The 123,712-nt window shown below is 41.5% G+C and overlaps 4 protein-coding genes across 12 annotated transcripts; 3 read left to right on the forward strand and 1 right to left on the reverse strand.

Annotated features, from left to right (window-relative positions):
- Window positions 1–17,304: 17,304 nt before the first annotated feature.
- Window positions 17,305–21,843, forward strand: b9d1 (B9 protein domain 1). The gene is made up of 7 exons (XM_039824325.1): window positions 17,305–17,502; window positions 17,694–17,762; window positions 18,192–18,303; window positions 19,171–19,267; window positions 19,513–19,575; window positions 20,303–20,370; window positions 21,311–21,843. Exons 1-7 carry the CDS (start codon window positions 17,440–17,442, stop codon window positions 21,469–21,471), a joined length of 633 nt encoding a protein of 210 aa, XP_039680259.1. The 5' UTR covers window positions 17,305–17,439; the 3' UTR covers window positions 21,472–21,843.
- A 1-nt stretch (window position 21,844) lies between these two features.
- On the reverse strand, window positions 21,845–52,782 carry epn2 (epsin 2). 5 transcript variants are annotated; one of them, XM_039824319.1, is made up of 10 exons: window positions 52,558–52,782; window positions 39,558–40,372; window positions 37,606–37,760; window positions 31,962–32,074; window positions 31,638–31,742; window positions 31,008–31,134; window positions 28,772–28,924; window positions 28,077–28,169; window positions 26,485–26,718; window positions 21,845–25,575 (listed from the first exon to the last, which is right to left on the reverse strand). In XM_039824319.1, exons 2-10 carry the CDS (start codon window positions 39,986–39,988, stop codon window positions 25,232–25,234), a joined length of 1,755 nt encoding a protein of 584 aa, XP_039680253.1. In that variant the 5' UTR covers window positions 39,989–40,372; window positions 52,558–52,782; the 3' UTR covers window positions 21,845–25,231. The 5 variants fall into 5 exon arrangements, with proteins under 5 accessions (XP_039680253.1, XP_039680256.1, XP_039680255.1 ...); XM_039824322.1 differs by having other exon boundaries at window positions 28,140–28,169; window positions 52,558–52,781; XM_039824321.1 differs by lacking the exon at window positions 52,558–52,782 and adding an exon at window positions 49,934–50,019.
- An 11,317-nt stretch (window positions 52,783–64,099) lies between these two features.
- Window positions 64,100–101,004, forward strand: grapa (GRB2 related adaptor protein a). Its single transcript, XM_039825370.1, has 5 exons — window positions 64,100–64,498; window positions 69,718–69,815; window positions 70,964–71,083; window positions 85,160–85,328; window positions 99,621–101,004. Exons 1-5 carry the CDS (start codon window positions 64,421–64,423, stop codon window positions 99,804–99,806), a joined length of 651 nt encoding a protein of 216 aa, XP_039681304.1. The 5' UTR covers window positions 64,100–64,420; the 3' UTR covers window positions 99,807–101,004.
- A 4,377-nt stretch (window positions 101,005–105,381) lies between these two features.
- On the forward strand, window positions 105,382–121,401 carry LOC120574880 (flocculation protein FLO11-like). 5 transcript variants are annotated; one of them, XM_039825373.1, is made up of 6 exons: window positions 105,382–106,206; window positions 107,647–107,814; window positions 113,198–113,322; window positions 113,750–117,098; window positions 117,241–117,273; window positions 119,004–119,116. In XM_039825373.1, exons 1-5 carry the CDS (start codon window positions 105,754–105,756, stop codon window positions 117,268–117,270), a joined length of 4,125 nt encoding a protein of 1,374 aa, XP_039681307.1. In that variant the 5' UTR covers window positions 105,382–105,753; the 3' UTR covers window positions 117,271–117,273; window positions 119,004–119,116. The 5 variants fall into 5 exon arrangements, with proteins under 5 accessions (XP_039681307.1, XP_039681308.1, XP_039681306.1 ...); XM_039825374.1 differs by having other exon boundaries at window positions 118,987–119,072; XM_039825372.1 differs by lacking the exon at window positions 117,241–117,273 and having other exon boundaries at window positions 118,987–119,267.
- Window positions 121,402–123,712: the final 2,311 nt, after the last annotated feature.

The following is a 123,712-nucleotide window of genomic DNA, read 5'->3' on the forward strand; positions in this document are numbered from 1 at the left end:
ACATTGACGTATTGTCACCTTATACAGTTGATATGGCAAACATGTTTCCAATTAGTTGCCTATTTGTGGATCTAAAGCCAAAACGATTAGCTGAAAGACGCCAAAGTGCTCCGTAGGACTGAGGGGAAGTGTTTTCCTTGTATTCTTATGTCTTCTTTTATCATATTCCAATTTATTGTAAAGCACTTTGTGATTTTTATCTGTGAAAAGTGCTATATAAATAAACTTGACTTACTTACTTATTAGAGCAGCTGAAGAATGACAGGACAGGAGACAGAGAGATGTGCAGCCCAGGCCGCTGCCAAGGACATGCACTACCGGGTGAGCTAAAGATTGTCCCAGGTCTGAAATTATTATAAGAATTACAGAAAATGTATTAAACCTGTAATGACAGCTTTTTTGGGGCCCCTTGGTGGCAAAAAAATCAAGCTGTAAACACAAGACTATTATCTCTAGTTTGATGTATGGCGAACTTGTAAGCAAGCTGTATTCCCCCCTTCTTTTAGCTGCGTTTTGCTCTCTTCCAACTCCTGAGGGAAATACCTGGCTCTTTAGATGCGTAATTCTCCTTTATGTTTATCAGCTATTTGCTTACTTTGACTGTCCGCTGTTTGTTGCTGGGCAGGTAGGACACAGTTGGTTTTTAGAGCTTTTCCGCTGAAAAGAGCTGCCTGATGCAGCTGTAAACGGCTTTAATGAGAGCAGTGAAAATGGACCAAAACAGTAAAATTGTGGGCCGGAAAACCAAAACAAGCGAGATGCGATAAGGCTCTGTAAAATTGAAGTCAGGTTATAATTCTCTGTGGGTTCATCACTTCGAGTGACCACTTTCACAAACAAGTAGTTGTATGATTCATGGTTAATATTACAAATATTGATTTCAGCCACTTTAATAACACGTGAAAATTCACTCAAGTCACTCAAATAAAAATAAACATCTGCTGCTCTGGTTGTTTCCCTTAATTTCATATCAGCATTAATTGAACATGTTAATAAGCACTTTGGAGAGAGTACGTTATTATGTCAGTATGTTTCCCATGGTGGGAAAGGCTGGATATCATAAACATAACCAAACATAATCACGATGACCAAACGTAACACACAATCTTGCGTACAGCAGGCAACGTGTTGATGTTGCAATATGTTGAATCATTAAAACAACAACATTTTAATACAGAGGTTATGAAGTGCCTTTTATCTAGAGTGGCTGCCTTTATGCAGAGAGCAGTGTGGCTGACAGCACTTCACCAATCCTGCTTTGTTTTGCCTTCCTCTGGCAGGATTTAACTTTTTATTAATGTTTGGATTACTGGGTCATAACAAGCTCTCTGCTGGCTGCACAGTGAGATACCACATTACGATTGTGTTTATCCAAATCCAATCTTCTCATATTGTCGAATGCATAAAACTGCACATATGCACGCACACGCACACACACACACACGCCTAATGTGGAGCTATAGTTGTGTGGGTTTGCTGTTCTGAATTGTGTCCATGATTATATTCCATGTCATGATTACTGTTCAATATGGAGATGACGCCTGGAGGCTGCATGTGTTATACACATCCATACATCAGAGGGGCATCTTATCCGGTGACAGCGCAAACATCAGGAGGCTATTACAGCACTCAATTGAATGATAAAGCTCAGTTTTGCAGCATCTGTTAGTACTGTGAATTATCTAGTGTACTACTTTAGCTGCAGGGGTAAATGAAGAAGTTATGCATATTTTTCTATCTAGGCCAGAGGAAAGGTGGGGAGGGAGCGGGGGGGGGGGGGTAATGTGATTGTCAAGACTTGCAGAATTCCCACTTTGCTGTGCAAGCAGAGACTGTGTGTATGTAGGAGAGAGAAGGGGGTTATGAGAGGATGAAGGAAGAGATAGCAAGAAAGAAAGATGAAAAAACTACTGTACAAGAGCAGGGCAGAGTCAAAACATCAATATTTAGACCGTCAGTGATACTGCAGAGCTGAGAGGAGGACTTCTTCCTCTCTCTTCCTCTTTCATGTGTTCAGCTCTGTGTAATCCATAGATGGCACACACTAACACACACAGACAGACACAAACACACACACACAGACATGCATGCGCAGTATCGTTTAGGCTTGGCGGCGCACTCAGTTGTGAGTGTGTGACAGCCTTAAGAATGTTTTCAGGTTACACTGTAGTTCAAACGCTCGCACGGAAGAAGAGAAGAGAAGAAGAAAAAGAAGAGGGGAGTGGAGTAAGTCTGTTGCTATGCAACCAGACTGTGCTGTTGGAGAGCATAACCATCCACTCTGCAATGAGTTAATGCATACCCGTGCACGCACGTGCATGCACCCACGCACATGCAGAAAGACAGACACAAACACTCCCATGAATTCCCACCGAGTGTTCAGACACATACAAATTTTTGATGAGTGTGTGCTCACGTCATGTCCGAATTTCTTTCTCCAATTCATACGCATATTCCTGCGTTCAATGACTGGTTCAATGGATTGGTTATCAGAGATCGGGTCCATTCTGAAAGCACACTGAATAATGCTCCTTTCATTGGCGTGATATCATTTCCCTCCTGGGATAATGGTGTAGATAAATGACATAAAGCATATTGTAAATTCAGCAAGAGCTGTGGCCCACCAGGACCAATCATAACAATGCATGAATACCGCCTATTATTCATTTCTATACCAACTCCATGTCCCATGGTGCTATCTTCCAGGCATTGCAATACCTTGCATTAGCATGTTTCAAAGAGTCTCATTGTCAGTGGGGCGATCTGAACACCCCTTATATATCAGCTCATAAATCCACACTAGCCCCCTGTGTGCTGTACACCCATGTATAGCTAACCCACTACCATTGCTACTAGCCACTGTGTCAACCTGTTTAACCAGCAGAGTGAAAAAGTTAAACCACTGGAGGTCAGCAAAGACAAGATTTTCAGGGGTTGTGCTGAGCATCACCAGTGGTGGAAGAAGTATTCAGATGCTTCATTAAAGTACTAAAACCATACTGTAAAAATACTCCGTTACAAGTTTAAGTCCTGCATTGAAAATGTTACTTAAAGTTTTAGTGTGTAACTTTTTTTTTATATTAATGAACGTCCGTTACATTCAAGCCGTTGCCAAATGAGTTGCTACAAAGCTATTTAAGACTCTCAGCTCCACACAACTCTCTCTGTATTTCTCAGTATGGCTATGTTCAGAAGATTGTGTTGTCCGGTGACTTTACCAGAAACTCGAGTGAAGATAATGACCTCTACTGAAGAGTCCATCGTGTTTTTTTAATCCTCCGTGTCCTCCTTGGCTACTAGCAACTGCATTGAGGAGGGGTGGGGGGGCGATCACGGAAGGCTTGCATCATGTGGACACGCCAACAGTGTTGTTGTCATTACTTAGAATTCCTCATGGGGGCGACAGAAACTACGCACTATAGCTTTAAGTAAAAGCATGTAAGTATCGTGCGAAAAATGTACTTAAAGTATTAAAAGTACCCAATGCAGAAAAAGTTTTCTAAAAGTTTTTAGAAACTGGAAATCAAAATAGTTCTGTGTTTAATGGGCCAATTAATTAGCCGATTTTATATTGTTGGGTAGTTTCATTTATAATTTTATAAACTACATGTGTTTTGTGTGCACAAATCTTAATTTGTAAAGTAACTAAAGCTGTCAGATGAATGTAGTGGAATAAAAAGTACAATATTTCTCTCTGAGATGTAGTGGAGTAGAAAGTGGCATGGGAAAAAAAAGAATCAAGTAAAGTACAAGTACCTCACATTTGTACTTAAGTACAGTACTTGAGTAAATGTACTTAGTTACATTCCACCACTAAGCATCATGATACAGCGATGACACCATGGCAACATCCATAACTTGTGCAATGTGTGGGCATTACATGTCTTTTCAATAATACTGTAACACCACTTCTACCAAGGTAATCTATAACTACTAGGTGTGTGCAAAAAAATCGATTTGTATTCAAGTCAAGCTCTACCGATTCAAAAAAAAAGACAGATAGACAGATAGATAGATAGATACTTTACTGATCCCCAAGGGGAAATTCAAGGTCCGAGTAGCTTATAGACAACACACACAACATACATATACATCATAACAGGATGTTAAAATAAAAAACAAATCCACTTGGATATAGAGATAGATAGATAGATAGATAGATAGATAGATAGATAGATAGATAGATAGATAGATAGATAGATATATATACACACACACACACACACATAACTAAATTTACATACTGTGAATTGTTTTTTTAACCGAGAATCGTTTTTGAATCGAATCGTGACATTTTCTGAATCGTGCAGCCCTAATAACTACATCAATTCTTACAAGGACGGATACTGACAAACTCACAACATGCACATTACCAACCAGAAACTGTATCAGTTCAATAACAACACCTGTAACTAAGAGCAAACATTGTTTTTATGAAAACTTTCTTAAAAAAAAAAAAAAAAAAAAATCTACTATATGAATAGCAAGACATCTAAAGCGGTATTATTGGTCTGGCGGGTGATGCAAGTCCTTCAAAAGGTTATATCATCATATTCAAAAGACGGACTAAAGTCAATAGTTGGCTTCCAATATCAGCATTGACATTTTAACCACTTAACATTTTCCATTTCCAGTGAAAATAAAAAAGTCTTACTCACTGCAGAGGATGATAAAACTTACTCTGTAGGAAGTATAATTGAATGACTAAGGCACAAGGCATTAGGGCCAACCATAAAAGGAAGAAATTAGCTATCACAACACCACATCAAATTGCACATTAATCCTAATAGTTTGTTTATTCCCATAACTCTTATTTGATTATTTGTGCTGCTTGGAATGAGTCACATGGCGAGACTGTGACATCTGAAGGCCTAGGGTTCACAGCACTGTACTAAACAACGTTATGGACAAAGAGACATGCAGGAAATTATCTTTTGAAAAGCCCTGTCTGAAATCTATGCCCTCGCAAATGCTCAAAGTGTGTCGAGGGGGTATTTGTAGACAATGACGGGACAGTAGATAAGTGAGGCATCATTTCCATTCAATCTCTTTGGTAATTTGCTGAGCAGCACTGGCTGATGCCAGCTATACTGTATGTGCGGCGTTATTTTCCTGGCAGAACGGCTTCACAAGCACTTGATCTTGCTTCCTGCATCTGGTGATTATGATCAGCCGTGATTTGCTGCTGCCTTCGTTACCATGCTCCTCTATTCATTATACGTCATATTCCCCAGTCCATCTCTTCCCTCCAGTCCTTGGCCTCTACTTCCAACCTTCTCCCCTTACCCACCACCCATCTTAGCCCCCCCCTCCACTATTGATCTTCAAAGAAGCAGGCACAAGTCTAAAGCAGCTCTGCAGCTTTTGAAATATAGATTGTATTGCCTGTGGAACTCTGCCTCCTGCAGTTACAATTTTGACCTGATGATGCAGCTCAATTATTGTTTGGGATCACCAAATACAGTAGGATGTAGGGTCTAGGAACCATCCATGTCTGTACAAAATTCGGTAACACTTGAAGGTATCTACGTAAAAGTGACATGACACTGTCATGACACAGTCATGACACATGAATCCTAACCCTAACCCTAACTCTAACCCTAACCATAACTTGTCATGACAAAAACCAAATGACACTTAATAAAAGAAGCGTTATAACTTGTTTATAATGTTTACGACACGTTCATGACAGTGTCACGTCATTCTTATGTAGATGCCTTCAAGTAAAGTGTAACCCAAAATTCCATGGCAGTACATCCAATATAGTGGACAGATGGACATCCCTATCCCTGTTGTGACTAGAAACATTTTCAGCGTAGTACCGATTTACAACTCATCCTTTCTTACCTTTTATTGTCCTCTGCTAATAAGCCAAAGTCAATATGTCTGGACTTGTCAACAAAGAAAAACCCAAAATTGACCTTTTTACTAATTAGTGGAGGATTTGTATCCCTGCATGAGGAGTAAACAAGAATAAATCAGCAAACGGAGCAAGATGGATGAAATGTCACAGAGGAAGGCTCTTATTTCCTTCAGATTAGCCAAACGTGATTTGGAATAGATTTTTTTTAATCACAGAGGGGGAACAAAAACAGAAAATTGTTTGCAGCAGAAATGCTTTTTCAAATCCAAGTTTTTTGTTTTTTTGAAGGAGGGGAGTATAGTCGTATTCTCCACCAACAATATTGTCACTGTTGGTCTGGAACATCCACATCCACACATAAATCTTCAGTGCTCCAGCACTCGGTAATTCTTCTCTCTTCTTCACTACTATACTTTTTTCTCTTTCTACATCTGTATGTTTGTCGCTGCCTCCCTCCTCTTCCTTGTCCTGATACTTTACAATCCATTTGACCCCTGAGTTACGGTAAAAATGAGCCAAGTCACAAACACATCTCGAGTCACTTCTCAGTCTATTGGTTTATAATGGAACAGATTGTCTGACCACTGAGATGCCTTTTCGGAAAATGGGCCTGTATTGTAACTGTGCTGTATTGGAAACAACTCCCCTGGGAGGGCTCTCCGTCGCTCTCTGTCTAGTTTTTTTTCAGCCACTCGCCATTTCCCTCCAGTCTTTCTCCTTCACTCTCTCATTCGAGCTCTTTCCTTCATTTCCCATCGTCCCTTCTTTCATTATTGATTAGTTCAACAACCTCTCAGATCCCAGATAGTTGCCCTGCCCAAGCTGAGGGTGGGTGTAGGTGCATCCCAAGTGGGACTTCGGGACCCACTTTGCTACGCTGACATCAGCAGACGGGTGTGTTCATAACTACGGTGACCCTGTTGTCTGGGCGACCGCCATTACGTTGTCACGGAAGCACTCAGGCTAATGGAGGAGCCATATAAGTGATGATGCGCTGTCCCTCCACCATCTTTCTCTCTCTTCTATTCCCCTCACACATATAGATATGCATACATTACTAATGGGCTTCCATAATAAATGGTTTCTTCATTCCTCAGACGCCGGCCATAAATCGATGACAATTTCACCTGACCTCCTTTATTTTACTCGCTCGCCTGGCACACACTCAGACACAAGCGGGCACAGACACAGCAGCTCTGTTTACCTGAGTCATTTCATCTATTGAATAAAGTTTTATTCAGGCCAGTTATTAGCTGTAAGCAAGAAGATGCAGACATCTGCCGTTTTAAAAGATGATGATCTGTGCCCCTCACACACAGACACACACACACAGTACACAGAGCAGATGGGAAATCATTATCAGTCGTATCATGATTTTCTCTCCGTCAGGGAAATGCTACTAGGGAGGCATGCTATAAATCTGACAGTAAAGAGCTGTGTTTGTTTATTTAGGGTTAGTGTGTGTGTGTGTGTGTGTGTGTGTGTGTGTGTGTGTGTGTGTGTGTGTGTGTATGTGTGTATGTGTGTATGTGTGTGTGTGTGTGTGTGTGTGTGTGTGTGTGTGTGTGTGTGTGTGTGTGTGTGTGTGTGTGTGTGTGTTCACATATTTGTGCCTGTGTTTAAGTCTGTCTGGCTGTGGTATGTAGCAACTGAGTATGTGTTTTTACCCATCCATCCATCCATCCATCCATCCATCCATCCATCCATCCATCCCTCCCTCCCTCCCTCTCTCTCTCCTTCCCTCCCTCCCTCCCTCCCTCCCACTGGTAACCCTAAACAGCAGTCTACAAAAATAAGAATACACAGCACATGGTTGAATTAAAATTAAAATAAGCCATCAAAAAGCTTCCAAAAGGATTGCATAAATATCAAAAATATGTGATACAACTGACCAGTACCCTGGGATAAGGATAAGGTGTACTCATTTGCTTAATACTGTGCTGTGACCCTGCACAGAACAGACGGGTTATAGATTGGATGACAGCTACACAACTGATCAGATTTCAGCAAAAAATAATAACTCACAGCACCCGTTGTCAAACAGTTGGTTTCCACAAGATACTAATGTGAGATCCTGTTTATACTGTATAATATAGAGGATGGATGCTATTGGATGGCGACTGTTAAATAGAATAGCACTAAATCCATTAAACAACCTTTAACGAGGATCTTATCTTTGTCTCGCGAGTTGTCCATGTTTGTTTGGTTTTCAGGCCCTTCTGTATCAAAAGCCAAGACTTTTGGCATAAACCAACAGCAGAAACTTACATCAAATGAAGTGTTTGTCAGAACATCAAACAGCATCTGAAAGGTAGGGGTGGATCCATACATTTTTTTTACTTTCGGGAACAGATCTGACAACCATGCCCACTTGCATGCAGAAATTGGCAAGGTGTGCGGAGATGAGAAAGTATGCAGCATTGAACTTCTCTTTCAAGCACTACGAGCACTTTTTCGTCACGTGACAAGTGCAAAAAGGGATTTCGCCCCCCCCTTATTTTGACAAGTACAAGCTGCTCGAAAGTGTGCGCCATTATCCTCATTGAAAAGATGATCTCAATTTGCCCCTCTCTGTGATGGCTGGCTTTTTACCTGCTTTCAGTTTGCCCACTTACACTTTGTACAAACTACTTAGTTTTAAGCACACATCTGCCTTAAGAATCAGGTCTTCAATTTAGAGTCGAGCAATTTGCTGTTGCCCTTGGCTCATTAAAAGTCTCCTAAATTATCGAACGAGCATTTCTCCAGAAAAAGCCAACTGAACTTTTGTATTTGACTGCTACTTCAACTGATGAGTGTTTGAATGTTTTGTAAGCCACTCTCTCTCTACAACTACTCCCCCAGGGAGGTTACTGTAAATAAGGATGAGCCCTAAACAGCTTGCCTGGTTAAATAAAGGTTAAAAATCCTACACGGGCTTCCGAGTCCCAGAGCAGTGGGGAGGTACCGGGGAATGGAGAAATTACACAACAAAAGCCCTCTAGGCTCCATCATTTCCCATTAAGTTCCAATGATGTTTAGATCAGGTGACTGGGGAAGCACCTGAAGTCTTTTGAAACCACTTGTAGTAGTTTCGCAGAGTATTCTAGGCAATTATTGTTTTTTTTAATATAGGACTGTCATGAGGTAATCTGTGTTTACACTGTATGGTGCAGCTGGTACAGCAAAATGTTCTGTTACTGTATTAGAACTATCCTGAGCAATCATTTAGCCCCTTGACGCCTGCATGTATTCACAATTATATTAAAAAAATAATTATGTGTGTTTCTGGCTCCAAGCTGATGCTAAATAAAGTTGAGATTGTTAATTTGTCTATGGCATATAGAATAGATATAAATTTAGGTATGATGCAAATTAGCAACAACAGGCATTTATGGTAAAATTCTTTACAAAATGGTAAAATTAATAAAACATATTTTCCCATCTCAGATATGTAGATTTTATTCATGTCACAAAGTTGTTAGAACTTCTAAACTTGAATTGACAAATAAATGAATCTTGACAACAGCAAGAAAGAAAACACTCTCCTACTCCCTAACATTGACAGTAGTTTTTTTAGGGTTAGGGTTAGGGTTAATTTCGCTTCCGTGATCCGGATGTAGTTCCCACTCCAACCGGTCCTATGAGAAACCAGTGCGTGCAAAAGGTTCCTAGGTATGGAATGTAAAGAAACCGGCATTGGGGGAATACACACGCTATCTCGCCTGCAGTCGGAATGGAAGGGGTCTGATGCAAATTAGCAACGGTCGGCATTAAGGGGTTAATCTATTGACTTCCCCAAAGATGGCACCTAACCAACTCAGATCATGTCTTATAGCTGAGACACACGGCTAAAGGCATTCTTTGGCTTCCTCCATCTGTCCAGATCTATGAAAAAAGGTGTACACTCACCACTCAGGCCATTCATCCAACCATCAATTTTCCACACCTGCTTGTGCCCAGAGGGGGGCTGGGAGGCCAGACACAGGGAAACACTGTTTCATTTTCTAATTGCTAAGGATTGCAGCTTGGTTATCCTTGAACTGGGTTTTATGTTAGTATGCACTGGGCTTAAAGGTCCAAGCTGTGGGAATTTCTCTCATCTAGCGTTGAGATCATATATCGCAATCAACTCTCTCGCACCACGCAGTTCAAAGTACGTATTCCAGCTACGGTAGCCTTCACGCTTCAAAAAGCCGGTCTCTTGCTCTTTTCAATATCCTTTTTTCTTTTTCTGGACGAAGAAGAAGAAGACTCCTGTTCCTGAAATTTGGATTTTGAATACGTGTGGTCCTCCATGTTTCCTTCTTCAAAGTTGCCGGGGACAGGAAGCGACGATACCCATTAGCAGCATTAGCAGCACCTGTGAGTTTATCATGTGACAGCGAAAAACGCGAAAGGCGGAGCAGTATGTCTTGTACGTCCCTTACCGGCTAACGTATTTCAAGATGGCGCATGAATATGGAGCGTCTACCAAAGTTCATGCAAACACAAATGTAAAAATTTCAAGCCAAAAGGAATACTTGGAATTGATGGTGGTGGTAAATATTCATGAAAAAGGACAAGTTTGTGAACGGGCAACACCGATTTTGAGAATGAACAACTAAACACGTTACACCATACCTGCCAACATTTGGTTTTCAGAATCCGGGAGATTTGTGCGGGGGCGTGGCGGCGTGACCGGGTTTTAATGTGCCGGGTGATGTCATTTTTCCCGCCGTGCGCTACATTAAAATCAATGCGACACACCTTACAAAAAGCGTGGAGGTTGTCGATATGACTAGGTAAGATGCATGTAAACTGTTGCGCCCAACACTGTTGAAATTTACAGCTATTTTTCGATTTCTTTGCGGGAACACCGCCTTCACCTGCCATTTTTATCGGCTCGCTTTCATGTCTGAACTTTTCGCGAAGATTGCGCAGAGATCAACTGCAGCTCTCTCTGGTAGCTTTTTTTCTTTTCCCAACCAGAGCAAACAGCGGTGGTGACTTATTATTCCACCACTGGGGAGCTCCAGACTCCCTCCAGTGATGAATATCTAAATAACCTCCCCTCTGAGTTCTTCAAATCCATCTGTCCTTTTTCTATTCCCCCTCATCTGTTGCTTGATCCCCCCCCCCCAATGCTCTCTCTGTCTCCCACTCAGTGATGGACAGTAAAGGTTACAGAGGTGTGTGGTAGCCTGCGGACAGAACAGACTCGCAGGGAAAGGAAGATGAGGTTGATGCTGCCAGGAAATGTAGGTGCATCTCTAACCAGCCATGCACTCACTGAGCCCTTAATAGCTGATGTTAATGTCAACTAAATGCATATTGAGCTTTTGTGGAAAAGCAGAGTACCATTGTGGTTTAAAAACCCATCTGCGATTCAGCTTTTTAGTAGCTTTAAAATAAATAAATGTATAGCACTAATATGCAGTTATCTGTTAATAGAAATTCCATCAATTAAACTCAATCTCCAGTCTTGAGTCACAAGTTGCTAATCGGACCCGGCGCATTGGAAGAGGAAGCCTCGGCCCGGATATCCACTGGCTACACCAGAACCTCTGAAATATTGACTGTTGCCCCCAGAGGCTAAATCATCAGCACACCGACAGCCGATGGGTTTCGAGATTGATATAAAGATAGTTCTACTGGTAGTGAGAACTACCCTTGGGAGCCCAGAGGACTGAAGCAGAAAGACATTTGGGGTGATGCAGAGATGGGGGACAGCGTGGAGGGGGGGGGGAGGAGAAGAGCAGTTTAAAAATATGATGTGGAGATGGTGCTTCTCCCAGAGGGACAGAAAGACTCAAACTGGGCCAAAGACCACACACACACACACACACACACACACACACACACACACACACACACACACACACACACACACACACACACACACACACACACACACACACACACACACACACACACTAGAATACAGCCACACTAGAAAGCAGTCAAGGTTAGGCAGACAAGAAGACGACTAGGACAAGAAACTTCTGCAGACAGTTTAGCCAGAAACAGAGGGAGGGAGACAGAGAGGCTCGACTGAGGAGGAGACAGCTCATTAAACTGACTGTGAAGGGCTGCACCCGAAAGTTTTTTTTTTTTATGAGACAGGCTGAATGTATCAACTGTTGCAGGTGTCATTACACAGTTGTCCTCGTAAAGCCACGGAGAACGGCTGGTGTGGAATTAATGGACAGCTTAAATACTGGACGAGTGCAACACAATCTGCCTTGGAAGGGAGGAGGTCACTTTAGCTATGGAGGAAGTTGAGTTTAAGGACTCTGTAACGCCGGCAAGTTGATATCAGTAGTTACGAAACGCTCAGGAAGTATTTCTGCTAATCCTTATGGTACCCGTCTCCACTGTGGCGTTTTTTGACGACAGGGATTGCCCCACTTCCCAGCATTGGACGCTTGGTGGGCTTGCCACTACTAGCAGTTATCAATTTCTCTTCAATGACCACAGACAAGCGAAGAAAACAGGCTACACAGACTGATCTCATTAAGTGCCGTATGTATGACACGCCAATTCGTATGCCATTTTTGGCGTGTTATCAAGACGCATACTCGCTTTTTAGCGTGTTTATCAACGCCGTTTGCCCTCCATTGACTTACATTACCTTGCAATTGCGTGTGAAGTTACGCCATAGCGAGTAGTATGAAAGCGCGAAAATCTGCGTAGGGAGGTTGGTCGGGATGGTGGATGGGTCAAACACAGGACTTTCACCCAGGAGACCGGGGATCGTGTCCCGCGTGTCACGTTTCCTAAACTCAACCGTCGCTTTTTTTACCGTTTTACCGTCTTCTTTTACTAAACCCGACCGGTTATTCTTTCCCTAAACTCAACCCGCCCGCTGATTACGGCGCTCAAAATGCGTGTAAAACACACCACTTGGCTTTAGAAAAGTGGCGTGTATGTTTACGTCCGCTGTATACAGCGTAGACATACACGCGGATAGCTCAAAATGCGTACAGATATATAACGCGCCACTTGGCTTAAGAAAGTGGGCATGTATGTTTACGCTGTGTCATGATGTCATGTTGGGATACACCTTACTACAACCGCGATCGATGCACCTTTTTTTCTGATTGATTGATTTATTAGACAGTAACAGAAATAAATGCATAAAACAATGCCAACACAGTGACATTGTACATTTATCAGAACTGTCGAGGATAACACAAGAAAGTTACAAACTTATTTCCATTGTGGTCCTCGTTGTAGTCTGACAAAGATGTCCAGGCAAGCTACAGATGACTAAAAGGTACCTTATGTACACTCAACCACATCCAAATACAAAATAAATACAAATATATACACTGTAATAATAAATATTCTTTTAAGACTACATAAAAGATTGAATCTAATTAGCATTTAACAACCATTCACCACATGCTCGATTAAAACAACAATCTGACTGGCTTAACTTAATCCCAACTGGGAGTTTGTTCCATTCCATTGCCGCCATGTACAAAAAAGTATTTTGCCCAGAACAGGTCTTAAATCTACACGGAACTATGTCTGTGGCACTACCTCTCGTTGAGTAGCTATGAGAATTTGACCTGATTGGATGAACGCTTCACGTGGGACTGTCTGCTCCTGAATTTTAAAACCAACATGGAGGCTCGTTTGGAAACTTTCTCTTACTTTACGAAAATAATTCACCGAAATGTAAGTTGTTGAAAGAGTCTACGCCCCTGATTTGCACAAAGTCGCCTAGACCTCAACTATATGCAAATGAAGAGCGGGCAACTTGACGTCCTACTTCTCTAAAGTCGCTGCACCATCGCACGGCTTCTCACATAGACAATGAATGGGAAGCGTGGAAATGACGCTAGGCAGTGGACACGTTACAACCCATATCTGTCTCCTCTTCCTTTCTTTCCCTCATTTCTTCTAGGTCCTAGTAAATAGATTGCAAGCAAGCAATCATCCATTTTGTTATTTACACCTTTTTCCTACTGTGACGTGTCAGATTGTCTCAACAACCCCGAAAGATGCAACAAAGCTAATAGGAGAGTGAGGAAGATGTCAAGTCAAGCGCAGTGTGTACATGCCTTCACAGTCCTGAGAGGATGTTGTCAATTCCTTTTCTGTCATTTCACTAAAAAAAATTGTTCATGAAATACACTTTCCGGACTTCATCTAGGCCTATTCCTCTTACACTTCTTCTGTGTCCTTTATGTCATTTTTGTATTGGTCAGATCACTTCCTCAGCTTCTTTGTCAGAAATTTAAGTGTGGGGGCTTCTGTTTAGGAGCAAAATCTGTAAACCAGTGGTGTCCTGGACCATTAGTCACACACAGTTTGAGACATTAACCTCCATCAGCATCGCTCACTTCTGTAAGCCTATACTGTGTGTGTGTGTGTGTGTGTGTGTGTGTGTGTGTGTGTGTGTGTGTGTGTAGCCACTTGAAAATGAGATAAACTGGCTCACTGAATTATGCTTGTCATACATAATATTTTATGACAGGTTGTTAGTGAGCAAAGACTCCCTGTATGGTGAGTGTATGTGTGTTTAAGCTAAAATAGAAAGGCGGTCTTTCTCAGTAAACCTCTCTAATTCGAGTCCTCTATTTTCCACCCCTGTTCTGAATGAATCACACTCACCCAGTAGATACCTGTGAAGGGCACTTTCTCCCCAGGACGCTGCAGCCTCCAGGCGTGAGACTATTCTCTGTGACAATAAAACAAATCTCCATAAGGAAATAAGAAACATGTAGTGTCTCTTTCAATCACGATAGGGACCTGTGAAGGGCACTAGGTGGCCAATGAAGTATGTGTTCTCATGCTCAGTGATTGCCAAAACCGTCCCGTCAAGTGTTCTCGCCTCCAGGTAAATGTTAGATAAAAGAAAAAAAAACATCTAAGGTGTACCGTGAAATGGGATGAAGTCTGATCTGTGGGCTTATTGGAAACACACAAGTTGTGTAAAACACTCCAGCTTTCATCATTTGTATGAGTTTTCAGGGAAAAAAAAATCCAAAGAAAATTAGATCCCATGTGGTCAGATGACTGCTTTGGACTGGCTACTCTACAGCAACTTTAAATGGGCCGTGAGGCTGTCTGACGCCAAATCAGGCATTTGGCAGGCAGAAGGAGGACTAGAGAGAGATGGTAGGGTGTGGAGGGTGAGAAGGGGAAAGAGGGACAGGAAGGAAGTAGGAGGAGGAGACAAGACCCGGGTGAATGAGAAGAATGAAGAGGAAAAACAAGGGAGGAATGTGACATGTTAAATTGAGAAGAGAAAACAGGCAGGACATTGAGGAGAAAGAGGCGGGAGATGCTGGCAAGGGGGAGAAAAAGGGGGATGATTGAAGATGAAATCAGGACAGAGGGATTGTAGGAGGTGGAGAAACAAAAATACCCAATTGGCAGGTGGAGAGGGAGGAGGGCCAGTGAAGTGGTGCTCGGATGAAGAAAAGGAGGGATATGGAGTAGAGCTGGCCAATATATCGATATTATAGCGATATCGTGATATGAGACTAGATAGCGTCTTAGATTTTGGATATCGTGATATGACATAAGTGTTGTCTTTTCCTGGTTTTAAAGGCTGCATTACAGTAAAGTGATTTCATTTTCTGAACTTACCAGACTGTTGTAACTGTTCTATTATTTGCCTTTACCCACTTAATCATTATATCCACATTTCTGATGATTAGTTATCGAAAATCTCATTGTGTAAATATTTTGTGAAAGCACCAACAGTCAACACTACAATATCGTTGCGGTATCAATATCGAGGTATTTGATCAAAAATATTGTGATATTTGATTTTCTCCATATCGCCCAGCCCTACTAGGGAGATGTTGGGAAGGACATGAAAAGTTATGGCGTGGTAGTGGGGGGCTAAGGGGCAGGAGGAAAATATGCAGGAAGAAAAAAAAGAGGGATTGGAGGAAGAGGGGAGACAGAGAGGGAGGGAGCGGGGAGACTAAAGAGAGTCAAAAAGGGGGTCGATAGGAGGAGGGAGTAAAAAAATCAGTGAGAGGAGAAGTGTGTCATATAGTGTAATCATATAGGTGAACTTATTACAGAATATTTACTTGAATGTCTCTGAGACTTTAGGAATGGCTGATGTCTTTCTGCTGACAGTGTAATGGTGGCCTGTTTACTAATGATAAGTTATTGTGTCGGGAGAGACAGGTATAAAAAAAAAAAAAGCTTCAAGGACACCAAATGAACAGCGCAGGAAAAAGATGGAGAATGGATAGGGAGCTGCTGTTTGGACAGTAATAAAAGGTCAGAGACTCAAGGGATCCACTGCTGTCTGACAGCAGGACACACAGCAACCTATCAGACAGAGATGAGGGTAGCAGGCAGATAGAGAGACAGACAGAGGGGGAAATTATTGGTGTGTGTGTGTGTGTGTGTGTGTGTGTGTGTGTGTGTGTGTGTGTGTGTGTGTGTGTGTGTGTGTGTGACAGCTGATAGAAACACAATAAAATGATAACAGAGCTAATTAGCAAATGGATACCCTAATAATTAGCCTATGCTGTTTTAAGCAGTTCTTTGTAATATGCTCCTCACAGCAATATGGTGTTGTGCCTTGTGGGATACAAAACATATTGCCTAATGTAAATTGTTGTTTGCTACAGCACAAGTTTGTAGCAAAGCCTTCTCTGCAATGCCAGATAATTATCTAGATATTAATAGCCTATAAATATAACTCTGGTGGAGAAATATAAAATACTATCTACTAGTTCTTTTTTTTTATTGTATATTGAAATGTAAATAACCTTATGATAGCATGTCCTTGATGGTACACAGCACTGGACACGGTTATCTAACTGGAAAGTTGCTATTTTTGTAAGTGCAGTTGCAAATATTAGCCTAGGCTACTTGCAAACAAGGGATAAGTTACGCTTATAAATTCAGATCTTTGTATGATAACATGATTAAGTTACATGTTCTAGGCCTATATTACATAAGTAGCAAAGAGACTGTGCATGTCAACATCTTGAGTATCATACGTATTTTGCTGTAACTTTATACCTGGTCGGCTGCAGGGGGTAATAATGTGTATTTTTCATTGTTGGCACACAATTAGCATGCCTTAGAATACCTTATATGACAGTGCAGTCCGAATCCAGTAAACCAACTCGGTGTCAAAATATCTCAACACAAGGCCCACTTACTTTGTGTTTCCAAAGCCTTCAACCACATCCCGTGGCCTTCCTCGGAGGGTGGAGTTGCTCCATTGTAATGCAATTTGATGAAGAAGAAGAAAAAAAAAAAAGGCTACCATGACCTTTCTAACTGGGACCACGTTTGTTTTAATTTAAAGAGGCCCTGTGACAGGTGACAACGATGTACACGGTGTATAAATTAGATTCCGTCGCAGGTGGATGCAGCCTTTGCTTGTGTTCGCCTATGGTGTTCGCTGCGCTGCCGCCATCTTGTGGATTATTTCAGCAGCGCTTCGGCGCTTCCGTTCAGTTTGAACCTAGCATGTAGCCGTAAGGAGGTGCAAACGTCGCCTTAGCAACGGATAGGGTTTTACAGTGGTTTGGAATGAGTAGCAGCAATATTCTTCTAAACTGGGTTGAATTCCTTATAAAGCAAATGCACTTTAAATTTCCAGGTTACTAACTGAAGCCGTGATGGCTACAAGCAACCCGTCAGTCTTTCTTCTCTCGGTTAACGGACAAATTGAGGGAGCAAACGTAAGTGGTGCTTTTGAGTTTAGCCTAGCCTAGCAGCAGCTAATTTCAACCAGCTCGCGTTACGTTAACACTTAGCTAGCTAGCTAGCTAGCGTCATACCGTGGCGTGAATTTGTCTTAATAATTCTGAGTTTGTGTTTCATTACTTTCATGTATGAATGTGATATTAGGTGATATTTTGTTGTGTTTCAGTTTCCAGAGTATGACAACTTATACTGCAAATATTGTTTTGTCTACGGCCACGACTGGGCTCCCACATCGGTGAGTAGCTGGCTTTACTCTACTTTATCGAGAAGTGGTTATGTTCGGTATTAAATTAGTATTTTAATGTTGTGGTCTAACTAACTACTTTATCTAGCGTTGTCTAAGGTTATATACCGCTGGTAAGTTTAAAGTCAAGCCATGCATTGCACGTAGAAGCTATTCTGTAAAGCAACAAGGAAAATAGTCTCGAATAAAGAATATCCCACGTATTTATTACCTAAAGTCTCAGAAAATGTATGTAATTTGATGGTTGTCTATGTCAATAAGTAAATTAACTATTAAGTAATCTCAACGAATAAAAAAAAACACTTATGATGTCCAGACAATATAGAACCCTTGCCACATACATACACTCTTTGCAAAATAAAGTAGACGTATGTCTGGTGATAATCTTTTTAGCGAGTCTTTGTGTCTGTTTCTCTGTAGGGGTTGGAAGAAGGCATCACTCAGATAACATGTAAAGGAATTGAGTCCTCGCACAAATTAATATGGAACTTCCCACTGGAGACAACGTTTAAGAGCACAAACCCCTCTGGATGTGAGCATTACACACACACACACACACACACATACACACACACACACACACACACATTTGACACAAAGATGTTTCTTAGCCTTCATACATACATTAAAGGTCCCATGACATGGTGCTCTTTGGATGTTTTTATATAGGCCTTAGTGGTCCCCTAATACTGTATCTGAAGTCTCTTTCCCATAATTCAGCCTTGGTGCAGAATTACAGCCACTAGAGCCAGTCCCACAATGAGCTTTCCTTAGGATGTGCCATTTCTGTGTCTGTAGCTATTGAGGAGGAGAGAGGGGAGGGGGCAAGGTGGGGGTGTTTGCTCGTTTGAAAGCCATGATGTCTCTCTCTCTCATGAGTGGGCCAAATTCTCTGGATCTCATAAAGGGAAGATTCCAGATCGGCCCATCTGAGCTTTCATTTTCTCAAAGGCAGAGCAGGATAACCAGGGCTCGGTTTACACCTATCGCCATTTCTAGCCACTGGGGGACCATAGGCAGGCTGGGGGAATGCATATTAATATTAAAAAACTTCATAAAGTGACATTTTCATGCCATGGGACCTTTTTAATAATTGGTATACGTGCAGTTTAGTGTCCCTAATTATTTTCCAAAAACTGAGTGTCCCAAATGATGAGGGTCTTATTTGAGAGATTGGCCCTAACCATAACCATAACCCAAACACCTTTTACATTAAAAAAGTGGTTTAGCAGGTTCATAATTAAGGGCATCGTATGGGGAATTTGGGACACTAAACTGCACGTAGAATCTTCCATAGGGAATTTGGGACACATTAATAAACATCTCTGATGTCACATGTAAATAACACTGAGAGAAAATATAACTATGGCAAAATGAAGACGTCATTTTCCTTTCCCAGGGCCTCAGCTCGTAGTGAGTGTGTACGGTCCAGATGTGTTTGGCAACGATGTGGTCAGAGGCTATGGAGCAACACACATCCCCTTCACACCTGGACAGTCAGTATTACCTCCATCTACTTCTTTTTTTTAAGGAACATCAATCTTTGCACCAATTTTTGTTGTACAAATGCTTGCATCATAGTGACTTGTTAGTAAAAATGCACATCACTGTCTAAAGCATGTGAATATTGCTTGTTTCCCTCACAAAAACTAAGCTTGAACATAGCGAGGTACGATCTGATTTTGATTGTATTTTTTGTTTACATGCTCTTGTTTATTGTCTGTATTTAAATTTTTTTTAGACACACACGAACCATCCCCATGTTTGTTCCTGAGCCCACATGGAGACTACAGAAATTCACGAGGTGCGATGTGTGAACAGTCGTGCGTTTGTGTGTTCATTTTTCTGTCTCAGCAGCTGACGGCGCTGCGGCTGATGAGAAGTGCCTGCTGGGGGGAGCAGCCGATATGGTGTTCTTGTATTTTTACTTGTATTATTATTTCTTGTTATTCTCTGTGGATGTTGTGTGTCTTATACCTGCTGCTGTAACACAGTCATTTCCCAGTTCGGGATTAATAAAGCACATCTATCTATATCTGAGTGTTAGCAAATATTTACTGCTGCTGTAAGTCTTACGGAGGATACAGCCTTCAGTACTTCACATCGGTATGTGTTGTTTGCCAGCTGCTGTTATCAGTGTATGGAAAGACAGACATACAAAGGTATTACCACTTCCTTTCAACTCGCACCAAGACAGTAAGCTATTAGAGATGTTAAAGTAGTGCAAGGATTTTCAATTTAGATGGCACTATTGGATACATATTTAGTTTTATCTCTCCAAGTTGATGTAGTAGGTGGTGCTTTCTTGCTCATGCACTCATCCTAGTTGTACTTTACATAGCAGTTATATTAACACCTCACTTCCTGTCTGCCAGAGAGGACTTTTCATGGGAGTGATTTAGAATAGCATATTGTTTTTTTTACATATTCTTTATTCCAACAGTATATTAGAACCTCAGTTAACTTGAAGGGTTAATACTGTACCTCTGCCTCCCTCTGTAGTTTAACATGTTTTTTCCTTTTTTGTTTAGCTGGCTGTTAGGACGGCGGCCAGAGTACACAGACCCTAAAGTAGTGGCCCAGGGTGAAGGCAGAGAAGGTATGTTGTGCATTTGTCTGTATTTCTTTTTTTTACATTGACATGTTAGGTACGCAGCAGTTCTCACCTTTTCACAGAAAAACATTTGGTGGAACAAAAAATAACCGCAAACTGAGACATTTCTAAAATGAGTCTCTTATTAGTAGGTAGGTTACTTTTGAGCTGATCTGGCAACATGGCATCATGACTTTGCGTAAACATACACGCCACTTTCCTAAAGCCAAATGGCGTGTTATCTGTACGCATTTTGAGCTATCCACGTGTATGTCTACTCTGTATACAGCGGATTTAAACGTCACACGCTTATATAAAAATAAAAAAAATAAAGGTTGGGTTTAGGAAAAGAACACTGGGAAAGGCTTTAGTAACACAAAAAAAAACGACTGTGACCAAGGTCACACGCTTAGAAAACAATAAACGGTTGGGTTTAGGAAAGAAACACGGGGGAAGGCTTTAAAAAAAATGAACAGTTGAAAAACGCCACACGCGGGACAATCTCAGCTCTCCTGGGTATAAGTCCTGAGTTTTACCCATCCGCCACAAACCTCCTTCTGCGGACTTACGTCTTTTCATACTACTCGCTACGGCGAGAATTCACACATAATGTAGGTCAATGGCGGCCGAACAGCGTTGATGAACACGCTAAAAAGCAATTTATGCGTCTTGATAACACGCAAAAACGTCATACGTGTTGGCGTGTCATACATACGCCACTTTATGAGATCAGTCTGGATCTGGACTATAACAAAATGAACTGGATCCATGAAAAGTGGTGATCTGAAAGCAGATACATGCTGTTCTCTCCAATAAATAGATGTGGATGAATACTGCCATTTTTAAATGAGGTACACTCTTCAATCCCCATTTAAGTCTAATAGTACCTTTTCAGGTTACAATTGTGTCTGAAACGTTTTCCATCACGTCCTGTTCTGTGTTGCAGTGACGCGGGTTCGCTCCCAAGGCTTCGTCACCGTCTCCTTTCACATCACTACTAAAGACATAAAGAGACTGGGTTACGACACGGGACCCTCGAGCCTCGCAAACACACCGTCTGCCACATCTGGCTGGTCGACAGGGGACCAACCGTACAACATGGAATAACAAAAGACCGTTTGTCTTTACGCTCAAGGATGCTTGGTCCCTGCCAAAAAACGAAAACCACAACACTCAAAAGGACTTGTTTACTTCCAGTTAGAATAGAAATCCACACTACTGCAACACATACATACATACCAACACTGCTTTGCCTAGTGTTTTTTAGTCAAAATGAAATTATTTGAATGAGATTTTATTAGATGCAGTTTCAGATAATGTCTTGAATTTTTCGGTTTTACTATATTTTTTACTTTTTTTTTTCAAATAAATGAACTTGACCTCTAAATTGTTCACGTTTGGAAGTATTGAGCATATGTTGTTACATACGTCACTGATTGTTTGGACACTTGGTTAAATAAATAGGACACAGAAACTGGAGTTACAGAGCTGAAGTGATACATTTTATTTTGAACCAAAGCAGCTACAGATGTCCTCATCCAACAGGGTGCGGCCTGCTGCGTTCATTTGTTTAGATGCCGTTAAAATACCACGGTGACTTTTCCTACAAAAACCCATTACACAGAATAATAAGGTATACAGAGGAACAGTATGTTACAATAGTACAAATGATAAATTATATTATACAGTTATAATGCCAACAGATTGAGCACATATCCAATAAAAAAAAAAAAAGCAGCCTGCTCCCAGTACTATGAGAAGGGTAAATAGACAGACACGGAAAAGATTAAAAGGAGGCCGTTTATGCATATAAAGACAGACAGTCCATAAGGTCAGTTAGTCCTCTTGATAAAAGCATAGTGAATACATAGTAACACGCAGAGGAGCTCGCTACGCACAGGCCACATTTTCACTGCACCATAGCCACGACTGTGAAACTGCTGCCAGGGATCAAGAAAAAGTGTTCAACTGCAGTGACATCGGACTGTTTGGGAGTGCTGAATTTGTTCAAGACAGCAATGTTTACGTTTTGTGTTTTCAATGCATCCATAACAACCTTTTTCACAAATCGCTGGAGTGAAGTTAAAAGGTCAGGCCGCAGTGAAATCAAGGCCAGTGAGGAAGTCTTAGCTAGTATATCATAGTAGCATTTTAATAAACAAGACTTTATTAGCAAATCTAACTTTGCAAAACACATCAAGCGTTAAGTCTTATCTTTTTTTTTTTACTTTTCCAACTCCAATTTTTGCATATATTTAGTTGAGATTAAAAATGTTTGCTGGTCTGCAAGTAAGTGTCACATCCATTCATTCAGGACCCCGAGCATTAAAAATCATCATCACCCACCTTCAGCATCATCAAAAATCATACACACGGTTGGAGTTGCCCCTCCTTTTGCCTGAGAGAAATGAAAGTCTGTGTTTAGTGGAAATACCAAGGGTCCTGTGGTGTAGCTATCATACCACAGCAGACCAGGAGAGGGCGCCAACGCACACCAAAAGGAAAAAGAAAAAACACCACCTCCACAGTAATAACATTGGCAGTGATATCACCAGAACTGAAGAGTGGGGGGGAACAGCAACCTAAAGAGAAGGATCTATACACCGGGTGCAATTCATCAGCTGAATTTCAACTACCCACTTTTTTTAACCAATAGAAGAGACAGACGCTTAGCTTACCGTTAGTAAATGTGCCGATATTCAGCCAACAGTAACACTTTCTTACACAAACTCTTGAACAAACTGTAAATTAGCACTGAAATATATATATAAAAACCAATGGATCGATGAACAGAAAAAAAAAAAAAATGTCAGTGAAGTGTGACCCTACTGTTTAAACTATTCAAACTATTTAAAGTACGACACCCTCAGAAATCACAGTCCCTATGACTTTGGTAACAGTTGTGCTTCTAAGAGAAGAGAATTATGTAGCCTACCCATAGGGTGAAAAAAAAAAAAAACTACAATGACAGAAAATAGACAAAAGAGAGAATGAAGATGATACATGGCTTAGCTAGCACACAGCTCCAAAACTCTGAAAAGGCTTGGCTATGGATTTACATCTAAATTAGTAAATAACCACAACAAAAAGTGACCAACAAAATGAACAACGGCTTGTTTACATGACATGTGTCACTGTTTGCTGCGGGATTCCCTGTGCTATCAATAGACCGATCCTGGAACTGCCCTGTGTGAGTGTGTGCGAGTGGGTGTGTGTCCACCCGGTAATGTTCTTGTACATAGATTAGCCACAGTAAATCCACTTGGAGGTAAACTCTCTTCACGATGCCGAGTGGTTGACTTGCTCTTTAAACCCAGAGCTTGCTCGGCAACCCTGTCACCATAGTAACACTCCTTGATATATGGTTGCACAAAAAACACATGCAAGCACACCCCCCCCACACACACACACACAGACTTAATGCAGATGTCTATATTATTCCCCCGTTTTTACTTGCACTTCAGAAACTACCTAAAGCCGTTTCTAAGTCGGTTTCTACTGACTGGGTGAGAAATTGAAGTACACTTGGAAGCTACACGTATCTCTCATGCAAACTGTGCGCGCGCACACACCCCACCCTTTTCCCTTTGACCCTAGAAACAAACTAAAAAGAAGAAGAAAAAAACTGTCCCACGATGCCTCAGTGCATCCATATGTTCCGATAGCAAAATACTGATGCCATCTCAGTTCATGTATTTTTATTATTATTTTTCTTTATCTAAATGCACACTGGGGGAGACTTAGTAACAAATGCATCAACGTGTGGCCGTTAGTATCCAAGCGTTAACAGTACACCTGCGTGTGGGCGCACACACATTGACAGAAATTGCGTTTACGCATCTTTTCAATCCCTAGGCCAAGGGGTTCACCCCCTTTGATAAATGTTCATTGTTAATCCCGTGACCACGGGAGGGTCAAAGTTCACGTGGAGGATCGGAAAAAAGGTCCAAGTTGACAGGAAGTGACCAGATGAGAGTTGTGACCGAGTGGTACCGAGAGCTGAGGCTGTGTGTTGTTTAAGCCGTTTTAGCGGCTAGCCTCCTTCCCTACGCTAAGGTGTAACGGTGAGCCCAACAGTCGCAGACAGAAAAAAAAATAAAAATAGACATAAAATTGTGCAAAATCCCTGCTTAGTAAAACACACACACACACATATATATAAACACACTGACCTCTCATCCGTACTCCAGTGTGTATAAGTAAAACCCACTGGAATATACAGGGTAAAAGTACTGAGATCACACACACACACACACACACACACACACACACACACACACACACACACACACACACACACACACACACACACACACACACACACACACACACACACACACACACACACACACACACACACACACACACACACACACGCAGGGCTTATAAAAGATTAGCTCAAGTGAAGAGATAAGATCCTGGCGTTAGTATGGTCAGACTCTCCTGTCACTCCACCACAGAAGAAGAACAGAGCAGTCCTAAGGGAAGAAGTGAGGGAGAGGAGGCGAGTGAATGAGAGACAGGGAGGAGGGGCCCCGTCTCTGTGGAAAGACTGTAAACACCACTGCTACTGTGTAAATCCATAGACAGATTAAAACTCTCCGCGGTCATCAACACCATCGTCGGATCAATATGGAGCACACAGGACTAGGCAGCTTGTAGCATTGAGACAAAGGAGGAAGGAGTGTGTTAAGGGGGGGGGGGGACTACGACCTGGCTAGGAGTTGGTTATTAAGGGATTGATGGGATAAGATATCTCCTTGTTCATTTTGAAGCTTCTTAAGGAGCCAAAGTGGAAGAGAGAGAGAGTAAGAGAGAGAGAGGTGGTGTTACTATGGGGAAAGTCGCCCCCCCCCCGGTCACCCCCTCACAAAAGGAAGGGGTTGGTGGTTCCCGTGGGCTGCGTCCCGGCCTGGGGTGGCATGCTCATCAGGGGCTGGGGCAAGGACATGGAGCCCGGCATCCCCGCACTCATCCCCACACCTCCGACCATCCCGGGCATGACACGGGCCATGGGGGCAATGCCTGCCAGGGGGACCATGGTGATGGGCTGTGCGGGCCCCGAGGAGATGGCCATGGGCTCGGCCATGCCAAAGCTGGCGGGCATGGGGCTGACCCGCATCTGGTTGAGGGTCGGGGGGGCTGGCTGGCTCACTTGGAAGGGGTTGGCGTGGGCTGCTGAAGCTGGAGCAGGAGCTGGAGCAGAGCCACCTGAACAAAGGAAGGAAACTAATGACAGAGTACCAGCACAGTGTACAATACAAGTTGAGTTGGGCTCTACAATGAGATGAATATTATAACTAAATGTTCATATTCTTGTTATTTTAAAATATTATTTCAAAACTATCCTACTCCTAGTAATACTATTATTTTATGAATTGAATCAGGCATGATTCATCTCTCTGCCCTCGGAGTTTACTGCTGGAATAGACAGGGCATGGACAATGATTCAACATTAAACTGTGCAGATAGGTGTGTATGCCTGTGTGTGTGTGTGTGTGTGTGTGTGTGTGTGTGTGTGTGTGTGTGTGTGTGTGTGTGTGTGTGTGTGTGTGTGTGTGTGTGTGTGTGTGTGTGTGTGTGTGTGTGTGTGTGTGTGTGTTCAGACCTGTACCTTGATGTCCATGTCTCTTGTCTTATCGACCACAATTCCTGGCTAGCACACTGTTGTCTTATCATTTTGAGTAGGAACATTTCAAGTAGGGCTGGGTAATATATCGATATTATATTGATATTTGTGATATGAGACTAGATATCATCTTAGATTTTGGAAATCGTAATATCGTAAATGGCTTAAGTGTTGTCTTTTCCTGGTTTTAAAGGCTGCAATACAGTAAAGTGATGTCATTTCCTGTGTTACCAGACTGTTCTAGCTCTGCTATTATTTTTACCTTTACCCACTTAGTCATTATATCTACATTACTGAAGATTATTTATCTTAAATCTCATTGTGAAGATATTTTGTTAAAGCACCAATTGTCAACCCTATAATATCGCCACAATATCGACATTGAGGTATTAGGACAAGAATATCGCGATATCCGAGTCTCTCCATATCACCCAGCCCTAATTTAAAGTTTTGAAAACAACCTCCTCATATTTTCTTTTTCATCCCCCCACCTGTTGAAGCCAAGAATGGGTTGACAACTGGCGCAGGCTGGGCTGGTTTGGTCACCAGGGAGTCCAGATTGACCAGGGCAGCATTGGGACCCAGGAAGGACTCCGGAGTCTTTCTAGTCGGGTTTGTGGTGGCAGACATAGAAATGGAGCTGGGCAGGGGGTCGAAGAGGTCCATGCTGCTGCTGCTAGCGAGACTGGCTTGGGAGGGGAGAGAGGATGCTACGCCCCCATCACCTGCCGAACAAAGACCAGTTGTTTTGGTGAAATACTGCTACTGAACTTCTCTTTGAGGGAACAAAATAAAACACTTAGACATTATGAATACAGGAAGACAATATTTCTTTTCTGGTCTTGAACTGCAGAGGTCTTTATAAGTCTGTAATTACCACACAAGAACAGATTATGTCACAGGTTTGTTTGTATTTGTAATACTGAACTGCTAAATACACTCACATTTTGCGTTATAAAAAAGGTCTAATAGATATTTAAAGATTTATTCAAAGATATTCTTGCCATGCGTAAACTCCTCAGTTTCTGCTCTCACTTGTCAGCCCCCCTCCCCCCCAGAACAACCAAACACAGCGCCCACCTGTACATGAGCACCTACACTCAAATTTAGCATGAAATAAAATTGAGTTTATGTAATAAAATGATCAATAGATGCTTTTATGAGAGGCCATCAATGGCAGACAGCCTGGCTGTTGTTTCTTTGCGGCAGCAGGCAGACAGCAGTGGAGACATTCATTAATGCACTCGCACATGAAAACGCAAAAACCCAGCATGGCAGCAGCAACGTAAAATGTCTTCTCAGAACAGCAACTGAGACGCATCAGAGCCATGATAAGATCAGACAGGCCTAGTGTGTATTAGAGTCCCGTAAATGCTACAGATTTCAGCCAGAGCTGACTCAATTAGTAACATTTCTACAACTCATCCTTAACGTCACTGGAGTGTGTGTCCTCCACCCTTCTGGGAAAAGTCATTTTGTACGCCTGTGTTTATGTTCCTTCTCACCTTGTCCTTGACTGTATCAGAATTGTTTGTGTTGAGCTGGAGCAAAACTCAGACACCAATGTCACTTTCCCACACCCAGAGACTGCCAAACCACATGGGGAAAAACACTCAAGACCTGTGCCAAACGGTTCACTGGAACCCTCTCACATACCAACCTGAATGGAGTTGTGAATGGTTTTAATTCAAAAATTTTGGAACATGTTGGTTCAGATGAACCAAACAGATCACAAAAAGGGATTCCATAAACTGGATGGCCCAGGTCTACACATAAAAGCTGCATCACATTGCACCACAGTGATATGAGACCAAACCAGAGCAAACTGATATTTTTACACCATATGATAGGATTACTGCAGCATTGGATTGCATTTGCAGTGGAAAAATCATCCAACAACATGACTCCAGTGGTGTTAACACCTTCTTTGCTCAGGTCTGGTGATATTTACGTAGAAAGACAAGACATGTGGGTGCCTTTGCCCCACAGAGACATCGTATCTGCAGACAGGCATCGTTTCAGACACCGAGGGAAAACAACACAGACTCCGTGTCATTAGAGAGACAAAGACAAGGGTGAGTACCAGTGGGGACAGAGGAGGAAGAGCGCAGGCTGTCAAATTCTGAGAAGTCCTCTTTAGACGTACCGTTGGATGCATTGAACAGGTCAAAGCTACCTGAAAGGGGACAATGCGCACACATGCACAGACACACACACACACACACACACACACAACACACACAGCAGAGACACATACGTAGACAGATGGAAACAGACAATACAAGAATTAATGAGTATGGATAATTTGGTCAACTAACACAAAGGGGAACAAAAAAACAAGTGAAAGCATGCAGATGTATATAAGCATTTGTTATTGTGTGCTGTATGTTATTGTTTATTCATAGACTGTGTTCAGCAGCACGTTGGTCAACAGTGTTGTTTTTAAGGTGCTTTATAAATAAAGGTGGATTGGATGTTGCCCAGTTGACAAAGCAGTTAGGTCTTCGAGACACTTGCCAGCCATTTATTAGAAATCTTTTCCATTTCTTAAAATAGAGAGAACTCAAATAGTGCAAACGTCCATAAATACTTAACGATTTTCCGAATATCTTTTAGCCTCAAATACATAATTCCCAGACAATGACTGATGAAAAAAATTAACCTCTATGGTGGAGGTACAGTTGACTGGTGAATTTTGTAAATGCCCTAGTAACTGATGCTTGTGGACAAAACCCCCCAAAAATGTAATAAAAACACTACTCTTCCCCTGATGGTCACCTGTGTTGGAAGTTTTGGGGCGGGCGGCTGCGGAGCCCCAGGGGTCAGCGGCAGGAGTAGAGTTTGATGCCCAGGGATCAGCACTCTTCATGGGTGGAACAGAAGGAGTAACACCCCATGGGTCCACTGGGGCTGCTGGCTTAGGTGCAGACCCTAGAGAGTAGGGGAGGATGGGGGTTGGATGAAGCATGGAAAACGTAAGGGCAAATTGGATAGGAAGAGGAGGAGGGACAGAGGACAGGTGTATTTGATCTGACCCATTCTAAAACTACTGCTCATCTGTCCTTCTCCTTTCCCCCTTTAAAGGTTAACTACCGTTGTTTGTTAGTTTAACCCTATTTAACCCTATTTTCCTAGGTTTTTGTGTCTAAGTGACTGATGGGAACAACAATCTTTGAAATTGGTCCAGTATTAAGCAAGATCGCTGCAGTCGGCAGCGGCGAATCAGGCTACAATGTAAGTTATGGGGCAATTGTCTAACTTGTATTTACTTTCACGAAAGTGCTCGTTTTGCCACCGACAGGCTCAGATTTATTTAAGTGTCTGACAACATTATGGAAAGGATTTCTAAGGAGGGCGACCTTTCTGTTAAAGAGTAAGATCCTTTTTTTTTATTTAACATAAAAACATCCACGAAATTGCATTCACTAAACCCACCAGACTCCATGTAAATAAAACAGTAATTTTAGCATCGTAAAATACACTTCATTCATAGTCGACAGAAACTAAATAAAACTATGAAAAGCCGTTTTGGATCCTCTTTCCACTTGTACAACCATTACAACTCTAGATTTGGTTGAAGTGAACACAGTTTACTGATTTACATGTGAAAATCGGTTGGATCTATACACACTAAAAGTATTGCTTTTTTTAAATGGAGTCTGGTGGGTTTAGCACTAGCAACTTCAGAGCTGTTTCTGGTTAAACAAAAAAGGTCTCAAAGAGGTTTTTAAAGGTCTATCTGTGAAGGGATCCTTTCTATAATGTTGTCAGACACTTAGAATATTAATCGGAGTCTGTCTGTGGCAAAACAAGCACTTTTATGAAGGTAAATACAAGCTGGACAACTGCCCTATTAATAAATTGTAGCTTGTTTCGCTGATGCAGACTGCTTAAAGTGCCCATATTATGAAAAAAACACTTTTTCTGGGATTTGGGGTGTTATTTTGTGTCTCTGGTGCTTCCACACACATACAAACTTTGAAAAAAATCCATCCATGGTGTTTTGAGTGAGATACGGTTTCTGAATGTGTCCTGCCTTCAGTCTCCTAGTGAAGCTGTTCAAAATCGGCTCGGACTGTGACGTCACAGTCCGAAATGAGCTGGCTAACCACAACCGTTAGCTCGTAGCGTTAGCGTTAGCCGGCTAATGCTAGCGCTAGCCAGCTAGTGCTAGCGCTAGCCGGCTAACGCTAACGCTAGCATGCTACGTCGTTCTCAATAGCAAAGCACTGCTACAACACACACAAGTTCACCATAATCTACAAAAGAACTACTTACATGTGCGCCCTCATTTAGAAGTCTCCCAGCTAATCCTGCCTTGTAACTGACCAAAGTTGGAGAAACAGGCTTTCTTTTACTGTCTCTAGAGTTAGCTAGCTGACATGCTCTACATCTGAGCTACTGTGCATGTGCGAGTGCAATCAAAGATAGTACAGAAGAAGAAGATGAAAAGAGGTCTCACTCTGTAGCTAAAACAGAAACCAGGTGAAAAGAGGATCTGCAGCAGTGAGAGAGAGCTGTGCAGTACAACAACAATATGGTGTTTTTTTGAAAATTAACATTAAAATACAGTTATGAACCTGAAAATGAGCATAATATGGGCGCTTTAATATTGGACCAATTTTAGAGATTGTCGTTCCCATCAGTCACTTAGACAGAAAAACATAGGAAAATAGGGTCCAGGTTGAAAAAAACTGTCATTACCCTTTAACATTTCCATATCAAACTCCCTGACAACCTCTTTGCCCTGCCTCTCCACACTCATTTCCTTGATGATATCTTCCCCCAATCCTCCTCCCCTCCTCTCTATGCAGTAATGCTGCTGAGCCAGTGGAGCAGCATTCCTATTTAACAAAGAGTCACAGTCATAGGAGCTGCAGGTGGAGAGCAGAGACGACACAAACAGAAAAACTGTCTCTATATACTAATGCTTCAAAAAAAAAAATGTTGATATAAATGTGTTGATATCATCTCATGTGACCATTTCCAGTGAAGAGAGTGTATGTGTATATACCATAAGAGTGCCAGGGGTCTTCTAAAGCAGAGGCTGCCGCAACCCCGGCTCCAACTCCGGCCCCCCAGGGGTCAGCACGGGCACCAGGCTCAGGGACATCCATCAGATCCATTAAAGATGATTGTGGCTAGAAAGAGACAGAGAAAGTGACCGAGAGACAGGGGGGAAAAAAAGAACAAAGAAAGCAGACAGAGGAAAAAAAAGAATGGGGAGTAAAGATAGAGAGGGGAGTAAAGATAGAGAGGGAATGGATGAGGAGGAAAAAAGTTGGGAAGGACCGTCTGTTGGTCAGCCATTATCCTCTACAGCACAAATACTATTCAAAAATACCGATGGTGGTCATGTCGTTATGTGCGGAAATAAAAACATGAGCCTTGGTCATGCAGCCGTACGTCTTCACTTTAGCTCTGCGGGCCCTCAAACTCCAGGCAGCCAGCTATTCAGGCAGAATAATGATGAGTAAACTAGGTAGTCTGCTGCCAGTTAGTAGTTTCATTACTGCTCATGAAGCAGCAAACAGTGTCAGCCAGAAAAAGAGGATAGAGAGAAGCGACTGTTTGTTTCCATGAGCATAGTCATTATAACAGAATAACAGTGTCATTGTAGTATCTATGGGTTTGTGAATTTTACCTCTCTCTTCTTCTTGGGCAGTTTTGCCGATTCTGGACCTCCTTTCTTACTCTCCTCCAAGGCCATCTGTAGTCTCAGGTCGTCCCCTCTGCGCAAGCGCTCCTCCTAAACACACACCAAGAGCCCGGTTAGCCCAAGCGGCACATATACAATTTCTCTAAGTTCAGCATCTTTTGAAATCTTAAAATAAGCTGGTTATCCACAGATGTAATATAAACTATCTGCACATTTCAAACACGGCAAGAACAGATAATGACAAGCATGGATTCATGCTCTGCCCCATTAGCATGCGTTTCTATGTATGTGCGTTAGTGCGTTATGTACCTGCTCCGCAGCCTCTCTGCTCATGGCCAGAGCCAGTTGCAGCTGTAGCTCCTCCTCTCCGCTGGTCTGAGGTCTGGCCTGCTCCAGTTCTGAACCCGCGTTGGGAGACGTGGCTAGCAGACACATTCAGAACGTAGGTTAACATCACTGCCACATGGGACTCCATCGCAAACTGTATATACACTATAATAATAATACGGAAAAATAGGGTCACTGGCTATGGAGGTTCTCTATGTTAATAGTCCAAAATCAAGCCCTGGTGTAATAATTACAATCGTATAAATAGATATCCCACAGTGTTTAGTAAAGTGGTTCTCAACCTTTTTCAATCGCGATCCTCCAGAGAAAAAAAAAAAACAGTAGATGCACTGTATGCTGACAAGTGGTTTAATGCTTTTTGGCATATGACAACTGTAAGCTAGGTTTACTGAAACGGAGCGGAGGAGATCGATAGACAGACAGAGCTGCTAACCAGATCAGACCTGATCTACGCACCTCCACTTGCTGCTGATTATTGTGAATGCTCGAATAATAAATGTAAATAAATAATGCTGTATTTGTGATGACAGTACCGGGATGCCGTGAGCCGCTTTGTACTGTATATATAAAATGTGTTGGTGTGTGTGATTAGAGGCCTTCAGTGAGCCTGAATTGAGCTTATTGGATTAGATCAGGCCACGTGGCAGCGCAAAAAACACACAGACACGCACACACACCACACAGGCCAGGTGAAGGAAGTTACAATGCCAAAAGGTAATGTTCATTAAGGTAGACTAGTATTCTTGAATTCAAAGTGGGACTGTGTGTCTTTGAGTTTCGAAACGTGGGAACCGTGGCGTGGGAGGTGATGACAAGACACAGTGACATCTAGTTGTGGTTGGACCAAAAGGTAGGTTTTGGGTTTAACATTTTCTGTGCAAATTTGTCAAATACAAAGTTTTTAACATTATAAACAGGAGGCACTGAAAAGATGGGATGTGAAAATGTAATCTTAATGTTTTGGTGTGATTTTGGGCCAAACGATTCCTCTAAATTTTTTAATGTCGTTCTTGTTCTCCAACTTAAATAATAAACTTGGGCTCTATCCTTCTGCCTGCCTAATTTTTTTTTTCCCCTCCGTCTCCAAACAACAAAGACCAGTCATGACATGCCCTGCTGCTGATGTGGACACTCCCACACAAATACTCACTGGATACTCATAACACCATGATGATCTTGTGTATGGTGTTACATTATCTTGATAGCTATTCTGAATGCAAGTGGTTAAAGAAAGACACGTAAAAGGCCTTAATGCAGAGGCAAAACAACAACGCCGACACAGATATAACCCGGAAAAAACACTGAAGGCTAGTTTCACTATTTGATGAACCTCCTCCTGCCTTGTCAAAACTTCTGCAGGAAGTAGACGTCACATAAACATAAATACAGAGTAAATTTGCCACATCAAATGTTTCCATGATGAGGAAATGGTAGAAAAACAATGCTTTCTTTAAAAAGGAATACTCGTAACATTTCCTTTCACAGGTAAAAGGCTTGGTCTTCCTTGAAATGGTTGAAGAAAGCTGTTGCCAACTTGACACTTAATCATTTGGGGATAATTTGGAGATATGTCCAGATAATAACAACATACCGTCGCAGTCTGACAAAAACCTTGCATGTCCAAAACAGTTGCTTTTCAGAAAATGAAAGAAAAAAAAGACACATTTTAAAAGATTTTATTGCGCTTTTTACCTTAGACAAAGTCAGAAGAAATCGCCTCGTCACTGTTTAAATATTTGTTAAACCCACAGACAGATGTAAAGGGTGACCAAGAGCATTGATTCATGAAAAGAAATTAAAATTATGAAATATGGAGATACGTAGTTTCTGCCCGACAGCGACGATCCTATAAGCGTATTATGTTATTTAAGCCTACTGCAACACCATTATTTCCCATTTTTTTGGGGATCAATAAAAAAAAATCTAATCTAATGTAATGTGTTGGTTAAGTAGCAGCATTACAGCCTCATTTTCTACATGACTTCTAATGACAACATACATATTCCTAATTATGAATTCACTGCTTTTGTCTTCAACTCCAGCCTCAGATCTGAGTCACTGTCTCCTCTCCTCCCTCCTTGCATGTTTCTCACTTCTTCTCAGCTCTTTTCCTGCCTTATTAACTTGTTCCTTAAACCCAAGTCTCCCGAGCTCTGTCTCCAGGCTGTGTCTCTCCAGGGAAAGGGACCAGAAGCACCAGTGGTAAAGGTGTGTTTGGTTAGCTGGTGGGCCTTAAGTCATGGCCTCGGCATCAGCTACGTGTCTGCCTTAAATAGACGGGGAACACAGTGGTACTAAAGCCTATACAGAGACAATGTAACCCTGCAAAATATGCTGGAACGATAAGGTTATATGTGAAATCGTGGAGGACATCCAGCAGTTTAAAAAAAATAAATGGAAGCCTCAATCTTTAGCAGCATAAGGGTACATTTATTTACAGATGCTCAAAAAGGCAATATTGATTTTTTTTTTTACATTCAAAAATATTCATGTAAGACAGTGGTTCACGTTTATGTTGTGTTTAACCCTTGTTTTCAGGATTATGTACTTCCGTTTACTTTGTTGAGAATTGCTCTCTAAACCCTGTTTCTTGTAAAGTAAGTAAGTCAAGTTTACAAGTCACAGTTTAAGCTGACCAAAATGCTGTACAAACAAGCAGTAGGTGCTGTATTAACCCTTGTTTTGTCCTTCGGGTCCCGGTGACCCACAAGTGACAACACAAGGGTTAAACCCCCTACCGCTAGATGGCTATGCTGAGATGCACCACTAGTGTCCTTGCCTAACAGTGCCTGACTTTTTGCTAGAAGCTAACAACGTAGCTATGGCTGAACTTTGGCCGACTTTAGCATATAAGAATTAGCGCACTAAAAACCTGTAAACCACAATCCCCAAAATGGCAGTTGGATTTTCTGTGTACTGAATAGTTTACCTAAAGTAGTCATGTCTTTTTTTTTTAAATATTAGTTTTTCTAAAATTATACTTGAAAAAAATCCCAATATATCGCCTTATGCACAGTATCAAAATATACTGCAATATATTGAATCGTGACCCATGTATCGGGATACGTATCGTATCGCTAGATTCTTGCCAATACACAGCCCTAATAGATGCATTGCATTCTTCTATCAAAAGGAATATTTTCCTTGAGCTCTCTTTAAATCTTTCCGAAAACAACTACAAAGCAAAAGAGGGCTTACTAAACTGTTTTTCGACCACTAAGCCTCAAGGGGTTACTAACTGCCAACACAATAACACTTGACAGTTGTGAGTCACAGAGACAAATAAACAAAACCCAAAGCCAACTAAAACACACCACTTTCTTGCCTACCACTGTGGGAATGGACCATATATGGATAATCACAATTTCTTGGCATTTCTCACAGACACAGCTCTGCCTGCTAGCAGAAAAATGCATCTAAATAACTGGGCCATTCTTCTACCGTTCGCCGTTTAGTCCATTTGTTTATGTAGTCATGTTCATTTTCTGTGGTGCAATAAGCACACTGAAATTAAACAAATACTTAAGCTTACAAAACCCTTCACACAAAGCTAAGTGTCTAAGTGCGGCATGCAATTCAAGCTCTGATCAGAGAGTTTTGGAGAAAGCGAAATGGGCTGATGACCACTCGTATTCTCTGTAGATTTATGTGGTGATAATGGCCATAAGATTTTTATCCCAGGGTGTTGACGGCAAACTACCAGAACATTTGCAGATCCCCATGTCTCTCTAGATAAAGAATTAAGTGGCTGTTTGAAACCTGGTGAGTGAGACATTTTGTGTGAATCTGTGAAAATAAACATTTTTCCAGACCTCTGCGGGAAGCACGGAAAGGCAGGGGAGTAGGGCTGGGCGATATGGAGAAAATCAAATATCACAATATTTTTGACCAAATACCTCGATATCGATACCGCAACGATAGTGTAGTGTTGACTATTGGTGCTTTCACAAAATATTTACACAATGAGATTTTTGACAAATAATCCTCAGTAATGTGGATATAATGACTAAGTGGGTAAAGGTAAATAATAGAACAGTTACAAAAGCCTGGTAAGTTCAGAAAATGGCATCACTTTACTGTAATGCAGCCTTTACAACCAGGAAAAGACAACACTTATGTCATATTACGATATCCAAAATCTAAGAGGATATCCAGTCTCATATCACGATATCGATATGATCGATATATTGCCCAGCTCTACAGGGGAGCACCAGTCAGGACGATGACAGACAACCTAAAGTGTGACTTGCATGGCCGTTCATTCACACCCTGCCTGGACAACAATACTCGGAAAGTTCGAGTGGAATCCCCAAAATCCGCCCACAGAGACTGCCCTGCCACACTCGTATTGGTCAGTCTCTCCTTCAGTCGTCATCCACTGATGACTCGGCTGCTGGAGCTTCCGGCTCTGAGCCCCACACCCAAACGTAACGTACACGCAGCAATGCACACGCTTCATGCAACACGTAGGATCCACGCAGGCTCAAACCCACACACACACACACACACACACACACACACACACACACACACACACACACACACACACACACACACACACACACACACACACACACACACACACACACACACACACACACACACACACACACACACACACACACACACACACACACACACGGGGGTCAGAGGATGAAAGGAGAAAAAAAAGAGGCCAAGGTTCACTCTTAATTTCAACTTCTCCAGTCTGCCCCTCTTTGCGTTACCCCATTTCCAGACAGGGATTTCTGTTTCTTTTCAACTCTAGCCCTCTCTCACCCCATCTTTCTTTCAATCCATTTGAACTCTGCTTTTATCTTCTGTTAGAATGAGCTACTGGAACTAGAAGAAACAAGTGCCAGTAAAAATTCAAGTACAGAAACCCGAGAGCACTCATCACCAAATATGTCACCAAGTATGAGGAGCCCTTAAATTGATTACTTCAAGAGGAATGTATGGGATAATATTCCAAGCTCGGCACGGTGACGATATCAGACTTATCAATAGATCATGCTAGTTACAGAGGGCAGTAATGTGCATCTGTAGAAAATAAGCCCAACAATTGTCACTGCACACTTCATCAAAAAAAAAAGAAGACATTTCTTCTCTAGTCCCTCTTTTCATCAAAAGGTTATCTAAGTTAAGTTTCCATTCACTTCTTTCTTTCCATCATGTATCTCTGCCACTGCCCTGTGTGTTTCTACATCTCTACCCTCACTGTGTCTCTGGGGGAGTGAGCGGATCAGTGAAAAGAGGAGCAGATTCCTCTGTCATGTGGATGATAGAAGCTGGGGAAGGGGTGAACTCTGCTTCCTCTTCTCTGTGTGTGTGTGTGTGTGTGTGTGTGTGTGTGTGTGTGTGTGTGTGTGTGTGTGTGTGTGTGTGTGTGTGTGTGTGTGCACGCTGAGGAATGCAGCCCTACTGCAGGACTAGCCAGAGACAGAACAGGGGGAGGGGCAGGTTTCAGGATGTAGGCCAAAGTTACACCATCGGGGACACAATACGGTATAATGGAATATGCTGTATCACGTGTAGATTAAACATGTGGAATAAGCCCCGTTTGTGTACACTCTATATGGCAACTACTGTATATGCTAATACTCACAGCCATGATAGGACGCAGGTGAGCCCTCTGACCGGCCGTACTCTTCGCTGTAGGAAGTGGAGAGGTTGGGCTGAGACGAGCCTCGGCCAAAACCCATCTGAGTGCTCCCTGTGGACACCTGGGCCATACGCTCTTTGGTCTTCAAAGCCTGAGACCTAGTGGGACAAAAAGAAAAATAGAAAAAAACATAATGGCATATGATCAGTCATCTTGACTCAACTCAAGGTTCTTTTAATCCTTAGTGTGACATCCAAAAGGATAAAACAAGCATGAGGTATAAAAAGGGAAATTGAAGTCTACTGTATTTCCAAAACCACACAGAGAATCAGGGTTTTAATTCTAAAAATGCCACAACATAATCACTAATTAGAATTAAACATGCTGCCAAACAAATGATGAAGCACCCTCTTTGGGCCAAGTTATATAAATCTGGAAATGATGCAATGCCCTCATTTTTGTCACAGTCTGATCTGTCTGAGATATAGCAGGTTATAAAAAAAAAAAGACCGGTGGATGAACAAATAGAGAAACTAATGGCATAAGAAAAGGAGACCAGCGCAGGTGTCATCTTAACCTTTTTTCTAAATTCAGTTTTTCTGCAATATCTTCAAATACAGCCCACACAGAGAATCACTGAAGCAGACAATTGAAGACTATTAATCTGGGGAAGACATCAACCCTGTAGCCATTTCTTAAAGTGCAGTAACTTTTGTTTGCACGTCCTAGGGATCTTTGTTTATAACAGCAGGTGTGGAAACACAATTAGTCCTAAAGTACTGAAGAGACCCTTTGTATTAAAGCTTCTCGGTCAGCTGTAATGAAATTGGACACAGTGAAAGCCCTAGTCATTGTTTAATAAGAGGAAGTGGTGCCAGGGTCTGGTGTGGTTCGGGAGCGGTATGGTCGACCTCGCTAGCTTTCAGCATCAGAGCAGAATTAGGGCAAATGAGGTCTGATGCCTCAATTAACATTATGCAAATTTTAACCATCGGCCCCTTGATTGATGATTCAAGTCACTGACTTTTAGAGGACAAGCAAAAGTGCAAAGTAACAGTTGGGAAGGGTATTCTATCACTGTCACATACCCCACCCTGCAGAATGGAGTATGACTTGGTAAATCCTGAATTACATGCATAAACACGAGTTGACAGTAGGACGAAACACAATTTGAAAGAATGCGATTAGCTAATTGTGAAGACCGCGATTAATCGAATGCGAATTATTTAGTTAAATGTTTGGTGTAACATTTGATTTGACTTTTTTTTTATTCCTCTTTTCATTATTATATTTACTATTTTTTCAGAAGCTACAATACATGCTGGAATAATGTTATATATCACTGTTTACAGAAATGTCCCATTTGTCAGTGGATCTTTCATTCATTTAGTATCATTTTATTTAACAGGATCGTGGGAAGGTGCGATATGTAGCTTTAAAAAAAAAAATAATAATAATTGCAAATCGAAGCGTAATCACAACATCTGGCAGGAAAATCGCAATGAGATTCCTGCCCCCCAAAATCCTTCAGCCCTAGTTGACGCCTAAGATGTTTAACTACTGTGTAGAGCTGGGAAATATATTGATATTGTGATATGAGACTGGATATCGTCTTAGATTTTGGATATCGTAATATGACACAAGTGGTGTCTTTTCCTGGTTTTAAAGGCTGCATTACAGTAAAGTGATGTCATTTTTTTAACTTACCAGACTGTTCTAGCTCCTCTATTATTTACCTTTACCCACTTAGTCATTATATCCACATTACTGATGATTATTTGTCAAAAATCTCATTGTGTAAACATTTTGTGAAAGCACCAATAGTCAACACTACACTATCGTTGCGGTATCGATATCGAGGCATTTGGTCAAAGATATCGTGATATTTGATTTTCTCCATATCGCCCGGCCCTACTACTGTGTATCCGTTCAAATTTGAGTTATAAAGCTCTTACCGCTCTCCTTTGAGACGGTCCTCGTCTTTGAGTAGGACCACTAGCTGCTTGCTCTTCTCCCGGACGTTGATGCCCTGGTCTTTGCCGTCTCGGTCAATGTACTGGAAGTCCTTCAGAGTCTGGATGGCAAAGATGTTCTCTTTGCACTGCAGCGCCACTCGCTCTGAGCCTGTCTTTATCAGGTAGTCGAGGAGGGTGAGGGCCTTGTAGACGTGGCGCCAGTTCTTGCCGTGGTCGTTGAGCCGCTTCCAGATCATGCTCATGATCTCGCTGAAGGCGACCACGTTGTAGGTGAGGTCGGCGATCTCGGACATGAGCGAAGACGACGGGCCCCAGGGGTCGTTGGAAGTGGCCTCTCTGACCTTCTTCTCGGCGTCAGAGTAGTTGTTCACCATGTTCTTCATCTGCCGGCGGATGGTGGAGCTCGGCATGGTGGCGGCGGCGATGGGACAGACGGGGAGAAATAAAACGCACGCTCTCACACAGGAGAGGAGCTAGGGCACCAATAATGTTTGAGTAGAGACGGACGGACACACACACACAGAAGGTGTAAATGTGTGCGCGCGTGCAACAGGCTTGTGTTACGTGTCCGTGCGCCTGTGTCCTTTCTCAAGGCACGGCGGTGGCGTGTGTATGTGTCAATCTTGTGTACAGGTGCGTGCGTGTGTGTGTGTGTGTGTGTCTGTTGTGTATGTGTGTGTTTGTTTATGAGGCTTCTCCAGGCCAGTGCAGTGTTCCTGAGTCCTCCAGAACAGCGTCTGTTAAAACCATCACCACACACACAGTGCTGGCTGCAAACATGACCACGCCATCACCTGGGACAAACAGACAAATAACAGGTTAGTAAAAGGAAGAGAATACATTTTTTTTTTAAAAAGACATTAAGGGACAGGTAACATAATAAGAACGGAGAAAAACTTAATACAGCCAAACTAAAAGGGCATACACCACAACACTTCCTTGTTGTAATCACTTTCAGAGCAACTGCTGAATATGCCAACAACTGAGTGTTTGTTTTCGCACTATGACAAATGTTTCTCTGAAACTAAAACTTCATGTTGTACAATCCCAACTAATCAAATGTCTCTTCCTTAACTAGCCACCTTTGAAGCATAAAATATTAAACCTACCTTTTAATAGAGTCACATTGAAGTGTAAATAAAAGTCGCACCGTTTAAATTTAAATTACAAGACATAATACCCAACATCTGCCAACATCGTGCGTCTCATCAGTTTCTTGCTGTTATTGTAATCCTGGCTGATTTCTACACAACAAGTGTAAGATTGCGTAGATAATTTGTATTTATAGGAGCAGCTGAACTTGCCTTCCTTTTTGAAACTAGATAAAACAGTGTTTCATACTTTCACGCTTAGATAAGCAATTTCCATGCCTTCATAGAGAGCCTGCCTCCTTCTTATTATGCAGGGCCAGGGTGTTGTGACCAAGAATTGTGTTTCCACTTTTGTGATCTCACTTGAGTTTACAGTAACCTGACTCAATTGCAAATTAAAAGGCAGGGTGTTGAAAATAAATCGATAATCTCAGGGCAGTCATGTCTGTGTGAGAGTAAAGTTGCTCAGTGGGTGGGCTTGGGGGACAAGAAACTGGAGCTGAAAACGCAAGGCATCCAAAGCAAACACAAGACTAGTAGGAACCTATTATAAGATCCATGCGATGAAAACTTAAAAAGACGATTGTTGACGGCTTTGTGGATAAATGCCACAAATTATATATTCTATTAGGTGTTACTCAATTTGTAAAGCAGAGCCGACCTATTTAGATCGACATTTGATCTAGGTAGTTTGATCGCTGGTCTCTATAAAGGCCGATCAGAAGAGCCGATCAGATAACGGAAAACACGCTAGACAATTTCTACGGTGTAAGTGGGGTCTATAGTGACGCACGCCCAAGCCAGTCTTTCACGTTCCAATGTGTATATCAGTAGAATATGTCACAGACAGACATGTCAAAGAGTATACATATTTATTTCCAACTCAACACTTCCTGTTTCCATATCAGATTAAAAGTTCTCTGGCGTTTCTGTGGACATGATCCCTTCATTTGTTAAACAAAAGCTTTCGTTGTGAAATATTTGCAGCACCGTGTTGTGGGAAATGCACGTGGTTCTTAAACTTTTTTCAGCCTAAAATAAATATAAATGAAGTTTATAATGAGGGGAAACATTCTATCATTGATGGCCATCATCAAAAGTCAAACTCAGTGTAGAAAGATGGGGCTGGCAGGCAGCGCTGCAGCAGCAACGCTTTCTGTGTTGACACCACACACATTCAAGGCGCCGCACTTCAGCAAGGTAGCCGTCACGCACAGGTAGAGGTAGTCTGTGTGGCCCAGGCGTAAAAGAAAGACTGGAATATACTGCCTGCCATTAAATAAACAATGTACAATACTTTCATCTCTTAATCTTAATATCAGCTAGTGGCTCGTTCTCGGCCAGCTATTCAGCCCAAAAAATCCTGAACAGTGCACCCTTATACCTAACACATTTATTTCCCAAAATAGCATTTTAGTATGGCGATAGCAAATTTTCCAGGGCTGCATGATATAAGGAAAATATGCGATAGCGCTGTTGAATATCGTGATAACGATATTACTAAGTTGCGGTACATAAACAGATAATGAATGTGTCCTCCGTTCATCTGCTTTCGGTATTCTGCTAAAATACAACCAACTGCTAGTTGAATTTAAAACAAATGAAAAGGAAATCATTTCCAACATTGTTTTACTGAACAAATTGAACATTGAATATATTGAATTGAATATAAAAGTCAGCACAAAAAAAAAGAAAAGAATGACAGTTACATTCTAAAGTGCATTTTTCTACTGATATTTTCTATCAACAAACACAAAACAAATCTCGGAGTGTCTTTTGCGATATTTCGCAACCTTTGGCAATATGTATTGTGCCAGTTGATATTGCGATGGCGACAAAATTAAAAAAAAAAAAAAAAAACTATATTGTGCAGCAATAATGCTGAGTACTACAAAGTAGCACAAAAGTAATAGCTAATCTAAGCAGAGGTGGATTCAAAGTTTGGATAATTTTATTTCAGATGAATTTGAGCATCATTCTTAAACAATTTAGATCTTCATGAGCCTTTATCTGTGCTCTTTCGCAACGCCACAGGATTAACAGTCCGTATGTATTGTTATGAGAGATGCCAGTACAATGAGTGAGTAAAAATGTGCTTCCACCCTTTGGTGGGTGGCAGGGGAAATAAACCATTTCCAGTCTGATGATGACTACAGGAGTGACTGATAACTCCTCGGTCCTGTTTCTAACAGATCAGCAGCCCAGCTACTAATCACTGGATGACATACACAAGTATGGAAAGTGTGTGGAGACTCACAGCTGTGCAACCACCTACACATCTAAAAGCAAACTCTGTTGAGTATGAAAGAAGTCACTTTAGTACGTAACATGAAGTTATGAAACACACATGTACCGATTATGCTCTCTGTCTACCAAGTACTGCCCTTATGTTTATGGGATATTGGCTACTTAAAAGTCGATTCCAAAAGAAATACGATATTGAGAACGAGGGGAAGTCGTCGCAACGCAGCGCCCCGCCCCCAGAGATCACGGCATCCTCCCCCCTTCCACCATTTTGGGAGGATACCCGCCAGCAGGCGTTCATCGTTTCTGTTGGTAGCAGAGGAGGTTGTTGCAATTCCGCACTATTTCAGAATGCTTGGAAAACACTGCTCCAGTGTCTCACACAATTGTCGTGGAAACCGTAGGAACCACGTGTTACAGATTTCTCGTTTCCCTACATGGAAAAAGCATGAAGGAGAGCACGTCTCCGATGTGACAAGGAGACGTCGGATTTCTTGGGTGGCTGCAATTAGAAGAAAGGACCTTTCTCTGGTCCAGCACAGAGACACCACACTGACTGGAAATGATCCCGACAGATATAGAGCTTTTAGTTAAAGAGTAAGATCCTTTTTGTTTAACATGAAACAGCCCTGAATTCACCATCACCAAACTCCAGGTAAATAATCTGTACTTTTAGCGTGTATAGAGCCAGCATATTTCCACATGTAAATGGGTGAATTAAAGGGATACTTCACCGATTGGCATTAAGCTTTGTATCAGTAGAAACCCGGTAGTATATTCGAATGACCGTGCTTCCCTCCCTCATGTCCCCCTGAGGCGAGCCTTCTCTGTATTGTGGGTCTGGAAAAAAAAAAAACTCTCCAATGATGCAAAAATCGTCATTTAGCGTCATCTGAGGCATTTTTGCCAAGAGGCTGTGGACTACAAGCCAGCTAGTTCCGCATGTTTTCAACCCGCCCATAGGGGGTGGGACTGTCACTGGCCGATGCGATCCGAGCGTAGCAGAGTGTCAGCCATCTTGGAGCTAAGCTACAGCTCTCGCTTTTCAGCAGCAAACTTTTACAACAATTATGTGCATTCATGTATGCGTACCAACGGGATAAATTGGTACAGATCGGAGACTATGCAGGACAATTTATTACAGACGGAAAACTCCACACACTACGCGAGCTTCGCCTGCTACGGAGACCAGCACGTCAGCCTGCGGTGTCGCCCGATGCCCCTAGCCGGGTAAAGGCACATTGAAAGCAGTGTGCGTGAAAGCGGAAAAACGCAGGAGTTCCAGCTAGGTGGAAAGCTGATGCTGGACGGCCACCTGTTCCATCCATCCTGCTTGCAAGTGTCCGCTCATTAGACAACACACTTCAACGAAACTCCCAACGCGAGTTCAGAGACTGCTGCATTTTTGTTGTTGTGGAAACATGGCTGAACAACAGTGTAACGGACTATCCAGCTACCAGGCCTGCTAGCCTTCCGGGCAGATGCTGCTCTGTCGAGTAAAGGTGTAGACACATATAGCCGACGGCCGACCGTTGATAGAAAACCCCGTCGATATGATCAGTCGCGTCCCACTAAATGTAGCCTAAATGTTTCCTATGTCATTTTTATACAATGTCGTTTTTATACATTTTAAATGTGTAAACACTTGAGCCATGGTGAACATTGTATATGGTTGAAAGGACAATAAAACACATTTGAGGTGACTTGACTGTCTCACTGTTTTCGGTAGGCGTGGCTTGGGAGTGAAGCGAAGCAAGTGCATTCTGGGAGTTGTCTTTCATCCACATGAGCCAAAAATAAATTTTCTGGCTTTTCTCGGTCTAGACGGCACTAACTTCTAAAAAAAATTCACATTTCTACTTCATAAATGACCCAATTTAATACATATTCATCTTTCCAGCGGTGAAATATCCCTTTAAGGGTTTATTTCAACCAAACCAGAGTGGTGATTGTTGGAAGAGTGGACAGCCGAACCACGACGGCTTTTTTTGAAGTTTTATTTTTTTTTCTGTCCACTTTCAATGAAGTGTGTTTTCCGATGATAAAACACTGATTATTTACACGGAGTCTGGCGGGTTTGGCGATGGAGATTTTGGGGCCGTTTCATGTTAAACTGAAAGGATCTTACTCTTTAACAAAAAAACATTATTATTTTCTCGACTCTGTTTAAATGCCGTGATCTGTGTCGCTCTGACACTTTTGCCCCTGGCAACTGATAGCGTAGGATCCCGAAATGGTGGACGGGCTCAGACACCGCCCAAATCGTCACGTGACAGCAAGCTACCATGACGTATGTCATGCAAACGCATCAGATGCAAACGCACCACAGCATGATTTTCTTGATTTAGTCATCGAGCCAGTTTTGTACATCGCTGGTCTACTTTCATTTATCGACAAAACATTTCTTGATCACACACACACACACACACACACACACACACACACACACACACACACACACACACACACACACACACACACACACACACACACACACACACACACACACACACACACACACACACACACACACACACACAGTAGGCGGTACCAATACCACCAAAAGTACACGATACCAAAGTCGATACCACACAGTGTGTAAAAAATAAAGAAAAAAGAAAAAAACATTTGAGGGGGGGTGGGACAGTCTCATGTCACTCTTTTTTCAGTGTCAGTATTTTTCAACTTTCTGTCACTGTTTTGGTGTTGAGGGGGCATGTGATTTACATGCAATCTGGAGAAAATGCCCATCTTCTGGAGCCAGTGTCCGCTGCTCTGAAGCCTGGCATCACCACACAGCCAGCGTACGGTACCGTCTTCCATGAGTTCACCTGGAACTTCCAGACGGCAAGCGTGTTTAGTCTGTTTCTCTCTGCCGTTGTTGTTTTTTCACATAGAACCAGGCTGGTTAAAGTTAAATTAACAGACGTTATTAGACGGCCGCTAAAGTCAGCTATCGGAGCTAACGTTAGACTGTGACAGAAGACGGCAGAGAGAAACAGACTTTACTTTCTTGTTGGGAGCTCCAGGTGAAGTCGTGAAAGCCGTAGCTATTATATATATATATATATATATATATATATATATATATATATATATATATATATATATATATATATATAGGATGTTTTTGATCATGCATAACAAAACATAACATCCAAGAATTAAATCCCCCTTTTAATACCAAGGATATAGTGCCACTCGGCCAGCCATTCCAAGCACTTATTTATGAACTTAAATATCCAATGGAAAATAATCTCAAAATGAAATAAACAATAAACAGAACGCTTTCAAGCCGGAGAGGGGAAATTACTTTGCGGCAAAAAAAATAAATAAATACTTTCACCCAGGAAACGCTCCTTCGTTCCTCGGGAGTGTTTCAACTCAAAACACAATCTTTTCCCAAAACTTAACTAGTCATTTTGGCATGATGCTCACTTTTTCTGGCTAAACTCTACTACCATTCCCCCTGAAAGGACCGTCATCTGGCAGTGCCTGTACGCGGCTCACAGTCACCTATTGGCGGCTAAACAACGGGCACTAGTAGCCGGCGTCCTGGAGCTCTGTAGCGGCTAAATACAACCAGCAACAACCGCTCTGATTTTATCGTTCTATGGCACTATGTGTTCACGTTACAGCGCTTTAGCTTTATAAAAATAAAATTTAAAAAAATCTAATAAATAATAAAAATCTATTTTAGGTATAATATACAGTGGTGCTCATAAGTTTATGAACCCATGCTAAAGTTGAATAAAAAAATATTTTTTTGGGAAATTGATCTTAATGCCTTAATTAAAATGGTTTTATTTCAGTTAGCCTAACGGTTGGTTTGATTTGCATTGAGAGATGATTTTATGGAAAGTACCCTATGCCAATCTCTAGGTATGGTGAAGGGTATGTGATGATGTGGGGGGGCTATTTTAATTCCAGATGCCAAGGGAACTGGATGCATAGTATCCTGGATCCATGAAATAACTGGCCTTTAAAAATAAAAATCTGCCTGCCTCTATGGGAATTTAACATACAGGTGTACTTACTTATGCCCCCTGTATTTTAAAAGGAAGAACATTTATTTATTTGCGATACATTATTCATTCACAAAGAAAATTGGTGTCCTTAAAAAGGTTGGATTTTTTAATTAAGGCATTAAGATCAATTTCCAAAAGATGATTTTTGTATTCCTCTTTTTAGTCAACTTTAGCATGGGTTCATAAATTTATGAGCACCACTGTATGGTGAAGTAGCATTGATCACTTTGAGGAGGGGGGGGTGGGATACATTTTATCCCCACCAGGGATACAAATTATTCTGCAGAAGCAGGGATATGTAGACCAGAAAGGGGGAAATCCCAAGCATCCCCACGGCAAATCTACTGTATGTTACGGTAAAGACAGAGGCTGACCGCGTGCGCGGCAACGGAGATGAGGCACTCTTTTTTTTCTGTGCTGGTGGGCGTTATTCTTCTTCTCCAGCAATTAGCAGCAGACTAGAACACTTGTAGGCGTACACGGCCCCTGTCAGGTCCGGAAGAATTGCATGTCCACGTACGGTTAAAAAAAAATAAAAATAAAAAAAATAAACGAGTACTGTCACGTTTCCAGAATTTTGGTACCGAAGTACCGGGTCGCGCGACATCCCTACATTAGCATAGTTTCACACATTGACATCAACTCCAAATTGACTAAACCTTACTCAAATAATTGTTCTTGGTAATAAATAGCAGCTTAGGTTTTCTGAGATCTTTTTGTGCCCACTGTTCCTCTGACTACCATCTAGGGAGACCCACGATGACTTATCCTATTCAGTAATCTGATCCCTGCACCAAGCGTGCACCGGCATGCCACAAAACCTAGTGCTTTCAGGAACAGAGGAAGAGTGTTTAAAGTGATTAGCATTCTATGCAGACTCCGTGTTAAATGCAACAGTTAAAAATGTTCAATTTTTAAGCGAAGCAAGTGGCTATGTACATTTACGCATGTGTGTGCATTTGTTTCAGGGAGCTTCCTGCCTAGCAACGTAGCAATGTCATGGAAAGACAGCTGGAGGGACGAGGGAGGGGGAACGAGAAGGTGTGTGTTTTTTTTTTTTGGGGGGGGGGGGGGGGGTCAAAAAAACAACTTGGCACATCCCCTAAAACGCTTGTGAAATGTGATTCCTGTGGAGCATGCCCACCCCCCAAACGTTCCTTCATCACCCTCCTTCTCACCCTGCACCCGCATGAATACAGCTCAGACCTAATGACACATCTGCTGCTATAATCACCTATTCACCCATAGCAGACAGGAAGAAGAGAGTCTGTCTTGTCCGTCCATCCCCCCCCCTCCCTCTCTCACACACACACACTCTCACACACACACACACACACACACCGGAACAACCCCCAGCACAAGACACCGCTGGCCCGCCTTTCTTCAGCCCTTCTGTGCTAATAGTGCGTTCCATTTACCTCAGAACTCGGAAGCCAGAGCTGGGAATGACATCACACCCGAGTTGAATGCGCTCCGTTTGCAATTCGGATTTTCATTGTTTTCATTAGCTCTAGCCCGGTTAGCCATTGTTAGCAACACCAGTTGTTAACAACGCATTACGCCGTTTTTTTGTGCATACAAACAGCATAACAACATGTCCACAGATAGAAGTTGAACATTCTTGTGTTAACGACTGATTTAGTGAGACAGAAGCACTTATAACTTTATGTTATTACAGCTTTCACAACTGTTGTGACGGGGGGAAGCCACGTTGGATTTTGAACTCGGGCTACTGCGAGGTTGTCCAAGTTCCAAGCTCGGGAAATCCAAGGTCAGGGGGCGTGTTTCCGACTTTGACCTCGGAAAATCCGAGTACCGAGTATAAATAGAACGCGCTATTTGATCACTCAAAGGCCCAGAAGAGACTGCACCCAAGACGTATCTGTGTGTGTGTAGAAATACATATTCATGTGTCAATGCAGGTTAATTATGTCTGAATGACTGAGCCTGTCATTCTTGGTGAATTGTTGTTATGCCTCGTTGTTGCTAGAATGTGAGGATAACCATCAAAATAATCAAGTTCAGGGTCTAGTTATTGCAGCTTCAGATGAACTCACGCGCCCAATATCTGCGGCCACCCTTTCGGCCCCCTCCTCTTTCTGCCTGTCTGTCTGTATCTGACTTGAGGTTGACGAAATTTGAAAAGAAATTTGAAAAAGAAATTACGTAAATATTGGTATCTGTTCATGCCAGTCCTGTTCCCTAATTTCTAATAACACTCCTTCATTCATAATTCAAATCAGTGGTCCTTCTCCTGGATTAGATATACTTGTGGATATTTTGCAATACGTACTGTCTAGTAGACATACTGGATTTACATTGGATTTCATTGACCATTACAGATTTTCTCAACATCCTCTACCCCTACCTACATTTTGTGTTTTTGTTTTTTTAGTATTAGTCATGTTGACTTTGACATATGTGGTTGTCTTTTCTGCCATCAAGCTGTCAAGCTCATGTTGAAATTCCTGACTATTAGCCTAATGTTTAGAGATGGGCAGAACTGTAGCATCAGCAGAAAAATCCCTGATTTGGTATTGTGGTGTTTATATTTAAAAAAAGAATGATGTTGTAAAAAGTAGCTTCAGAAAAAAAAGCATATGGGAAATCAGAAAGTGAATAAAAAGAGTAAACCGAATCATTTCAAGTAGGCCTATATAATGAATGCACGGAACAGACTGTCCACATGTCCATCTGCTGTTGTGGTGGTGTGTATCAACAGGTGAAATCCCCTGCTAGACTGTGAATCAATTCCTTTGGCCGAGGCATTTACAACAGCTATCAAAAATGCCCTATTGCACTTGGTTAAAACACTGGAACTTCACAGTGTGGTAAATGAATGATCTACACATAGCCTATATCGAGGACGCTTTCTTTCTGTTGGCATTCTAACCTCTGATCGATTAATAAGGACTATGGTTAACTGCTCCTCAGATCAGAACTGTTGAATCTGAGTTTTCTCCTGCACGACTAAAACAACTTGTGAACTTACACATGTTCCACCAAAACAAGTTCCATCCCGAGGTCTATTTTTCAGAGGCCCCGTTGCTCCGTCCAGCTCCAAGCACCGCCCAAGACAACTGGGATTGGTTTAAAGAAATGCCAAAAAAGGGAGAGCATGTTTTTCTGCTATCCCAGAATGTTGTGTGTGGACTAGCCAGACCTTTCTCTGCAGCGCTGTGGAGATAGGTGTGGCAATGTGAGACTAACCTACACATAACGTCTGTAATAGAGACTGAGAAAAGAAAAACCTAGCGTATGAGAAAATGCCGTGACCTACAATATGACAGTGAATGTGCACCGAGACGAAACTTAACACTGGACACAAGTGTACCGTTCGATGTCAAGAACACAAAGACGCAAACCTATCCTGTGCCGGTGTCTGGGCGTGTCTTGGCAAAACATAAGTATACTAGGATTAGCATTAAGGGTTGAGAAGCTGTACACTGAGAACAGGTCTACCTTGCCAGGCCCAAACAACAACAGTAAAGCTGATCTGGCAATAGAAGGATTGCACAACCTGCATGTGCCATCCGGCCCCTGCAGCTCATTCAGAACGCAGCAGCTCGGCTTGTCTTCAACCTCCCCAAGTTCTCTCACACTACACCGCTCCTCCGCTCTCTTCACTGGTTACCAATTGTTTCCCGCATCCACTTCAAGACACTAGTACTTGCATACAGGGCCACAAACGGATCAGACCCAGCTTAGCTCCCTATTGACATCAGGGCGGCCAAAAACCTACGCATCTTCCGCCGAAGGCTAAAAACACATCTCTTCCAACTGCATCTCGGATAAAAAAAAAAGAATGTACTTGCACTTACTACTTGTTGTATGGAGTTTGCACCTTCAAGGTTGAAAGCACTTAATTGGAAGTCGCTTTGGATAAAAGTAATGTAACAACTGGGTGCCTGTGTGTGTGTGTGTGTGTGTGTGTGTGTGTGTGTGTGTGTGTGTGTGTGTGTGTGTGTGTGTGTGTGTGTGTGTGTGTGTGTGTGTGTGTGAAGAAAGAGAGAGAGAGGGTAGAGTGTGCAACAGCATGACATCAAGTTATCCAGCCGGTTCTTTACCATCCAACATACAGTAATTAATCCTTACCCACTCAGCTACTCAAGGATTACGTTCTGTTAACCAAAATAACAATCATATCCAGTCTAACCCAAAGAAAATCAAACTACTAACATGTGTTCCAAAATCCTTAAAGTGGCTCTGAGTGTTTGGGAGTTATGATGAGCAGCAACCTGAAGCAGTGAGTAAAAGACGGTATGTTGATAAGCCACTTCTGATCAGCATGTCACCCCGCCTTTTGTCCCCCCTGGCCGGCTGGGAGACAAAGCCAAGTCGGGGAAGGGAGGAGGACGGTAATGATGCATCTGTCACCCACTGTGACTGACTGATCATTCTGACAATAGACAAAGCCCTGCCCCTCTTTCAGGCCACGTTTATATGGGCTCAGTGTAGATCTAAATACAAAGCTCACATCCGAACACCAGCATCTCCGACTATAGCTCACAAAATAAATAAACCCTACCACTGTTCAGTGTCTTTCAGCGAAGAGTTAATGCCAAGATTTATGCAATCTCAATAAGTATACAAGAACGTCAAGTGTTGCCTTGATGAATCACAATAGTATGATCTAGCTTAGCAGTTTTCTCTATCAAAGCACGGTGCATTGGTAGAGAAAATACAAATAAGTATGCCGCTCCTAAAAAAAAAAAACACAAGAAAAAGGACAAATCACGGCGTTTCACTGCACTGATGGGATTGATAGCACCATAGAAATAGCTATGGCTAACATTAGTGAAGTAAACTGCCTCAATCATATTTCCAATTTTCTTAGTCAAGTAACCTGTTTGAAATTGCGAAATAATGTTGGGTGTAGCTGCAGCGATCTAATTTGTGCAACGTCACTTTAATAAATCAGGGGGGGGGGAATAACCATGGAATAACTAGCTAGCCAACTTGCTACTTAGCTACTGTTACCGCTAACGTTAGCAAGTTGAGTGCAAACTTGCGGAAAGAAGTTGTCATTAGCTAGCTAGCTAGCAAAATAAGCTAGCGAACAACTTGCTTACGTTGATTTAGCTAGCTAGCTAGTTAGTCACCTCAGGTTGTTGTAAAAGAGTATTTGACCCAACTAAAGTTTAACAAAGCGTTTTCTGTACAACTTGCTTTTGCCACTGGCATTGATATTTGCGCTCAACACAACCACTGACTAACGTTCATTTCTAATACGAGATCAAAACTTGGCTTTGAAAAAAAAGTTGTGACCAAAGCTAGCAACGCTTATGTTAGGTTAGCCATCGGCAGGTCTTCCTCTCTCCTAGTAGTCTGGCTGAAAATTCAACTGTTGATTGCTCAGCATCTAAATGTAATACAAAGCTTGCCTGTATTGGATTAACAGTCAACCCTACACCTAGAAACACAGCCATTCCGGTCAGCTTCCAAACGTATTTTCTGTGCTAAGACAGCAAACTAGCATGCTAAGCTAGTTAGCAATTCTTCAAGCTAGCAGCCAAGACGGGTGCTCGGTGGAGACATCACCAGAGCAAACTGGATTACAGGACACCCTGGAAAAACAAAACAACTCCACTGTCTTGAAAGCCGACGTTAACTTACCATGTCGTTTGGGTTACGTCAGATATAACTGATACTCCACGGATATAACCCCATAAACGAGTTTTGCCAATTCCAGGGTAAAATAAAAAAAGAGTACTTATTTTGGCGTTCAGGGAGCTTGTTGCGCCTCCGCCTAGCTATGTGTTGCTAATGCTAAACCAGCTAAAGCCAGGCTACACGTATCTCCTCCTCCAGAACATGGCGGGCAGAGCGGGAGGGGGAGACGCTGGGAAGGGTGTGACCACGGCGGCTTGACTTGCCAGGGGCACAGAAAGACTCTTCGTCTTTGGGTTTTAATGGCAGCTTGCATCTTTAATGTTGCACTACTGCCATTTATATAGCTAGTGATAAGTCTTAAATGTAACGTCACAGCAAGGGCAGACCTTTTTTAGAGTAGCCTACCATATTGAGATATCATCATGATAGGCCTAATTCATATATTTCATCCCACGTTTTCACAGGACTGACATGCAACAGGCTCGGGGCCTTATTTCTGGGAGAGTACGATTAACATATCACAGTGCTGGTTAACAATGTCTCTTTATGTAGTCCTTTATCATGCATGGTTTCTGTCTATTTTGTTTGAGCTGTTAGGCCTAAGTGTCTAAACAGACCTCTCGGGTAAATCAGGTTCTTCTCAGGAAACTACTTGCTATTTCCTCATTTTTATTCAAAGCCACATTGAATAAAATAGGCTTAGTACACAAGCAAGTGCAAGAGCATTTGTCAATTCAAGGATAACTTGGTGTGTGGGTGTGTGCTACAGGTGTGTCCTTACAAGCCACAAACATTGCATGACAGCATTCCATCCCTCAGACTTTCCACTGCTCTGTACAACTCATCATTTAAATAAAGTGAGGGACACCAACACACATGCATTACACACTGTGGTTTATTTAAATCAGGTTCTATGAATAGACTTGAAAGGTTCCCTGAAAAGTGTACAGTGAGCTATGAATAGACGTCTGACATAGATGAAGATTGTGATGCTTAAAAATAGAGGTAGGGAATCAAAACGTCATAGTTTTACAGCACAGACAGAAAAGTTGCCAACTACAGTAGACGCCCAATGTGGTGTCTGTAATCTGTAAACTTTTGGCTTTGGCATTTTATTTTGGTCTTTGTCTTCTTTTATCATCTCTGTCTTTATACAGAGTAGCCTATCTCACTGGAGCTTCACTCTCTCTGCTATGTTCAGAGCACAGGATAAGCCAAAGAAAGCCTAAGCCAATTGTGTTTGTTTGTCTCTGCGTGAGAGAGTGATAAAGAGAAAGAAGGACAGACTTAGATGTTATGGTGCGAACAGGCTGTTTAAACAATATACCTTTCTGTTATCAGCCACACTAGTTGTATAGCTTTAAACAGAATAAAGTTGACATTTGCAAGTCAGGATGCAAAAATATAATGATTGCTGATTATTAACTAACTCTTACCCTTTATCAAAATATGAGTTTCTAGGTTGCTAGCAGTGTTGTTGTTTTTTTAAATAATAATAATCCTGGCAACTATTTTCACCAATGGATCCTCTTTTGTTTTTGGTGTGAATTCAGTTGACTGTATTTCTTTATTATTCATCACTGTAGACTTAAAAGCATCCACAAGCATAACTCCTGAAGCACACTGGAACTGTCAATATTTAGCTCAGATACAATCTAATTCAGAAGAGGATTATGTGTCAAAGCTGATTTGTTCAACAGCACTAAAGGTGACAGGAGGAGGGCATTATGTCTTTGGGTTATTAAATATATAAAGACACATTTCACTAGAATACAGCTAAAAAATACAAAACAACTGGAATTGCTCAACAAGTGTGATAAATACTCTTCTCCTTGATCAAAGATAACCCTGAATGTGAAGTGTAAAGAAGGGGTGGATCAAATCTTTTTCTTTTGCAAACAACACGTAAAACAAAATCAGCATTCAAAAGTTTACCCTTGACATACAAGACCATTTTCAAATTCTTAACATCCCTTTCTTTCTTATCACATCTGCCTGAATGTTATCATATTTTCCTCAGTGCTTTATCGAGCCTGTTGTAGCTTGTGCAAACCTGGACTGTGTTATATGAAGGCAAAATATTTGTTTTGTCAGTGAATGCAGTGAAGGTCACACATGTCTTACAGTGTTTGGGTGCCTCCTGCAGACCAAACCACATCACTCCCCTGCAGGTCCAATTTCAGCCAATAGAGGTCAGGAGTGTTGTACTTTTTAAGGCTTGTGATCATCATATTGTAATGTGAAGGTAACTTGGGAGGTCCTTCTAACTGAACCCCTGCAGTCATGTGTGTCCTTTAATATGAGATTAGCGCTGGTGACCCTTAATTTAAAAATTAATTAAAGCTAATTAACATACAACCACACCACAGCCTGCCTGCTTTCATATAATTACCCCCATTCACAACTTTCATAACCTATTAGAGACTAATTGGGCCCTTGGCTTTCCTATATTCAGCCTTAGGTGTAATGCACTGACAAAGGCTATTCCTGGTCACACAGAAGTATAGTCAGTAACACAGCCACCAGCACAGGATTGGCTGAATACATGCACTCGTCTCATAAGCATCTGACCAGTAGTGTAACAGCAACACTATTATATATCATTATTATTATTACCACTGATATTTGACATATTGCATCCACATCATAAAATTGAGCAATTATTTTGTCACACGTCAGCAATTCAGGCACAGACTGCATTAAATCACAGTTACAAAGGCAGCAGGACGTGTGAGTCAAGTTCATTTGAACATCATTCAGAAGTGTGTGTGAACGTAGCGGTTCAGATACGGAAACTTGCAGGCAGGCAAACAAGCCTGAGAGTTGCTGCATAAATTACTGGTGCGTCAGTTTCAAAACTTACAAAGCTATGCAATGTGAAAAAGGGGAAAAGACTGGCAAGGTTCAGTTTTTGGCCTGTAGTGAAACACGTGATTCTAGACGGAGCGGAAATCAGCAGAAAAGCAGAAGAAGACAGACGGCATGAAACAGGATCATGAATAATACCTGCCACTCCTGCCAGCTTACAATATTAGCTACATCTTTTCATACATGCAAATGCTATTATGCTTGCTGGGGGCTGGTGTAAATTACACCTGAAGTAGGTGAGCAAGAAGAAAAAAAAAAGCTTTAATAGTTTTAACATGTACACATTTGTAGCTGGTGTGAGTTTAAGTTGAACATTTTAGTTACCAGCAACCATCATTGTTCAGTTTATAACTCTTATAAGTGATCATGGAAAACAGACAAAATTACATCTTGAAATCTATCATTTAGGGACTCTCGTTTAGAGCTTAAGGTATCCCATCCACAAAACTAACTGATAAAACACAGTGTTAATCCTACTCAGCTACAACTTTATTACATATATGTTTTGTTTATTTCACTATACATATGTTTTGTTTATTTCACTATACATCATTAGACATGCACAGGTAACAAGGACTACAGTTGAAAATGAGCCAACTGGCTAACACTAGCTCATTTACAGAAATGTTGATTGTCCTAATAAATAAATCTTAAATCATTAAAGCTTTGCACCCTTATATCCTTGTTAACCCTCTGAAGTCTAAGGACATTTTCTAATTTTTTACATCTCTTCTCAAATTCACCTTTTAAGGATATTTGCATGTAACCCTATTTATTTTACATCAACATTTTCAGAACAAACTCAACTTTCTTTCAATTAAGGCTAAAATTACTTCTAGAGAAATGTGTAAAGAGATAATTTGGCCCTAAAGCTATAATTTATCATGGGGGCGACAGAAACCATGCACTCTAGCTTTACGTTACTCTTTAATTCAAAAATCTCTACAATTTCATCAACACCACATCAAAAGGTTTTTAGGAAAACAGCAGATGCTTTCACCTCTTCTTCAGTGACATCATTGCATACGCCCTGCTAAAAGGACAAAGTAAGAAGTGATGCACTTTGTGTGAATGCTGATTCAGCAGCATTCACATTATTGTTATCCGATTCTTCCGTACAATTTTCAATTCTTTTAAATTCCTACTACTTCTGCATACTTTCAGCTACAAAAAACATTCAAATATCAAAAACTTTATGCTCTTTAATGACATGTGTGCTTCGATTCAACTTTTTTCCACCATTCATGGTTTTTAAAATATTAAGCTTTTTTATTTTTACATTGAAAGTCAATGGAGCAATCTTTAAATCTTCTTCAGGCTTCTTACACTTCTAAATGCTACTCCTCCCACATACTTTCACATACAGACGTAATTCAAACTTGAAACTACTCACAAAACGTTCAGCTATTAGAAAATGATTCAGCTTTTTGATATCTTTTACAGTTATTGTGTTATCACTGTTTAAGTTTAGTGCTTCTTTAGGGTTTTTCTGCATTTTTTCAGGGCTGCTCAGTGTGGCTGATGTCACACATACAGTGCAGAGGAGAGATAACACATTCTTAGAACTTTCTCTCTAACTTGCTCTCACGGCCACAATTCTTATCTGCTCAGTGTAGGAGGAAATCCAAAGGTTTCTCACTTTTCAAGCCAATTTACAATACGAATAAGGACATCATCAGATCATTTAAAGATAAAAAAGTGTTATGTGGACAATATATTGTGAGGAGAATGAGAGGGGAATAAAATTTGTTGACACAAACGACAGATATTTTTTCAGAGAGTGGTAACAGAAAAGAAGAAAATAACAAATGAATCAAAAACTGGGCCTTCAGACTAAACAGAGTATGAAAGGCAGGGTTGTTGATGCCTGTAAAGGGAAGTTGAAAGACCTTGTGCCCGCGTGCTTTTCCGCCGTTGCCCACTTGCTTGCTTCCGCTGACACTCACACACACACACACACACACACACACACACACACACACACACACACACACACACACACACACACACACACCAAACCTGCGTACCTCTGCATCAGTGCCTGTGACAGGATGAACTATTTTATGCAGAAAAGCTCTGGCTTGCATACTAGGTGGGCCTGTGTGTTGTGGGTAACACATATGCACCACAACTGTAGGCTATTGTATTTTTAAACAGTTCTCTCAATAGTTCATGTGAAGATATTGAAGTAAATACTCCCCAGTATTATCAGAATATGTGTCACTGGGCAACTGGTGTAAAAAAGCAACTTCATGACAGCGTTAAATCTTGCTGTTTAAAACACCCAGCGCTGTCTTCACTGGAAATGGACACAGGAAGTGATGTAAGTCCATCAGCTGAGGGAGCTGAACAGAAGAAAAGGGTATGAACAGTGAACACCACCGTGGATGAGTAGACAAAGAACAGAACCACCTACAGAAAATCCAACTTGACAAACAAAGAACGAAATCCAAAGAAAAGGCAAAAGTACTGCCCACACTGTTTGTTTGAGAAGTGAGACTGAGGAAGCGCCAACAGAAACACAACAGCAATGAGCAATTAGCACAAATTAACATATAGAAATGAGACCAATCAGCTTCACAAGCTTACAGGTGGATGCCCATCTGTAGAGGTGGTATTGAATTCTAAATCCTCTGATGCTTCGTGGTCCTTAACTTAGACAAGAAGCACACCGAAAACAAGGCTTTGATGCTGAAATCAATTCTCTATTTATTCTCCTTTAATATTCATGTTCATTATTTATATTTCCAAGAAATACAACTATCTGCTGTGGGTTGCTTCCCTCATTGAGATGCCATACATGTCCTCATGTATAGGAACTCATGGGAAATCATCACACACCAGAAGGGGAAAAAGTAAAGATTGTGTTTTGGCCCTTGAGCCGAAAGGCAGTTCCACTTCCTCTCCCCCTCCTCCTCTTCTATTCTTTAACCACCACCACCACACATCCAGCCCTCCTCTCTTCCTCCTGCAATCCCTCTTCTCATGGCTGAGTCAAGTGACCAGCTGACTGGGGATTTCCAGGACAGGTCATGCTATTAAAACCAAAGTCCATCCTTGTTTTCCTGCTGTTCTGCTTTGTTAGTTCTGTTCATTTTTCTCTTTCAAGTAAAATGAAGGGGACTTGGTTCTTTAGTCCCAAGCATGCATTGAAAGTATTGTACTGCAGGATAGCTTCATGAAGAATGTATAAAAACACAAAACTCAGGATTGTGAATTGCTACAGACAGCAGCATAATTTCTCATGACATATTTTGACAAGGGAAAAGGGCGAAATGCTTTCTCATTCTGTGACAGCTTGTGGCCTCAATGTGCAGTTTGGAAAATTCAGACCTCATAAATAAGAGCTGAAGTTTGTATGTTTTATCTTACACCAAAAAGAGAATAACTACCATTGTGAAGAATCATATTTTATGTGAGTAATGACGCACCCGTTGTGACTTTTTAGGCTAACATCTGAGTCTGCAGGGTTTGAATATGAGACTGTTGTGTGACGTGGTTGTATTTACACTCTTTCTTTCACTGTAATGTTTTTTGCATTGGGAATGGCTTGATTGTGTTAGTGAAAAGAAGATAACTGAGCCCTTTTCCAACTTGTTTCTTTAAGTTTTGACTCTCGAAACTTCCTGGTTAAATAACAGTTAAAGCGCCCATATTATGCTCATTTTCAGGTTCATAACTGTATTTTAAGGTTTTACCAGAATAGGTTTACATGGTTTAATTTTCAAAAAACACCATATTTTTGTTGTATTGCACAGCTCTCTCTCACTGCTGCAGATCCTCTTTTCACCTGGTTTCTGTTTCAGCTACAGAGTGAGACCTCTTTTCATCTTCTTCTTCTGTACTATCTTTGATTGCACTCGCACATGCGCAGTAGCTCAGATGTAGATCATGTCAGCTAGCTAACTCTAGAGACAGTAAAAGAAAGCTGTTTCTCCAACTTTGGTCAGTTACAAGGCAGGATTAGCTGGGAGACTTCTAAATGAGGGCACACATCCCAGACAGCAAAATGTATTTGGGCCAGATTTGGACCAGGTCTTTATTAGCATTTGGCGCAGATCCGCTAAACGGACCTGGGCCGGGCTCATCTGTTCCAACGGCCCAATACCGGAACAGGTTGGAATTACGGATCAGAGACAGATCTGGGCCAGAATTGGCCCAGTACAGTTATTAATGCCATGACGTGTGGTGCTGATCTGGCCCAGACTCATATTTTACATCTGGGGCTCATCTGGCCCTGATCTGTGATTCATATTTACAAATATCCACGCAATTTGTAATTTTCAAAATAGTTTTTATTTTTTATTTTAAAAAGGCAAAAGAGAAAACTATAGCATGAACAACCATCTGACGTGAATCCAGATGCACAAAAAGAGAAAAAGCATATGATTAAAGATCATTGTTAATTATTCAAATTACAAAAAAAAATACAAAACCAAGTAACCTAATGTGAACACTCGCCCCACTGTAGGTATATTTACTGCTTATTAGTTGGGTGAAACCCGACGCGGTCCACCCCGCAGTCTTAAGGCAGATCTGATGGCTATTGATTTATCTCCGTGTCCGTGGCTTTGTCAGACATGCGATTCTTCCTCATTGCTCCTCTAAGACGTAGCCTACAAAAAGCACACAAAGCAAAGAAACAAACAGTATGTTAGATTAAGTATTCAAAGATTATTTATTACATGACATTATAGTAAAATGCTTGCACAAATGTGACGTGGTGTGTAGTGAGTGAATGAGTGAGAGAGTGATTAAGTAAAGACTAACAAAACTAACAAAAGACGGTTTAGCCTAGTGGGTAGCGCTAACAAACGATTTTGCAGCTAACACACAATGGACACGATATTCAGTAATTTTGGTGAATAATAAGCAAAGATCACTGATTCAGCCTTAAAGCCTGTTCACATTAGTTGTGGATGTTTAAAAGAACCTATAGCTACTACAAGCATAGCCTATATAGCTATAGGTCTACTAGCCTACCCAGCGTATTGTCTGACACGTCTCAGGTTGTCAGAATGTCAGTGTAAACTAAGTTTGTAAACGTTTATGTTTAGCCTATACATATTTAACATATTAACATGACATCAACAGCAGTTTACTTTTACAATTTTACTTGTATAATGCACTTACCAATAATCACAAAGACGGTGCAGCCTGCAGTCTTCCTCTCTGCATTTCAAATAGAGTTGCGGGTTTATGCAGGAAAAAAGCGTTCCGTTAGTTGTGGCGCGTCCGGTCTGCGCAGCTCCTGCGGATCTGGCCCACACCCGCCGGGCGGACTCAATTCAGTTGTGGCGCGTCCGGTCTGCGCAACTCCCGTGGATCCGGCCCACATCATGATGTATTAGAACGGGCCCACACCCGCCAAGCGGACTCAATTCAGTTGTGGCGTGTCCGGTCTGGCCCACACCCGCTGGGCGGACATATTTCAGTTGTGGCGCGTCCGGTCTGCGCGCAGCTCCCGTGGATCCGGCCCCTCTCGCCGGGCGGACATGTGGCGTGTCTGGTCTGCGCAGCTGTCCCGGATCTGCGTCGCACCCGCCCGGACGGACTGTCGTTCTCAGAAGCTACAGACAAGTCTGGCGCAAAGTTGGTGCAGATCTGCATACTGAGTGTGACTGCTGCGCGAATCTGCTGATTCGAAAACGGATCTGGCACAGATGTAAATGCTGTCTGGGATGTAAGTAGTTCTTTTGTAGATTATGGTGAACTTGTGTGTGTTGTAGCAGTGTTTTGCTATTGAGAACGACGTAGCATGCTAGCGTTAGCATTAGCGTTAGCATGCTAACGCTAACGCTACGAGCTAACGGTTGTGGTTAGCCAGCTCATTTCGGACTGTGACGTCAACAGCATGGATGGATTTTTTTCTAAGTTTGTATGTGTGTGGAAGCACCAGAGACACAAAAGAACACCCCAAATCCCAGAAAAAGTGTTTTTTTCATAATATGGGCACTTTAAATGAACAATCTCTACTGGCATCAGAGACTTGCAGCAGAAATCACAGACAAGCCATTCTGACCACGGTCATCACGGTGTGTGCGGTCACCACGTGGTGTTTCACCGCAGGGCTTGGCTTAACACTTACACTTCTGTGGGTTCGAGGGGCAGACACCGTCGCCACATTTAAGAGTAAACTGAAAACCCTCCTCTTTGACAAAGCTTATAGTTAGGGAGTGAGGAGTTGCAGCGTCCACCTAACCCGGCCCACCTGCTTCTCCTCGTAGTTAGTTATGCTATTACAATTCTAGACTGCAGGGGATGCTGTTTCCTTCCTATGACACACTGAGCTGCTCTCTCTTCTCTACTTGTTACTTCTGTATGCATCCTGTCCCAGAATTGCTTGTTACTAATCTAGCTCTGGGGAGTTTACTCCCCGGAGTCCTTATATTTCTTCTTCGCAGAGCTATGCCTGTGACTTCTCTACACTTCCCGGCCGCATCCTGCTGCATCCTGCTGCATCCGCCGCATCCACCCATGCTCTGCACGCGCCCGCCACATCCCGCACCGCCCTGCTGTGATGTTCCTATGCACAGAGTAGTCTGGATCCGGTATGGGGACTGCACTACTCAGTATGACACGATGTGCCCTGCTATGACATGAACTTCTACGATAACCTTGAAGTCACTGTGACCTTTAATGTGACTATTACGCCACTGTTCATCACACCCCCAACCCGGCCGATGGCGCCTACCAAGAGTCTGGGTCTGCCGAGGTTTCTTCCTAAAAGGGAGTTTTTCCTTGCCACTGTCGCGATAGCCACTGCTAATGCTTGCTCTTGATGGAATTACTGTAATTGTTGGGGTTTTGGAAATTACAGAGTGTGGTCTAGACCTACTCTATCTGTAAAGTGTCTCGAGATAACTTTTGTCATGATTTGATACTATAAATAAAATTGAATTGAAAATTGAATTGAATTAACTCGACTCTACTCGCTTTTTTGGGTTTTCCATTAACAAAAGTTGTAGATAGTACCTGATACGTTTTGTGCTACCACCTTGGTTGAGGTTCCAAGCGAGCTGAGCCGATACTAAAAGGTGGAGTTAAAACACTGCAGACCACTGATTGGTCAGACAGAATAGTCACTAGCGCGGCACGGGATATTTTGCACATACCCGTGACCTTTAAATAGCCAAGCTGCCAACAATAGCAACAGCATTTTTTGTATTCACTTGACCCAGATTTAAAAAAAAATGGTAGCCCACAAAACTACGCCATACACTATGCTGTACATTATATGCTGTACACTACGGACACTACGGCATACACTACACTATACACTACGCCATACACCACACTGTACATTTGACAAAGTGCAGATGTTCCTTTATTTGGTTGCCGATGAAAGAATCTAGCAAGAGTCGCATTGAAGATGATGTCAGGGCAGTTTCATGCAGTGTTATGGCGATCAGCTGAGAATCCCACCTGACGGGGTTACTATCCGCAGTGGAAAAAGAAAAAAGAAAAGTACTGGTTCCAAAAAAGTGAGTCGAGCAGAGCTGTATCACACAGTGGAAACCCAGCATAAGTGACCTAACTGTTGTTGGAGACTTTGATAGATCGACATGTTTTCTTGATATTCTGATCAGCATTTGTCCTTCAAACCAGTGGCTCAGTTCACCACGGCTGTCTCTCAAACCTATGGACTTGTTGGGTCTTTGTAAATTATAGAGTGTGGTCTAGACCTACTCTATCTGTAAAGTGTCTTGAGATAATTCTTGTTATGATTTGATACTATAAATAACATTGAATTGAACTGAATTGAAAGTGAGGAAAATGGAGTTGCATTCTTCGCTGGCAAACTTTTTTTTTTTTATTAGGCTACTGTCCACTATTTCCAACTTTACTCCAGGGCACATATTGCAACAACAACAGGTCTGTGGTTGGGATAGATTATCTGTCCACTGTTAGCTACTTGCTGCTGCTGTCAGGCTCACATCCCTAAGTGGGAAAACAGACAATGTAATGTAAAAACTCAAAGCTGGCTATATCCTATATACATCCTTTATTCTTTTTCTCGAACTTGCAAATGTTCATTCAGCTGCCAAATCAATCAATTTATTTGTCACATAAAGTCATATAAAATATTTTTTTTAATGAAATGTTACCCAGCTTGCCATGTTCAATGTGTGTTAAAATAAAAGTCTGTTGTTGGTAGACACTGCTTTTCTTTCACTTTTCCATATGCAACACTGGATGATTTGCAAATCTTGAATGCAACCCTACAAAATCGTAATGTAACATGTACATGGGGAAGGGAAAGAGGAGATGGCAGATAAAAAAAGGGGAAATAAAGCCTTTGTTATGGCTGCTGGCCCGATAACTAAACTGAAATTGAAATCTGTGATCTTGCTGCGTGCAATATGAACTTCATTGTTCTTTCATGGGTGCCAATGACTATTTCAAATGTTTCCATTTTTTTGGATGGATTATTCCTTTACTTCTTACCTTGTCCTGATCTTTAATGTAAGTGTCAGTCTTTAAAAGTGTAATGACAAACCACACACGCATACAGGAAATTGATTGAAGAAACGCACACACAGAATCCACAGAAGCCACAGCAACTGTGTGAGACAAATATATACACAGGAAATGCCTCCCACTCGCTTGCCCCTAGTACATGCTGTCTCTCTCTCTCTCTCTCTCTCTCTCTCTCTCTCTCTCTGAACATTACTCATGGTGGTGTGTTGCTGAGCAGCAGCCAGTCGTATTTTTCCCCTCGCCGAGCTCACTCTCATCCTCTGCTCTGACTCTCTCGGCTCCGCGGACAGACGAGACCTCTCCTCTCTTGCTCCTCTTCTTCTCTCTCTCTCTCTCTCTCTCTCTCTCTCCTCTTCCTGTCTGTTATTTCATTGCATCTTCTACCTTTATCTGTTATTTTTTTTATTTTTTTTTACATTTCTCCCTCTATCTCACCCCCCCACCCCCCCTGTGCCAGGGGCATTAGTGGGGGTCCCAGAGAGTGTGTGTGTAGTGAGTGAAAGTGTTGGATTTCGGCATGGAAGCAATGGCACTGTATACGTTTCGCGCCACAGAGGGTGATGAACTCAGTTTCAACAAGGGAGACTTGCTCAAGGTAAAGGAAATTTCTTTTTTCACTCTTTATCTATCTATCTATCTATCTATCTATCTATCTATCTATCTATCTATCTATCTATCTATCTATCTATCTATCTATCTATCTATCTATCTACCATGTACTTATAGATCAGAACAGAGTAGTGGACCAACAGATTAGCCACCTCTCTCTCTCTCTCTCTCTCTCTCTCTCTCTCTCTCTCTCTGGCTCCTCTGAGATAATTACAACAATTATAACTTTAGCGTCCACAGCTCTTGACTCCGTATCCAGGTGCTGCTGTTGCTGACTAAAGAAAGAGCAGTATGAGAAACCAGCCAACAGACAACCTGAACACGTGTCGAATGTTACAAACATTTTTCAATTGAGAAAGGGATTGGAAGCTAAAAAAACACAACCTTTCCAGGAATATTTATACTCTCACCGTTTTAAAACAATGTTTGTTGCATCCTGTAGTTTAAAGGAATAGTTTGACATTTTGGGAAATACAATTATTCTCTTCTTTTGCTGATCGGAAGATATGTCATTCGTTTGATTTGCACGGGCACAGTAAAAAAAAAAAAAGACCTGGTGTGGTATGTTATGTGCGGGGCTGTTTTCTTGACCGGGGAGAGTAACTTCCTGGAGTTACTGGTCTGATGTTTGCAGGTGTTTGGTTATGCTACGCTACGCTAACCGACTACTGGCTGTTGCATCACATTTATGCTCTCACATAACTCTTTGCGAGAAAATACAAAATCAAAACAAGTGCGTTTTCCAAAATGACAGAATATTCCTTTAAACAAGTCAATTGTTTTTACTTTGGATGCAAAACAAACATTTTATTAAAGCTACAGCTGTTGTATTTTTTTCTGATGGATAACAGGCCATATGCATTGCTGAGATAGTTCCTGCACAGCTGGAAATTACTGTAGGAGAAAATCGTCCCTCTGAGACATCAGCAGTAAACCTCAGGATTAAAGTGCAAGAGCTTCTCTCCAGACTTACACTATGGCACCAGCTGGTCATAATGTACACGGTCAAATTCATGGCAGAAGAAACAGGACTTAGCCTCAGCAGAGCAGAGTGCAATGCTGCTGCAGGACAAGTTTCTGGGGCAGCTCTTCTTCTCTCTGGGAAAACCCTTATGCTCATTATCATATTGCTATGGTCACTTGCACATACCATACATCACTAGTTTGTGAAAGGTATTGAAATGATAGATGAGGCAGGTGGAGGGAAAAACCTCATCAAAAAAAAAAAAGAAAAGAAAAACCCATGACATGTATTTGAATATGTCAAACAGGATAATGTCCGAGAGTGGAATTTACCTTTGATTGTATGCAGCAGGCTGGTATAATTATTCATCCCAGACACACTTTGTTCCAATATTAGACACCACAAAGAATAAAGCAGCTTCTTTCGGATTTTTTTGGAAGAAAGTGAAAGAAAGACACAATTTATAGGCCTACTATTTTTTTTTTGTTAAACAGCTGTTTGCAGGATGCATGGGGATGAAGTAAAGCATCTATTTGTGACTATGCAAGATAAATAACTGTAATATGACGATGCTGAAACAAAGTGAAGCCACCAACGTGTATTCTAATATTGATGTAAAACCAAGTCTTGCAATATATTTCATAAATAAAATAGGCATATCACATACCTGTCTGGAGGAACAGGGCCAATTTAGGACCGTTTAAATCCTTTCAAATCTGACCGACTGATTGAGGTTGACTGATGTTATTGTCACTTTCCTTTTAGCTTTTTTGTTCTTCAGACAATTGATACATTTTTCTCTTTGCTAATTCTGCCCCAGTATCAGCCACAACCACATATGACGGGGAAAAAAATAAAAATCTCTATAGAAAAATCTCCCCCTGCCTTCTTTTAACTTGCTAACTTTGCCTTGGAAAATGTAAACAAAAGCTCTCCAGAACAGGCATTAAAGAATAGGTATAGTTAATGTAAGTATATAAAAATAGCCAATCTTCTCGCTAATGGTCTCGTTAGGTCATAGAGAGGCATCAGTATTCAACTGAGTTTCATAAGCGGTTACTGTAAAAATTCCTTGTAGCTGCTTTAAAACACTGTTCAGCTTACAGTATGTGCCATGTTTTCTTTCTCCCCACTGGGATAAACTGCTGTCTAGTCTCAGCCAAACAGCTCTGGTTCAGACTTGGGTCAAACTGTCCTTTTAAATAATTCCTCACAATTCTTTATTCCTGCTCACAGCACCAGATCGCCAGGGCTTTACAATATCACAACAACTCATATAGCGTCATGCGAAATGTCCATCATTTCAAACAATCCTGTCACTACTTACTAGAGTTTTTGTCTTTCATACTATTGGAGTGCATTGTTATAATAAAATTCCTGTTGTGCAGTGGCCATGGTTCAAACAGACTGACTGGAGTGTGGTGCCCGTAATGAAATAATAAAAATAGCTTCATAGTTAAATAAGAAAGTAGCTGCTGTGACATTCTGTTTAAACCTGGAAGACAGTGCGGCCAAGTGTAACCCAAGGGACACAAAGTTTCTTTTGTTCTCCAAACCCCAACACATTCAGTTTAGTTGGATTTGGACTGTGTGACAGACTCCTCTGTCATTGGCAGCAACTAAAATCATAGGGAGTAGCCATGTAATACGCTAAAGAAAAGTGCTACTTTTTAAGACCCAAGCTCAGAAACAGCCTGTGTTTCTGAGTGGCTGGCTGAGACCTCCAGGTGCAGGGAATCACCTGACTGGTTTCAGCCTCATTAAAAGTTCTGAGATTTACAGCCTAGTGCAGATGTTCATGTCGGAAATGTTGTATTTTTCCTTGATTCAGTATGATTGTTATTTTAAGGGTTTGTTATGTAATTGTTAAATCCATTGGCATGGTCTGGAAGGAGCTGAGTCAGTCACAGTTGAATCAGTGGGAGTTGTCATGGATGAACATCCTAAATATACATATCCAACATACAAATGAAGAAGAGAGAAGGGAGAGAGATGGGGGATGACGCACAGCAAAGGGCCGCAGGTTGGATTCGAACCCGGGCTCCGGCAAAGTGTAATTAAGAAGCAAAATCAAAAAGGATAAAGAAAGGAGATGATTTCAACTCAAATTTTTGTTAAAAAATTACCACCACTCCACCACTAGCTGCTGGGTACAAAAAGGACCGAACGCGGCCAATTTTTGGATTGCAAAAGTTTCAAACCTACCCGCTTCTGGGTTATTTCGGTCGATTAATGGTGCGTTCTTTTTGTCTTGTCTAATACATCTAGACGTGCACACATCACTCCCGTTCTTTTCACCCTACATTGGCTCCCTGTGCGTTTTAGAATAGATTTTAAGATTTTATTTTTTGTTTTTAAGGCCCTTAATGGCCTAGCCCCGGAGTACCTATCCGAGATTTTAACCCTGCGTGAGCACAGCCGGTCTTTGCGGTCTTCTAACCAACTGGTTTTAGAAGTCCCAAGGTCAAGGTACAAACAATGGGGTGATCAGGCTTTTGCGGTTGCTGCCCCGAGACTCTGGAACAAGTTACCCCTGATATTCGCACAATTACAGATGTTGCTCTTTTTAGGTCTAAACTCAAAACCTACCTGTTTAGAATGGCTTTTAATACGCAGTAGTGGTGTGACAATTTCCTCTTTCTGTTTCTATGTAACCTTTTTATGATTTTACTGTTTTCTACATTTCATTCTTCTAATTGCAACATATGTTGTCTATTCTTAGCTCAAGATGTGAAGCACTTTGGATACCTGTTGGTTGTTTTAAAGCGCTATACAAATAAATTTTGATTGATTTGATTGATTGTAATCGCGACTAGTAGCTCGAGTGTGTGAAAAATGAGAAACGAACTCGTGGTCCTCTGAGTTCAGACGACTAGACGAGTCGTATATACTACCTCGGGGGCGTTCTTTTTGCAACTTCTGGTTCGTAACTCTGAAAAACGACTCCTAGATCGACTTCGGTGGACAAAAAGAACGCACCATAAGTACAGATACCCAGCCCTAGTCTGTGGGTCAAAGTGAGTCAGGGTGATGAATTAACTGAGGCCTAAATTTGGGCATGTGAATATGATAGTCTTGACACAATCCCAAAAAGTTGCATTGCAGTAAAAATAAAGCAAGGGGGCTGCAAACTTCTTATTTAAATGAAATGTTTTTCTGCCCGACATCGAAACCACCAGCTGAGTGAAAGGGCAATCATTCAGTTCTGTGATCGAACAATGATTGATGCTATGAGTGGTTAATCATTCCACAGCATGCAACACATTTTAAAATGCTCGTACAATTGCACAGAGCGCCCATCATAGTAGGTGGTGCATGAAATGAAGTTCCTAAAGGCAACGAGGGGACAGGACAAGTTTTTTGGCAGATGGGCAGCGTTGCTAATTGAGTTTCCCCATCACACAGTCGCATTAAAAGCAGGATACGTTTGTACATGTTTGAACTCCATGTCACGCTCTGCTTGCTATCAGTTTGAATGTCTATAGTTTATTTGGGTTTGACTGATAACACATAGCAGCGCTGTGATAAACCTTAGCTCTGTAGTTGAGATAAAGAAAATAAGAGGTTTATGAATCACTGCAAACCAAGCGGAGCAAACAAAACAACAGCTTAAAATATTAAAATGACAAGGAATGGCACAGCTGGATTAGAATACTGAATATAAAAATGACAACAGAACAGGAAAAAAAACAGCGATAAGGCCAAGGAAATGAGACAGGATAAAACGGGTAAACATTAAAGCAGCAGAGCTGGAGCACATCAGGTGACAGTGTGTCCCTCACTGTATTTGTCACCCCGGTGTTTCTAAGCTTGTTTAAAAACTGCCTGTCAGAAAAATTTGTTTACAACATTACCAGTCCCAGTTTGATTGAAAAGTACGCTCAGGTAATAGGTCACACACGTCTGCTGTGTTACAGTATGTGGAGGGACACGGGTTAGTGCAAATCAGACGTGTTTGCTGCCTCTCACGTGTGTGTAGTCATGAAGGGCTCTACGTGGCAGTTGGGAGTCGACGACGGCCTCGCTTCACACAGCGATGGTTGAAAGCCACTGTACCGGATAATAGAAGAAGAGAGGCCGGGCGAGGAGATTGATATACAGCGAGCGAGAGAGAGAAATGATGGTGACCTTTCACCCGATAGTAATAGGCAACATCATTATGGGCAATATTTCATCTGTGCGCATGTGTGTGTGTGTGTGTGTGTGTGTGTGTGTGTGTGTGTATGTTTGTTTGCTCCTAGATTACCAACATGGAGGATGATCCTAACTGGTACACAGCTGAGCTCCACAACAGAAAAGGCTTTGTGCCGAAAAACTACATCAACCTGCGGCCACACGCGTAAGTGCGCACGCACACACACACACACACACACACACACACACACACATGCAGGCACGCACACACTCACACACTTCTTCAACTCATCTGTAAAGCAGATGAATCCATTTCACACATCCAGCACTGGTCTATCTAAACAGCTCATCAGTGAGTGTGTACCGCTCGGGGCGTTTTCTGCTCTCCTTTGGACATCTGCACCCCGGCATAAGGCAACCTACCCAAAGGGACACACTCACTTATGTAATCCCACATGATACAGCCATGCATGTGTGTGTGTGTGTGTGTGTGTGTGTGTGTGTGTGTGTTTACAGTGAAGCTGCTGGTACACCCTGTATCTCCATCAGATGGTCATACACCAGCTGGGTTCTACTTTTTGCAGTGACAAACACTAAACTGGCAACGAAGCCACTGCAGCGGCTCTGACTCGTTAATGAACACTGCCGCACGGTCCAGTCGGAGCTGTCTAGTTAAGTTTGTGCACAGCGTAAGGAGATGTGCTGTCTGCGAGTTTTTTTTTTCTCCTCCTCTACATTTTCTTCACCGAGCCAGAATTCTGACCGCTACGACCTCAACCAAGAGAGTCATATAATGGGGCCTCCATATTGGATGAGCTCTTCCCTCATTTGAGCCATCAATCTGACTGCAGAGCACAAGCTCATGAAAGCAGAACGTCATTTATGCTAACCTTGCATCCAAACAAACTGCTCTACTACAAGCAAGACTAATGAGCAAAAAAAAAATAAGAAAAAAATGAAAAATGGCACTATTACTATTACAGCTGACAACTGAATTCTGTCATTTGGGGATTTGTTTTGCATGCATATTTAGCAGCATGTTTAAAAATAACTTCACAAATGTGCTAATTTTACTTTCTTTCCTCCTCAAATTCTCTTTTATTTGTCTGTCAGTGCTGATCTGTACTGTTGTCTGCTTCTTTAGTCTCATCATTTCCACTGAAAATACAAACACAAAAAGTTGTCAAATACACGAATGAATTATTTGACGTGTGCAAAATTGGGTTGCAGCTGCACAGACCCCAAGAACAACACAGTTCAACATGCACAAAACAGTCAAATCAACTTGGTTCATCCTTTCTTTCTTTTTTTCTTTCTTACTGACTTGCTTCCTGTTTTCTTTCTTGCTTCCAGCTGGTTTGCCGGTCGTATATCTCGCGGTGTGGCAGAAAGTCGACTCAGACACAGGGAGTGCGGGGCTTTTCTGGTCCGAGAGAGTGAGAGCGCCCCTGGAGAGTTCTCCATGTCTGTCAGGTAGGAGATAAAGGATCAGCAAGGGTCCATATTTTGCACATTCATACATTGCTGTTGTCTTAGATTGCTTTCTATACACCAAATTGACATATGTATTCTTTTTTATTACATAGTATTACTATTCTCCATGCATCCTGTTATTACTGCAACAGCCCTTCTCCACAGGGATCATTCAAGCTTAATTCCATCCCTTATAATGCAATCTAATTTAATTAGCAGATATGTGCAAACATACTGTATGCACACATCCCTGCACATGCAGCACTGTTGTCCCTTGTTTGCTCGTTAATAAAATGTTGAGTGTGTGCAGAGGAGGAGTGTTAGAGGATAAGGTTTGGGGAGGAGGGTAAGAGGATCTGCAACCCCTCTGGCCCTGTGTGAGCTAATCCTGTCTGGCATACCGCAGCATCTGGAGCTGCCGATGGGGCCGATCGGTTGTCTTGTCGGGAGGGATGGCGGTCAGGGATGCAGCTGAGGCTCGATGTTGTGCTCCTGGGGGCTGTGTGGATATCGGAGGTGGAGAGTCAGGAGGGGGAGGCGTGGGAGGGGGTCTGCAGTCAAAAGTTTGGCACTGAAAGCCAGACCTTGAAGTACGGGTTGGCCCTTCTCTGGGCTGCCGGGGCTGTAGGAAGACCTGGCTCAACCTGAATTTGTGGGTTGTTGTTGTTGCGGTGATATCTTCTGGGTGGATTAAGGACCGGCCTTTGGACGTATTGAGGCAGGAAAGGGAAGCATTAAGGGAATCGAAAGGGAAAATTAGAAGGAAGGAAGGGAAGGGAGGTGCTGTGTGTAAAGCAGGTCTGCCAAGAAAGGACAGGGAGGCATTTGATGCTACTGTTTTTTTGGCTGTTTGTTGATGCCTCCCTGGCTGTTGTTGCTGGATGGTGTAGCAGCTTGAAAATTGGGTCAGGTGTTTGTGTGTGTGCGTGTGTGCATGCACGCGTGTGTGCGTGTGTGCTGACAGCTCCCCCCCATCAGAGAAGACGTTCTGACGTCCGCCTCAGCTCGATCGGGCTTTGACCTCTTAAGTTAGAAATCATGCGACACTGTGAATGTGGTGTAAGGTAAGGTTTGTGGCGCGTTCATAATGAACATTTCAGGGTCAGTTTCGCCTCCATTTAGTATTACTTGGATAATTTGGGTTGCGATGAAAAGTTTTAATTGTCGTTTTAAAGTCAAGGAGAGGCGCCATGGTTCAATCGCACAGACATGATTGCACCTTTGAATCTCAAACTCAGTCCATCATGGAGGTATTTTATGGTGCTAAAGGTCTATGTGTAGGGATGTTAGGATCGGGTGTCTCTATGACATGTCGTTGTGGTCATAACTAATTATATTGCAACAAAATGTTTTGTCATAAACAGTCCCACCCCTCCATTATCTCGTTTGTGTTCGTTTGTTCTGCTGTTGCATTTTTTTTAGGCTTTATTTCCAGCAAATAAAATAAATTAAATAAAATGTAATGAACCATCAGAAAGCGGTTAATGGGTTATTGAACATAGCGGCGTTGTTTATCAATCCAATCCAGTCCACTTATGAGGAATGCACACTGGGGACTGGGGGAGGTCAGGGTGATGATGCAATTTCCAGATAATGAGGTTTTTAACAGGTTTATTTAGCCAAAGAATAGGATCATTTTCTCAAATTATTAAGGAACACTTAATCCTTCACTTAATCACCAAATTTGAAGATACATGTTTTTTTATTGGACAGCGATTGGATTAAATGGATCTTTTAATTATATATGTAATTATTTGTAGGCCTAAATACTATATTGAGTGTACAAGAATATACTGAGCTAATATTGACCAATGTAGAATGCAAACTCCCCTCGAGTTTCTAAAACCTTCAGAAAAAAATAACGAGGACTAATAGTCATTAACTAATCATTCTGACTGGGGACCTTAGAGGTGATCAATATTTTACTATTTACTCAATTGTTTAAGTACAGTTTCTGTTCAGAATAGCTTTTGAAAGGAGGGTATGAACGAATATGTGGCTAGGGACTAGCTTCAGACTATGCTGGTGAAACTGTCCCAATGGGTTATTTAGTAGTTTATTTTTGGAAAGTGGAGCAAAGTGATGCCAACCTAGACGTTTAGACAGACAGATGAGGAATCCATTCGGTTAGCTGGGCTTTCAGTTCACTTTGACTCAGCAGCAGATTCACCCAAAGGACTTTTGTCTGTTTTGAGTCTTCCACAATGCTCTAATACAGATGTAGTTTGAAAAAGAAAAAGAATTGTCCACAGAAAAAGAGCCGATGTGCATCAGCGTAGTTAAAAGGCAGTATTTTGTATTCCTGTTTTTTTTTGTTGGTGGGGGTGTTTTTCAAACTCTCGCTCAGAAAGGGACACAACTTTCACTTTTTACTCAAATGGAAAATCTCATTTCCTTGTTCGCACTCTGCCACAATCACTATCAATATCAGTCCTTCTTCCACCTACACATACAAATTCACAACTGAATGTAACAGCAGTTACAACTGTGCACTGTCTCTTTGAGTCATCAAAAGACACTCTAGGAAATCAGTAACTGAAGCAAAAGCAGACGGTTCACGTGGAGGGAAAGCAGATACACTTGAGAATTATAATAATCACAACACAATATCTGCACTTTTTAATGATTTTAGTTGTGCGATCAATCATTGTCTTTATCGAGGGCTTGGGCTTAGGCTTTTCTCCTTGAAACAGTAGTCAAATTGCATGAGCAGACGTCAATTTCTTGTTGATTGCTGGATGTTCTGTATCGTGATAGAGCTTAAGGTTGTTTCACCACAGCTCAGTTCTCTATGTGCTTTTGATACATGGCTATGTGAATGGTATGGCGGTCAGCCCACGCACGCATGCACACGCACACGCACACACACACACACACACACACACACACACACACACACACACACACACACACACACACACACACACACACACAAAATAGTTTTTTCTATGGCCTTTGTTTTGTATCTGCTTTCACATTCTAATCTGGTTTGTCTGAACCAAATCATTGTGTGAGTGCGTGATAGCTTAAGCTCTTTGCATTCACTTATTATTTTTCAGGGAATTCAATGGAGGTGCCTTTCCCTAACATGTCCCTTCCTACCACTGCTCCATTGCGTGATGACTATAATACCACTACCTCCCTGGCCACGTCCTAAAGCAAACACATTTGAAACGTCGGCAGTTTGCAGGTCAACTTGAAGTCAACATTTCCAACCACAGTAAAAATCCTCTGAGGTGTATTTTCATCCTATTTTATCTGATCATTCTATATAACATGTATTTGAGCTTTATCTGAACATTTAGGACTGGTATCTAAGATTCGACAGGAGACCTCGTATGAACTTTACTTTCAGAAGACACCTCTCTGGAAACATCTGGCATGCTTATCAGTGGGCCCTCCAAAATAAGGCCAGTTGGCTTGTAGCCATTGGTCAAAGTATTGTTTCCTCCCCTATCTATGTTACACACAGCATAGTACATATATACCATGTTCAAACAAAGAAAGTCAGAGGACCACTGGAGAATTGGGAAAACAGGTCCTCTCCGAGCTCTGCAGAGCTTGTACAGTACAGGCCAAAAGTTTGGACACACCTTCTCATTCAAATGCGTTTCCTTTTTATTTTCATGACTATTTACATTGTAGATTCTCACTGAAGGCATCAAAACTATGAATGAACACATATGGAATTATGTACTTAACAAAAAAGTTTGAAATAACTGAAAACATGTCTTATATTTTAGATTCTTCAAAGTAGCCACCCTTTGCTTTTTTATTAATAAGGGAAAAAATTCCACTAATTAACCCTGACAAAGCACACCTGTGAAGTGAAAACCATTTCAGGTGACTACCTCATGAAGCTCATTGAGAGAACACCAAGGGTTTGCAGTGCTATCAAAAAAAAGCAAAGGGTGGCTACTTTGAAGAATCTAAAATATAAGACATGTTTTCAGTTATTTCACACTTTTTTGTTAAGTACATAATTCCATATGTGTTCATTCATAGTTTTGATGCCTTCAGTGAGAATCTACAATGTAAATAGTCATGAAAATAAAGAAACACAGAAGGTGAGTCCAAACGTTTGGCCTGTACTGTACATGATGCTGATTTCTTCGATGTAAATAAACCTTTATAATCAAGAAACAGTGTTGGTGGATTCCTCTCCACATAGCATTACAGCATCGCTACCGATTACACTACACCTCCCATAGGCACCCAGAAGTGTCTGCTGCTGTGAAAAATGCAAAAAGGAGCTCTGTTGTTTGCATCGCCGTTTGTCTATTGTTGTAGCATTTTCAATGCTTCCAGCTGATGGCTCATGCAGCAAAGTGCTGAATCTGGCCGCTCATTCAGCTTCCTTGTCATTAGTCATCGTTTGTCTCTTATCAGGGTCATTACTCCAAAGAGGAACCATAAGGGGGAACTGACCCTTAGGCTCATTTTACATGCAGCTCCATAATCTTTTTTGAGCTTTAAGTAACACACTGCAGGTTCCGCGTCCCTCGAATGTCATCACTTGTCATACAGTACAGTTTAGTTTAGTTGGACAGATTAATGCATGTGGAGGAAATGTGGGAAATAATTGCATGACAGAGTTAGAGTGAGTGAGTCACTAAAGTTATGCAACACTGTTTGGGAATACATATATGGTGCTGGTAAAAAAAATTTGCTTCATTTCCTTCAGGTGAAATTTTACCTTGAAGTTGTGTTCCTGATTTATGCTCCTCCAAGCCACTGAAGTTGACATTTTGGGAAATATTCTTATTTCCGGTGGAGAGTCAGATGGGAAGATTATCACCACTCAAATGTATGAGTGGCACCGATCTTCTTATCTAACTCTCAGATAGGGTGCTGGAGGGTTTGGAAATATCCACAATAAAGACGTATTTGTCAAGATTTACATTTATTATGTTTTTTTTATTTTTTTTTATCTCTGCTATCAGTTTTGGAACCCAAAGAGAAGTGCTCTTCTTTTTCTCAATTGTCCTGTGAGGCTTTCACAGCTTACACCACAGCTCAGTGGCACCAATAGAATATCACAGTTCAGTGACCAAAACACAATTGAGAGGGACTTGAGAGAGACAGAGACATAAATACAGAAAGAAATAGAGAGAAGAGGGGAGAATATAAAGAGAGATGAACAGAGACAGGGATAGAGCAAGCAGCGACTGCAGATAAAATAGACAGGAGAAGGAAGAACTTATGGCAGTTGGAGGGGTGCATGATTTCACTTTTTTTTTATTTTTCTGTTTTCTCATATTGACAGTGTATCTGAAATGAGACCAGCCAAGTCCCAGTCCTCTGGAAAAATCATTTCTTTATTAAATTTTTCTCACATTATTCTTTACTTAGTCTACCCTTTGCCTTTTTTTTCGGTCCTTCTCTTCGCTGGGTCTAGTGACGGAGTGGTACATAAAAGGTTTTGTAAAGACCCCATAAACGAAAAGCAATCTTATGTCGTAAAATCATAAATGCATGATTTTGTTTGGTCTTCATAAAACAAACTTTAGTTTGAGTTTACTTACTATGGTACATGCTACCAACTTAAAGGAATAGTTTGACATTTAAGGAAAGACAGCTGTAGCTTTAAGAAAATTTGTGATTTGCATATATATAGCAAAAATTGGACTATAGTTTAAAATATAAGTGTGAAATACAGTTATTCGCTTTTTTTGTATTGAGTTACATGAACCGATTGATACCAATCGTATGTCTGTACGCTATACGAAGCTACAGTCGGCAGCAGGTTAGCTTAGCACAAAGACTGGAAACGGTAAAACATCTCAACTAACTCTTGGCAAGAAAGTGAAAAAGCATAATTCACAAAATGTCAAACTCATCCTATAAGAATTTACCATATATAGCCACCTAAAAAAATATGTAAACTCTGTTTTCACAGGGTTTGCATGATAACAAATATAACACATTAGAATGTCATTATTTGCTAACCAGTCCTTCCAGAAAAATGTGCCGTTTTTTTGTGATTGTTGCGGGCAAAAATCCATGATTATGCGGCACGTTTTCTTAAAAAATGCGATGGAATATGCGGGATATTTATGCAATTTTATGCGCTGAAATTGCGGGAACTTGCAAAAATTGCGGGAACTTGCAAAAACTGCAGTTTGATGAAAACACCCTGCTTTTCGATGACGTTCACGTCGCGTAATTACGTCACTTCATAACGTTCCCATGGCAACAGGGGAAAATGGCTGCTCTTGTGTGAAGTAAACGCAACATTTTTCAACTTTCTGCTAAGATACTGTATATGTGACGTTTTTGCAACAAAAATGCGGGGATTATGAAATCATGCAAGCCCCGCATATTTTGCGTGGAAATCGACAATTTATGCGGTGAAAGTGCGCCGTATTTGAAAAAATGCAGCCACTGCATAAATATGCATATTTTGGTTGATTATGCATTGAATTATGCGATCGCATAATCGCGTTTTTCTGGAGGGACTAACTGTGTAACATATCGCTATAGGCTGGTTTGGCTAGTAGGCCTATGAACTTCATACTTCAGTCAGCTTGGCAAGATAAGTACAGTAAATGTTCATTTTGTAAGGTTGAACTATACTGCAAAAGTGCTTTGAGTCTTACTGTTTTAAAGTAATTTACCTCTGTAGCTTAAGTCTGGCTTAAGAGTTTGTAATGTTACTTAGCTAGAGAAGCTGTGGCTCTGTTGAGATTTAACTAAACCGATTATATTATTTCTTTCCTTGAAGCATCCCTGAGAACTACTACTCAAATCTATTTGTATTACAGAAATTCCTTTATTGCCAGTTGCTAATATGGGCTCCGCCTCCCGAAATGTATCTCAACCAATGACGGAAGCTTTTGTCTGAGCCCAGTCATTTCAGTTTGTCCTTAATTTTCAGTCTTACACAAATTACTTCATAGCATTAATTAACATTATAAGAATGAAGATCATACGAGTTCTCTCTTCAAAAGCAAAAAAAGTGGTTTCTGCTTTGGTACGTCTTTGTTTTGATAGGTGGTTGTTGTATTTATGATGATAGCTGACTTGAGAAGAGACTCTTTCTCCCTCTCTTTGGCCCATTTGATTTTCGTCTGAAAGGCTCCTTATTGGACCGTCAAGACACTTTGAGTAAATTGCCTCCACCAAGAATCTTTTATCACTTTTCCCCTCATTCGCTCCATCTCAGCAACCTCACACACACACACACACTTCCTCCCTCACTCCTCATCCATCTATCTAAACAGGTGAAGGCGAATATTTATCAATGCAGCAGGAGGAGCTGAACCTCTCACTCACTGACACGCTTGGTTGACACACTTTTACAAAAAAGTCACACACACACACACACACACACACGTAAATGCTGATAATCTGCGATTTGCTGCGAGCACATGGGCTGACACACTCTGATAACTCATTGACATGACCATCAGTTACTGACACACACACACACACACACATATGCACACACATACACACATACACACACACACGCGCACACACAGTCACACATTGACAGCTGGAGGTGTCAGTGGTGCAGTGTTAAGCATTCAAGACATCTGCAGCGGTTTAGAAACTGAACAGCAGATTAGAGAAGGGCGGTTGGCAGGATGAGAGACAGAGAGAGAACAGGGAAGTGAAACTAGATTGGATGGAGCATCAAGCATCTTGAGTTGTACTGGTGCAGACAGAGTAAAAGTTTTATAAATAACTTTTGTCCTCATCTACAGCATATCTTTCTCTATGTGTTCTATCTCTATCTTTCTCATTCTCTCTTAATCTCTTTCTCACCCGTTTCCTTTTAGTTGGAAAAAGAAAATAATCTCTTTCGCTGTGGGCCTTAATTACACTGGATCAGGGAGATGAGAGGTGTGTGTGTGTGTGTGTGTGTGTGTGTGTGTGTGTGTGTGTGTGTGTGTGTGTGTGTGTGTGAGAGAGTTTGTGATCAATTTGAGGCAGATGCTGTCTGTGTTATGCACACTGGTTCTCTGATGTCTCTGTGTAATAATTAATATAAACGTCTACATGACATCGCCTAACACTGATATAGCTGCAACATTACGTCTGTTTTCGCTTCTCCTCGTTATCCTCACTCTTTAAAGTGTTTTTTTTCTCACTTTTGCAAGCCACTGCTGGTAATTGTTCATATAAATTAGAGTGGGTGTTCTCCACAATGTTTTTGTTGCCCGCTACTCAGTGATCATAATGATGTAAACAACTCCCAATATGAGCAAAGTGAGTAAAAATACTATAATTTACTTCCCATTGTGCGTTTTACCTTATAATAGCATGTAGGAGGTGATGATGTGAAGGTGTTCAGTGTGATGCATGAACCTGAGATAGCTTGTCTTTACAGGCTTGTTGTTTGGATTTGGGCCTCGGCCCCGCTCTGTAGTTTGGGAAATCAGGAAGCGATGCAGCAGTAACGTTGTGGATGGCTAGCAGAAACCGTAAAGTGCTCTAGCATCCAGGGGATCACCAAAAGAAGATTAAGAACATTAAGATTAATCGCGAGTTAACTATATTCAATCATGCGATTAATCATGATTGAATATTTGAATCGATGGACAGCCCTCGTCTTAAACTGTTTAAGAGATAGGCACCCAAAAATCACTATCAATCAGTCCCTACAGAAAAATGTGATTATGCGATCGCGATGCGATAATTCAATGCATAATCAGCCAAAGTCCGCATATTTATGCGGGGGCTGCATTTTTTCAAATACGCCGCACTTTCGCCGCATAAATTGCCAATTTCCTCGCAAAATATGCGGGGCTTGCATGATTTCATAATCCCCGCATTTTTGTTGTATAAAAGTCACATATATCTTAGCAGAAAGTTGAAAACTTTTGCGTTTATTTCACACAAGAGCAGCCATTTTCCCCTGTTGCCATGGGAACGTTATGAAGTGACGTAATTACGCGACGTGAACATCATCGAAAAGCAGGGTGTTGGGGGAATCACTTTTTTTCTCTTTTTCATCAAAACACAATTTTTGCAAGTTCCCGCAATTCCATCGCATAAAATTGCATAAATATCCCGCATATTCCATCGCATTTTTTAAGAAAACGTGCCGCATAATCAAGGATCTGATACTTCGTACTTCCCGCTTTGCTTACTCTGGGCATTAGGGCACGCCACTATAAACAAAAATATAATATATAAACAAATGACTTATATGGGCTTTTCTTCAGGGGAGGACAGTCTCTTTTGATTTTCTGTCTTGTACAATGTTTCATCTAGTTACCAGTCTGAAATAATGGTAGCTTGTGCAGAGTTTCAATGTAATTCCTTCATATATTATCTGGCATAAGTCTGCCAGAAATCTGTCCATTTTCTGAGAAAAAAACAACCTTCCTTGTTGCACTTTGTGAAAACCAACTTGTAACTTTCTATGTCATTTTTATTGCATTGTGCTTTGAGTGAGATTAGATTTTGTGTGTGATGTGTGTGTGTGTGTGTGTGTGTGTGTGCGCGCGTGCGTGCATGTTATCCTTGTCTTAATGTCAATCAAACAAACCTTGAATGAAATGGAAATCTCTGCCAGGAAATAGGCCTAACCCCAATCATGTTTTTTTTTTGATTTGGAGCAGTTTTATTAGCCAGGACAACAGATCATTTTAAGCTATAGACTCGATAGGGATTTTTTTAATATTTTATAATCGACCCAAAACAATCAAAAGCTACATGTTAGACATGGCATTGTTTAGGGCTGGGTATCGAAATAACCCAGTATAAAACTTCTCCAGTCAAACGATGTTTGACTATTGCTATTAAAATACTATTTGTATGGTTCTGCTCGCATGTGATTTATTGGCCTACTACACCTCCACCCTGCCCTTCTTTCTCTGCCTTCTCCATTTCACCCAATGTGTCCTTGTTTCCCCTCTTCTCACCCTCATCTCCAAAGTAACGATGAGGGAAGTGTAAAAAAAAAGAAAAAAGTAGAGGATGCTTTTTAGTATAACAAAAACATTATTTCAAGCCAACTGTAAAGTTTTTTTTTTTAACTAATTTTTTTTTTACTTATGCCAGATAATATATGAAGGAATTACATTGAAACTCTGCACAAGCTACCATTATTTCAGACTGCCAACTAGATGAAACATTGTAAAAGACAGAAAATCAAAAGAGACTGTCCTCCCCCGAAGAAAAGCCCACATAAGTCGTTTGTTTAAGCAGCAACTCCAGTAGCTACAACCCACACAGTCTGTGGTGTGGTGAAGTCGAACGCAATGTATTTGTTGGTAGGTGCTCTAAGCGATGTTGGGTGACGTTACTACTTGTTGACGTTCAAATTATTTTCAAACAAAAGGAGGCTAGCTCGCCCCTCCCTCCTCCTCATCCCGTCCCCTCGCCCTCCCTTCCGTGCTTCCGCGCACTAACCCCCCCAACCCCCACCCCAAAATCCATCTTGTCGGTTACTGGCCTGAACGCTGGAACACTGTTTGTTATGTTTGGTGGTGCAGGTTGGCACAGATTGTTTTTGTTGCCGTGTGTGGAGCCTGGGCTGTCTACAGAGACCGCGATTTTTTTACAGTGTGTTCAGGGGACAGGAAGCTCGGGGATAGTGAGGAGATGTTTTTCTGTATGTGACAAAAAATGTTATAGCCTAAAAAAACGCGTGCCATCGCTTAGAGCACCTTAAACGTGAAGAGCTGTATCCTCCATTCAGATGGTGGGTATTGAATGAAGTAGCAATAAAAAAGGTATCAAATAAAGTACTACTGGTATCGGTATCTCTTTAAGATTACTGGTTTTGGTACTGGTATTGTAATTTGAGCAATACCCAGCCCGTGCATTGTTTGCCTACTATCACTTAACAGCTGCAGGAAATCTAAACTAGATGTGCTGAACAGGCTACAGCACCACTCAAAATTCCCTTTTTCCTTTCTTCAAATGTTTGATGTGTTTAATTCATTATATTGTTGTGAAACCCCTTAAGGGAAAGTCCTTGCCCAGTCTACATCCTGTCTTTAATCTCTACGTCCACAGAATCCAAATTCTCTTTCATTTCTCCGTGTCATGTAGGCTACTTTCCTATCCGGTGAGGGCACTGACCCAGGTACCAATGCAGCTGTTTGTCTCAATCAGACAAACAGCTGGTGGCAGTAACAAAGCCCAACCAGTAGGGTGCAGCAGATGGCGTCATGACGACTGGGGACAATGATGGGGCTGATAGAATCATTCATTAAAGATCACAATTTTATGTGTGAGTCAGTGGGGACAGAGTGGAGCAGATAACAAGAGTCACAGCGTTAGGGGGGGAAAAGTTAGATAGAAGTCAGATAATACAGAAGAGTGAGAGCAACACAGAGAGGAATGCAGACCCAAAAGGCAAAGGAAAAGACAGACAGATAGCACTGCTGCTCACACAGAATCAGTTAATGTTCAAAGGCTTGTTAGCCTACAGTGCCAATCCAAAAAATAAGTTAAAAAAAACAACTTTACATTTGGCTTGAAATAATGTTTTTGTTATGCTAAAAAGCATCCTCTATTTTTTTCTTTTTTTTTTACACTTCCCTCATGGTTTTTTTTTGGCGATGAGGGTGAGAAGAGGGGAAACAAGGACACATTGGGTGAAATGGAGAAGGCAGAGAAAGAAGGGCAGAGTGGAGGTGTAGCTGAATGCCATCCAGTCATCAGGGAGCCAGCCTTGCTTGTTCATAGAGCTCAGCGTCTGAATAGAGAAAGGAATTCTGTCTGAAACAAGCCGATGCTCATTTACTTTCTCCGAGCTTGAAGCAGTGCCATTCAGACTAGATAGAGGGGGAGTTTGGTGAGGTCAAACCACAAGCGCTATATTGTGTTTATTATAGAGCAAGGGCATGTCTTTTATAGGAGGAATCTTCTATATATATTTTTTAGATTCTTTTTTTGTGGGCATTTTAGGCCTTTATTTGATAGGAGAGCTTAGACATGAAAGGGGAGAGAGAGGGTGAATGACATGCTGCAAAGGGCCGCAGGGTGGAATTAAACTTGCAGCTGCTGTGGCGAGGACTGAGCCTGTGTACATGGGGCGCACGCTCTACCAGGTGAGCTATCCAGGTGCCCCAGAATCCACTTTATTTGAAGGTTTCTTGTCTTTTCTTTTTTACAATTGGTAACACTGTTTTCCTCTACTGCAGGGGTCCGCAACCTTAGGCAGCTAGGTAGCTCTACCAATGGCACACTAGCAATAAGTGTGCAAGTGTGTTTTTGCAAAAATGTTCAAATCACAGCCATTGGCAGGAGCACAGCTATTAATGGTAACTTTATTGACTTTTTCCCCATCCACATTCCACGAAGAACCGCACCATTCTGCCTCTGATTGGCTAGTATTCGTTGCCTTCTTCACAGAATGCGGTGCAAAGGGAAAAAAATAACACTGCCTGAGCGAGCTCAATAGATGATGGCAGGCTTAATGCTGACATGTCACACTGATTACACATGAACATTTTGAAATGGCACTTCACATTAAAAAGGTTGCCGACCCGTGCTCTACTGCATTATCTTTTATTCTAAACATGGGAAATGAGATTTTAACCATCATTAACATAAGTCTTACACACACACACACACACACACACACACACACACACACACACACACACACACACACACACACACACACACACACACACACACACACACACACACACACACACACACACACACACACACACACTCTCAGGTTTGTGGCACTATCTTTGTGGGGACCCATCATTGACATAATGCATTCCTTAGCCCCTATCCCTAACCTTAACCATCACAACTAAATGCCTAACCTTAACCCTTACCCTAACCATAACCTAATTTTAACCGTCAAACAGCCCTTTGAACTTGTGGGGTCCAACATTTTGGCCCCACAAAGCTGTTGGGACCCCACAAGTATACTGCTCCCAGTTTTTGGACCCCACAAATATAGTTAAACAAGCCCACACACACACACACACACACACACACACACACACACACACACACACACACACACACCCACACACACACACACACACGCAACACACACACACACACACACACACACACACACACACACACACACACACACACACACTTACTGTATGGAATGTGTTTAGAAATGTGGGGGAGTTCAGGCGGGAGTTGTATTGACTTCCGGTGCATATTGGATGCTGTTATATAACCGTATGATCATGGTGAGGTGTCCAGATTTCTAAAGATAAGCTGGCAAGTTACTTAGCAACCACCACAGAGCAGGATAGGGGAGCAGGTATGATTGCCAGTGAATACTGGCCAAACTCTTTTAATCATAACAACAAAGAATGCACTCCAACACTGTGGCTATTTTAGTTTTTTGCGATGGGCTTCATTTTATTTATTTATTAAGCTAAATTATTATGTTCTTCTATCAAACCTGTATTAATCACAATATGATATGAAATGTTACTAATACATCTAAATGGGGATTATGTTTGACATCATTTGCTTTGCACAGAATCCCTTAGACCGAAAGAGTAACCCATGTAAATGTCATTGTCTGCTCTTCAAATGACAAATTCAGTCAGTCGCTTATTAGTCAGTCGAATTAGCACGAATGTGGGTTTCTCTTCATAAATGTGGTAAATTTGTCCGCTGTCTTATATTGTTTTCAGCTGTTTTAGTGTTGTCTCATTGCCTGTTTTGACCAAGGTTTTCACTATGGACTTATTATACTTCATATTTAAAAAAAAAATAGGAAATAAGTGGTGACTCCAGTGTTTTTTTAAGGGAGACAAATGAACAGGACTGCACTAAAAGCATGCCAGCCCCAACAGCTGACAGCTGTGGAGTTAAAGGGGCAGCTCTGAGGACTAAAGGCCAAGACGGAAACATAATTGAGAATGCAGTTTAGTTGTATGGGAACATTATTTTTAGGAGACTGAGCTGGGCACACACGACATGGCAACTGTTTTATATGTAACTAAATTCATTTTGAGAGGAAATGGCCGATGCAGTGGCAGAATTATATTTCATTTTCCTTGGTCAAACAGATATTAAAAGTTATGAGGCTGAAGCAGCACCAGCGAGTGAGGAGTTTGTATTTTAGATTCTTTAATGGGGAAATCATTTTAAGCTTCTTTCTCTGTGTTTACTTCGCAGTTATGGGGACCATGTTCAGCATTTCAAGGTGCTGCAGGATCGCTGCTGTCAGTACTACGTGTGGGACGAGCTCTTCCCCTCTCTGAATGAGCTGGTGGAGTTCTACCATAGCAACAGCATCGCTAAGGAGAGGACCGTCTTTCTGAGAGACCCTGAGCACTTCGCCAGGGTGAGCACTGTTTGTTTGTTTGTCTGTGTCCTTTTCTTTCAACACCTACGTTCTTACCGCACTTTTTTTTTTGGTCTTTTACCAAACCAAACTAGTTTACTGAGTAAATACAGGATGTTTTCACCCTTAAAGTCCTTCCTGTGTGCAACTGTGACTGGTTTGTACACACTCACAAAGAAAAGCTGGAGAGAATATTTCAAATAATGGCAATTCATTAATGATTATAATTTAAAAAATGTAGCTTGAGATCATAGAATACATTTTCTTTGGGAAAAGAACATAATCATTTTGTTATCTCCCACACAAATATACACAAGTATTTTGACATCAGTGATTCATTTCCTTCACCAATTTCCCCCTAAAATATTTTGTAATTCCAATTGATTCCTGACTCATTTGAGGAAGTTATTACTGTTTTGAATCCAGCAAAATGATCTATTCTTACCTTTTCCCAAGAATTCACCTAAAACCACAGCAGTGACGTTGCTCAATTTATTTTGCAATGTCAATTTCAATCTCCTCTCTAATTAATTTAAAACACATCTGTTCTTGCAACATGACATCATGACTTTGCGTAAACATACACGCCACTTTCTGTTATCTGTACGCATTTTGAGCTATCCGCATGTATGTCTACGCTGTATACAGCGGACGGCAGTCTGCAACGTCACAGCGTAAACATACACGCCACTTTCCTAAAGCCACGTGGCGTGTTATCGCGAGGCTACGTGTTATCGCGAGGCTACGGTTTGGTTTAGGAAACATCACACGCGGGTTGGGATTAGGAAAAGAAGAACGGGGTTGGGTTTAGGAAAAGAAGAACAGGGTTGGGTTTAGGAGAAGAAGAACCGGTTGGGTTTAGAGAAAAGAAGAATGGGGTTGGGTTTACAAAACGTGACACACCACATGGGTTGGGTTTAGGAAAAGAACAAACGTGGAAAGGAAACATAACACACAGGAAGCGATCCCCGCTCTCCTGGGTGAAAGTCCTGTGTTTTACCCAAGAACCACCCTATGCCGATTTTCGCCCTTTCATACTGCTCGCTACGGTGTCAATTCACACGCAATCGCAAGGTAATGTAAGTCAGTGGAGGCCAAACGGCGCTGATAAACACGCTAAAAAGCGAGTATGTGTCTTGATAACACGCCAATAATAGCATAACAATTGGCGTGTCATACATACGCCACTTCATGAGCTCAGTCTGGTTCTTGTCACCAGTCTCTGTCTCCTTCGTCGTCCCTCTTGTATTTAAACCGCCAGAGATTAAGTTAAGTATCGGATGACACTTGTGAAGCAGCATTTTGGCAAAGAGTGTATTTTTCTATCTGTTGTCGTATCAGTTTTTTCAGACATAACAAGCTACCCAGGGGTTCATATTTCTTTTTCCGATGACTTTAAGGCATAACCAGTTTTTTTTTTTTTTTAAAGCAATGGGAACACTCCATATGTTGGTGAACTTGTCTGCAGCTGTGACTGTGGCAGCAGGGTTTGACGTAGAGGTGCAGCTTGTAATGAAAGATCACAGGACTGCCGTTGATTTGGAGCAGAACCAAATCAGTCATCTTTGACACAGAGCCAGAGGGAGTGAGAACCGCAGCGCTAAAGAAAATCGATGTGACAGGCAATTATTTAGATGATTAAGTTGCCACATATCAAGTCTGGACAGAACATTTCTTTAGCTAGTTGTGTTTAGGCCACTTCACCTTTGTACAGTACGTCAGACACCTAATGAGGCTGGTTTCTGGTTTTTACTCATCTAGCTACACCAATTATAAGCTATTCAAGTCAGATCAGGGCAATTTTATTCATTTAGCCCAATATCCAATATCACAAATGTGGCTCATGGGGTTTAACAATCTGAACAACATACAATTTCTATCATCCTGTTTTCAGTGTACTGGTAGGTGAATTAGGTAGTTAAACAACGTGCCATCTGTTACCCAAAGGCATATCCCAAATTTCTGTCAGGTTTAGTGAGAGAAAAATCTAAAATGACAAGTAGTTCCCATTAAGGTGTCACCATGGGAGAAGCTGTTGTTGCTTATTGTGAAGCCATTATGCGGAGAGGATCACATTGCATGTTAAGTATTCCTGGGAGTGGCAGGCGAAGCCGCTCGCTGTGGAGGGATATGATCCACAGCGATTCTGACATGACAGCATGTTCGTATCACTGTACCGCAAGCCGTATGCTAATACTCATCACATGAACCCTGGCACCTTAGAATAGACCAGCCATTCATGACAGAACTGATCGTGCAGAGTTGATCACAGAGAGGAGACACATGTGAAGTGGTATTAGGATTTACAACAGGCAGGGTAAACTCTTATGTTGACTACGGCACGGCTCTAGGGTTGGCTCACAGTCTGCCGGTCCACCACTTTGGTCCAGACTAACCAACTACTGGATGGATTGCTGTTTGTATAAGCAATCGTGGTCGCCAGAGGATGGACCCTAAAATATCTGGTGATCCTCTGACATTTCCTTTAGCAACACCAAAAGGTTGACATTTGTGGTTTCGAATGAAATACCTAAAAAAAAACTGTTGGATGGATTGCCAGGAAATTAGGTATGGACATGTATGTCCCCCATCAGGATGACTTATATTTATTTTGTTGCAGGCTTCTGAATACACAATCATAAATGAATGATCATTTTACTTTTTTTTTTGTTGCTGCAAAAAAATGTAAAACATAAATGATCACGATTTTCTTTCTAGAGACAGACTGACATAACTTTTTCAGGATATAGGTTGAGTCAATTGGCAATATAGTGCACAATGAACATTCAATCATGTAAAGTTGAGGAGTAACTTATACTGCTTAATTCAATTCAACAACTTTATTAATCCAAGGCGCAATTAGTTAAGGGCAGCAACAGACAACACACACATACATAACAGCACACAAGCCTACATATAGGCCTACACCCTAGAGAGCAGACACACAATAATCAAAAAATAGATTTTATCCATTGAAAAGTCAAATTGCAGAAGGGATAAAAGACTAGTTTTATTTTTTATATAACCTTTATTTAACCAGGTAGGCCAGGTTCTCATTTTCAACGGCGACCTAGCCAAGAAAAGCCTAAGCGTGCAGGACAACATACAGTTTCACATTCAATACAATACAGGAATACAGAATACAATAGGCTACATAAAGTGCAGATTAAGTAAGAATTACAAAGCTGGATATGCGAAAGTGATATGGTAATAACACAATATACATGAATAGACAGTCAATAACATTGCTGAGATGTAGTGAAGAGTCAAACAAAATAAAAACCAAACAAAAACTAAAACAGTGCAAATTATGATCTAGTTAGTGATGTTGATCATTTATAATGCTATATATATATGAATAGACAGTCTATATAAATGCTGAAATGTAGTGAAGAGTCAATATACCGTTAGTGCAAATAGTGGTCTGGTTAGTGATATAGGTCAGTAATAACACAGTAAACCAGAATAGACAGTCTATATAAATGTTGAATGTAGTGTAAGTAAGAGTTTTAAACGACGTCTTGATGGAGAAAATTCACTCTGAAGAACAGGATCTGAAGAAAACAAAATGCTCGTTGCTTTACGCAAGATTTGTTGATTACAAAGATAATTTAAATCTCTTTGTTTCACACCAATAACTTTAGAGCAGGTTTTGACTATAACTTTAACTTTAATTTGTCCAGGGAGAGACTTTTAATAAGCTCTTTTGTAACAACGTAAGAGTAATATCAATCATACATATACTGTATTACATTACATATTCTTTATGTTATTGATCATAAGTATTGGACATGGGCTTCCTAGCGTGTTAAAGTCAAAGAATTAACATGATGACATGTTACATTAAGGCCAGATTAGCTGCATCTCGCCAGTTTTGGTGACTAACCCATCGCTCTATTAGTAATCAAGATTAATAATGGAATATAAAAATCCCACATGACCTCCGGGGTCTAGTGTTCCACAGTTGCCAGTTCTTCAGTTCTCCTCCAATTGTATCTGTTTCATATTCATTTTGATTATGTCAAAATTTGAACTTCATGAATGTGAGCAAGAATAAAGGTTTGTCCATTTACCACATGGGAAAGAATACTTTGAAATGCAGTCCAAAAGCAGAGCTGCAATTACAAATGAAAACTAAAATTACCAAGTTGCTTGAGGTTTTTGTCTTCTGTCATACCCTAATTCAGAAGGCATCAGCCCAAAAGCAACTCTAAAGCAGAGTTTAGCTACCACCTGTTTGTTTTTTTTGTATTGAGTCTGTTTGTAACCAGTTATTTGACTCTACTGGTTAAAGGTGCAGTAGGTAAGACTTATAAAACTAACGTTCTGTCATATTTGCTGAAACTGACCCTATGTTCGAGTAGAACTACATGAAGAATATGATTAAAACAAAATCTGGCTCCTCTGACACCACCTACAGCCTGTAGTGTTTGGAAAAGTCCACCGCTCCCTGTTCAGATGCACCAATCAGGGCCGGGGGGGGGGGGATGTCTAACTGTCACTGCTCATGCACACGCATTCATTCTCCCTTGTGGGGGGAGGGGCTTAGGAGACTGTTTTGGGCTTTAGCAGAGAGGGGGGAGGGACTGAGAAGTTGTCGATGTTCAGATTTTTTGGATAAGTCCTGTATCTTCACAATCCTACCTACAGCACCTTTAATTTTGCTTGGAAATCAAACCCTGCACTTAACTATTAGCTCGCTGCACTGCATGAAAGTCAATAAAAAGAAGTAAAGAGGCAGTGACATCAAGGTGCTGGCCTGCAGATAGCCAGCCACTGCTGCTTTGGGCTATTTCTGAGGTGATCAGATAGGAAGTGAGGAGTTAAGGGGCCAATGAGTCAGTGCTGTAGAACTGCTGAGAGAGGAAGTAAAACAGAAACACATATGCACATAGATCTTCCTGTGTTTGTGACATCAGCCAGAAGGTATTTTAAACATTTCAAACTGGTATTGGTATTTTGGCAAGGCCACACTACATACTACATTTTCAGACATTACAATATTGAATGCATAGACGAATAGGTTCATGATTTCAAAAAGAATAAAATATATAGCAAAATATCAGTACAGTTCAATGTTTTCATGGCCACATCATCATCACAAGCTTGAAGAAAATCTGATTGGCTGAAATGTGTTGAGCCTGTCTGAATCGTTTGTTCTCTAGAAGATGATCCACATTCATTGATCTTTGTGATGTGTGAGCTTTACTTCAATAAATGTGTGAGCTTTACTTCAATGAATCACACCTCTCTTCATATACCTGCTGTTGTATACGTGCAATGGAGTGAAGTGTGGCGTTAAAGTCAGCAGGATTTGGCCGTTTCACCAAGTCATTTTTCTAAAACTCGATTTTATAATTTAGATGGGTTTTTTGATATATAAAAAAAGAGTATGGCTTTTTCACATAATGTCCATCTATTCAGCCAGACTGCTGCAGTATTTCGCCTGGCAGGACAGGGGACTTTCAGATGAGGATGACACGTTTTGATCCTAAAAGTAGGTTTTTATTTTTACAAAGTAGCTTCTTGCAAATTTAGTCCTTGTTTATTAACATCCTGCCTCACACCTAAACAGTTACATGTTTCGTTCTAAATCCTTGGGGATACTGCACATTCCTCGACCAAACGCAAATGGAGCAGGTGCGAAGAATTTAGCTTTAGGGCGTCATGATGGTAGTTATGGCAGATAACGACAGCCGTCTCATGGGAGAATGAAAAACTGTATGACCTAAATACTGTCACAATCTAAATCTCTTTAATGCGAGCCACTAACACATAAAAAAACACCAGCTTCTGAGCTTATTGAGCATTTTGGTTTTCTAAGATTTTGGTTTTCTAATATTCATACAGTAGTTTCTATTGGTACACCACCAACATCCGTCATCTGTTCTCGACTGAGGAGCTGGTGTCATGACATTTGCATATAGTACCATAATAACACTAATCGCTCAGAATGCCACTCGCATTCATCCAAATCATCTCCTCCACTACTGCCACTGGATCTATCTGCCATGACTTCGGACAAAAGCAAAGTAACACTTGTAAGAAATTTGATTACTGGATAAAGAAAGACAGATGCTGCACTCTTCCTGTGTTATAGGCATTTATTGCTGTCATTAAGCAGTATTGCTGTCATTAAGCAACTTTAAGACCATAACAGAACAGTTACAAAGTGAAAGCTGTTCAAACCATATTGGACTCACAACAAGTTAAAGTTCTCATATTATGCTTTTTGGCTTTTCCTTTATTGTGTTATATATCTTTTTTGTGCACGTTATAGGTTTCCAAAGGGACTTACCATCTCCATCAGAAAACACTGTTCACAAACTGTTCCAAACCTCTCTATTGTAGTCCATCCTTTACTTCCGTGACGAACGTGCATCACTTTGTAACACACGTTATGATGCTCGCCTAGCTGCTAGCATGGCACGCCCTCATGCTCTGCAAATGACTAGCTAGCAGTACTTAAACGTGATTTATTCTAGCCGCATCCAAGGTTACGCGCGCCATCGTGACGTCAAAATTACGTAATATCGTGATATAATATATAATATAGCGAGCAGAGGTCGCGCACAGCTCTTTTTTTTTCAGCGGCGCGCGACAAAGCCGAAAAAGGAGGCCTTAACGAGTTCGCCGACAACCGGATGCCAGGACTATCAGAGAAACTGCAAGTCTCTCTTGTAAACTTACAGGGTTAAGATGAGTTCTTTTATGGTGAATGAAAGGCTCGATCCAACGAAGTAGGTCATCGAATCAAATCAAAGCATTGACGTCAATGCTGCTGCCAGTTCTGCAGTTGTTTACCTTTTTCTTCTTCTTCTAGTCCGTAGAAAGAGCAACGTCTGTAGCCTTTGCTCATTAGCGCCACCTCTGTTCAGGAGAAGATACCAGCGTGAGTATAAATGGTCACGGCTATTTCATGACGTCACATATGCGCGCGCCAGCTGGGCTGCAGTTACTGTAAAACACGCTTGACTGTGCATGTGCGACTCCCAACAAAGATGGCACTGAAGTGCGATGCCTCACTCTGTAGCTAAAACAGAGAGCTCAACACACAGGGTGAAAAGAGAAGCTGCAGCAATGTGCAGTACAACAACTATATAGTGTTTTCTGAAAATTAAACCACATAAACCTATTCTGGTACAACCTCTTAATACAATTATGAACCTGGAAATGAGCATAATATGAGCACTTTAAGAGATGAATTGCACAAAATAATTACAGCACTGCTCTTCAGTGTAAAGGCCCAGATTATAGCTTTAGATGAAATTATACGTCTTTATTAGCAGATCATTCATTCATTTTATTTCCTATCATATTTTATTCCATTATCCTATCATGTTATACGTCCTACATAGGTCTCTTTACATGATGAAGAAGGATTTGCCCAAGCTCAGAATTAAGGCTGTCACATCAGGAATATGTTTCTTTACAGTAAAATCCATCAGGGCAGTATACAGTACTTATTCTGCCTCAGGTCTGACTGATATGGTCATGGGTTACCTTGCTGTTCTATATTAATATTAAGCTCTAATAAGGGTTGCATGCCAGGTGGACCTTGTTCACATACATGGTTGTACAGTCCTAAAAACTGTATTGTGAGTCCATCTGGAATTGGCCAATGAACAAACCAGGATACATGAAAAAAATGACTTTATCTTTTCTTTTTTTGGTCATGTATATATGTACGGTATTCTTGTATCATTGCTGTTTGTGACTTTTCTTGTACTGTAGGTCACACTGTTTCTCTGCCATGGCCTTGAGGTAATATGTATCTGGATCACAACATGCCCCATAGCTGGGGTGGCGTGATGAAGGTGCTGTGTTTACCTACATGGCTATGTAGCCTTAGAAAACATCTGCCATTCCAAATAAGATCACAGCAGCTTCGTCATAGCTTTATAGCTGTAGCCTTGTTTACTCTGCAACTGTTTTAATGAGAGCTTTAAGTGGTAAATTGTACATTTTCTGTTGTCTATTTGAACAATACAAATAGACAATTGAGACTGATTTTGGACTCATCTCAGTTTTGAATTAGTTCAAAAGCTCGACTAACCTTGTTCCTATGATTGAAAGTAATTTTTTGAAATGCATCTTAGATACTGGCTTTTTTCATACAATGATTTTTGCTTTTAGTTTCTCCTGAATGTGTTTCTACAGCCTGTTTTTTTGTATCTTTATCTTTGGTCTGGCAGCAGAACAAAGACACAAGATCATATAAAAACTCCATCCTACCTGTTCTTCATTATCTTAAGATTTAAAGCACATCATGGTCATCAGCAATTCAAGTCAGAGGTCTTCCTTCCGCTATCTGCAGATTACAAACACATTAGAAAGATTACAATTAGCTTGGATCCATACCGTCATTTTATTTAAAATCACGGTCAACTTGTCTTGTTTGTATCTGTGGGGCTTCGTCTTGGCTTTCGGGCATCAACAAAGCTCCAACGCCCACTGAAAGTCTCTGACTGAGCATGTCTCTACAAACCTTACAACAAGTCTTCACTCAATTAAGGTTTCACTTACATAAATTATGATGCCAGGGAGATTACAAGACAACTTAATTTGCAAGTTGCAGACCTTTTCTTGCCTGGTACGTAATACCTAAATTCCCACTAAGTTATTCCGTAACTCCTGTCTTCGCAACATTGTTGTGTATGCTCTATGTGTGTCTAAAATATGAATACCCACTTTTTTAGTTACCCGCACACTATTTCATCTTTACTTCACCCAAATGTTAGGGAGTGACACTAGCAGCACAAAAACACTTGGAAAAACTAGTTCTTGCATCGCTCCCTTTAGACCTTTGGATTATTAAAGGAATGCATGAAAACAGGGTTATAGAGAAACTTCAACCCATGTGCTGGAAATGATTCACGAAAATAATCCTTCCTCACTGTCTCTGACACCACCACATGATCACAGTCTCTTTTAGTTTTTGACTATATGGGTCAGTTTCACAGACTTAGTCTGTCAAGGACCTGCTTAATCGGAATCCATGCAATTCCTTTGCAGTGCTTTTTTTTTCTGTTCCCTCCTATTGTGTGGTTGGTCTTTCCAAACTAATTCCACTACCAGCTCATTACGTGGCCCTAGATCACTTCTTATCTCCCGATGGCAGGGTGGGAAATAACTCTCTGTATCTATAATTTTTAAATTTTCCTCCCAACATATCCCCACTGCCTCGTGTCTCGAAGATTTCACTTCAAACAGAAAGCCTGTTCACGCAAAACCTCAACCTCTTTTTGACACCTTGTCATTTTGGAGTGGTAACAGGCAGTGTCACAGGCTATTTTTGCTGCCCTATATGTTTAGGCACTGTGTGTGTGTGTGTGTGTGTGTGTGTGTGTGTATATGTGTGTTAGACAAATGTAGTTTAAGGATGTAGTCCATTGATGTTACAGAGTAATTTGTTCCACTGTCAGCGCTCGCTCTGGGTCGGAGCAGGCGCTGAAGAGGACGTTGATCACAAGGCAAGGCAGCCGAGCGCAGCTGATACGGACGGTCCATATTTCTCTCGCCAAACCTTTGCTCCTCACGAGTTTGCATGGAAAACTGAATGGGTTTTCCCTGTGCTGTCACACACACACACACAATCAAATAGAGGCCTGCACACACATGTTCGCTCACACCCAAATTCACAGTAACAGAGTGCATGCATGCACACACACACACTAAAAAGAGGTCTAGACTAGATCAGCGAAACAATAAAGTTTAAGTCTGTGAGGGTTTTATAGATTTGTTGGATTGATAGATTGTGTCAGTGTCTCTTGATCCTAATCCTGCCGTCTGGTTAGTGTGTGAATGTGTTTGTGTGTGTTAGTCTGGATGACATCATATTGGGCCTTGGTCTAAGACAAAGCAATCCACAGCAATTAGAGCCCAGAATTGCAACACTATACCTACACACACACACACACACACACACACACACACACACACACACACACACACGCGCACACACACACACACACACACACACACGCGCACACACACACACCCATATAAAATACAAGATTGGTATTCTTTCCAGTCTCTCAGCTCCCTCACAGTTCATATCACATCTACTTTTCTCCGTGGGAGTGCAACTGACAGCTAAGAGGTTAGTTAAGTTCAAGACGCTCTCCTTAAAATAGCGATTTATTCTGCTATACTGCTATGTAAACTGCTTTTACTTCACCAGTCAATAGAGATCAGAGGAGGCCGGCTATCAGGGGAGAAGAAAGACTCTCTCTTTTGTGAACTCAAAGAAAAACACAGTGAGACAGAGAAAGCACAGCATCGGCAAGTTGAACTGAAAGCAGTTCATCTCACCGCAATTCGACATAAATATAACAAAAAACGTCACACGTTTAACTGAACGCTGTTTTGAGTAGGAGTGTGTGTGAACTCGTATCTCATCCTAACACACATCATTCTGGACTTATTACTCTCTGTCTACCTGTCTCTCTTAGTGTCTTACTCTACTTCTCCCATTTCTCTCTCATGGCCTCCACAAATTACAATTTTGTTATTTAATCCGTTCACGACTTCACGTAGAGCTGCTCTGCCCTGATAAAGCCAAATAATGAACAAAGCCTATAAGGAGAAGAGCTTTGCAACTTTAATGAAATACACACCCTCTTTACCAACTTAAACCACAAGATGCGGCTGCAATCTAAAAGATCTCCCCTTATCAAGATGTATTTATCTATTCAAACAAAATCAACTTCAATTGCCAGGTTAGCACGCATTGAAAATAATGGTCTCAGGATGGTAAATATAAACGGTAACACTTTACTTGAAGGTATCGACATAAACGTGACATGACACTGTCATAACTATGACATGAAACTGTCATGAACGTGTCGTAAATGTTTTAAACAAGTCATAAACGTTTATGACTTCTGTCATTAAGTGTCATTCGGTTTTTGTCATGACAAGTTGACATTGTTTGGGTTGTCTTGATTATGACAAGTTGACATTAATCAAAGTGACATTACCAGAAGTTGTCTTGGTCATGACAAGTTGACATTACATGTGTTTGGGATGTCTTTGTAATGACAACTTGACATTAACCAGGATGACATTACCAGCAGATGTCTTTGTAATGACAACTTGACATAATGTCATCCTGTTTAATGCCAGGTTCTCATTACAAAGACATCCCAAACAAATGTAATGTCAACTTGTCATGACCAAGACAACTTCTGGTAATGTCACTTTGATTAATGTCAATTTGTCATAATCAAGACAACCCAAACAATGTCAACTTGTTATGAAAAAAACCTTAAAAACAGAAGTCATAAACGTTCATGACTTGTTCATAACATTTATGACACGTTCATGACAGTGTCATGTCATAGTTATGACAGTGTCATGTCACGATCATGTCGATACCTTCAAGTAAAGTGTTACCATATAAACATCATGGGAATATTTTATAATTTTATATATTATCATATGAAATGTCCCTGGAGGTACACAGCCCAAAGAAATATTTTTTCTCTCTTCTTACGAAGTAATAGTTTGACATTTTAGGAAATGCTCTTATTCGCTTTCTTGACGAGAGATGAGAAGATTGATAGATAGAGTGGCATCAATTGTGACATCTAATTCTTTGGCAAGAAAACGAATAATATCATTTTATTACATGTAAATGAGTCTAACAACAGGTACTGATTTCTAAACATCACTTTTTGGATTTTCCATGCTAAGAGAATATTAAAAAATAATAAATCCAAACAGGTAACTTCTCTCATCTGCATGAAATCCATCATCTTATATCAGAAATATAACTTAGCTGTCAGTCTTGTCCTTGTCATAGTGGTATTTAGGTGAAAATGAACATTGTTGATTGTAACAACAAGCAGGCTGTACAGTGCAGGCTGTATTTGAATTGTTTTTGTCCTTGAACTAACGTTCTCTCTTTGTAACACTTGGGAGCTGCAGATTCTCTGATAATTCAGTGTTTGTTCATCGCCACATCATGCGAACCCCTGACATCGCACATTCTCTTTTTTTTATACATGTAAGAATTAGTCTATTGATTACAGCCTACCTTATATGAGATACAAATAAGTTAAGATAGTCAAACATTAGTCATTTTATTTCCACTACCTTCTCTCTCTCTCTCACACATTTTTTTGTTTTTACTACTAAGAGGCTAGTTGCAACACACAGTATGCTTTCACAGACTGAGAAGCTTAGTGTTTGTGATGGACTGATGACCTTTGTTTCCAAAATCTTTAGCCTATCCTGTTGATGAGTGGGGCAGGGAGTGTTGAGAATAACGCAGCAAAGTCTTGTTTAAAGGTCCAATGTGTGGGAATTTCTCCCATCTAGCGTTGAGATCATATATCGCAATCAACTCTCTCGCACCACGCAGTTCAAAGTACGTATTCCAGCTACGGTAGCCTTCACTCTTCAAAAAGCTGGTCTCTTGCTCTTTTCAATCTCCTTTTTCTTTTTCTGGGCTGAAATTTGGATTTTGAATACGTGTGGTCCTCCATGTTTCCTTCTTCAAACTTGCCGGGGCCGTGAAGCTGCGATACCCATTAGCAGCATTAGCAGCACCTGTGAGTTTATCATGGTACAGCGAAAACGGGGTATGTCCTGTATGTCCCTTACCGGCTAACGTATTTCAAGATGGCGCATGAATATGGAGTGTCTACCCAAGGGGGTGAGCTTCGCTTCAGAACTCGAACCTCTTATTGCGCCATTTTGATGCTACAAAACGATCACCTCCCGTTAGCATTCCACTGACTGCCATTCATTTTGACGTCACTTTGACAGCGAATAACTTTACATCTGAAGCGTTTAAAGACTCTATTTGTCCATTGTTTATTTCTAAAGAAACACGACAATGTATAAAAGGCTCCATTACCTTGTACCTCACGTTATGGCTCCGTAGCAGACGTTTTTGTAAAAATAGGCTAACGATTGTGTCAGATAGTAGAGGAATTACCGTATTGCACATGAGAAGCTCGCAGGCGGTTTTGACTTACATGAGCTGTTTAGGTTTAATTACTAATGTTAACTAGCATTTTAGTTAGCAATAATTAGCCTGTGCCTATGTTATCTCCTTACATATACCTATGCTCTCCGTCTCTGCAAGATTGGGAATGATTGAGATTTCTCTTGGCACAGCTACCAGAAGACTTACAACTTTCAGACACGTTGCTCACGTCACATTTACGTTGTCTCTCTCAGTTGGAGGCTGCGCAGTAACGCTCAGCGCTCACATCCTTCGCTGGTCTCCGTCCAGAGCAACGGGATCTGTTGGTCCATTCTTACATACTGTCTATATGTCTACCCATTGACAGTATATAAGAAGAGTCTACCCCAGTTTTGCGAATGCAAATGTTAAATTTCAAGCCAAAAGGAAATACTCGAATTGATGGTGGAGGTAAATACTCATGAAAAAGGACAAGTTTGTGAACGGGCAACACAGATTTTGATAATGAACAACTAAACAAGTTACACACTGGACCTTTAACGCATAGCTCAATATTTTAGAAATGCACTTTCTTCTTGCAGAGAGTTAAATGAGAAGATGCTCATGTCTCTATGCTGAATATAAAGCTACAGTCGGCAGCTAGGTTAGCTTAGCATGAAGACTGGAAAGAAGAGGAAACAGGTAGCTTGACTCTCCCCTTCTTTCTTTCCTGTCTTTGTGCTAAGCTAAGCTAACTGGCAGCTATAGCTGTAGCTACATATTTCGCGGGGTCAGGAAAGGGTGTTTGGGTTTCTTTCTTTCCGCTGGCTAAACTATTTAAAAATGGCCGGTTTGTTCAGGACACCCCCATCTGTCGCTAGCAGTGATGACGCAGTGATTAGTGACGATTCTCTCCGACCAATCAGTAGTCTGCAGGTTTTCGCGTCACTTTTTGACATCGCCTCAGCTCGCTTGGAACCTCAAAGGAGGTGATACTAAAAAAAGTACCTGTTGGCTAATACCAGGGACTTTTTTTCATAATGGAAAACCCAAAAAGGCGAGTAGAGTCGAGGGGAGTCCAGCAGGTACCATGTGGTGGAAAAACGCCATTATTGATGAAATAAAGGTCTTACTATTGCATCATCTCAGGCTCCTGATGAAAGCCCCGACAAGAACCACTGACTTAATGTATTGGCTTACTTCCTTGATGTTCTGTTGTGTAAAATAACAAAAACTATGTAATTTTTAAGAGTGTGGCTCAGTTTTTTTGTTTAGACGCAGACCGAGTCAAAAGTTGTGAGGCCAATTTTTCATTAACTCTCTTTCTCTCTTTTCCTCCATCCCTCTCTCCCTGCCTCTTTCATTTCCCCCCACAGCGCCCCCATCATGCCCACGCTCTCTTCGACTTCGCCCCCCACCACCCCTCCCAGCTACGCTTCCTGCGAGGTGATGTCATCGAACTCATGGACTGCTCCGATTCGCTGCGCTGGAGGGGCCGTTGCCATGGACACGTAGGGTACTTCCCCCCGGAGTACGTCCAGCCCATTTACCACTGCCAATGACCCGGCACGTCAATCAAATACACAGCCATTCCCACAGGTTCATCAGTGAGCCGTCGTGACCCCGCCCTCCTCACACTGCTCCCCCGCTCTGCACTGCTCCCATTCACTTTTGGAGAACTGACGAGCTGCAACTGTACTGCTCATTATGTAACCGACTCCTCCCGTTTCCCCATCGTGATGCCACCTGCCAGCCTTGCCCAATCAGCTGCTACAGGCTCATCAATCACTTCCACTTGATCCCACAACTCCACTTACTCTTTAATCATGTAAAACAAATATATATATATATGACTGGACCTATACACTGTGGAGAACTCACATACTGTAAATATGCACACACAGACTGACAATCATCCCCATGCATAATCATTAATATAGCTTATTAGCACTGGTGCAGGCTGAATAAAAGCAACACACACACACACACCTCATGAAAAAAGTGTGGCCCATAGGAGGTTGTGGAGGAATGGCAAGGTTTTCTCCGCTGAAGAGGAATTAGGATTTGCTCCAGTATTTTGCTGCCGTTCCCACGAAAGAGATCCGGTGAGCTGAGCACAGAGACACACAGAGAGTCATTGTTGTGAATATTTGGGCCAGACACTCTGAGGATACTGACACAGCAGATTGCCCTCTTGCTGTGTGTGTGTGTGTGTGTGTGTGTGTGTGTGTAGGGGATAGTGTATAAAATGTGGGTCTGAACACATGTAAACTTGCAAACTTTAAGTATCTTTATGATGTGCAAAGGAAAAGTAAATGCATGTGGATATGGGTTTGTGTGTGTGTGTGTGTGTGTGTGTGTGTGTGTTTGTGTGTGTGTGTGTATGTGTGTGTGTGTGTGTGCAGCCCTGTGCTCTGTGGACCAGTAAAGGAGGTTACTATGTTAAAGTGACCAGTGAGGTGAACAATGCCCAGACGCCACTTGGTTTTAAAATACACAGCTTAAAAACAAATAGGCTCAACTCAATTTATGAATCATTTGTTCATTTGTTTCCATGTATTTATTCTTATTCATGTGTAATCTTAGAATACATATATTACAAGTAAGATAAAACATTGTGAAAAAGTTTTGTTTCTGTTGCAACGAATGGTTAAAGAAAACCACAATGTATGTGGTTAACGAACGTAAGAACGTGGACCGATCTTCCTTAACATGTAATGACAAATAATTTAAATAAAGTGATACATTTACCTCTTTGAATTTGAAGCTTGGACATTATTGTTCAATAACACTTTAATTTCTGTTAAGAAGTGTCTATTGAAATGTAATATGAATATATGAGTGTACACAGAATACTTGAACCCTGTGAAAGTGCACTTCAGCTGTGAAATAAAAATAGGTAAACGACTAGAAACACTGACACAAAAGTGGTTTATGTGAGGTTCCACTTGATAGTATGTGTGAGCCCCTCTGCATGCTGTAGCCAACTATACAGTATGTCCACAGTTTCAAATCACAGTCACTGTTCCTCTTTGTTGATGCAGTTTTTCTGTGTCTGCCAAAAGTTGCTGAGTTGCACTTTATGACACAATGTGCAATGCAGCCCTTTTTGTGCTTTTCTTGCTTTAAATATCGCAGAATGAACTTCCATGCACAAACATCCACTTCATTCCATGTGTAAACTGCAATTTCATGACATTTGCCATGACATTTCACATTGTGTGCCACAAAATGCAGGTTAATTGCATAGAATGAATTCTGTGCATTTTGTGCATTAAGGCACGGTCACATATTTCCATCCTTACGAAATTGCCCGCACACTCGTTCTTGAAAAAGGATGCGATGTCATGTGACTGATGCAAATTATAAATACATATTTAACAGAGTAAGCACAGTGTGATCGCTTGTATTGTCTAGCAGTGCGATAACGTGCTGAATATGGTGATGAAACAGTCTAGAATAATGACTTCTCGATTTCCGAACACATTGCATGAGTGTTTTTATTGGCCGATCAAGCACATGTGCCCAGTCAAAGTGAACTGGTGCTGGAGATTGCACCAAAAATGGAAAGGCATGCTTGGATTTGTCAGTAGTGCTGGCTTCAATAGAAGTGAATGGGGAAGAAGTTGAATGTGACCGTACCTTCACTGTAAGCATAAGGTGGCCACCCAGTGTCATGCACCGTGCACGAAAAGCCTTTTTGTGCACACAATTATTGCTGAAACGATTAAAAACGATTGTCAATTCATCTGCAAGTCAACTAACATAAAATGAATTACCAACTGTTTTAATTGATAAATAGTTAAAGGCTTTTATGAAGTAAAATGGTCTATTCTTGCCTCTTGCTGGTACCAGTTTTTCTGCTTCTCTCTACTCAACACCATTGTAAATGGAATGTCTTTACATTTTGTATGCTTAGTTTGATAAAACTGCAATTTGCACCTTTGGCTCTATGAACTTGCGATGGAAATTTTGTACTGGTTTCCAATATTTAACAGACTAAACGATTAATCCCCCCCAAAAAGGGATACAATAGTGATGATAACGGTTACATTAATGATGACAATAATCATTACTTGCAGCCCTTCAAACACTTCTGAAGTGTCACTGAAGTGCATTTAATACTGTGTTACAAAATTAATATGGTAATGATATTTGAATTAGTGTGTGACAACCTGATTTTAAATGTCGTAGCTCATGTACACGCCAGAAGAGATCTCATTGGCATTTAACAACAATAAGTATTATGTCTAAGTGTGTTTATGTGTGCGACTGAACAGCCCCCGATGACAAACACACACACACACACACACACACACACAACACACACACACACACTGTATGCATATATATGTCCTTAAGAATGTAAGCGCAGCGTACTCTGACAGTCGACTTGTACTATGCGAGGAATGCATCGCTGCTTCTCTCACCAGGATGTCATGTTTGAAATGAAGCAGGAAACAGGGGTTACATCCCATAATCCTCTGGACTGAATCACTTCTGTTTTGTTTTCTTTCACTCTTTTGTCTCCTCTTCTGTTTTTTTCTTTTTTAACAAACCACTTCTTTAATTAACACTGACAGAGTCACATCTGGCTTGTCAATGACAGTTAGTCAATAAACCACTGGCATCCAGCAGGGGAGAAGGAGAAATGAGTTTTTAAAAAAACTGCTGAGTCACTTTGAAGTGTTTGTATGATTGATAAAGGGCTTTTGGTATTTGTGTGTGTGTGTGTGTGTGTGTGTGTGTGTGTGTGTGTGTGTGTGTGTGTGTGTGTGTGTGTGTGTGTGTGTGTGTGTGAGTGTGTGTGAGACACCGAAAAACATTCACTATGACATATTTCTGTCATACACCAGAGGTGAGGCAACATAAGAATACTGGACGTCACAGACAAGCTGTCACAAAGAACAAAAGTGGAATGTAACACGTGAGAGAAAGAAAGTGAGATGAACAGGAGGGAAACTAAAGCAGAGTTATTAGACAGCAGTGGAATGAGACAGGATAGAGATTAGAAAATGCTAAAGGGTGAAAAACAGTGAGAGACAAAAAAAATAGGGGAGGAAGCAGATGCTACTGAGAAAAGATGGAAGGGCAGTGTGTCATTAATACCAAATGTGAAAGAGTGACAGTAAAAGAGCACGGTGCGTGAGCTGTGACATAGATGATAGGCAAAGGCGTTACAAGCAAATACAACAAAAAACAGTTGAACCAGTTTGACTGACTGACAGCCTCTGGCTGTTGAGGCCCTGACACTGAAAGAAGGTCTAACCGCGATCAGCCTGCAAACCAGTCCAACACCCAGCCGACCAGTAGGACAGTTTGAAAGATACTTGGTCATATTCGGCTGATCGGCAAGAGCAATAAATCAAAAAAATATGTGGGGCAGTTGATGAGTCAGCCAGTAATTTGGTCATCGTGTGATCAGCAGTGACAACCAGATAGAGAGGAAGTTGGAAATAATTAAAAGGGAATCAGGAAGACAAACCAAGCTGTGTCCCTTTCTCAATGTTAGTGGTAGGAACATTTTAGAATTACACCTTTGCAGCAAAACTAACATCCCAGTTTGTTACTTTGTCAGCGCAACCAACATTTACCACAAGCTCTGACCACTTCCCTAAAGTTTTTTCCCTTTTTCCTGTTAGCCCGACAGCACGCAAACGTACAGACATACCGACGGATGACGTCACAGTGAGCAGCAGGTTATATTCAATTTTTCAATTCAATTCAATTCAATTTTATTTATAGTATCAAATCATAACATAAGTTATCTCGAGACACTTTACAGATAGAGTAGGTCTAGACCACACTCTATAATTTACAAAGCCCCAACAATTCCAACAATTCCAGTAATTCCCTCAAGAGCAAGCAGTGCGACAGTGGCGAGGAAAAACTCCCTCTTGGGAAGAAACCTCGGACAGACCCAGGCTCTTGGTAGGCGGTGTCTGACGAGCCGGTTGGGGGTGTGATGAACAGTGGCGATAGTAGTCACATTAATAATGGAACAGTGACTGTTCCATTACCTCCTTACTGCGAAGTAACAGACATGTCAACCTTCAGCCTTTACTGTAATCTCTGTGTCCCACAGTTTTATAGATTATCTAATGACATGTAATTACATCCCACACATCTGCAGAGATCAATGCAGGCTGCATCGTGAGGCTGTAATTTATGATAAGTGAGTTCTTACCAATTTTAAGTAATTGAAAGTTTGCATACGCTCATGAAACTGCGTCGTATAACCTCAAGGCTGTTGATTCTTGAGAAGACATGTTACGTTGTCTTTTATTGTGAAGGGTTTCGTACATTTAACTTGTTTCTTCTTAATATTTTCGTGAGCGTTGTTGAGTCTTGTATGGATGTCAGATGCTACTTGTCATGTCTCTTTGTTTTTTTTCACTGAAGTATTGTAAATACATTATGTAGACCCCAGCAAGAGTAGATGCTGTTGTTGTAACAGCAGCTAATGAGGATGCATAAACTATATATATATATATATAAAAAAACTATTAACTTCTTAGTATTATCAAGTCTGGGAATTTAGTTGAAGCTCTGACACACATTGAGTGCTTTTATGTTTCTACAGAATGTAAAACTCATACTACAGAGTTCAAATGTCAGTTTTGATGCCCTGGGTAGGTTAACATGTCATTTTGGTTTAAGAAACTGTACTTTCTTATGCTTATTTTATAATAATAAATTAATTAATTAATACGAATATATGGTATGTTTCCTCCAGTTAATGTTTTTAGATCCCATTAATCCCATCCTAATCTCTTCATCTTGTTTTTTTTTTCCTTTCTATGAAGCAATTATGTGCTTCATTTTGATCTGTTTAAATGGTTTGTGGCTCTCTCCTCCTGGCAGGAAACATGACAGAACAGGTAAAACGGCACTGCACAGGTATGCATGTTCTGCTGATGGTTTTCATGCGATGCCTCATATTGATGAACTGCCACTCTAATGATTTAATAAGGTTTTGAGAAGGGAAGGGGTTTCCTCGTTAATTAACTTATTTCTCCGGCCACTTCTCGTTCCACAGTGCCCGCACACACACACATATATACACACACACACACACACGCGCGCGGTAGGAAAGCTGTACAGGTCACGTGGCAAAGGTGCGCATTTTTCGTTTGTGGGTGGATGTTTTGCCTGTCAGGGTCACACCTGTCGGGCGGTGCCGTCAGCGGGGTGTCACTCATTCACTCTCTCTGGACGGTTAAGTCGTTCATTTGGAACTGGGAATGACATGGCGGAGTGTTAATGCGTCATGGCCGGTGAAAGGGATTACATGGCTAACCGAAGAAGGGGACCACATGAAGTTATGTGTAACAAGTCTGGAGTTAAACTGCTCAGCTGTTTAAACCACAGATGAGCAATTAGAACATTTTAAGCTGCTTTCTTTACCCACAGTCTACATAGGTTTAGGAGAGGAACTGTGCCGTGATACTTGGTGTTATTATTATTATTTTCTTAAGTTTAAGTGGTTCCTTATTTTGTGCTGGAGACATGGCTCTGTCCCAGATACAGTGCCTGGACGATAACCACGTGAACCCGCGGAGGCACGAGTCCAAACCGGAGTTCTTGTACTGCGAAGACCAGCGGCTCGCGCTGGAGACGTTCCTGCGGGATGGTCGCGAGGCGTTTGTTAAGTACCTGGAGGCTCGCGAGCTGCGCGGCTTCCTCTCGGACCCGGAGTTGGAAACTCTCGCCGAGGCGGTGAAGCCCTATGACCCGGGCACGGATCTCTTTCCGGAGAATGCCGAGGACGACGAGCCCCCGCTGTCGCTGCACTACTGGCCCGACTTGTCGGATACGTCCATCCCGCAGATGGACCTGGGCTGGCCGGACAGCGTGTCTTACCGGGGGGTGACGCGCACTACTGTGTACGCGCAGCCACCCCTGGAGGGTCAGGCGCACATCAAAGAGGTTGTCAGAAAAATGATTGCGCAGGCGCAAAAGGTATGTTGGGCCACTATTTGCGATGTACTGTAGGTCTATGCTTAAGCCCTAATTTTCACTTTAGAAACAAATTAGACTGCTAGGCCTATATCCTAAAGTTTCTCAGTAAGTAACTCATTTCATATGGCCTACAGCAATGTTAAGTCATACAAATAATAACTTACAATTAAACATATGTGTAGACTATAACCGGTTGAAGGTGTTTTCCCCTTATTTGAGATAGCCTACTTGATTAATGAAAATATTAATCTCTGTTTAGCTCTGTCTGCTTAACATAAGACCTATATAGGCATATATAGTCGATATATGTATCTATATCTTTGTCTGTGCTGTATCTGTGCTCTCCAGTGTTGCTTATGCATGAATGAATGTCTGGTGTGTTCATTGACCTGACCTACTCTACCCATTTAAAAGGTTAACTGTAATGTTGACATAATGTTACCATGAGCAGCCATAGCTCTCAGTCCATATGAGGTCAGAGTACAGACTGTTGACCAAATGAGACAACAAAGAGTAAAGTGCAACTTGATTAAACTGCTTTATTATCTGGGACTAAAAGAAGTGCCGCACACTAACATGGTCTGTTATGTTGTATATTTGCATGATTATGCGCATTATCATGTATATAAGTGTGAGCTTATGTCAGTTCATGCGGCTGACTCGTCCGAAGACACAAGTTTATGTGACATGTTTTTATTTCTAAGCAGCTGTTCTTAGTGTTACTTGACTAAAACATCCAATGGGCATTTCCCTGAAGAGCCTCTGACCAAAAAAAAGATATATGGGTCATATCATTAGAGACCTGGGAGAATGTGCATAAATAAAATTTCTTTTGCTCAGGAAAAGTTGTGTGTGATGATTTATTTAAACCTGTGGAACAGCTTGAATCTTATTTGTCTTGGCAGGAAAGAGTAAACTTTATACTCACAGTGACGTCACGCCTGAAGTAGAGCTGGGTGATATGGAGAAAGTTAAATATCACGATATATTTGACCAAATACATCAATGTCGATAGTGCGGCGATATTGTAGGGTTGACTATTGGTGCTTTCACAATATTTACACAATATCTTTGATAAATAATCACCAGTAATGGTGACATAATTACTAAGTGGGTAAAGGCACATAATAGAACAGCTCTGTCTGGTAATTGCATCACTTTACTATAATGTAGCCTTTAAAACCAGGAAAAGACAACACCTATGTTGTATTACAATATTGTTATATCCAAAATTTAAGATCATATTTAGCCTTATATATCAATATCGATATAATATTGATATATTGCCCAGCCCTAGCCTGAGGCTTGATCCTACTGCGACGTAATATAAAGTATGAGCATGTATTTACTTACTTGCAAGCATAAACTGTGTATGCATGACATGTATGTCATAGGGATTTTACCATGTGTGTAATGTAAGTTGTGCGTGTTTGTCTCCAGGTAATAGCAGTGGTGATGGATGTGTTCACTGATGTCGACATCTTCAGAGATCTGCTAGATGCTGGCGTCAAGAGGAAGGTTTCGGTCTACATCCTGCTGGCACGCACAACACTACCTCATTTCCTGTCCATGTGTCAGAGAGCCAACATGCACCCGGGTCACCTCAAGGTGAGACAGCGCCGCTCTGACGTTTAGCATCAAAGACCAAAGATTAGTTGTATACTTAAAGTGAAGTAAAAAAAAATCAAATTTCATGGCAATCTGGCCTTATTTTGCTCTAGATCACGCTGTTGGGCAGACTGAGTAAGACATATATTGGCGTTTGTCATGATAACCAGTGAAAAGTTCATTATCAATTGTTAAAGGATAAAATGTCCTAGTTCCAATTCTATATAGAGTAAATGTTTTACTAACGGAGAGTGAATCTTTGACCTTTGGATAGTGGGTGGGGGGAAATACATCTGTAAGGCACTGTTGTAGAACAAATGATCTTTTGAAAGAATGACAAATAACTGAAGTCAAGAGGTTTTTATTAGCATGGATAAGTGAAAGCACATGCAATCTCTTCCTTTCTTTCTTTCTTTCTTTCTTTCTTTCTTTCTTTCTTTCTTTCTTTCTTTCTTTCTTACCTTCTTTCTTTTTCTTTTTTTTCTCTATTTCTCTCTCTCTCTCTCTCTCTCTCTCACACACACACACACACACACACACACACACACAACAACAACCTACAAATCCTCCCAGCTGGCACTGTACCATAGATAATTCTCGTACTTTGAGTGTTTTTATTCCATAATTGGCCGGTTACCATGAAAAACACGAGTTATAAAACACATTTTAGGCATGTTGGAACACGTAGAAGTAAGTAAGACAAAATACAACACTATCTTCAATGAATTGTATTCTTGACTTAATCTTTTGATCAAGGTGCCAAGTCGGCCTATAAAAATGTTTCTGTAGATGGTAGGCCACAGGGGTGTGAATCTTTACTGGTCTCATGATTCGATTACGATGATCCTGTCGGCGATTCGAATTGATTTGATATCACGATGCGTCACGATGCGTCACCTCCTCAATATTATTATGTATTGCTACGCTTGGTTTTTTATCAACAAATTCACGCAGTCGTATATATGAACTCCCCTTTTTTTTATTGTATCTGCTCTTAAAAAAGACACTTCCTGAATGTAATCGAGTCTGAACACAGCAGGCAACAGACAAAAGGCAAACACAAAAGATGCAGCGCCCGAAAAATTTTTACTTGCTTGCTTCAGTGCTGCTGCGTTGTTCCTCCTTCCTATAGGAGAACCATTTAGATAACCCAATATACAGTAGGGCGGGGTTGGATCATTTCCATGAACAGACTGATCTCATGAATTGGCGTATGTATGACACGCCAATTTGTATTCCGTTTTTGCATGTTATGAAGACGCATAATCGCATTTTTGCGTGTATATCAACGCAAATCGGCCGCCATTGGCCTATATTGCGAGTCCATTTCCGCCGTAGCGAGTGGTATAAAGGAACGGGGGATTGGGTAAGGAGGTAGGTTAGGGTGGTGGATGGGTAAAACACAGGACTTTCACCTGGGAGAGCCGGGTTTGCGCCTCGCGTGTGGCGATTTTTTCGGCTGTTTTTTGTTTTAAATTTTTTGTTTTTAATAAGCCTTACCCAATGTTTCTTTCCTAAACCCAACCATTTGTTGTTGTCGTAAGCGTGTTTTAGTCGTTATTTTCCGTGTTTTTGTCACTGTTTTGTTACTAAAGCCTTTCCCTGTGTTCTTTTCCTAAACTCAACCATTTTTTTTTTCTTGCCAGGCGTGTGACGTTGTTCTCGCGAAGTAGTGTCGCAGTTCTCTCCGATAAGCGCAACGCGGGCGCAGGCCATCGGTGGGTCTGTTTACATCAGCTGTTTCCAGCGTGTATCATACACGTGGATAGCTTAAAATGGCGTAAAATAACACGCCATTTGGCTTTATGAAAGTGGCGTATATATTTACGCAAAGTCATGATGCCATGTTGCCATGAAGGTTCCCAACCCGACTTATTATGTTTCAAAGTTTCATTTACTGTTGAGGTAAATAGTGGTTTGGATCAGTATTCGGACGGAAGAAGTGATACATTGAAGTAGCAGAAATCAGTATTTAGGAGACCTCAAGAGATGTTACTAGAAACACACACATGCATTTGCGCAATGCTGTGAGGTTGTCTACCTGCTTTATTCTCATTGCAACAATTGCTGCTTTTTGAAATATCTGGTATTTTGTTGTTTTTATGTACATTCTTAGGGATGTCTCAATCATGTTTTTGGCCCCAAATCCAAGTACAGTGTGCAAACCTGCCGACAGTAATGGAGCTGCACAGTGCACTATGGCCTCAAGTTGCCCTACGTTTAAATTAGTCAAATGTTTGATCACAGAATGGCTATGCATTAGGACTGCAAATCCGGTGTCACAGCTTTCCTTGAATTGTTTTCCATTTTGTACAATGCTCTGTAGCACAGGTGTAACGCTCAGGCATGGTACACTTGAGAAATGTTGCAGAAATACATGCAAAGCAGTCGTTATTATAACCAAAATCGGCTCTGCTGGTGTCACATGTTGACACTTGTAGTCAGAGCGAATATCATTATTGGTGATATGTATTTTTTTACAACGCGGTGTTAACAAAGAGATCCAGGGTTTTTATGGAGCTCAACGAGACGTGTTTGACAGATGGCATACTTAGAGCTACAGTACACTTGGCCATAAATTATTATGTATCCATATCTCGGTCATATACTGTGTCTGTGCTGGGATCTGCCCATTAAATTGTCCTGTATCCTTCTACGCAAGTCTCTGACAGAATCCTGTCACTGTGGCTACTATGTGGCATCCCAAAACATGTGATATCCCAGGGTACAGTTGTACAAGTGGCAGTTATGACCAGGAACAGTGATATGCAGCTAACGCAAACTCTCCCAATATGTCGGGGACTCGAGCCTGGGCTGCTGAATCGAGGATGACTCGCAGAAAGAGTAGAAGACAGATGTGACAAATGTGAGTTTTCACTGTGCGCTATAAGTGACAAGAGGTAGAAGGTGGAGGAGTGGATAGACAGGATGGGAGGAGGAGCAGATAAGTGGCGAGATTAGAGTATTTTGACAAAGAGGTGCCAGATTCTTCTTAATCTTCAGTCTGAGTGGGGTTTCAACTCTAACAGTGACCCTTGACCCTTTCGGCTGTGGACTGAGGGTTCGACCACTTAACATACAGTTTAGAGCTGAATACACACAGCAATTTGCTGATTTGATAAAATCAGTTGGCAAAAGTAATGTACTGAGGGAAAAAGAGTTAAGGGTGTGACCAAAAAAATGTTTCTACTGTGAGACAAGCCACACCAGGAATAATCGGCTGCATCAAGACAGCTGGTTATATAACTTGTTGGCTGCATTCTGCATTGTTCAGAACCTGGCCCCTCCATACAGACGTGGCTCATGAAGTTGTGTCTTTCAGCGGAACTAAAGGCCTTCCCCAAATGAGATGGTCTAAATCTAAACTCACAACAACCAAAGTAATGGTGTGTTAGTCAAATGTTCTAGGGGGACCTCAAACAGCCTATCAAGAGCTGGACATCTACTACCAAACAATGTCAGGCGGACAACACAGTCATGCTGAAACTGTATTTCACTTTACATATCACATTGTATGTATTTGCCATATTTTGGAATGATAGCGATTTTGGGTTGCAGTTTTTGTTTAACGGTTTGTGATCCCACATTTCCTTGCATTTAACGGACAAATAAACCCCATATTTAAGGTATATTATTTACACCATGCAGGGCTGCTATATGTACCATTGACTCATTACCAACGTAAACTAAACACCTGCATCACATGATGTTTGAGTTTCCTTGTTTTTAAGGACTACCTGAACACTCCAATAAACAACTGTGGACAAATAATGGATTATGGGAAACTAAGGGAACCAAATTCCATCAAAAAAGGACTGCATATGCCAAAATTAGAATGCAGTTTTTGTATTTTCGTACAGATGTTGGTAAGCAAGTCTGTTCTATATAAAGACATGAAGTGAGTCAGAGTGAAAGTGAGTGAACTGAGAATGACTTGATAGACAAAGTGTTTAGCGCAAGGTACCTTTCATGTGTAATTCTGTTATCTGAAAGGTATGTAGCACCATTACCTGTACCACCCATTTATTATCATGAACTTTAGTTAAACGTTAGCACTCATTGAAAAAATAAAATTGCTTTACAGCTATAAAGTCACACCTGGAGGCCGGTCAGAATGGCAATCCATCACACTAAATTCTTAACTATGAGATTGTGTTGACATCATGGATTATGGAAACATTTTCAAAAGGCAACCTCATCTGGCTGGACCAAACAAGAAAGCAACAGTCTTTTTTGTATTCCAATGCAGGAAACATCTTAAGTGGACAGAGAACTGAGCCCTGCAGGACACCAGGTTTTAATCGGAGGAAAGCCTGATACAGAAGTATCTTTTACAGTATATGTGCCGTGTTTGTCAGACAGAGATAAGCAAAGCAGGCAAGCTCCAACACAGACCGACAAAGGTCGAGACAATTGACGAGCGTGGTGTGGTCCATGGTGTGAAATGCAGCACTCTAATCAAGAAAAGATAGAGGTTAACTCAGAATCCATGGGACTTAACATCATGTTGTTTGTGTAAGAGTAACACACATTGGATGCGGTATGTGTAATTGATCAGCAGATTGAAACAGAGGAGCGATGTGCTTAAATTTAGGGTGGAAAGTGGTACGTTACTGCTCCTACCGTCTAAGTATGGCACCATGGTTTTTATTAAAAGTACTTATATTTCTAACAAACAGTTGTGGGTTACACATACAGACTACAGTTTGTTAAAACTTCTATTTTGTAGGGTTAGCTGTGCACGTGAAAAACTGTCTACATAACATATGCTTTACAAGTGTCATTGTGAGCATAATTGAATGCTTTGATCACATTACAGTAGTTTAGAGGATGGTGCTGGTAAGACAATACACAGGTCTGTGCAGTATCCCTGCCCTTTTCATTTTATTTACATAGGGTGACCATATTTTGATTTCCAAAAAAGAGGACACTCGACCCGGCCTTGAGACAAATTCAGCCAGGCTTCTCAGAGGTTACTGAACATGCTTTATTATGCTTCAATGGTGCAAAAATAACTGTAATAAAATAAAATAAAATCTGTAACAACCTGTAACAAAAGTTACCTACCCGGACAGTAGGTAAAAAGTGGACATGTCCGGGCAAAAGAGGACGTTTGGTCACCCTAATTTACATATACAGTACCCTGGCCATCAATCAGCCAACAAATATTCCAAAAGGAAGATAACATCACCTCATGAAATTATAAAAAATAACTTTTGTTCTTTGTATTCTTGATACTAAATGCTATGCATATTTGTTGTGATTGTAATTTCTGGTTAGTTTTCCTTGTCATTGTTTTGCAACTCTACATCACGCAGGTCCCAGGTTATAAAGTTAGCTCTGAATCTGGAGAAGACATGACATCTATCAATGTGTGTTACAGAACCTTCGTGTACGCTGCACAGATGGAGCAGAGTTCTACACTCGGTCCTGCACCAAAGTCACAGGGCGAATGGGACACAGATTCATGTTCATTGATGGAGACAAAGCTGTATCTGGGTCGTACAGGTCAGTGTGTGTGTGTGTGTGTGTGTGTGTGTGTGTGTGTGTGTGTGTGTGTGTGTGTGTGTGTCTCTGTGTGCTGTACCTGTCTTTGTTTGTGGCATGGATAGATGCGAATAAAGAATGCACTGTGTCTGTTCAGGTTCAGTAGCATTATTTACACACTAGACAAACAGGTTATAAATGTATTCAATGTACAACAAAAACAAATACATTTACTGTGCAGTCCCTAAGTAAATGGACAATTATGCATTTACTTTTGGCTCTGCACACTAATTGGAGGCTGTACACCATCCACCATATATGCATAGTTGCCCCAGTTGTCAGCCTGGTTCAGTTATTGCTATTTATACTTATTTTATGAAGTTTGTTTTGCAATGTCTTGGTTTTACTTCAAAGTAGTCTAACTTTGTATTTGCTGTATATTCTGTAGTTTCACTTGGACGTCATCGCGTCTGGACACAAGTCTCATCACCGTGGTTACAGGCCAGGCAGTGGAAGCCTTCGACAGGCTGTTTCGCATCCTCTACTCAACCTCCAGCTTGGCTGACCTCCGGAAGGTCGCCACGGAGCCTGAACCTGAGTTGGAGGCCCTCCCACCGCCAGTCGCAGTAGCCCCTCTTTCTGCTGATATTGCAAGGAAACTGAACAGCCCCAAATATGCTCTGGTTACCTTAGGCAAGCCCAGCCCCACCCCTTCTGTTGGCCCCGAAGAGTCCCAAAATCCAAAGAACTCCAAGAACCCAGAAACGAAGAACGGGTGGCGGAGTAGGGCTAACAAAGAAGCCATACAGGAGACTCCTTCCATCCACCCCGGACTCAGCAATCTAGAGAAAGCATGCTTGATGTCATACCTGCCCACCTGGCCAGAACCTGATCCCCCCAGTGATGTAATTGGGTTCATTAACATTCGTGATGCCAGCAAACCGAATCAGGTCCATCTACAGAGATCTGAGATGTTTGAAACCAGCCAAGCGGTCAGGTTTAGCAGTCCATTCAGCATGCCTAAGGAAATCCTGCCAGAAGTCGCCAAGCCCAGACAGTTTACTGCTAAATATGAGGAGATGAATAAACTCCAACTAGCACAAGATAAAACAAAGGCTGAAGAGTCGCTGGTAGGCATAGCACAGCCAACACAAGTCAATGCAGGGCCTGGTGACTTGAATGGCAAAGCAGAGGCACCTGCACAGAAATCACCTGCATCTGGACCAAAGTGTGAATCCGACAAAGACACGACTAAGACTCTCAACATTGAGAGCAAACGGCACTCAAACACACCCACCAACCAAGATACAAGCCATAACACCGCACTGCCCCTCAGTGCAAACACACCTCGCCAATCTAGCAGCAAAGCATCCACTCCTACCGTTGGGAGGCCTTCACACACCACACAAACTGTCACCACCCTCCCCGGATCGAACACTAAAAAAGAAGCAGAAAGTGATTTAAACACACAACAACATGATATTGTGAACAAGTCGCATGTCCGGGAGTCGAGCAGTACACACGCCCCACAACTGTGTCCCGCTGACTCAAACACAGAATCACAGACACAAACGAAGACGGTGCTGCCACATACAGAATCACACACGCAGCCACAAAACGTCTCTGACATGACCCCTAACGTCCAGACTCCCACCGTCAACAGCCACATGTCCTCCTCTTCCGCTTCTGCCACGCGCTCTCCGTCTGTCAGTTCAACCTCCCTTTCTGAAAACAATTATGTCTCCATTACTACAAGCACGACTCCCGGTACCTGTTCTTCTTTGTCTTCCATCAGCTCTTCTTCCTCCATTCCTCCTTTGACCTCTGCTCTTACACCCCTCAATCCTCCCCCTCCCTCTTCCTCACCATCCCCATGTTTGAACTCAACCCCACCCATCCCTAAACCTCGTACACTCCAGCTGGTTATCAAAGGTGGCGTCATGTGCAATGGCCAGAAGCTGCCGGAGTTAAGTGTTGTCAGGAGGCCTGAGGCGAGCATAGGGCCGCTCGCGGTCCACGATGAGCCCGATGTAGCAACCGTGGCGCAGACATCGCCAGAAAAAGTGCCTGAGACAACAAACAACAGTGGAAGCGAGACAAGAGCCCAGAAAGCTGCAGAGAACACAGAAAGAGCTCCACGGCAAAAACAGAGTGGGACTTCCCAAGCGACAAAGAAGGAAGTAGTTGGACGACATGATGACATTGCAAGAATGCAGTTTGTTGCTGGAAACAACCCAGAAGAACAGTCTCATGTTTTCATTGCTGATGCGCCAAAGGCAGAGAGTTTGAATAGTCAAGAAATAATTCCAAAAGATGTCGAACCCAAGACTTTGACGTCGATAGACTGCAAATTAACCCCACAGATAGACTGTGAAGCCACACTACAGACAGAGATAAAGGCTCCAGAAAGAGCTTTAACAGGCTGTGAGTTTTCTAAAGGACAAAGTGAAAAAAGTGAGAGTGTGACAGAAGGCAAAACATACCTTGCAAGAGCACATGCACCTCAGAGAATATCATATAGTGAGTTGATGCCACAAGATATAGATACATTAGAGACTGTGGATTCCATAAAAGCTCCAACACACACTCCTGTTTCTTCCACACACTTATCCAAAGACAGTGCTGGTGACAGCACACACACATCAGTCGCAGACACACAAGGTAATCCAGGTTTCACACCAGCACAACACACAGACAACACAACAGACAACATGCCCGCTGCAAAACATAACACACAGGGCAGCTTTCAAGAACAATCTCCTAAAGCACGGAGCGGCACGCACACACCTGAAGGACCCCTGCGTTTACGTCTCCCCGAAAAACTCACGCCAGACTTACGTTCGATGACGCCTGAAAGAGAACCACGTTCACTCACAGCTCTCATACGCACTCCAACTCCAGACGGGTATCTTCCACTTACGCCCAGCACCCCAGACTCACGAACGCACACGCCGGATCCGCGGTCATACACTCCAGACTTTCGAACGCCTACGCCCGACGAGTATTTCTCACCAAGAGCGGACTCCGCTCTGTCCACCACCTCAGAGGATTCGTTTTACGAATGTAACGACTCTCCTTTCCACGAGGCTGTTTTGGAGCGAGCAGCTTCCAGCAACCACGGGAGGACAGAGGATCGTGTTTGCGTTACGCACACAAATACTCCAAATGATACAACCACCACCAGCAGTCCTGCACGCGCAAATTCGAACACTCGTGCTGCTACATTAGGCACTACAGACAGGAATACCTCGAGCAGTGAAACACAGAGTTTGTCTAGGCCTGCTGGAGTCTCCTCTTCGTCTTCTTTACTTGAGAAGGAAGTTAAAATGGTGGAGGAAAAAGAAAGCACAAATGAAGAAGAGGGTGGGAGAGAAGAGGATGAAAAGGGGAGAAAACTGAGTGCGGCAGAGAGGAGGACAGAGGGGGATAACCAGGGGACGGAGACGAGAGGCAGCGAGGAAGCTAAGAGAACAGCCGACCGTTTTAAACAAGGTAAAGATTTGACAGAGGCAGTAGAAAAAAACGAGGAGGCCCAATACCAAGCCCCGAAGAGAGAGATGGCGCTGAACCATTCGCCAGCAGGGAGAGCGGTCGACGGAGGAGTGACCCCAGGAGAATTAACCAACGAAAGAACGGAGCTAAAGCAATTGCCCACAGGTGACCTTCAACCAAAGAAGGCATCTTCTGAGGAAAAGAGAGCAGACAAAGAGAAGGCAGTTGACAAGGCGCCATCAGGTCCCAGCAGTGTGGAGAGGAGAGACAGGCCCCATTCAGCCACAGAGACTGATGGACAGAAGGTATGAACAGTAAGGTGGCGGAAGTTTGCATCTTTATATTCAAAGTAATTCTCCTCATCAGCATCAAAAATAGCTCTTGAAGCCACTGTGCAGGTAATCTAATTGAAATTTTCTTTAATTTTCTAATTTCTGAACTTTGCAGTATTCTGTTCAGCGTACACCAGTGATGTAAAGGGTAAGCACAGTTTACCCACTTTTTAAGGGGGACCTAGTGTAAGTCTTTATATTTCATAAAAAGTGGTAGTGACAGTAGTTTACCTGAGCTAAATGAAGAGAACTCATCATCATTCAGCAGTTTTGCATTTTTACAGCACCAAGTATAATATTTGTGCAGATATTTTATCTCGATGTCGGCAGTAAAAAAGTTAGATTTAAGGTGTGAATATGAATGTATTAAGTGATAAAACATTTCTGAATAGTGGAGAAAGTTTCGCCAGTCACTGATAATTCTGGCGGTATTTCACCACACTGCACCATGCCAAAGGATAACATAATAATGACATATTACTTTTAAAAATGATGGATTTAAGCTTTACAGAAAAAGTTTAATGGGAAATACGCTGATTTGCTTCCTTGCCGAAAGTTAGATGAGAATTTTGATACCGCTCGTACACGTTTGATACATTTCTGTAGACTGTCTGTACCGAAAATAGGAATCTACTGCCAGCAGCTGGCTAACTTAGCTTAGCACAAAGACTGGAAACAGGGGGCTTTAACAGTTGCCAGGCAAGAGGACACTCCCGTAAAAGGATGATTTGTCGTTTTTACTCCAATGTTTTTTGTACAGATTAAACAAGTCTAAATAAGTCTACAACTGCTGGTAGATAGATTTTGTTACATTTGGACAGAACCTGGCAAGCTGTTTCCCCCTGTTTCCAGACGCTGTGCTAAGCTAAATAAGCCAACTGCTAACTGCGGTAGCTTTATACATAGGATTGGGCATCGAGAACCGGTTCCAACTTGGAATCGGTTCCAAGGGGGTGACCTATAGCTCACCTGGTGAGAAAAAAAACAGCCTGGTAAAACTGTAAATCACCATTGCATCGCAATCAAGAATCGATTAGAACCGTAATCGTAAACAACAATCGGAGTAAGAATTGTTCAAATCAAATCGATGCCCACCCCTCTTCATACAGACACGAGAGTGGTATCAATCTTCTCATCTAACTCTCAGCAAAAATTATAAAAAAATGTTCTCAAATTATCAAACTTTTCCTTTAATTGAACCTTTTTTCACTAATAAGCTAACGTTTAATGAAAATGAACCTTGAGTTGCATTAACCAAAATGATCTTTCAATGAACTGTGTATGCAGTGTATTTTGCAAGGTTACCATTTCTTGTGTGTGTGTGTGTGTGTGTGTGTGTGTGTCTAGGTCTGTTGAGTATGCGCCAGCAGTGCATCACTAACTTTGAAGCACACGATACTTGTTCATTATTGAACAAGGAGACTGTGTGAATTAAAGTGACATAGTTTTAATGAGGCACCGCACGCAGTCACACACCGATGCAATATTGATGAATCGGTAAAAGATTGATGGTTTCACATTTATGCCGTAGTTTAACTCACTCGCCGTTGAACTAAGTCTACGCTTTTTATCTAACAATAGTCCTTACAAGTCAGGGAAGTGTTGCTGGCATGTTTTAACTCTGTTCTGTCATGTAAGATTAACAAGAGCCGCAATAAAACAGATCTCACGATTGCACCCAAGTACCTCTCTTTTCCATCGCTCGGCACTGCCTTTGTAAGTGCAAAATTTGTTACGCTGCATTGTATGTAAGCCAGCACACTAATAGAATACATTAAAAGACATTGGTGTTATAATTAACCCCAGTCAAATGTATTGATACCTCATCATACATATATTATACATTTCTTCTTATCTCCAGTCTCTTCTCTTCTCTAGCTTTTGCACACTTCTCCCAAAACCCCTCGAGGACAGCAGCAAGACAGTAGAGGGCCCTCCCCTTCCCGACCATCCAGACCCCCTCGACCCCTCTCAGCCACCCAGCCTCGTCCCTGGGGAAGCTGTCAGCTGAACCAGGCAGAAAGCAAGGCGCTCCACAGTAGTTTCCAGGTCTTGGCTAATACCTCATCCCCTCGCAAACCGCCATCCACACCCCCTCCTCCAGTGACGGCGAGGGCTGTCGGGTCTGCAGCAGGGAGGAAGCAAGCCGAAGCCCCCCGCGGCCAGCACAGCCTCCTCTCCCGACCGCCTCTGGCAGCGCAGGGCAAGATGGTCGCTGGCCAGTCGCAGAATCAACATCCTTACTTAAAATCCCCGGGCTCCTTTCGCCACACGCACTCTAACAGAGAGGCGCAGCTCCATCCTCCTTCCCACAACCAGACGGCATCACCGCAGGAAGCACGTTGGCAGGAAGAACCAAGTGCTCCATTTAGCTTCACTTTTAGCAGGCTGTACAACCTCAAGGGCCTAAAGGACAAGATGAGCAAGCTGCCAGCACAGAGCAAGAGAGTCAGAGCCAGCTCTCCGGGACAGGGACGTAAGAGCTCCAGCTAGTCTGGTAACGTCAGTCATCCTGGTTTTTAATATTATAAGACCTCAAGCCAAAGAAATGGCAGGTTAAAATAAAGAATAGAGATAGAAAACTGTCTCCTCTCACCTCCAAGAAAAAAGCTTGACTTAACCCAGTGTGTGTACTTTCCCAAATTCCCAAAATAATATAAATAATAATAATCTGTCATGTGAGCTCAGCCAAGGATTGGCTCTGCAGCACCTTTTTTAACCATAAGTGTTACTTCTTGCTAACGCAAACTTTGACCTATGACCCATGACATGTGGGATTGTCTCGTCTGATGGAGGACGCACTTTAAATTGTTTTCCACATGGCAGTGTGAAACCTTTGCAGGACGTAGCTCCATTACTGGACCAAACAAAGAGTGATTGGATAAGTGGTTTTCTTTTTTCTCCTGGCTTCTCATTTTTAGAGATGATTCTTAGTCTCAAACTTTTGAAATTCTTTTCATGTTGAAAATCCAGCTGCCTTTTCTGGCTGAAATTTAGGAGGTTGTGACCTCTGATGCTGTCAATGGCCTGGACATATATGGAACTGAACCATAGCTGCCTCCCCTAAATTATGACACGGTTTTAGCTTTTTCACCCACCTGGTCTAAGTTATCGAAAAACTGAATAATGGAGTTGTTTTCCATTTTCAAATGAAAACTTGGATATTTTATATATATATATCTTATATATTGTTTGTGTGACCAAAGAAAATGAACACCAGGAACACACAGTATGTAAATCATATGTAAAGCCAGAAGTTTGCCTTTTACATACTGCACGTCAGATAGGCTGCTGTGACTTTGATCCACTGTACATATACTGTGGATTGTGCAAAAACAAAAGCGGTTGCTTCCTGAATTCACTGATACATTTGAATGAAATTCCTTAAATCAACCACTTACTCTTTTTTTGTCATTTCATTCAGAGAGATTAGAAATGTGGGAGATGTTCTTTGGTTAGAATAGTATGGTATCTCGGGATAGTGCTATGTCAATGTGAATTTGTATTTGTAAATATTTCCAACATACAGTATTGTATGTGCAGTGTGACTGGGAGTCATTACAATGCACATTAATAGAGTTTGAAATAGGTACAATGACATGCCTGATGAAAGCAAACATGAAATGTACGGCATTACAGATGTACTGTATTTTTGTGCGATACTGAACAATGCAAAAAAAATAAAAAACACTGAATGTCACGGACCGCTGTTCCAGAGGTTTAATATGCTCTACCACCACTTTAGATTCTGTGAGCAGACAAATAAGTAAATGCTCAAATGGCTAACGTCATGACAGTGGCGGTTTTCATTGTGTTTATATGAGTTGAGTGGGAGTATTTGTCCCACATTTGTGCTATAACAAGCCAAGTCTCTCCTCTTCACTGGATTTAAGTGTTTACAATACAAATTTGAATGCTGAAACTGTTGATGCAGAATCGCACCTTATTGTTTTTTGATGTCTCACACCTTTATTGTGGTTATTTTGTACTCTTCCATTGTGCGATGTACATAGAAACACTAAAGGGGTCAGGTAATTGATTTATTTGTTGTTTACACCATATGCCATTTACATTCAAAAGGCTTTTTGCCTGCAAGTCTGTGCCCAAACAAAGCATAAGTTAGAGACGAGCCCAGTCAACACCACACAAGACAGGCCAATTACTCTGAAGACAGATACAGATGTATGACAACAGAGTACAAGATGCCCTTGAAGGAATGTGTAAATGGGCAGAGTTGCTGTTTTGCATGACAAATAAACTCATTGATGACATCGATGAAATGGCTGATGTGTACATAATTCATGTGTGGTTTGACAGAAAAACAACACACACAACAAAATGAGAGAAGCTCCAGGCTGTCATCTTGTTATGGGAGACAGACAATGAATTTGTGTACTGTGCTGAATGTTTGTTTAACTCTTCACTTTTAAACCAGCTTTATTTGACTGCAGTGAATCTCTATATCACTGTTGGGCTCTGCGAGCGCTTGTGATCATTTTGTCGTGGGTTGGATTTTGTAATCCGCTCCTAAGGGAGGTGTTGACATGAAAAGAAAACAGGGATTGAATTTTTTTTAATGAAATTTAGATTGCGAATCATGGGCGGCTGCCCTTTGGAGCTGTGAAAAGCTGCTCTGCATGCCGACTGAGATGTACTAAACATCTGAGTTATCTCAGTGCATTTCTTTTAGCAGCCTCAGTCCTGTCAAAAAAAAAAAAAAAATGTCAGAAAGAAGCGAGCAGAGGTACTGTACAGTCCCACAATGCCTCTGTGGTTTTGGAAGCTTCACAGCACGCTGCAATTCTGCAGATATGAGCTGTAATCCACGTCAGAGACGGCTGTGACTTGCAACCAAATTTCCAAAAGTGCATAGCACGTTCAAGATGGTCCCAAGGGACATTTGTATCCAATTTTACCTGCAGACATGGAGCACAGAAGCTCCTCCTAAAAAAAAGGTTGAGTTTGTGTGAGTTGCATGTAAATCTGCAGCTGAGGTGTGATGATTTATAATTTAATTTCACAGTAAAGAACTCATAGCTTCAATTTGTGAACTGCTAACGTGATTTGTTTAAAGTTGTATGTACTGTACATGCTGTTAAAGCTTATGGCATGCCAGTAGAGACAAGTGATACATCTGTTGGCTGATTGACTCACCTGAATTTGCATGTTTATGTGAAAAGTGGAAGAGAAACTGAAGGCGAGATCTATTTATTGCAGGGTAGAAGGGTAGAAGAACTACTGAAGGGTAGAAGAACTACTGATTATTCCTGATGTAAGCTCTGTGGGGACACCTGGATGTCGCTCCACGGCTCGTCTCCAAATATTTGAGAACTAATATCATTTTAACCTCTCTTAGCAAAAAATAACCAAACATAAATTGTCTTTTTTACTCTTCAGTTTTTGTATGGATTATTACAATAACCTACATATAGGGAGCGGTTCAAGCTTCTGATCTAACTTTTAGCAAGACATTAAATAATAATAATAATAAAGTGTATTTACCAAAATGGGAAAAAAAATGTCCCTTTAAATACCATTTGGCAGCATTTGGCAGCTATTAAAGTGCCCATATTATGAAAAGTCATTATTTTATAGTTATTTTGTGTCTCTGGTGCTTCCACACGCATACAAACTTGGAGAAAAAAAACATCCATGCTGTTTTGAGTGAGATACGGTTTCTGAATGTATCCTGCCTTCAGTCTCCGGGTGAGCTGGTCAAAATCGGCAGGGCCGTCTACGTCATCGGCCAAAACATTTGGTGTGTGCTAACCACTTTAGCTAATACCACATCAGCTAGCTGTTTCTCCAACTTTGGTCAGTACAAGGCAAGATTAGCCGGGAGACTTCTTCTAAAGCGGCGCTAGCAGCAGCGCTAGCAGTTAGCCACCTCGTTCTCAATGGCAAAACACTGCTACAACACACACGAGTTCACCCTAATCTACAAAAGAAATTGTATAGAACTACTTACATGTCCCTCGTCTGCTAGTGCTGCTAGCTAGTAGTCCTTACCTAGCTACTGCGCATGTGCGACTCCCAACAAAGATGGGATGGAAGCGCGATGCCTCACTCTGTAGCTAAAACAGAGAGCTCAACACACAGGGTGAAAAGAGGAGCTGCAGCAATGTGCAGTACAAAAAATGTGGTGTGTTTTGAAAATTAAACCATGTAAACCTATTCTGGTACAACCTCTAAATACAATTATGAACCTGAAAATGAGCATAATGTGGGCACTTTAAAGAGGTCTGACAATCAGCAGCAAGATTTCGAAACAATATGGAGCGTTCCAAAGAGACAAAACTGCAAAAGTTATGTTTAGATTATGTATTTTGCTTATGCCAAAGATTACAATATATGCACATTGTATCACCAAAAGAGTAAAGTGTGGTTTTGTCTACCTCCCCTGTAGGACAGGTGGTGGAACAAAACTAAATTCATATAGTCAAATAGACATGCCATGAAACATGCTTTATGAATCGTTTGGGTCACACATCCAGATTTAGAATGACTCAGACACTGACACACACACACACACACACACACACACACACACACACACACACACACACAAATTGATTGAGCTGCAGAAG

This window comes from Perca fluviatilis, chromosome 15, assembly GCF_010015445.1.
Source record: "Perca fluviatilis chromosome 15, GENO_Pfluv_1.0, whole genome shotgun sequence".
NCBI lineage: Eukaryota > Metazoa > Chordata > Actinopteri > Perciformes > Percidae > Perca > Perca fluviatilis.

Bases quoted from the DNA above. Each gene is read 5' to 3' on its own strand.
- epn2 (XM_039824319.1), bottom strand. From the start codon at position 39,988: ATGCCGAGCTCCACCATCCGCCGGCAGATGAAGAACATGGTGAACAAC. The intron at 37,761-39,557 runs GTAAGAGCTTTA...TTGTCCCACTAG, and splicing joins GACCGTCTCAAAGGAGAGCG to GTCTCAGGCTTTGAAGACCA. The intron at 25,576-26,484 runs GTGGGGGGATGA...TCCTTTGTTCAG, and splicing joins CCCATTCTTGGCTTCAACAG to GTGGCTCTGCTCCAGCTCCT.
- grapa (XM_039825370.1), top strand. From the start codon at position 64,421: ATGGAAGCAATGGCACTGTATACGTTTCGCGCCACAGAGGGTGATGAA. The intron at 64,499-69,717 runs GTAAAGGAAATT...GTTTGCTCCTAG, and splicing joins ACAAGGGAGACTTGCTCAAG to ATTACCAACATGGAGGATGA. The intron at 69,816-70,963 runs GTAAGTGCGCAC...TCTTGCTTCCAG, and splicing joins ATCAACCTGCGGCCACACGC to CTGGTTTGCCGGTCGTATAT.
- LOC120574880 (XM_039825371.1), top strand. From the start codon at position 105,754: ATGGCTCTGTCCCAGATACAGTGCCTGGACGATAACCACGTGAACCCG. The intron at 106,207-107,646 runs GTATGTTGGGCC...GTTTGTCTCCAG, and splicing joins TGATTGCGCAGGCGCAAAAG to GTAATAGCAGTGGTGATGGA. The intron at 107,815-113,197 runs GTGAGACAGCGC...TGTGTGTTACAG, and splicing joins TGCACCCGGGTCACCTCAAG to AACCTTCGTGTACGCTGCAC.
- b9d1 (XM_039824325.1), top strand. From the start codon at position 17,440: ATGGCTACAAGCAACCCGTCAGTCTTTCTTCTCTCGGTTAACGGACAA. The intron at 17,503-17,693 runs GTAAGTGGTGCT...GTTGTGTTTCAG, and splicing joins GACAAATTGAGGGAGCAAAC to TTTCCAGAGTATGACAACTT. The intron at 19,576-20,302 runs GTGCGATGTGTG...TTTTTTGTTTAG, and splicing joins AGACTACAGAAATTCACGAG to CTGGCTGTTAGGACGGCGGC.